This window comes from Phacochoerus africanus, chromosome 3 (assembly GCF_016906955.1).
Source record: "Phacochoerus africanus isolate WHEZ1 chromosome 3, ROS_Pafr_v1, whole genome shotgun sequence".
Taxonomy (NCBI): domain Eukaryota; kingdom Metazoa; phylum Chordata; class Mammalia; order Artiodactyla; family Suidae; genus Phacochoerus; species Phacochoerus africanus.
In genome coordinates this window covers 80,375,939-80,502,862 of record NC_062546.1, presented here as the reverse complement: position 1 = coordinate 80,502,862, position 126,924 = coordinate 80,375,939, and the positions used below count along the sequence as shown (strand labels likewise).

General features: G+C 40.3%; 2 protein-coding genes across 2 annotated transcripts in view; both read right to left on the bottom strand.

Moving 5' to 3' along the window:
* LOC125122982 (lactase-phlorizin hydrolase-like) overlaps positions 1-33,579 on the bottom strand; it is a 63,717-nt gene extending 30,138 nt beyond the window's left edge. The window contains 10 exon segments of the mRNA XM_047772029.1: positions 9,127-9,336; positions 9,338-9,465; positions 9,468-9,504; positions 9,506-9,619; positions 9,621-9,861; positions 12,180-12,258; positions 13,524-13,626; positions 15,427-15,513; positions 18,930-19,009; positions 32,940-33,579. Of these exon segments, the coding sequence (XP_047627985.1) occupies positions 9,127-9,336; positions 9,338-9,465; positions 9,468-9,504; positions 9,506-9,619; positions 9,621-9,861; positions 12,180-12,258; positions 13,524-13,626; positions 15,427-15,513; positions 18,930-19,009; positions 32,940-33,579 (1,719 nt within the window).
* A 38,505-nt stretch (positions 33,580-72,084) lies between these two features.
* MCM6 (minichromosome maintenance complex component 6) lies at positions 72,085-124,780 on the bottom strand. Its single transcript, XM_047772028.1, has 17 exons — positions 124,594-124,780; positions 120,079-120,225; positions 118,050-118,160; positions 116,808-117,057; positions 114,405-114,570; positions 113,989-114,134; positions 112,543-112,693; positions 107,808-107,949; positions 105,660-105,801; positions 104,878-104,985; positions 103,809-103,964; positions 101,533-101,661; positions 99,777-99,938; positions 85,129-85,264; positions 84,172-84,327; positions 78,259-78,398; positions 72,085-73,668 (listed from the first exon to the last, which is right to left on the bottom strand). The coding sequence occupies exons 1-17, from the start codon at positions 124,698-124,700 to the stop codon at positions 73,552-73,554; spliced, it is 2,466 nt and encodes an 821-aa protein (XP_047627984.1). The 5' UTR covers positions 124,701-124,780; the 3' UTR covers positions 72,085-73,551.
* Between the last annotated feature and the right edge of the window lie 2,144 nt (positions 124,781-126,924).

The following is a 126,924-nucleotide window of genomic DNA, read 5'->3' as shown; positions in this document are numbered from 1 at the left end:
CTGATGTGAAGCACTCACGCTATTACTACCAATTCTACTTTTTGGCCTCATTCCCTTGGGAGACTGTCAGTCCCATAAAACAAAACTCTGAAGATTTGATGAAGTATCACCCATGTTCCAATCAGCAGCATATCCACATGCTTACCCTTGAGCACCTCATTGATATTGGTTGAAGTAGGTGACTCTCGAAGAATCATGGAGGAGATCTTCACCTTCCCCTATGGGCATGCCATTTCCAGCCAGGTAGATTGGAACTTTTCCTCTTGTGTATTCCAAGGATACAAACCGCAACAGCCTCCTTATACCCCAGGGCACCACACGGATCCAAGGGGACGCGGTCTGGGGCCACGTGGGGTCCACGTGTTGGGAGAAGCCTCCGATGGTATCATAGCTGGGGATGCAGGTGTCTTGTTGGGCCTTGCTGATGAGGCGGGAAGTGTAATGGGACAGGCCTAGAAAGTCGGCAGAGCCTTTCAGGAGCTGCTTCTCCACCTCGGTGAACTCAGGGAGCTGGGCCACGGGACTGGGGCAGCCCTTGTTCACCTGTTGGACCTGGGCCCTCAGGGTGGCTGGGTAGTCTCCATCCACAAAGATGGGGTGTGCAAACCAGCCCAGCATGAAGTGCAGGAAGCGTTCAGATGCTCTCAGGTCCTCGGGCCTCTCTGGGGACAGGGGTTCTGCCCAGTCAGAGTTCAGCACAATGCCTACACGCCCCTGCTGCCTTGGGCGATGGTGGCTGTTGTAGTGGTGCCAAGCCCTGGCGTGAGCCTTGAGGACCAAGTGAGCCACCTTTGAGGAAGAAAGAAGGAAATACAGGTCTTAGTCACAACAGCAGCACCCACAAGCCCATGACGAGTCAACAACAGCAATGTTGGCAGGTTAACACCAAGGTCAAAAACGGTGGCAAGTTCATGACAACAGTAAGGCTGACAATGTCAACATCATAATGTCGTCAGGTCATCAACAAGTTAACAATGTCAGCAAAACATCAACAAGTCAACACCACCACCAAGAAGCTAAGACTGATACTTACTAACAATGTAAACAAGGTGACCACATGGACAGTGCTGACATCAACAACATCAATAACATGGACCACAGCCTGAACAAGTCAACAACATCCACAACAGTGTCGACAAGTCACCACCACCATCACCAGGTCACTAGCAGCAGCATTACAACCATATTAACAAGAACAGGTGTTTTGACCTCTTCCCCGTGAGCCTCACTTATGTGGCAAGTACAGTTACTGATACCACAATTCAGATGAAGAACACAAGATCCAGAGGGGAGAGAACACAGGTAGTCTGACCTTAGGCCTGTATTGTCACCCATAGTGCTATTCTGCCTCAGTAACTATTTACTGACTAATCAACAACTGATTGGCCGTAGGGGGAGGGGATCATTTCAGTTAACACACAAAGGAGGGGACAATTCTTTCTAGCCCACCTGTTCTCCATTCCACGGAATGAAATCTAGAAGGAGAAATCACAACCAGGATCTTTGTGTAGATTTAACTCATGGTCTCACAAAAGTCAACACCTTTCCTTGGAATACCATGAGAAACTGGGCAAAAGCAGGGTGTCTGGAGTAAAGCAAGCCCAGAAATCTGTCTTGACTCTATCACTAATGTCCTCAGTAAACTCAAATCATCTTCTCTCGCAACTTCAGTTTCCTTTTCTTTTTTTTTTTGTTTTTTGCTATTTCTTGGGCCACCCCTGCGGCATGTGGAGGTTTCCCAGGCTAGGGGTCGAATCGGAGCCATAGCCACCGGCCTACGCCAGAGCCACAGCAACATGGGATCCGCGCCACGTCTGCAACCAACACCACAGCTCACGGCAACGCCGGATCGTTAACCCACTGAGCAAGGGCAGGGACCGAACCTGCAACCTCATGGTTCCTAGTCGGATTCGTTAACCACTGTGCCACGTCGGGAACTCCCAGTTTCCTTTTCTGTGGGAAGTGGGTAATTATGGTTCCATCCAGGATTAAATGTGGTTGTGTAAACAGAGCACAGAGCAGAAATTTAGAGGGCAGGAAGGGCAGCTAACTACCACTTAGCTCCCTTTCTTTTTCTTTCTATCATGTGAAGATGATGATACACACCTATGTTTGAAGAATTTCATGCCAAAACATGCCCTAGCAAGAGAAGCTCCTGACTGCTTTTCATGAACGAAATGTTAGTCTTTCACTGGGTCCTAACCTCCAAGAGCAAACTGTGCTCCTTTCCAAAAGGCAGGAATGCTTCCCTTCTGAGCTGGTCAGTGTTCAGGAGGGGTGCCTGGTGGAAAACTAGATAATCATGAGAAAAAAATCACTGTGGCAGTGTAATGACATAGAAAAGGGTTAACAACATGCCAATGGAAAAAATGGGCCCTAAGGCAATAATGATATATCAGTGTAGGTTCAGTAAAATGGCACAGGGGTGTGGGATGTTGATAATGGGCCACGCTTCATATGTGTGAGGGTTGGCAGTAAATGTAAATTTACCATTCAATTTTGCTATGAACTTGAAACTTCTCTAAAAATACAAGGGCACTAATGTGAGTGCACACTGTGGCTGCACTATGAATGCAAGGAAGCCATGAGTAGAAGGAAATAGTGAAAGAAATATGAGACAGGTATTTTCTCGGAAATTTTTCCTTAATGGCATTATCATTTTTTAACTTTCAAATAAAAGGAGGACTTGAAAGAAAAATGGTGAGCTGGGAGATGGGATTAAGATGGCAGAATAGAAGGACTGGAGCTCAACTTCTCTCCCCAAAACAACAAAATTCACAAATAAAGGCTGAACAGTCTTCACCCAAATGGACTGGACCTTAAAAAAGATATCCTACTCCAGAAGAAAAAGAGGAGGCACACATCAAAAGGAGGGAAGAGCGATTTCACTATATAAACAACCCCATACCTCCCATGTGGGAAGCCCCACAGACTGGAAACTTAACTGGTTCACAGAGATGCACCTACAGGAGTGAAAGTTCTGAGCCACACATCAAACTCTCACGTGTGGGGATCTGTACTGGGATGGAGGGAGAAAGAGCCCCTGGAGCATCTGGCATTGAAGGCCAGTGGGGCTTGTGTACAGGAGCTCCATGGGACTGGGGAAAATGGAGACGCCAATCATAAAACGCACACAAAGACTTCCATATGCACTGGGTCCCAGGGCAAAGCAAAGTCTCCATAGGAATCTGGGTCAAACCTGACTGTAGCTCTTGGAGGACATCCTGGGAAAGCAGGGGTAAATGTGGCTTGTTGTGAGGGAAGGACATTTAAAGCAAAACTCTCAGGAATATTCAGCAGCATGCCTTTCTCTGGAGGTGGCCATTTTGGGAAAATCTGGCCCCACCTGTCAGTCAGCACTGAAAAAACCCCAGGGCAAACAACAATCCAGGTGGGATCACAGACATGCCCATCAGTAGAGGTGGCCTAAAGACCCCTCAGGCACACAGCTGCCTCTAATCCCATCCAGAGACCCCCCCCCAACCAACCTGAGGGGATTAGAATCAGCTCCACCTACCAGGGGCAGGCATCAGTCCCTCCCATCAGGAAGCCCCCAACTGACTTCCATCACAAGGGGGGCAGACATTAGAAGTAAGAGAGGCTACAACTCTATCATCTGTAAAAAGGTCACCACACCAAAAACCTATCAAAATGAAAAGACAGAGAACTATAACTCAGACGGGGGGAGAAAGGAAAAACCCCAGAAAATCAGTTAAGCTGATGAAGAGATTCTCAGCCTCCAGGAAAAAGAGTTTAGACTGTTGATGCTGAAGATGATGCAAGACATTGGAAATAAACTGGAGGCAAAGATGGATAACTTACAGGAAACATAAGCAAAGAGATACAAGATATAAAATCTAAACAAGAAGAGATGCAAAATACAATCACTGAAATAAAAAATTCACTAGAAGCAGCCAACAGCAGAATACAGGAGGCAGAAGAACGAAAATAAGCGAGGTGGAAGACAGATTAGTGGAAATTACGGATGCAGAACAGAAAAGAGAAAAAAGATTGAAAACAAATGAAGAGAGTCTCAGAGAACTCTGGGACAACGTGAAATGCACCAACATCCCTACTATAGGAGTGCCAGAAGGAAGAGAGAGAGAGAAGGGGACAGAAAAAATATTCCAAGAGATTAAGAGCCGAAAACTTCCCTAACATGGGAAAGGAACCACTCACTCAAATCCAGGAAGCCCAACGAGTACCATATAAAATAAACCCAAGGAGGAATACACCGAGACACATAGTAATCAAAATGACCAAAAGTAAAGACAAAGAGAAAATCTTGAGAGGAGCTAGGGAAAAGAAACAAATAACATACAAGGAACCCCAATAACGTAAACAGCAGAATTTTCAACAGAAACTCTGCAGGCCAGAAGGGAGTGGCATGATATACTTAACGTGATGAAAGGAAAAAAACTCCAACCAAGATGACTTGACCCAGCAAGGCTCTCATTCAGACTGGAAGGAGAGAAATCAAAACCTTCACAGATAAGCAAAAGCTGAGAGAATTCAGCAACACTAAACCAGCCTTACAACAAATACTAAAGGAACTTCTATAGGCAGAAAAGAACAGAGAAGAAGGAAAGGAAAAAGAGCAGCAAAAACAAATCCAAAGTACTTAATAAAATGGCAATAAGAACATACATATCAATAATTACCTTAAATGTGAATGGACTAAACGCCCCAACCAAAAGACACAGACTGGCTGAATGGATACAAAAACAAGACCCATATATATGCTGTCTTCAGCGAGAAACCCACTTCACTTCTAGGGACACATACAAATTGAAAGTGAGAGGATGGAAGAAAATATTTCATGCAAACGGGGATCAAAAGATAGCAATACTCCTATCAGACAAAATAGACTTTAAAATGAAGAATATTTTAAGTGACAAAGAAGGTCATTACATAATGGTCAAAGGATCAATCCAAGATGATGTAACAATTTTAAATATCTACGCACCCAACACAGGTTCACCACAATATATAAGGCAACTGCTAAACAACCTTAAAAGGAGAAATTGACAATAACATAATCATAGTGGGGGACGTTAACACTCCACTTACAGCAAGGGACAGATCAACCAGACAGAAAATCAATAAGGAAACACAGGCCTGAATGAAGCATTAAACCAGATGGACTTAATAGATATTTATAGGACATTCCATCCAAAAGCAACAGAATACACATTCTTCTCAAGTGCACATGGAACATTCTCTAAGATGGATCACATTCTGGGCTACAAATCCAACCTCGGTAACTTTAAGAAAAATTGAAATCATATCAAGCATCTTTTCCAACCACAATGCTATACGGCTGGAAATCAACAACAAGGAAAAAATCTGCAAAAAAACACAAACACGTGGAGACTCAGCAACACGCTACTAAACAACCAATGGATCACTGAAGAAATCAAAGAGGAAATTAAAAATACCGAGAAGCAAATGACAACAAAGATATGACACTCCAAAACCTATGGGATGAAGAGAAAATGCCGTTCTAAGAGGAAAGTTTATAGCAATACAAACCCACCTCAGGAAACAAGAAAAAGCCCAAATACACAAGCTAACTTTACATCTAAAGCAGCTCGAGAGAGAAGAACAGACAAGACCTAAAGTTAGCAGAAGGAAAGAAAGATCAGAGCAGAAATCAAGGAAATAGAAACAAAGAAAACCATAGAAAAGATCAATGAAACGAAAATCTGGTTCTTTGAAAAGATCAACAAAATGGATAAACCCCTAGCCAGACTTATCAAGAAAAAAAGAGAGAGGACTCAAATCAATAAAATTAGAAATGAAAAAGGAGAGGTTACAATGGACATCACAGAAATACAAAGGATCATAAGAGACTACTATATGCAACTATTTGCCAATAAAATGGAAAACCTAGAAGAAGTGGACAAATTCTTAGAAGAGTACAATCTTCCAAGACTAAACCAAGATGAAATAGAAAAGATGAATGGACCCATCACAAGAATGGAAATTGAAACTGTGATTAAAAAACTTCCAACAAACAAAAGTCCAGGACCAGGTGGCTTCACAGGCGAATTCTATCAAACATTTAGAGAAGAGCTAACACCTATCCTTCTGAAACTATTCCAAAAAAATTGCAGAGGAAGGAATACTCCCAAACTCATTCTATGAGGCCACCATCACCCTCATACCAAAACCAGACAAAGATATCACAACAAAAGAAAAATACAGGCCCATTTCACTGATGAACATGGATGCAAGAATCCTCAACAAAATACTAGCAAACTGCATCCAACAATACATTAAAAGGATGGTACATCATGACCAAGTGGGATTTATCCCAGGGATGCAAGGGGTCTTCGATTACCACCAGTCCATCAGTGTGATACACCACATTAACAAACTGAAGAATAAAAACCATACGATCCTCTCAATAGATGTGGGAAAAGCCTTTGACAAAATCCAACACAGTTTGGGGGGTGGGGGGATGTGCTTGGCCTGGCGATGGAAATCCTGTGAAATTGGATTGTGATGATCATTATACAACTACAGATGTGATCAATTCTTTTGAGTAATTAAAAAATAAAAATAATTATTAAAAAACGTGAGCTGCACTTTCTCAAATGTCTCTGTAGAAAAATCTCAGGAACCACAGTTGTAGGGAAGCCTATGGAGAAAAGGTTGGGATGAACTTTACAAAAAAGAGACAATCAGAAAGGTTCAAACCTGCCCCTTTCAGAAGTGTTCTCTCTCTCCAGTTTCGGTCACTTGCTGAACAAGAGCAAAATGGATACTTTGACTTAAATGTTATATTTTGGCATTTCATCCAGTCCTTTGTTCAGAGCATTCTTGCTCACTCAAATTGTAGGTATTTCAATTGTTCTCTAATATTTTTTTAAGTTTAAAATTTTTTTATTTTGTTTAAGATTTTTATTTTTTCTTTTTATAGCTGATCTACAGTGTTCTGTCAATTTCTACCATACAGCAAAGTGACCCATTCATACATATATAATACATATTCTTTTTCTCACATTATCCTCCATCATGTTCCACCACAAGTTACTAGAAATAGTTCCCTGTGCTAATCAGTAGGTGTTTCTCTAAAGTCCTAATGTGTACTAGCCTTATCTTCCCCAAAAAGGTTTTAATGTCTCCTTTTTTTCTGTCTTTGTCTTTTTATGGTTGCACCCGCAGCGTATGGAGATTCCCAGGCTTGGAGGTCTAATCGGAGCTGTTGCTGCTGGCCTACATCAGAGCCACAGCAACGCCAGATCTGAGCTGCATCTGTGACCTACACCATAGCTCATGGCAACACCAGATCCCTAAACCACTGAGCGAGGCTAGGGATCGAACCTGCATCCTCAGGGTTCCTAGTTGGATTGTTTTCACTGTGCCAAGATGGGAACTCCAAAAGGTTTTATTGTTTTGATGGCAGTTAACATCTAGCATGGGACACAGTAAATATTCCTATTTCAGAACAGAACAGAACACAAAGTTTGGCAGAGGAAAGCCAGACTAACATGTCCATCCAAAGAATGTTTCCAGGAAGCTGGTAGGTTTTGGGGAGATTTTGAAGAAAAATGGAAATGATAGAGGGAACCATATTAAACTACTTAAAAAGGATACATATCCCCTTCTTGCTGAAGCAATTCCCTGATTGCTCTCGGGAAAGACTACCCTGTTCCCTCTCCACATCTTCATCTCTCAGCCAGTGTGTTGAGGGGCAGAGCTGGGACCTGGACAAAAACAGTCAGTGCCCTATAGGCCCCTAGTCTAGACACAGTGACTGTTTCAGGGACGGGGATGTGACCCATGCAAAGACCAAGAGCAAAGGGATACTTACATTGAGAGTACCAGAACAGAGAGGCAAGCTGTCTTTTCTGCTTTCTGCTGGTCTTGAAATATGAAAGATTGAGGCCATCTGGCTACCAGGTAGCCCAAGAATAAAACCCACAAGGGGAGAAGGAAAAAAAAAATTGGGTCCTGGTGACATTGTCTGTAGTTTGAGCAAGCTCCATTCTGATCAGCTAAAACCAAGACTTTTCAGTTTCCTGAACTCAGAAATTCACTCCTTGCTTAAGTCAATATGGGTTGGGTTTTCTTCCTTTCTTTCTCTCCCTTTCTTTCTTTCTTTCTTTCTTTCTTTCTTTCTTTCTTTCTTTCTTTCTTTCTTTCTTTCTTTCTTTCTTTCTTTCTCTCTCTCTTTCTTTCTTTCTTTCCTTCTTTCTCTCTCTCTCTTTCCTTCCTTCCTTCCTTCTTTCCTTCCTTCCTTCTTTCCTTGCTTCCTTCCTTCCTTGCTTCCTTCTTTCCTTGCTTCCTTTCTTCCTTCCTTCTTTCTTTCCTTCCCTCCTCCCTTCCTTCCTTCTATCTTTCCTCTCTCTCTCTTGCCACACCTGTGCCATGTGGAAGTTCCCAGGCAATGTCACAGTTGTGACCTCAGCCAGAGTGGCAGCAACACTAGATCCTTAACCCACTGCACCATAAGGGAATCTCCTGGGTTGGGTTTTCTGTCACTTGCAATTAAGAGTACTGGATGGAGTTCCCATCGTGGCGCAGTGGTTAATGAATCCAACTAGGAACCATGAGGTTGCGGGTTCAATCCCTGGCCTTGCTTAGTGGGTTAAGGGTCCGGCGTTGATGTGAGCTGTGGTGTAGGTCGCAGACGCAGCTCGGATCCCGCGTTGCTGTGGCTCTGGCGAAGGCCGGTGGCTACAGCTCCGATTCAACCCCTAGCCTGGGAACCTCTATATGCCATGGCAGTGGCTCAACAAAAAGCAAAAAGACCAAAAAAAAAAAAAGAGTCCTGGCTAACACGGAAAACTTGCTTTGGAGTCAAGTAGACTTGGGCTCAAATATTGGCTTCAAACTGCTTAACCCACTAGCGATGTCATCACGACTTAACTTCTCCTCCTCCTGAGCCCCCTTCCCTCATCCATCAGAGCTGTTCTGAGGATGTAGTAGCCATTTTTAAAATGTCATAACAGCGTTTGGACAAGTAAAGTTATTAACAATTTATGGTTCCTTCCCTCCCTCTGATCTCCTCTAAAGGAACAAAAGGAAAGACTTGCTGATGGGAAGGTAAAATGACCTTTTTCCCAACCACATATCCTCTCTCCTCCAAGGAATAGGCACTGCCATGATGGGAAGTACCTTAAAAGAGGCCACCCCTGGGTCAGAGATGCCTGGCGCATGTTGACCGGTGCCGTAGCCTGCATAGCTCATCACCCACGGCTCGTGGAAGGTCACCCACATCTTCACACGGTCCCCAAAAGCAGAGAAGCAGAAGGCCGCGTAGTCCAGGAAGGCATCCACCACACTCTCATTTCTGCCACCCCCCACGATCTGCAGGGACTGAGGCACGGTCCCAGTGGAACAGGGTGGCCATCGGCTCGATGTGGGAGTCCAGCAGGCTGTCGATGAGCTTGTTGTAGTAGGCGACGCCCTGGAGGTTGGGGCTGTGCCCCTGCCCAGAGGGGAAGATGCGGGACAGGAGATGGAGAACTTGTACAACTGGGCCCGGAGGCAACGAAAGCAGGGCCACGTCAGTGTCCACCTTGTGGTAACTGTCACTGGCCACCTCCGGCGTCGCTTGGCCTTTGGCGGTGTCCTGGTGCCCGAGTCTGTCCCAGACGCTTGCCCCTCTTTCCGTCCTCAGCCCAGCCTCCTTCCACGTTAAAGGCTCCTGTGGAGACGCCCCAGAGGAAGCCTTCGGGAAAAACACCCTGCAGGAGAGCATCCCGTTCTGCCCTGGACTGGTTGGCAAACGTCTCCCCAGACGGCCTGATAAGCCGAGCGGGGAGGCGGTGGGGTAGTCCTACTGCTGTCTCCGGGTCCAGCTGCAGGGCAGCCTGAAGCGTCAGGTTGTCAGTCAGAGAACAAGACCTGCTGTGGGAGGAAGGTGACATAAAGGGACAGCGTAAGTGCACACTCTGAGTTACAAATGCCCGTACTGACGAATGGCAGCAATCTACTTAATCAGGAAAGATTCTGGAAACTCTAAGTCGAAAGCCATATCCCTAAAGTCGGGGGCAGGATTTGACTGGTAAGTGGGAAAGTTATTATCCTTGCCCCTTCTTAGATGAGTTATCATTGCTCCAACATCAGAAAAAGTACTGTACTGTTGCTACGGTTCTCTGTATTCAATCACCTTTGAAGACTATCCGGAGCGGTGATGAAGATTTTTCTTCTTATAATGTATGCTTTATAAAACAGAATAATACCAATAACCTCAACTTATCAAGCCTCTTTTTAGAAGATTTTATGGCTGCACCAGTGGCATATGAGAGTTCCCAGGCCAGGGACTGAATCCAAGCCGCAGCTGTGGCAACACCGGATCCTTTTAAGCTACTGCACTGTGCTGGGTATCAAACCCACGCTTCTGCAGCAACCCAAGCTGCTGGAAGTGGATTCTTAACCCGCTGCACTTTGGTGGGAGCTCCTACTGAGCCTCTTGATTTTGTGCTCATCACTGTAATAAAAATAAATGCATAGAATCTCACTTCCATCTTAAAATGAATGTATGAGATAGGTACTATAATTACAATAATCCTCCTAAGGAAAGTGAGACTTGAAGGTATAAGTAACTTCTGGGCATCATGCGGCCAGCAACTATTTCCCATCCTGTGCAGAGTATTTCAGTAAACGAACTGTGGACCACTTCAACATCAACCCTGCCTACAACTTCCTTTCTTCTTCATGCTGCCTTGAGTATGTCCTTAATGGCATGAGCTCAACCACCCATTCTGGACCACGAGGTAGAAATGTTTTTAAGGATGACAAAGCACCAAAGTAGGAGCCTAGATTCCTGCTGATTTTACGCACTCTCCACTGTCCATCTCCAGGCTTCCTTTACTCATATACTCATGTAAACATACATACATCTTTTTTCTTTTTTAAATGAGAACTTCTCCTTGATCATACAGGTTGCAAATGGTAGAGCAAGGCGTTTGTGCTTTTAACCACATGTCACTTTGTATGTGTGTAGAGGTGTAAGCATTTATGTGCATAGATGTCTTTTTATGTTTTCTTTCAGTTAAATATACCTGAAAGACACATCAGAAATATAGCTGAAATAAAACACAATATAAAAATGCTACTTTCATATGCAATAACATCTGATATATTCTATTTAATTCTAGTCTGTTTTTCTCCTTCTCTCTCCTCCCTTCCCCCCCCTCCCTCCCTGAGTCCTGTCCCCCAGGCTGGAAAACAGTGTATGATAACATGCACAAGTTACACCAGTAGAGTGCAACCTTGAGGAAGGGTTGGTATAGGTGGGTGTCTTTGGCCTGGAGAAGGGAACAAGCATGGGAAAGAGGGGAGAGTACAAGAGCATCTCCCTGTCCTAGGGCCATCATATGGAGAGGGCCTGACACTTATTCAAGGTTGGTTCAGGGTGCGGAACTGGTAGAAAGGACAGGGACGCTACAGAGGGACCTCCCTGCCATGAAGTGTGGTCTGGGCTTCACAACCCAAGCTCTTCCTGTTTTCTAAAACATAAACTCATCTGCATTTACTAGAAAAGTGGTGCGGGGAAATCCACTGGCTTCCACACCATCCTTTTCTCACTGACTTGAGAAGCACAGTGGAATATGGGAACATGAGAGTGATACAATTACACAGATAACCTAAAGTCTGCTCTAAATTTTTCTTTTAGCATAGCACTTACAAACTTTGGTACTTTGGTCATGTGCTAAGAAATTATTTCCAACCCTACGCTAATTTAAAAACTTCGTCCTGGAAACGGTCAAACTGGACTTCTGCCCCGCTGCATAGCTAGCTTTCCGGTCTACCTTGTCTCCTCATTGGGAAATCGTTTCACATTTCATGTGAAGAAATGGGGCAGAGAGCTCACTTCACTTACTCAGATCACGTAACCTCAGAGATGGGTGGATCTATCATTAACCCAGCCTGTTTTCCCACAGTCTCATGCTGCCTCCAACAAGATCTTCAACTAGCAGGCAGGGGCTCAAACCTCAGTTCTGCTGGCTGAGTGCACTTGGGTGAACTGCAAGGTGACTGACTGACTGGTGAGAATGTCAGAGCCATGTGAGGCCCCGAAGATGGACCTCTAGAATGGCCACAATAAACTCACTGGCCCGAGAGGAGAATGGCCACAGTCCCCTGAGATCATTCGTGTCAAAGAACAGCAGAGTAGTCTGCAAATACCAGTTACTGAGAGTCCACAGGAAATCTAACATTACCTTTTCTTGGAACTTGAAGAACAGCTCAGGAATGTATTAATATCAAACCCAATGGTGAACACTTGGTCTTCATTTAGGGCTGTAAGAGAAGGAGTTTAATTCACAACCAACCAACAATACCATGACTGCCGTCAACACTTTTCCTCACTTACACACCACAACCAAACTCCAAGCAATGGTTCCAAGCCCCTGTGGAAAATTCCACGGGCTTAAGATGTAAGGAGGGCAGAAGTGATTTTTTTCCTGCTTAGTTCACAGTCGCTCTCAAACCTCCACATGCATCAGCATCACCTGCAGAGCTTGTTAAGCACAGATTGCTAGGTCTGCTCCAGCGTTTCTCCTCTATTTCTTATCTGAGTTTCTGATCTGAGGTGGGCTCTACAATGTGAAGGGCCAACAAGCTCCCAGGTGATGCTGGTGATGCTTGTCTGGAGACCAAACACGGAGAACAACTGATTCAGAAGAACTCAAGACATCAGCAAGGGGAGGCTTTCTTTTTTATTGTGCTAAACTATGCATAAACATAAAACTGAGCACATTAACCATTTAGAAAGGGGTGGAATTTAAGAACAGAATTCGTTATGCCATCAAAGGTGAGTTGAAAGGAAGGTTAAGCGGCATCCATGGATGTGGTTCATGAGGTCTGTAGCGCCAGCTCAGCCCTGGTTACCAACTTCTCCTATATTCGGACCTCACACAGAGACTGGACTGGGTACCAGGGCACCCAGGAGTGTGCCGCTCAGCCCCTTCCTGCAGAGGGTCTGGTGGTCCTCAGCCCCTGAGGCTTTGGCCTACCCCACTTTCCCTTGACTGAACTGGACCAGGAGAAATCTTGTGATGCATGGCCTGCCAGTCAGATTCACGCTCAAGAGTCTGAACTGAAAGACACCGAGGAGATGGACCATGAGCTGTGGGCCCTACACCTGAAGGTTTTGATCAGGTGATGGCGACATGAACAAGTAAGGTGGCTGGGGTGGGGAGGCAGTCCTGCCAAGGGGGAGCAGAGATGAGAGACCTTAGACAGAGGGGTAATGGCAGAGGACAGACAGGCACCGAGCAGTTGGCATGCTTACACACGACATCTGAGGCCTGATGGTCTTTATTTCCTTAAGACCAAGGCATCCTGAGCATCCTTGTACAGAACCTCTCTTCTTTCTTGGGCCAGTAGGAGCTAAGGGACCAACACTAAGAAGGCCAGGGACACTAAACTCATCTGGAGTGTGCTCTCAGGCGAGCCCTCCTCCAGCCACTCCTCCTGTTGGAAATCCAGACTTTCAAGATAGCTACCTCACCAGCCAGTGCTCCCAGTGCCACTCCAAACCTCTCCAGTGATGGTCCACTCACCTTTGAGAAGGCTGAAGAGCACATCGGCTGGGTTCTTCCTGGTGGAGAGGCAGTCCTGGAGTTTCAGATTGAAGATGAAAAGTTTCACATTTGGCTCAATGGTCTGGAAAAGATACAGGCCAGCAAGTGAACTGAAGCTGCCTAGAATAAGGCTTTTGTTAACAGGGACAGATTTTCAAGATGAGAAGCCGCAACACGCAGTCTGGATTTGGAAATGATGGCTCATCCTCTCAGTCAATGAGGAGAGCTGGTCTAGACTCTGAGGGTAAAAAAAAAAGTCTTCACACTGTTCAGTACCATAGGCCATCTCCCGACCGAATTCCAAAGAGACAGGCTCACTAGGCCATCATCTCAGGCTCCGAGGTACCTCCTAGAACCAGGCACACAGTATGAGGATCAGGAACAAGGTGGTCTGCTCATGTCAGGGGCCTGCTTGCCACAAGAAGGTTAATCACTTGCCACCATCACTGTATTTATGGGTGTCCAGGGTTTGCTTCAAAACATTCTGGTTTGGGAGGGAGAAGGTAGGGTACAGATGAAATAGGATCATTCAGGAGTTGGTAGATTTTGAACCTGGGGATGGCTTCATCATACTTTTCTTTCTCCCTTTCGCCAGGTCTGATATTTTCCAAGAGGAAAGTTAAAAGGAGCGATCTTCCTTAATACGGGGGCAGCTGTGATTTTTTCTCCCATTTCTAGCCATTTCAGTGTCAAAAGAAACATCTTTAGGCGGACATGCTGTTTGACTTCACTTTAAGTTACCTTTTCGGGGGAGGTTGGATTTGGTTATTTTTCCCACACTAGTTTTTCCTTGCTCTGAGTCGTTAAAGGCCACCGTGAAATACCAACAGCAACTACTTAAAAAGGAGCCAGGCATGTTCTTGATTTTCTTAGAGCTACCGGTAACAAAGAGGTGCCTTGAGCTCTGATAAGCTAAGTTGCTCAGGACCACTTAGTGAAGCTGGAACTCACACAGCCTTGTTTGTCCTTTCCCTGTGCCGGGTCAATGCAGAAAAGCCAAACTACCAAGGGATCCCAGGGCTCTCTCCTTCCTGAAAAGTCAATACTGAGGCAGCCTGAGCTATCTATCACAGGACTGGAGAGCTGGAGGAGCCTTCTGCTGAGTGGGGCACTCCCTGGTGAGCAGAGCCTCTTGTGATAAAGGGATGTGGGACCCTGATCTGCACCTCCTGAAGGATTCAGAACCTGTGCGTGTGCTGTGGCTCCTCAGGTCTGAAGACACCTCTGGGCCAGAGGGAGTGGCAGCTGAGGCTAAGGGAGGGGTGTGCAGGTACTCTGGGGAGAGTGGAGGCATAATGAAGCTTGGTTTGTTAGGGTCAATATTTACACGACCAGGAGTTTCTGTTGTGGTGCAGTGGAAACAAATCCGACTAGTAACCATGAATTTGTGGATTCGTTCAGTGGGTTAAGGATCCGGTGTTGTGGTGTAGGTCGCAGACGAGGCTTAGATCCCATCATTGCTGTGGCTGTGGTGTAGGCCAGCAACTGTAGCTCCAATTAGAGCACTAGCCTGGGAACCTCCATATGCTGCGGGTGCGGCCCTAAAAAGCGAAAAGTGTGTGTGCGTATTTACATGACCACCATCCAGGAAATGTCCCATTTTAATCTCAGAATGAATGCTGGAATTTTGATTCTCTGTAGCTTGCTATATAAGAGAGCAGAGAATCCATGGAAATACTTACCTTAACAAGCCAACCCTCATTATCCTTTCCAGGGAAGACTGTCTAGTGAGGCTGTCTATGGAAATCTCCCCAGAGGCAGCTCTGCAAGTCGATGCCTCTTGGTGGAAATTCAATTTACCCATCATCTCAAGCATCAAATATCTAATATGCTCTCGGGAACTTTGCCGTTCATCATCAATATAGAAAATAGTTCAAATTACCTGCAATTTTCTCAGCTTCTGTGGTAAACTTGTCTCACTTTCTTGACATTCAGAAGACAAATCAAGAGAGAGGAAGTCGACTGCATCCTAGAAATAAGTAAACCGGGTCTTTAGAGCATAAACAATTTCAAGACAAAACTGCTCAGAAGGATTCTTTTTTGTTCCTTTCCTTATTACTAAATTACTAAATCCCACTCCAAAGTGGGAATTTCCAAAGGAGAAACAGAATGAGGGAAAGCTGGGAGAAGTTGAGAATATGGAGGGAGCACCTATATGTTGTGGGGAATATATCAGCTATGTACTTAGAAAAGTGATAGGTATGCTGGAAGTGCTCAATAAATGTGTATGACTGAAGGCATGTGTGACTGAATGAAGTATCTTATGCCAGAAATGGTGTTTCCACCAAGCACTAGGAAGGGATTCAGAGCAGCACCCTCCTCATGGCCCTTTCACTTTGCAGGATGGAGGCAGTGGAGTCCTCAGCCACCCACAGGCCACTTATTAATCTCTGCAGACCCTTCTGGAGTTTGGGATTTCGTTCTAATTGTAGGCTACAGTCCCAGCTAATTTTAGGGCACAGTTTAAAGTCCACCTCAGTAAGCCCTAGCCTGGCCCATACTATTATCTGAGAACATAGCTTTCATGGTTCATGGACATTGCCATCCATGCTCCAATCAATAACATAACCCTCTGCCCTGTCTCTGTCCTTCATGCACTCTAAGAACTACAGATTGCATCTAAACCCTATAGATACCATGGTGATTCCCTCCCCGCCCTTCTCAGCAGGCCATTTCTAGCCTGCCACACCAGACCGTTGTCTGTCTTTTCTTCCTCTCTTCTCTCAGGACAAAGACTACTTATAATGGCATCTGGTAACAACCCAGTGCCCTAGGACCTCTGATAACTGACTCTCTGATGGCTCCCTATGGGTTGCCCAATCAAGTTATCATCAGTGCTTACTGAATATTTCACAGGCTTGCTCACCTCTGTCCTCTCAGCTCTTACTTTATCAATTCCATATAGTACATGGTCTTTGAGCTCCTACTCTTGAAAGTAACTGTGCTAGGTACAGTGGGTGGGATTCAGGTTGAAAGATAAGATCCACAGAAGCTTACAACTTCATACAGAGTATTAGTAAGTGCACCAACTACATGAAGGAAAGGCAGAAAGTTAAAAGTGCTATAAGACAATTCCACACCAGTGGTCCTCAACTCTTGGTGGGGATTAGACTCACCAGGGAACTTGGGACACCTATGAAGGCCCAGGGCTGTCCCTCCACATTAAGCCATGGCCTCTGTGTTCTTTGCTAGCTCCCCATGTGGTTCTGATACAACCAAGGCTTGTATCTAACTGGTCTAAACAAACAGCTAAGGGTTCCCAGTGGGGAGAGACCATGCCAGATTCAGTGAGGGAGTATTATTAACAGAGGCCTGCTGATGGAGGCACACTCACATGGATGTGAAAAATGGGAAGAATTTTGTTAGAAGAGATTTGAGGAAGACTAGGAGGATAAGTAGGACTTCAGGTAGGGAATGCAGGAAAGCAGAAAGAAAGCATAGCATACACGCTGAGAAAAAAGGAGGCGAGGCCAGAGAGAGCACAGGAGAGCCTGAATGAGCTGCACTCTGGAAGACCCTGAGGAATTTCACCAGTTCAGGGGATTGTAGCTTCCATCAGGGAACTGAGCAAAACTGCGCTTCGGAAAATGATCTAGAAGCACTGCCTGGCATGACCTGGGGTAAAGAAACCAGTTCAAAGGCTACTGCTTGACAAGCGCTTTTCAGTCAGCACTTTGGTCTCCTGAGCTCATAACTGATAGCAGTTATTACCACTTGTAAAAGAATTTTGATGGCATTCTGGCCATACAGACCTGGTGCTGGTCATTCAGAAACTTAACACGTCCAATTAATCTATTTATTTATTGTTATGGCTAAACCCATGGCATAGGAAGGTCCCCTGGCCAGGGATTGAATTTGAGCCACAGCTGCAAACTATGCCTCAGCTGGAACAATGTCAGATCCATAACCCACTGTGCCACAGTGAGAACTCTCAAGTTTGGTTTTTAAATTCCTGAGCTGGAAAATCTGAAGTTGGACCATGACATATAGAGTATAGTGTCCATCATATGATAGACACCAGTGGCTGATGTACAGCAGGGTGGTATCTGTACAGTACTTTTAATGCTACAGAATTACAGAAATCAGTTGTTTTATCTGAAGGCTTTCCTCACTGCCCAGCAACCAACATTACCAGGGCCAAAGCTGTTTAATTCTAAGATATTTTAAATTTTCTTATTAAAATTATAGTTTAGGGAGTTCCTGTCATGGCGCAGTGGTTAACGAATCCGACTAGGAACCATGAGGTTGCGGGTTCAGTCCCTGCCCTTGCTCAGCGGGTTAATGATCCGGCATTGCTGTGAGCTGTGTTGTAAGTTGCAGACGCGGCTCAGATCCTGTGTTGCTGTGGCTCTGGCATAGGCCAGCGGCTACAGCTCTGATTCGACCCCTAGCCTGGGAACCTTCATATGCCGCGGGAGCAGCCCAAAGAAATAGCAAAAAGACCAAAAAAAAAATTATAGTTTAAAAGCTATGTTTAGAGGAAGTAGAAACCAGGATGGGCACTCTAGGGAGCACACGATTTTTTTCAAAAACAAACAAACTGGGAGTTCCTGTTGTGGTGCAGTGGAAATGAATCTGACTAGTATCTATGAGGATGTGGGTTCTATCCCTGGCCTCGCCTGGTGGGTTAACGATCTGGCATTGCCATGAGCTGTGGTGTAGGTCGCAGATGCTGCTCAGATCCCACCATTGCTATGGCTGTGGTGTAGGCCTGCAGCTATAGCTCTGATTTGACCCCTAGCCTGGGAACTTCCATATGCCGCTGGTGTGGCCTTAAAAAGCAAAAAACAAACAAAAACCCAAAAAACAAAACTGTTTTGTAAAAACTGACCTCTCTTCTAATAAGCTCTTTTAATAAAAAGTCAGAGCAAGCAGAGGCAATTGACTTCTTTGTGTAGGCCAAAGCTCACACTTGACCAAGCAAGAGCTGGGCTGAACAAATAAGATTTTGGGAGTTCCCATCGTGGCTCAGTGGTTAACGAATCTGACTAGGAACCATGAGGTTGAGAGTTCGATCCCTGACCTTGCTCAGTGGGTTAAGGATCCAGCGTTGCTGTGAGCTGTGGTGTAGTTAACAGACGCGGCTCGGATCCTGCGTTGCTGTGGCTCTGGCGTAGGCTGGTGGCTGCGGCTCCTATTGGACCCCTAGCCTGGGAACCTCCATATGCCGCGGGAGCAGCCCAAGAAATGGCAAAAAGACAAAAAAAAATAATAAGATTTTGTTTTAAATTTTCTATAAATCTAGAGAAGGTATCACACTCAGAAGAGGCCAATTTTAAGACATTTAAGAATCTCAAGCCAACAAACAAAACTTCTTGCTTTTAGAAATTAAAACCACAACTTTCCTGAGAAGTTACAGATGCTATTTCTTTGGGCTGTCATCACCTTGGCAAGGACAGACGTGGATGGTTCTGGCAGGAGCTGGGAGACTGCTTCAGCTCGTAGAACCACAGAGAGCTTTCCTCCTGAAACCAACCAGAAGAAGGGCTGCAGGTGAGAGGAAGGAAGCTGTGACCACAGAAGCCACTGGGGGACTCATTTCCTATCCTTGTAACCTCTCTATTCCATGTTCACTGACTTTAATAAGGATTTCTGAAGAAATCACTCACATGATTTCACCCTAGGTGAAAGATTTTAGAAAACAAAATAGCTTTAAAAAAAAAAAAAAAGTCCCTTTAGAGCATGTTTCATGTAAATCAGGGTGGTGAATGCAGGACACTTGTAAAGTTTTTATAATAAATGCAGTCCCTTCTCCCAACCCCAAGCAATACGAAAGGCAGAAAAGAGAGAACTACCTCCTGCGTTCCTAATGAGGCTTGGCCTCTGTGTTCTTTAATAGCTCTCCATATGATTCTGATACACACCAAAACTTTGGCAACCACTGGGCTAAATAGCTAAGGGTTTCAATTGGGGACAGACTTTTGAAAGGCAAGGTGCTCTAGGGGACCTCTGCTACTTGTCTTTATTAACTGTATGACGCTTACTGCACAATGAGGGGAACACAAAGGAGATGTAAAATGTGCAGCTTTTACCCACTTGCATTGACACTTGATCACCTAACAGTGCTGCTCAAGCCTGTGAGCATCAGAATCACCTGCCCTGCCTATCAGGAGACTGGGGTAGGCCCAGGAATGAGTGCCTTTTAACAAGCTGCTTGGGTGTCTCTGATGCAGTGCCGCTTAGACCACAGTGTGAGACATGCTGCTGTGGACTTGTTGGCAGTGCCATCTAACTCTTTGATTCACTTAAGGCTTTTTCTCCTGCTAGATTGTGTGCTCAAAACAAAAAAGGAATAAAAGCAGAGTCTGAGACTTAAACTGTAAGAGTATATTTCTGACTTTTCTACATCCAAATTCTTTACAGAAGAAACATCACCCTAGCCAATGAAACCACCACTAACAACCACTGCTAACTACGAAAGCACTTTTTTTTTTAATTAAAAAATTTTTGGAGTTCCCGTCGTGGCGCAGTGGTTAACGAATCTGACCAGGAACCGTGAGGTTGCAGGTTCGATCCCTGGCCTTGCTCAGTGGGTTAAGGATCCGGCATGCCGTGAGCTGTGGTGTAGGTTGCAGACATGGCTTGGATTCCACATTACTGTGGCTCTGATGTAGGCCGGTGGCTACAGCTCCTACTAGACCCCTAGCCTGAGAACCTCCATATGCCGCGGGAGCAGCCCTAGAAAAGGGAGAAAGACAAAAAAATAAAAAATTTTTTAAAAATTTATTTTTACTGCTGCTCATGCAGCATATGGAAGTTCCCAGGCTAGGGGTTAAATCAGAGCTGCAGCTGCCGGCCTACACCACAGCCACAGCAACATGGGATCCAAGCCTCGTCTGTGACCTACACCCTAGCTTGTAGCCATGTTGCAACCTTAACCCACTGAGCGAGGCCAGGGATCAAACCCGCATCCTCACTGACACTATGTCCTGTTCTTAACCCGCTGAGCCACAATGGGAAATCCTATTTTCCTTTTTTTAAGTTTTATTGAAGTATAGTTGGTTTACAATATTGTAATAATTTCTGCTGTACAATAAAGTGATTTGGTTGTGTATATATACACACATCCATTCTTTTTCAGATTATTTCCCCATATAGATTATCACAGAATATAGTGTAGAATTCCAAAGTGCTTATTTTGATAAGGATAATGGAGCTTTGCAATCCTCTGAGTAAGGAATATCACTCAGAGACATTTAGTCCTTATCCTGATAAGATAACACTAGTTTTTCCAGTTATTCAATGATTGTGTCCAATGGAGCCATTTCACCTTCCACAGATTTCTATGTCAACACACACAGAATATGTACTCAGCTTACACTGAATACTTCAAAATGTACAATTTAGGAGTTCCTGTTGTGGCTCAGCGGGTTATGAACTCAACTAGTGTCCATGAGGATGTAGGTTTGCTCAGTGGGTTTAAGGATCCAGTGTTGCTGTGAGTTGTGCTGTGGGTTGCAGACGTGGCTCAGATCCCACGTTGCTGTGGCATAGGCTGGCAGCTGCAGCTCCTATTCAACCCCTAGCCTGGGAACTTTCATATGCCACAGGTGCAGCCCTACAAAGAAAAAGAAAAAAAAAGCAATGACATGACACAAGAGTACAGTTAATCCCTAAGCACCACTGACCCACAGATCACTTTTATTTGACTTTGTAAGATCCTTTCAGAGTTAGGGTGAACAAAGGTACCTGACATTCCAGAAATTTTCATACTATACAAAATAATCAAACTTTCCAATATGGTTCCCAACCTGTTCCTGGTGCATGCAAAAATTACATTTCTTAAATTAATATAAAAAGCAGGTTACTCAAAGATAGATTATTTTAGCTTACAATCAATCTTTTCTACAGGAATGAAATTGGTGGAGGGAGATTGCTCTGGCTTAAAATAATTTCCTTGTCGGAGTTCCCGTCGTGGCTCAGTGGTTAACGAATCCAACTAGGAACCAAGAGGTTTCGGGTTTGGTCCCTGCCCTTGCTCAGTGGGTTAAGGATCCAGCGTTGCCGTGAGCTGTGGTGTAGGTCGCAGAAGTGGCTCAGATCCCGCGTTGCTGTGACTGTTGCATAGGCCAGTGGCTACAGCTCCAATTAGACCCGTAGCCTGGGAACCTCCATATGCTGCGGGAGAGGCCCTAGAAAAGGCAAAAAGACCAAAAAATAATAATAATTTTCTTGTTATTTGTGCTGGATATGGTTAAAGATCAGGGTTCTTGTCCTCAGAAATCAAAGCCAGTATTTGCTATGGGTTGAAAATTAACTCTTTTAAGCCTGTGTAGAAAATCACTGCATAGCACTGTGTGAGTTCATGTCCCTCACAGGCATGACTAGACCTCACTAAGGATAACCTCGATTCATTCATTCAAAAACCATTGCTGTTGTCCACACAAAATAGCCCCTTTCCATTTGCTCCTTTCCCTGTGGTCCCAAATGCTTCAATAAAAGTAATCTGGCCAGTACTGCACTGCCAGTGCTTCAAGAGGTTGTTGGGGTGACTAGTGTTGCCCTAGACTGTGACCCAGTGTTGTGCAAGTGGAGGATGCTGGGTGCAACTCTACTCTTCCTGTGAGAGTGATGTTCACTCTCTTCCCCTCCCTCCAACTCTCTCCCAAGAATCTTCTTTTGTATCCTTCTCATGGTAGCACACTGAACACATCAAGAGGAGGTTTATATTAACACACTTAGAAAGATTAGAAAGGAAATTTTCACCCTAAAAAGCAAAAAACAAAACAAAACAAAAAAACACACAACCTTTTCAAAAATTGGGGTAAAAATACATAAAAATTTACGATTAAAAAAATTTTAAGTGAACATTTTAAGTTTAGTGGCTTGAAGTACATCCACAATGTTGTGCAACTGTCACCACCATCCACCTCCAAAATTTTTCCATTATCTCAAACTGAAACTCTGGATCCCTTAAACAGTAATTTCCCATTTCACCCTCCTCTCAATCCCTCCTAACTATTATTCTATTTTCTGTCACGTGAATGGGTTATTCTAGGTCCCTCATATAGGTGGAATCATAAAATACTTGTTTATGTTTGGCTTATTTCATTTAGCATAATGTCCTCAAGGTTCATCTGTTGTAGCATGTGTCAGAATTTCATTTCTATTTAATATTAAATGAACAATATTCCACCTTTGGCTATTGTGAATAACACTACTATGAAAATGACTATACATGAATTTCTTATGGCTCAGTGTTAACAAGCCCAGGGAACTTCCATATGCCACAGGTGTGGCCCTAAAAAGAAAAAAGAAAAAAAAAAGAAGAAAATGAGTACACAAATGTTCATTCAAGTTCCTGCTTTCAATTCTCGAGTATATATTTATTCCCACAAGTGCTAGATCATTGGTAACTTTACGTTTAATTTCTTGAGGAACTGCCATACAGTTTTCCATAGTGGCTACACCATTTACATCCTTGCCAGCAATAAGATAGGATTATCTTCTTTCTATCCTCAGAAAACTTGGAATTTTGTGCATTTAAAGAATATTAGCTGGAATTCCCATTGTGGCACAGTGGAAACAAACCTGACTAGGAACCACGAGATTGCAGGTTCGATCCCTGACCTTGCTAAGTGGGTTAAGGATCTGGCATTGCTGTGAGCTGTGGTGTAGGTCACAGATGTGGCTTGGATCTAGCTTTGCTGTGGCTCAGGCATACGCCAGCAGCTGTAGCTCTGATTAGACCCCTAGCCTGGGAAACTCCATATGCCGTGGGTGTAGCCTTAAAAGGACAGAAAGACAAAAAAATATATATATATTTTAGCCATAATAATGGGTGTGAGATAGTATCTCATTTTAACTTTGATTTGCATCCTAATGACTGTTATGTAGAGCTTTTCCTGTGTTTATTGGCCTCTTTGGAAGGATGTAAATTCTTGTTTTTGCCCATTTTTTAGTAGCCATTCCAGAGGTTGTGAAGTGCTATCTCACTGTGATTTTGATTTATATGTTCCCTAATGATTGTTGATATAGAGAATCTGTTTGTGTACTTTGCCATCCGCATACTTTCTTTGCAGAAATATCAAGTCCTTTGCCCATTTTTTAAGGGAGTAGTTTGGTTTTTGTTGTTGAGTTACGATGTGTCCTGGATATTAATCCTTTATCAAATATATGTTTTGCGGATGTTTTCTCCCATTTTGTATGATGCATTTTCCTTGTATTGATACTGTTCATTGATGCTCCAAAGGTTTTAATTTTGATGAAATCTAATTTATTTATCTTTTGTTGCTTATACTTTTAGCCATAGCTTAAAAAATTATTGCCCTAATCCAGTGCCATAAATGTATTTTTTCCCTGTTTTCCTCTAATAGTTTCATAGTCTTAGCTCTTATGTTTAGGTCTTTGGTTGTTTTTGCATAATTTTTGTAAGGTAAGGGTCTGACTTCATTTTTTGCATGTGAGCATTCAGCTTTCCCCTCACCATTTATCAAAAAGGCTGTCTTTTCTCCCACTGAAAGGTCGTGGCACTCTTACTGAAAATTATTTAACTACATAGGTGAGGGTTTATTTCTGGGCTTTCTATTTTATTCCACTGGGCCATAGGTCCATCCTTATGCCAGTACCACAGTTTTGATGACTATAGCTGTGTAGTAAGTTTTTAGATTGAGAAATGTGCGTCCTCCAACTCTTGTTTTTCGAGATCATTTTGGCTGTTTGGAGTCTCTTGAGATTTTTGTATGTATTTAGGGATGGACTTTTCTATTTCTGCAAAAAATGTCATTGGGATTTTTGATAGGGATTTCATGAAACAGGTAGGTCACTTTGGGAAGTACAAAAGTCTGAATTTATTAAGCCTTCCAGCTCACAAATAAGGGATGTTTTCATTTATCTTTGATTTCTTTAATGTCTCTCAACAATGTTTTGTAATTTTCAGTATGTAGGTCTTTTGCTTCTTTGTTAAGTTTCAAAAATAACTTTTTTTTTTTTTGTCTTTTTAGGGCTGCACGTGTGGCATGTGGAGGTTCCCAGGCTAGGGGTCTAATTGGAGCTACAGCTGCTGGCCTACACTACAGCCACAGCAATGCCAGATATGAGCCTCATCTGCGACCTATACCACAGCTCATGGCAACGCCAGATCCTTAACCCACTGAGCTAGACCAGGGATCAAACCCTCAATCTCATGGTTCCTAGTTGGATTCATTTCCTCTCCTAGAAAAGAACTTTTTAAAAGTATTTATTAGAGGGAGCAAAACTCTCACTCCTTAAATATGGGCTGTATAGTGACTTCCTTCCAAAGAGTACAGTATGGAGAGGAGGAAAAGTAAGAAACTTTACAGTGGAGGTACCTGACAAACACTCCCTCAGCCAGATGATCAAGGTTAACATGAACAGTCATAAATCATGTTGATAGTATGTACACTTGACGTGATATGATGAAATGGCACTTTATTTTGTTATCTTCCTTCCCCAATCCTATAACCCCAGTCTACTCATGGGAAAAACATCAGGCAAAGCTCACAGAGGCAGCTATAAAAGATCACATATTACGTTACTAGATTCATATGATATAGAACAGAGAAATTTATACAGACAGTTAATTCGTGGTTGCTTAGGGCTGGGATAGTGGAGATAAACAGCTAAAGAGTAAAATATTTTTTTCTTTTTCTTTTCTTTTTTTTTGGCTTTTTAGCGCCACACTTTCAGCATATGGAGATTCCTAGGCTAGAGGTTGAATCAGAGCTGCAGCTGCCAGTCTACACCACAGCCACAGTAACTCAGGACCCAAGCCACATGTGCGACCTACGCCACAGCCTGTGGCAATATTGGATTCTTAACCCACTGAGCAAGGCCAGGGATCAAACCCACATCCTCATGGATACCGGTTGGGTTTGTTATTGCTGAGCCATGACTGAAACTCCAAAGATTTCTTTTTGAGGTGGTAAAAATGTTCTAAAATTGACCATGGTAATGGTTGCACGTATCTGTGAATATACTAAACCCCACTGAGGAGATAGTTCCTGTTATGGCTCAGCTGTAACGAATCCAACTAGGATCCATGAGGATGAGGGTTTGATCCCTGGCCTCACTCAGTGGGTTAAGGATCCAGTGCTGCCATGAAGCTGCAGTGTAGGTCACAGATGTGGCTTGATCCCGAGTTGCTGTGGCTGTGGTGTAGGCAGGCGGCAACAGCTCTAACTGGACCCCTAGCCTGGGAACTTCCATATGCAGTGGGTGCAGCCCTAAAAAGCAAAATAAATAAATAAGTAATGATATATAAAGAACTCTAGAAGTTCCCGTCATGGCGCAGTGATTAACGAATCTGACTAGGAACCATGAGGTTGCGGGTTCGGTCCCTGCCCTTGCTCAGTGGGTTAACGATCCGGCGTTGCCGTGAGCTGTGGTGTAGGTCGCAGACGCGGCTCGGATCCCGCGTTGCTGTGGCTCTGGCGTAGGCCGGTGGCTACAGCTCTGATTCAACCCCTAGCCTGAGAACCTCCATATGCCGCGGGAGCAGCCCAAGAAATAGCAACAACAACAACAACAACAATAACAACAACAACAAAAAAAAGAACTCTAATAAATCAATACATAAATGGATAAAAGACATAATAGGAATTATATAGAAGAGGAAATAAATATGGCTAATAAACACATGAAAGCTTGCTTAACCTGGCTAGAAATCAGGTAAAGAAATCATAAAGAAATACTTTTACATCCATTAGATTGGCAAAAATTTATATAATAATGGCAATTACAAATGTTAGAGGAGGTCATCAAGAACTCATATATTGCTCAAGGAAATATAAATTGGTACAACCAAAGTAGAAAACAATGTACTTTATCTCTTAAAGCTAAACATTTGTATTCCTCCAGTTAGCAATCACCTGTGTATAAACGCAAGTGAAACTCTAGCACATGTACAGAAACATGTGCAACTATGTTCATAACAGCTATGTTCATAATACCAAAATATGAAAACAATTAGAATGTCCACAAGCAGGAGAATGAATTAGTAAAATGTGGATTTGTCACACAATGAAATACTGTATAGAAATGAAGATACTATAATATCTGAATAACACTGGATAACCTTGGAAACAATTCTGTTTGAAAAGAAAAATAGGATATTCTAGAGGACAAAGAAGTTTTTGTAGTGCTCAAATTTCATGGTGCTCAAACACTATATTATTTAATGATATATTCACTTGGGATAGGAATTACACTTTAAAAAGCAATGGAATCTCAATGAGATACCATCAGAATAGCTAAATAAAATAGCTAAAATAAAAATAATGCCAAAAGAATGCCAAATGTCAGTAAACATGTGGGGCCAATGAAATTCTCACACACAGCTAGTAGGAATGTAAAATAGAACAAGTGCTTTGGAAAACTGGCAGTTTCTTAGACAATCAAATATATCTGTAATCCAGCAATTCTACTCCCAGAAAATACAAAAAATAATTGCTTGTAATCCAGCAATTCTACTCCCAGAAAATACAAAAAATAAAAATAAATAAAATAAAATGTTTGACCTTGTACCATTAAGGCAGTGTGGACATCAAATGAGTGGTAGATGGAGGAAAAGCCATAGAATAATAAAAGATAAATATAATATTTAGCATAGTGGTAACCTGGAGTGGGGAGGAGGAGAATGGGAGATGAGGTAGGGAAGAATATACAAGTGGTATAAGTTGTGGTATGGTTTATTTTGTTTTGTTCTATAAACCCTCAACCTTCCAACTTATTTTTTTACATTTAAAAACTGAGATGTGGGAGCTCCCATCGTGGAGCAGCAGAAACGAATCAGAAGGAACCATGAGGTTGCGGGTTTAATCCCTGGCCTCGCTCAGTGGGTTAAGGATCTGGAGTTGCCATGAGCTGTGGTGTAGGTTGCAGATTCGGCTCTGATCTGGCATTGCTGTGGCTCTGGCATAGGCCAGCAACAACAGCTCTGATGAGACCCCTAGTCTGGGAACCCCCATATGCCTTGGGTGCGGCCCTAAAAAGACAAAAGACAAAATTAATTAATTAATTAATTAATTAATTAAAAATAAATAAAAACTGAGATATAACTCATATACCATAAAATTCATCTCTTTAAGGTATACAATTTAACAGCCTTTAGTATATTTACAAAGCTGTGCAAATATCTCCAACACTAATTTCAGAATATTTTACTTTATTTATTTATTTATTTTATTTATTTATTTTTTTGTTTTTTTGCCATTTCTTGGGCCGCTCCCGCGGCATATGGAGGTTCCCAGGCCAGGGGTCGAATTGGACCCGTAGCCACCGGCCTACGCCAGAGCCACAGCAACACGGGATCCGAGCCGCGTCTGCGACCTACACCACAGCTCACAGCAACGCCGGATCGCTAACCCACTGAGCAAGGGCAGGGACCGAACCCGCAACCTCATGGTTCCTAGTCGGATTCGTTAACCACTGTGCCATGACGGGTTCAATCCTTGCCCTTGCTCAGTGGGTTAACGATCCGGCGTTGCCGTGAGCTGTGGTGTAGGTCGAAGACGCGGCTCGGATCCCGCGTTGCTGTGGCTCTGGCGTAGGCCGGTGGCTACGGGTCCGATTTGACCCCTGGCCTGGGAACCTCCATATGCCGCGGGAGCGGCCCAAGAAATGGCAAAAAGACAAAAAAAGAAAGAAAGAAATTAGGGACACATTAGCAGTCACTCTCCATTCTTTCTTACAGAACCAGACATCACTAATCTACTTTAATGTCCCTATAGGTTTGCCTATTCTGGATATTTAATATAAATGAAATCATATAATATGTGGTCTTTTGTGACTGGCTGTTTTCACTTAGCATAATGTCCTCAAGGTTTATCATGTTGTAGCATGAACAAGTACTTCATTCCTTTCAAGGGCTGAGTAATATATTCCATTGTGTGGATATGTCACCTTTTATTTATCAATAAATTGATGGACATTAGGGTTGTTCCCACTTTGGGTTATTATCAATAATGCTGCTAAGAGTGTTTGTGATGAGTTTTTGTCTGTACATTTACTTTTATTTTTCTTGCATATATACCTAGGAGAGGAATTGTTGAATCATATGCTAACTCTAATATTTAACTTGAGGGACTGCCAAACAGATTTCCAAGGTGGCTGCATCATCATTTATTCCCACCAGCAAAGTATGAATGTCCCAATTTCTCAGCATTATTGTCAACAATAGTTATTGTCTGTCTTTTAAATTATAGCCATCTTAGTTGATATGAGGTAGTACTATATATATATATGTATGTATATATATATAATTTTCTCTCTTTCCTTATTTTTTAAAAACTGAAGTATAATTGACTTACAACACTATGTTAGTTCCAGGTGTACACATTGTGATTCAATATTTCTGTACATTACAAAATCACTTCAGTATTCATAAAATCACTGCAGTATTTTGCTATATTTTAATTGTTGGTCTGAGTGGTCACTCCATGGGTATTAGTTATTATATAATGTAGCTGAACCACAGTGACTCCACTTTGTCAGCTCCACCTTAGGCCTGCATTCCTAACCCCTCTCCTTTCTATGTGACTGAGTTTCGGCCTACTCACAAGGAATGTACTCAAGCCAGAGAAGTTTCCTATCAACTTTTACCCTGTCTTCCACCTAATATGAGAACTGCAAGAATGTTTCGCTGACATAGATGGTTAATGGTTTGCAAAGAAGGTCATAAGACCTCTAGGGGGAGGAAAATCCTCCAGTTCTCATTGGTGCAGATGTGCTTCTCCCTTAGTCAGATTTATTTTTAGCTTTGCCCCCTTTAAATTCCCCTGTACAAGGGGGAATACAGTGCAAATGCTTGCCCATATGTAAGTTACCCACAATAAACTCCATAATGGCACTTTGTGGAGTTGCCTGCTTCATTTTTTGGTATCAAAGTTCTTTGTCAGTTTAGGAGATATTACTCAATATCCTCGCCTTTGAAAATCATAGTATTTTGCTTTAAACCAATATATGCTATATAACATATATATGTTAAACATATATATAACTTTTATATATATGTACAATAATGTATTTTACAAAGAACAACAAAGCTATGGAATTGGACTCAAAGGGGAGAGAGAGAAAGAAAGTTTTGTTGTTGTTGTTGTGGTTGTCTTTTTAGGGCCATACCCACAACATATGGAGGTTCCCAGGATAGGGGTTGAATCGGAGCTGCAGCTGCCAGCCTACGCCACAGCCACAGCAACTCGGGATCCGAGCCTTGTCTGTGACGTACACCACAACTCACAGCAACACTGGATCCTTAACCCACATTGAATGAGGTCAGGGATTGAACCTGCGTCCTCATGGATGCTAGTCAGATTCATTTCTGCTGAGCCATGACAGGAACTCCGAGAAAGAAAGTTTTTGAATAATAAACAGATGGAGAAGAGAAATTATTCTGTGTCCTATATTATATTGGGGGCAGATAACCTAGTGATATTGATGAAACACGAAATGAAGGATGAAAGGAATGAGCAGAAGATGTAAGGAAGAAAAATATGAGTTAAAAAAAGTAATAGTCTTTAGTAACCTGATGGAGATTAAAAATGAAATATGTAAAGAATTTTAATAAACATGTATATATAGTTTATAATTTAAATAACTATGGAATCTGTCTTCAACTAAGATAGATTTTTCTTTGTTTCAGATAATACAAATTCAACCTTGCCTTCTTTCAAAGTTCCTTTTACTCAAAGCTTCAACATTTATTTATTTTATATATTTTATAAACTATATTTATATGTCTATAAAAGCCAATGACAAATACTCATTTATTTTCTCACTCACCCTATGATAGGTTTTCCAAAGAATCCAGTTTCTACTCTGGCATCTCCTCATCTTCCACGCTCTACAGTTCATGACACTGTTGGCAGGACCTCTTACCGTTCCCTCGCCAGGGCTTTGCACTTATCCCAAGGCCTGCAGTCCTCCAGATCCCATGGTTGCTCCCTCCCTCATTCCACTTGGCTCAAAAGGTGGCCTGAGGACAGTCTTTTTGACAACAATATCTAAAACAGCTGCACCACACTCACACTCTTTCTTACCTTGCTTGATTTTCTCTTAAACATGAAGAAAGTGTTTAATTGCTCTATAATCAAATACATGCAAATAAAAAATATAAGGAGATAATAGTTTTCAGCTGTCAAATTACCAATGCTGGAAGAAATTTTTCATATACTGAAATATGGAGAAGTCATTCTAGCTTATACATGATTTGACATTGATGTTATGCTAATTTTATTCTGTTTTATAGTCTCTCAAACATATATTGGGAGTTCCCATTGTGGCAACCTGCAGCATAAGTTGCAGCTCGGATCTGGCATTGATGTGGCTGTGGCTGTGGCAGCAGCTACAGGTCTATTAGACCCCTAGCCTGGGAACTTCCATATGCCACAGGTGCAGCCCTAAAAAGAAAAACAAAAAAACATACAGCTGCTTTAACAATTAAAGAAGATGATGCACTATCCAGAAGTAAAAAAAGATAGAGACAAATGACTCTTCTGGGACAATGGTGGTACTCCTTTGATGATAAGGCTCTCTTCCCAGGTCTTTGCCTCAGAGCAAAGCCATACGAATGCACCGTGTACATGCCAATGTGTCTCTTTTTGAAAATTCAAAAGGACTGTATGTTTTTTGTTCTGATAAAATATAAAACTGAGCTGAAAACCCTGCTTCTCTGGAGCAGTTCTTCAGAGCTATCTGAGAGGCTGTCTCCAAGGATATATGGACTCTCCAAGGACTCAGTTTGGATCAAATAAAATTCTCTTCTAGTCTTATATAGAAAATGATTTTACAAATTACATCATTGAAAACAGGATAACTAGGGTCAGAAGAACAATTTTATAATTGTTGGCATAAACTATTATAACCTTTCTGGAAAATAATTTAGCAACATCCTTTAAAGTCTTAAAGAATGCATATCTTCTGACCTGGTAACTTCATTTTTAAGAATCTATTAGAAAAACATATTTAAATGTAGTCAAACATTTATAAATAGGAATGTTCATTGTGATATAATTTTTAATGGTGAATATTATTTATTTATTTATTTTTGCTTTTTAGGGCTGCAACTGCGGTATATGGAGGTTCCCTGGCTAGGGGTCTAAGAGCTACAGCTGCCAGCCTACACCACAGCAAAACCAACAACACCAGGACAGGAACTCCAATAGCGAAAAATAAATAAACACATATAAAATGAAAGAATATTTTAAACTTTATGATCCATTAATATAATGGGAACCTATAAGAGCACTGAAAATCATGCTTTCAAAGAGTTTTTAATAAAATGACAATAGGAGTTCCCATTGTGGCACAGCAGAAACGAATCCAACTAGTATCATGAGGATGTGGGATTGATCCCTGGCCTCACAGTGATCCAGCATTGCAGTGTGCTGTGGTATAGGTTGCAGATGCAACTTGGATCTTGCATTGCAGTGGCTGTGGTGTAGGATGGCAGCTGCAGCTCCGATTTGACCCCTAATCTGGGAAACTACATATGCTGCAGGTGTGGCCCTAAAAAGCACAATAACAATAATAATAATAAAATGAGAATATATTCATTAAATATGTTGTTTCAAAAGAAGAATATATGGGAGTTCCCGTTGTGACTCAGTGGTTAACGAATCCGACTAAGAACCATGAGGTTGCAGGTTCAATCCCTGGCCTTACTCAGTGGGTTGAGGATCTGGTGTTGCCTTGAGCTGTGGTGTAGGTCACAGATGAGACTTGGATCCCGCATTGCTGTGGCTGTGGTGTAGGCCAGCGGCTACAGCTCCATATGCCATAGGAGCAGCCCTAGAAAAGGCAAAAAGACAAACAAACAAACAAAAAATGCAAGTATGAAAATATAAAAGAAATGAGAAAGCACATTTAATCCAAAATTTGTTCCCAAAATTGGTATAACTCAGATTCACCTAGGGAATTTATTAAAATCATTACTGTCTTGATTCTGCCCAGACATACTGAACTGGAACCTTAAGTTAGCTCTGAAGCAGGAATATGGACAATTGCAATAATGCACTTCTCACCATCTGCCAGCATATCATTATATCTTTGTATCTGTCACCGCTACAGAATGTAAGCTTCAACTAGAACATGTAATTTGCTTTGCTGAGGGAGAATGGGCAATCTTGAATCCTAGGAGGAGTCAGGGAGACAGGACTAAAGAAGGAAGGACAAAAGGTAATTTGTGATTATACAGAATCAGCAAAGGGGGCTTAAAATATATTTTTCAAAGGTAATACTGGGCACTGTACAAAGTAAGCCACTACCTCCACTGGGAAATCTTTGGCACAGTATTAATTTTTCACTAATGAATAGAGAAGAAGGGACTGATGAAGGTAAGTGGGAAGAATTGCTGAGTCCTGCTTTAAGGAGGGTGGGGGAAGGTGGGCCATGAAGACTGGCAGTGGGTCAGCCATCAGGGTCATGTGTACTCACCTTGAGAAGAATATTTTTCATGGTAAATTTCATAGGCTTTTCTATGGGCCTCAGCGAGGATCTGGAGATGTGATGCTCTTGATTCCTGGTGGGGAAGTTCTGTTATCACCTCCTCCAAGTCACTAAAAGTGAACCAGATCTTAACTAGGTCCCCAAAAGAGTGGAAGACGAAGGAGGCATAGTCAGCAAAGAGATCAGCAAAGGCCTCACTTCTCTGGACGGTGCTGGCAGGGAGGGTCTGGTGGTGCAGGACCACCAGGGGCTGAAGTTGAGCAGTCTCAAGGGCCTCAAGGAGTTGCCGGTAGCACTGCACCATTCCCTTGTCTGGGTTCTTGGAGCTTCCTTCTGGGAGAAGTTGTGCCCAAGGTAGAAATACCTTATAGTGGGTGATCATACTGGCACGAACACTGCTAAAATACTCTGGCAAGAAAGCAGGCAGTGGCTGGCGACACACATAAATACCTTTGTCTCCTGCTCCAAGGTGAGAATCCTGGTGTCCCAGTGGACCCCTCAGGTCGTATAGCAAGTCAGTGGTTAGAGGACCAGCAGCTAAAATGAAGTTTCTATCAGATTCCCAGTCTAATCCCCAGCAAGAAAAACTTAGGAGAACAATAGAGACTAAATGCCAAGCCAGCTCCATCTTCAAGGAACTGTTAGGAGGTATGTGCAATACTTACTTTATAACGACAACTGAGGTTATAAAATACTAGGTGATTACTAACACTTAATATGTAACTGGGTTATCTATGATAATGAAATCGATACATGATTCACCAATGTAATACCAAAAAATTTAAAAAAGAAAGAGATAGCACAAAAACCTCAAAACTTCTCACACAATTTAAGTGGAGGAACCTGGAAAATAAAGAAAAAAAGTTCTCCACAATTTTTCTTACTTACAAATTATCTTAAAATTTGTTTACATATCAGAACACAAGTTAGGTCCTCACCAAACTTTTTTTCCTCCTTTAAAAATAAGTTAAGTAAATGACGAACATATTTTGTAAAAGATTCAACCAATATGGAAATATGTATGGACACTTACTAGTTCCCCTCCCACTGCCTCAGGGGTAAGCACTTTTAACACTGCACCTACTTCCAGTCTTCTTTCTCTACGTAGATAAATGGTAATTCAGGAGTTAGAATGCCACAGTTTAAATCTCATCTGACAAAAGTTACTTAAGTTCTCTGTGCCTCTGTTTCCTTATCTGCATAATGGTGATAGATAGGGTGAGTGAATTAAATGAAGTCATTCATTAGCATGTTTAGAACAATGCAACACAATAATAGCTATTATTACATATATACAAATGCAAACATACATGTGTATAACATTTAAAATAATTTAACATATATAGAATTATGTCTTATGTTGTGTTCAACTTTTTTCTAACTAATAACATTCTGTTTACATCAGAATATATAGACCCACTTCTTTTAAAGGATGCATAGAATTCCACAGTATTTTTATACCATAATTTAACCTCTTATATATTGAACATAATTTTAACATGCTGGGAGATGGGATTAGGATGGCAGAATAGGACTGGAGCTCAACTTCTCTCCTAAAAACAACAAAATTCACAAATAAAGGCTGAACAGTCTTCACCCAAATGGACCAGAAACCTTAAAAAAGATATTCCACTCCAGAAGAAAAAGAGAAGGCCACATCAAAAGGAGGGAAGAGCGATTTCACTATATAAACAAACCCATACCCCACAGACTGGAAACTAACTGGTTCACAGAGACTCACCTACAGGAGTGAGAGTTCTGAGCCACACATCAAACTCTCACGTGTGGGGATCTGGCACAGGGAGAAAGAGCCCCTGGAGCATCTGCCACTGAAGGCCAGTGGGGCTTGTGTACAGGAGCTCCATGGGACTGGGGGAAACAAAGACCCCATTCTTAAAAGGTGCACACAGATTTCACATGGACTGGGTCCCAGGGCAAAGCAAAGTCTCCAAAGGAATCCAGTGATTAGTAGAAATTACCTGACTGCAGTTCTTGGAGGACATCCTGGGAAAGCAGGGGTAAATGTGGCTTGTTGTGAGGGAAGGACATTTAAAGCAAAACTCTCAGGAATATTCAGCAGCATGCCTTTCTCTGGAGGTGGCCATTTTGGGAAAATCTGGCCCCACCTGTCAGTCAGCACTGAAAAACCCCAGGGCAAACAACAATCCAGGTGGGATCACAGACATGCCCATCAGTAGAGGTGGCCTAAAGACCCCTCAGGCACACAGCTGCCTCTAATCCCATCCAGAGACCCCCCCCCAACCACCTGAGGGATTAGAATCAGCTCCACCTACCAGGGGGCAGGCATCAGTCCCTCCCATCAGGAAGCCCCCAACTGACTTCCATCACAAGGGGGGCAGACATTAGAAGTAAGAGAGGCTACAACTCTATCATCTGTAAAAAGGTCACCACACCAAAAACCTATCAAAATGAAAAGACAGAGAACTATAACTCAGACGGGGGAGAAAGGAAAAACCCCAGAAAATCAGTTAAGCGATGAAGAGATTCTCAGCCTCCAGGAAAAAGAGTTTAGACTGTTGATGCTGAAGATGATGCAAGACATTGGAAATAAACTGGAGGCAAAGATGGATAACTTACAGGAAACACTAAGCAAAGAGATACAAGATATAAAATCTAAACAAGAAGAGATGCAAAATACAATCACTGAAATAAAAAATTCACTAGAAGCAGCCAACAGCAGAATACAGGAGGCAGAAGAACGAATAAGCGAGGTGGAAGACAGATTAGTGGAAATTACGGATGCAGAACAGAAAAGAGAAAAAAGATTGAAAACAAATGAAGAGAGTCTCAGAGAACTCTGGGACAACGTGAAATGCACCAACATCCCTACTATAGGAGTGCCAGAAGGAGAAGAGAGAGAGAAGGGGACAGAAAAAATATTCCAAGAGATAAGAGCCGAAAACTTCCCTAACATGGGAAAGGAACCACTCACTCAAATCCAGGAAGCCCAACGAGTACCATATAAAATAAACCCAAGGAGGAATACACCGAGACACATAGTAATCAAAATGACCAAAAGTAAAGACAAAGAGAAAATCTTGAGAGGAGCTAGGGAAAAGAAACAAATAACATACAAGGGAACCCCAATAACGTAAACAGCAGAATTTTCAACAGAAACTCTGCAGGCCAGAAGGGAGTGGCATGATATACTTAACGTGATGAAAGGAAAAAACCTCCAACCAAGATGACTTGACCCAGCAAGGCTCTCATTCAGACTGGAAGGAGAAATCAAAACCTTCACAGATAAGCAAAAGCTGAGAGAATTCAGCAACACTAAACCAGCCTTACAACAAATACTAAAGGAACTTCTCTAGGCAGAAAAGAAAAGACAGCAACAGGAAACAAAAATTCCACAAATGACAAGGCTCACCAGTAAAGGTATATATATATAGTAAAGATATGAAATAATCCATGCACAATTATACCACCAAAATCAGAAACTATGAGAACAAGAGGGTGCAAATGCAGGACACTGGATATGAACTTGCAATTAAGAGAACAACAACTTAAAACAATCTCATATATATATATGGACTCATATCAAAACTTCAGAATAACTGCAAACCAAAAATCTACAATTGATACACAAACAAATAAGAAAAATCAAGTCAAATACAACACTAAAGATACTCATCAAACCAGAAGAGGAGAGAACAAGAAATGAAGGGTAGAAAAAAGAGCAACAAAAACAAATCCAAAGCAATTAATAAAATGGCAATAAGAACATACATATCAGGAGTTCCGTCATGGCGCAGTGGTTGACGAATCCGACTAGGAACCATGAGGTTGCAGGTTCGGTCTCTGCCCTTGCTCAGTGGGTTAACGATCTGGCGTTGCCGTGAGCTGTGGTGTAGGTTGCAGATGCGGCTCGGATCCTGTGTTGCTGTGGCTGTGGGGTAGGCCGGTGGCTACAGCTCCAATTTGACCCCTAGCCTGGGAACCTCCATATGCCGCGGGAGCGGCCCAAAGAAATAGCAAAAAGACAAAAAAAAAAAAAAAAAAAAGAACATACATATCAATAATTACCTTAAATGTGAATGGACTAAACGCCCCAACCAAAAGACACAGACTGGCTGAATGGATACAAAAACAAGACCCATATATATGCTGTCTTCAGCGAGAGACCCACTTCACTTCTAGGGACACATACAAATTGAAAGTGAGAGGATGGAAGAAAATATTTCATGCAAGCGGGGATCAAAAGAAAGCTGGAGTAGCAATACTCCTATCAGACACAATAGATTTTAAAATGAAGAATATTTTAAGAGACAAAGAAGGTCATTACATAATGATCAAAGGATCAATCCAAGAAGATAGAACAATGTTAAATATCTATGCACCCAACATAGGTTCACCACAATATATAAGGAGACTGCTAAAAACCTTAAAAGGACAAATCAACAATAACATAATCATAGTGGGGGACTTTAACACCCCACTTACAGCAATGGACAGATCATCCAGATGGAAAATCAATAAGGAAACAGAGGCCCTGAATGATGCATTAAACACAATGAAATGGACAAATTCTTAGAAAAGTACAATCTTCTGGAATTCCCGTCATGGCGCAGCGGTTAACGAATCTGACTACGAACCATGAGGTTGCGGGTTTGGTCCCTGCCCTTGCTCAGTGGGTTAACGATCCAGTGTTGCCATGAGCTGTGGTGTAGGTCGTAGACGTGGCTTGGATCCCGCATTGCTGTGGCTCTGGCATAGGCTGGTGGCTATGGCTCCGATGAGACCCGTAGCCTGGGAACCACCATATGCCGCAGGAGCGGCCCAAGAAATAGCAAAAAGACAAAAAGAAAAAAAAAGAAAAGAAAAAAAAAAGTACAGTCTTCCAAGATGAAATACAAAAGATGAATGGATCAATCACAAGAACGGAAATTGAAACTGTGATTAAAAAACTTCCAACAAACAAAAGTCCAGGACCAGGTGGCTTCACAGGTGAATTCTATCAAACATTTAGAGAAGAGCTAACACCTATCCTTCTGAAACTATTCCAAAAAATTGCAGAGGAAGGGATACTCCAAAACTCATGCTATGCGGCCACCATCTCCCTCATAACAAAACCAAAGATAATACAACAAAAGAAAACTACAGGCCAATTTCACTGATGAACATTGATGCAAAAATCCTCAACAAAATACTAGCAAACCACATCCAACAATACATTAAAAGGATGCTACATCATGATCAAGTGGGATTTATCCCAGGGATGCAAGGGGTCTTCAATTGCCACCAGTCCATCAGTGTGATACACCACATTAACAAACGGAGGAATAAAAACCATATCATCCTCTCAATAGATGCGGGAAAAGCCTTTGACAAAATCCAACACCCATTTCTGATAAAAACCCTTCAGAAAGTGGGCATAGCGGGAACCTACCTCAACATAATAAAGGCCATATATGACAAACCCACAGCAAACATTATTCTCAATGGTGAAAAGCTGAAAGAATTCTCACTGAGATAGGAACAAGACTGGGATGTCCACTCTCGCCACTACTCTTCAACACAGTTTTGGAATTCCTAGCCACGGCAATCAGAGAAGTAACAGAGATAAAAGGAATCCAAATTGGAAAGGAAGAAGTAAAACTATCACTATTTGCAGATGACATGATACTACCTACAGAATACTAAAGAATCTACCAGAAAATGTTAGAGCTCATCCATGAATTAGGCAAAGTCGCAGGATACAAATTTTTCTTTTTGTCTTTTCTGCAATTTCTTGGGCCGCTCCCACCACATATGGAGGTTCCCAGACTAGGGATCGAATTGGAGTGGTAGCTGCAAGCCGACACCACACCCACAGCAACTCAGGATCTGAGCTGTGTCTGCAACGTACACCATAGCTCACAGCAATGCCAGATCCTTAACCCACTGAGTAGGGGCAGGGATTGAACCTCATGGTTCCCAGTCAGATTCATTAACCACAGTGCCATGACGGGAACTCCAAGGATACAAAATTAATACATAGAAACTGACAGCATTTCTATACACTAACAATGAAAGAGCTGAAAGAGAAATTAGGGAAGCAATCCCGTTTACCATCACATCCAAAAGAATAAAATACCTAGGTGTAAACCTACCTAAAGAGACAAAAGACCTGTACTCTGAAAACTACGAGACACTGATGAAAGAAATCAAAGATGACACAAATAGATGGAAAGACATACCATGCTCGTGGACTGGAAGAGTTAATATTATCAAAATGACTATACTACCCAAGGCACTCTACAGATTCAATGCAATCCCTATCACATTACCAAGGACATTTTTCATAGAACTCGAACAAAATATTTTAAGGTTTGTGTGGAAGCACCAAAGACCCAGAATAGCCAAAGACATCCTGAAAAAGAAACATGGAGCTGGAGGAATCAGGCTCCCGGACTTCACACCATACTACAAAGCAACAGTCATCAAAACCGTATGGTACTGGCACAAAGACAGACATATAGATCAGAGAACAGGAGAGAAAGCCCAGAATTAAACCCATGCACCTACAGCCAACTCATCTATGACAAAGGAGGCAAGAATATACAATGGAGAAAGGACAGTTTGTTCAAGAAGTGGTGCTGGGAAAACTCGACAGCCACATGGAAAAGAATGAAATTAGAACACTCCCTAACACCATACGCAAAAATAAACTCCAAATGGATTAAAGTCCTGGATATAAGACCAGACACTCTAAAAATCTTACAGGAAAACATAGGCCAAACCCTCTCTGACATAAACGACAGCAACATCTTCTCAGATCCACCTATCAGAGTATTGACAACAAAAAGAAAAATTAACAAATGGGACCTAATCAAACTTCAAAGTTTCTGCACAGCAAAGGAAACCCTAAACAAAACGAAAAGACAATCCACAGAATGGGAGAACATCTTTGCAAGTGAATCGACTGACAAGGGATTCATCTCCAAAATTTATAAACACCTTCTGCAGCTCCATACCAAAAAAACAAACAAGCCTATGAAAAAATGGGCAGAAGAGCTAAACAGACAATTCTCCAAAGAAGACATACGGATGGCCAAAAAAACACATGAAAAGATGTTCAATGTCACTCATTATTAGAGAAATGCAAATCAAAACCACGTTGAGGTACCACCTTACACCAGCCAGAATGGCCATCATCCAAAAGTCTACAAACAAGAAGTGCTGGAGAGGGCGTGGAAAACAAGGAACCCTAGTACACTGTTGGTGGGATTGTAAATTGGTGCAACCACTGTGGAAAGCAGTATGGAGATTCCTCAGAAAACTAAACCTAGAACTACCATTTGATCCAGCAATCCCACTCCTAGGCATCTCTCCAGAGAAAACCATGACTTGCACAGACACATGTACTCCCATGTTCACTGCAGCACTCTTTGCAATAGCCAAGACATGGAAACAACCTAAATGTCCATCGACAGAGGAGTGGATCAAGAAGATGTGGTACAGGAGTTCCCATCGTGGTGCAGTGGTTAACAAATCCAACTAGGAACCATGAGGTTGCAGGTTTAATCCCTGGCCTTGCTCAGCGGGTTAAGGATCCAGCATTGCCATGAGCTGTGACGTAGGCTGCAGACACAGCTCGGATCCCGTATTGCTGTGGCTCTGGCTCCAATTAGACCCCTAGCCTGGGAACTTCCATATGCTGTAGGAGTGCCCCAAGAAATGACAAAAAGTCAAAAGTCAAAAAAAAAAAAAAAGAAGAAGAAGAAGATGTGGTACATATACACAATGGAATATTACTCAGCCATTAAAAGGAATGAAATACCAGCATTTTTAGCAACATGGAAGGACCTAGAAATTATCATGCTAAGTGAAGTCAGTCAGACAATGAGACACCAACAACAAATGCTTTCACTGACATGTGGAATCTGAAAAAAGGACAGACTGAACTTCTTTGCAGAATAGATGGTGACTCACAGACATTGAAAAACTTATGGTCTCCAGAGGAGACTGTCTGGGGGTGGGGGGATGTGCTTGTATTATGGGATGGAAATCTTGTGAAATTGGATTGTGATGATCATTATACAACTACAGATGTGATCAATTCTTTTGAGTAATAAAAGAATAAATAAATAAATATTTAAAAATTTTTAATATATTAAAAATAAGTATTCATATCTATAGTTACATATCTTTGTTCACATTTCTTTAAGATTTATACTTAGGGAATTCCCGTCGTGGCATTCTTAGGGAATTCCCATCATGGTGCAGCAGAATTGAATCCGACTAGGAACCATGAGGTGGGGGGTTTGCTCCCTGGCTCCACTCAGTGGGTTAAGGATCTGGCATTGCTACAGTTGTGGCGTAGGCCGGCAGCTGTAGTTCTCATTAGACCCCTAGTCTGGGAACCTCCATATGCCATGGGTGTGGCCCTAAAAAGCCAAAAACAAAAAACAAAAACAAAAACAAAAAAACCCATAGATTATTAGAAACTAATTTGCTGACTCAATAGCATCTCATTTAGAATTTTGATTGCAAGCCAAATAGTCTTCCAGAACAGGCTCCTTGAAATCAGATCTACAGGAATTCCCATCGTGGCGCAGTGGTTAACGAATCCGACTAGGAACCATGAGGTTGCGGGTTCGGTCCCTGCCCTTGCTCAGTGGGTTAACGATCCGGCATTGCCGTGAGCTGTGGTGTAGGTTGCAGACGCGGCTCGGATCCCACGTTGCTGTGGCTCTGGCGTTGGCCGGTGACTACAGCTCCGATTCAACCCCTAGCCTGGGAACCTCCATATGCCGCGGGAGCGGCCCAAGAAATAGCAACAACAACAACAAAAAAGACAAAAAGACAAAAAAAAAAAAAAACAAATCAGATCTACAGTTAAAAGTATGTCTAAATCTCTCTGGTTTGCTCATACCTCTTATAAACCTTCACATTTTTGAAATTTTTTTTCTGTTTAGAGGGGTAGCCCTCTGTGTTTCGTGGCTACCTGTTTCTCTTCTGAGATTTATGTTCCTATCTTTTGTATATTTTTATTATTTAACTTATAACTGATATAAAAACTCCCCCCCCCCATTTTATAGCTACACCTGCAACATATGGAAGTTCCCATGCTAAGGGTTAAATTGAAGCTGCACCTGAGATCTATGCCACAGCCACAGCAATGCTGGATCTGAGCTGCATCTGCAACCTACTCTGCAGCTTGCATCAACACCAGATCCTTAACCTACTGAGAGCGGCCAGGGATCCCACCTGCATCCTCACAGAGACTATACTGGGTTCTTAAGCAGCTGAGCCACAATGAGAACTCCCATAAAAACTTTTTTTTTTTGGTCTTTTTTTTTTGGCCATTTTTTGGGCCACTCCTGCAGCATATGGAGGTTCCCAGCTAGGGGTCGAATGGGAGCTATAGCTGCCAACCTATACCAGAGCCACAGCAATGCAGGATCCAAGCCACATCTGCAACCTATATCACAGCTCACAGCAATGCGGCCCTAAAAAGACAAAAAGAAAAATTTTGTCTTATGGTGTCTTTCAAGATATATTATCTGGTAACATATTTTTGTAAGCTCATTCAAACCTATTGTGTTCATATTCTTTTTCTTTTTATTGGCTGCATCTGTAGTACATGGAAGTTCCCAGGCCAGGGACTGAATCCAAGCTGCAGCTAAAACCTACACTGCAAGTTCAGAAACACATCATTTAAGCCACTGTGCCAGGCTGGGGATCAAATCTATGCCTCCACCACAACCTAAGCCACTGCAGTCAGATTCTTAAATCACTGTAGCACAGCTGGAACTCTTATTACTTCATATTTCTTGTTTCTAATCTTTAGATCTTTATCTCATCTTAAATTTTGTTTATGTTGTGTGGTAGAGTTTATCAATTTCTCTCTTTTTTTTTTTTTTTGCCTTTTCTGAGGCTGCTCCCACGGCATATGGAGGTTCCCAGGCTAGGGGTCTAATCAGAGCCATAGAGCTATAGCCGCCGGCCTACGCCAGAGCCACAGCAACACCAGATCCAAGCCGCATCTGTGACCTACACCACAGCTCACAGCAATGCCAGATCCTTAACCCACTGAACAAGGTCAGGGATCGAACCCGCAACCTCATGGTTCCTAGTCAGATTCATTAACCACTGAGCCACGACAGGAACTCCCCAATTTCTAACATGTGATTGAATAGGCCACTCTTCCCCCACTATGTGAAATGTCACCCGTCAGAAACTAAATATTAGAGGTGGGATCAAGATGGCAAAGGAGTAAGACATGGTACTCACCTTCTCCCAAAAACACATCAAAAAAAAAAAAAAACCCATATACATGTAGAATGATTCACACAGAACATCTACTGAATGTGGGCAGAAGACCCCAGACATCCAAAAAGGTCAAGAAACCCTCCACATAACTGGGTAGACAAAAGAGACAGAGAGGGAAGAGAGGGAAAATGGGATCAGAACAGGACCAGCACTCCTGAGAGGGAGTTGTGAAAAAGGAAAAGAATCTGCACCCTGGGAGGCCACCTAACTGACGGGGAGATCAGCCAGGACAGAAGGGGAGCCTCAAAACCTGGAATAAAAGCAGAAATCCAAACTGAAGAGGACAAAGGAAAGATAGAGCTGCAAAGACAATAGGAACCACTGCCCAGGATACCACACCTAAGACACTCAGGTCAAGGGTGGGCACTGAGACTCAGCCTTCAGAGGTCAGTTCTAGGGTTGGCTGTGCAGAAACAGCCTGAGGGGCTGGGAAGGCAGAGTGTCACAGCTCAGTGAGTGCAGGAGGAGGCCTGGTCCCATAGGAAAAACAAGGCACCATTGTTTGGGAGAGTGAAATAGGAAGGGCAGGACCACCATAGGAACATCTTTTTCTGTGCACATGTGGGCTTTTAAGTGGCAGGGCACCTCTTGCATGGGTTACAGGGGTGGGTGCAAACCTGTGCAGTCATCTTCGACTCCTGAGGTGGGCATGGCCCACTACCACATCATGTCCCCTAAACAGGCACCACCCATGCAATAGTCACCGCAGAAGTTGCCAAAGAGGGCCCTGCAACTGAGTGCCACTGATTGCCCTGACCCTCCCTGTGAATGCATGCGCCCTGCTGTTGCCACTGCCAAAGGATCTGAACACTGCCTCTACGCCCCTGAGGGTCAGTGCCACTGCCCAAGGCCCTGCAATCAGGAGCAGCCTGCACCCTCACTTCCCCACAGGTCCTCACCACTGCCAAGGGCCTGGCAACTGAGTGCTGCCTACAGGTGGAACTCATTTCCCCCCACCTCCCTGGAAGCACTTGCAGGCCATATGCTGGCATACACTCCAACAAGGAGATAATGGCCTGAACACACTGAGGGAAGAGACAGCAAGCATCCAAACCAAAGCAGCCCTCACACCAATTTTATATATATCCCCATAGGCACTCTCTCATATAAATAACCCTCCAAGACTACAGTAGATAACTGTTTTCCCTCAACTCATAGGATAATTAAAATGAAGAGGTTCAGGAACCAATATCAGTTAAAAGAATAGGAGAATTTCCCTGAAAGAACAAACCATGAAATAGACCACTGCAGTCAAACAAACACTGAATTCAAAAAGGAGATAATGAGGAGTTCCCGTTGTGGCTCAGCAGGTTAAGAATCTGACAAATATCCATGAGGATACGGGTTTGATCCCTAGCCTCACTCAGCAGGTTAAGGATCTGGCCTTGCTTCAAGCTGCAGCATAGGTTACAGATGCAGCTTGGATCTGGCATTGCCATGGCTGTGGCATAGGCTGGAAGCTTAGGCTCTGATTCAACCTCTAGCCAGGGTTCTTCCATATTTCACAGACGTGGTCCTAAAAAGAATTTTTAAAAGGAAGTAATGAAAATGGATATCAACAGTAATGCAGATTACTTTAGAAAAGAACTAGAAATTATAAGGAGGAGCCAAGAAAATTAGAAAATTCTTTTGCAGAGATGCAAGCTGAGTTAAAGGCACTGAACAGCAGAATGAATAGTGTAGAGGAAGGAATAAGTGACTGGGAAGACAGAATAATGGAAATCTCCCAATCAGGGTAGCAGACAGATAAACAAATTTTAAAAAATCAAGGTAATATAAAAGATCTATAGAATAATATAAAGCAGGCCAATCTACATGTAATGGATTCCAGAAGGAGAAAAAGGAATAGGGGGTTGAAAATATACTGGAAGAAACTGTGGCTGAAAAATTCCCAAGTCTAAAGGAAATAGTTATCTAGATACAGGAAACACAGAGGGCCCCAAAGAAGCTGAACCCAAACAGACCCAAGACATATTATAATAAAAATGGCAAAAGTTAAAGATAGGGAGAAGATTCTAAATGCAGCAAGAGACAAACCAAGAATAAATTTATAAGGGGACTGCCATAAAGCTATCAGCTGATTTGTCTGCAGAAACACTACATGACAGAAGAAAATGTCAAGATATATTCAAAATTCTAAATGGGAAAAATTTGCAGCCTAGAATTCTCTATCCAGCAAGATTATCATTTGAAATAAGAGTAATAAAGAATTTATCCAACAAACAAAAACTAAAATAATATGGAAATACTAAACCCTTTCTAAAAGAAATGCTGAAAGATCTCCTCTAAATAGGAAAGAAGTAAGAAGAGACAGGATGGAGGGAATTATAACTGGAAAGTAATCACTTAAATAAGCAAATATATAAACCAAAAACAAAAAGAAGGAGTTCCTGTCATGGCTCAGTGGTTAACGAATCCGACGAGGAACCATGAGGTTGTGGGTTTGATCCCTGGCCTTGCTCAGTGGGTTAAGGATCGGGCGTTGCCATAAGCTGTGGTGTAGGTTGCAGATGCAGCTCGGATCCCACGTTGCTGTGGCTCTGGCGTAGGCTGGCAGCTACAGCTCCGATTCGACCCCTAGCCTGGGAAGCTCCATATGCTGCGGGAGTGGCCCAAGAAATGGCAAAAAGACAAAAAAAAAAGATGAAAAAAACCTACTTGTGATAGTGACAATAATGAGGAAAAACAAGATAAACACGACATGTAAAAAAGGACATCAAAATCATAAACTGTGGGGAAGTAGAGTATGAAAATCGACTCTTTTTTTGAGCCTATATGACTATGAGGCTAAAGCAAGCACATATAGGAAGGCATTTACATGCTTGAAAAACAGAGCAACCACAAGTCAAAAACCAAACAATACATTCATAAAAACTAAACAAGGGACACAAGCATAAAAGGAAGTCATCCAACCAAAATAAGGAACAAAGGAGAAACACAGAATCAACTGTAAAACAAGGTTTAAAATAGCAATAAATACATGTTTATCAATAATTATCTTAAATGTCAATGGAATGAATACTCCAATCAAAAAACAGAGTGGTAGACTGGATAAAAAACCCAAGAATCTAGAATATCCTGCCTACAAGAGACTCAACTTAGGGCACATATAAATTGAAAGTGAGGGGATGGAAAAAGATACTTCATTCGAATGAAAATGACATAAAAGCATGAGTTGCAATACTCATATCAGAAAAAATAGACTTTAAAATAAAGGCCAGGAGTTCCCATCATCACTCAGGGGAAACAAATCTGACTAGGAACCATGAGGTTGCGGTTTCGATCCCTGGCCTCACTCAGTGGGTCAAGGATCTGGCGTTACTGTGAGCTATGGTGTAGCTCACAGACTCGGTTCAGATCTGGCATTACTGTGGCTGTGGCGCAGGCTGGCAACTACAGCTCCAATTAAACCTCTAGCCTGGGAATCTCCATATGCCATGGGTGCAGCCCTAAAAAGACCAAAAAAAAAAAAAAGACAAAATAAAATAAAATAAAGGCCATAAAGGAGTTCCCATCATAGCACAGCAGAAACAAACCTGACTAAAAACCATCAGGTTGCCAGTTTGATCCCTGGTCTTGCTCAGTGGGTTAAGGATTCGGCATTGCCATCAGCTGTGGTGTAGGTTGCAGACGTGGCTTGGATTCCATGTTGCTGTGGCTGTGGTATCATAGGCCAGCAGCTATAGCTCCGATTAGACCCCTAGCCTGGGAATATCCATGTGCTGAGGGTGCAGCCCTAAAAAGCCAAAAACAAACAAACAAAGGCCATAATGAAAGATAAAAAAGGGCACTATTTAATTATTTAGAAGAGGATATTACAATTGTCAATATATATGCCCCTAACATAGGAGGACCCAAATACATACAATAAATATTAACAGATATAAAAGCAGAAATAGATGGGAATACAATAATGGGATACTTTACCACCCTACTCATATCAATGGATAGATCTAGACAGAAAATCAATAAGGCAACAGAGATCCTAAATGACACAACAGAAAAGTTAGATTTAATTGACATTTTCAGGACATTACATCCAAAAAAATCAGACTATACATTCTTTTCAAGTGCATATGGAACGTTTTCAAGGACTGACTACATACTGGGGCACTAAACTAACTTCAACAAATTTAAGAGAATAGAAATTATTTCAAGCATCTTCTCTGACCACAATGGGATGAAACTAGAAATCAACCACAGGGGAAAAAAAGAGAAAAACCTAACTACATGGAGACTAAACAATATGCTAATTAAAAACCTATGGGTCAATGGGGAAATTAAAAAACACCTTGAGACAAACAACAATGAAAACACAACCATACAAAGTCTATGGGATGCCACAAAAATAGTGCTTAGTGGGAAGATCAAAGTGATACAGGCCTTCCTCAAAAAAAAAAAAAAAAAGAAAAGAAAAATCTCAAGTCAACAAACTAATCTACCACTTAAAAGAATTAGAAAAAGAAGAACAAACAAAAGCTAGTCAGTAGAAGTAATGCAATCACAAAGGTCAGAGAGGAAATCAATACAGATTCAAAAAACAGTAGAAAAAAATTAATAAAACCAAGAACTGGTTCTCTGAAAGGGTCAACAAAATTGGCAAAACTCTGGCCAGACTCACCAAGAAGAGAGAACTCAAATAAACAAAATAAGAAATAAAAAGGAGGAGTTCCCGTAGTGGCACAGTGGAAACAAATCCGACTAGGAACCATGAGGTTGTGGGTTTGATCCCTGGCCTCACTCAGTGGGCTAAGGATCTGGCATTACCATGAGCTGTGGCGTAAGTCACAGACATGGCTCGGATCTGGCGTTGCTGTGGCTGTGGTGTAGGCTGGGGGCTACAGCTCTGATTGGGAATCCACATATGCCACAAGTGCAGCCCTAAAAGGACAAACAAAAAAAACAAAAAAAAGAAAAAAGAAAGAGAGAAAGGTAGAAAGGCAGAAAGAAAGGCAGAAAGAAAGAAAGAAAGAAAGAAAGGAAGGAAGGAAGGAAGGAAGGAAGGAAGGAAGGAAGGAAGGAAGGAAGGAAGGAAGAGGGAAAGAAAGGAAAAGGAGAAATCTCAACAGGTATTGCAGAAATACTAAAAAATAAAAATAAAGAGAGAGAGCGAGAGAGAATACCATGAACAAATTTGGCAACCTAGAAGAAACTGACAACTTTCTAGAAACATGAAGCCCATGAAAACTGAGTCAAGAAGAAACAGATCAATTGAACAGACTGATCACTAGAAATTAAATTGAATATAGAATAAAAATGCTCCCTACAAACAAGACTCCCAGATGGCTTCACAGGGGAATTGTTTTGTACATATGAAGAAGTTATACCAATCCTTCTTAAATTTTTCCAAGAAATTGAAGAAGGAACACTCCCAAAGACATTCTATGAAGCCGCCATCACCCTAAAACCAAAACAAGACAAAATTACTACCAAAAAAGAAATTATAGGCCAATATCTTTGATGAATAGAGGTTCAAAAATTCTCAACGAAATTTTAGCCAACCAAATCTAACAACACATCAAAGAGATCATACACATCCAAATGGGATTCATCCCAAGTTCACAAAGATGGTTCAACACACTCAAATCAATCAACATCATACACCACATTAACAAAAGAAAAGTCAAAAACCACATCATTGTCTCAATAGATGCAGAAAAGCATTTGACAAAATCCAACATCCATTCATCTTACAAAAGTGGATACAGATGGAACATATCTCAACAGAATAAAACTCGCAGCCAAAATACTACCCATATCTCAACACAATAAAAACCCACAGCCAGGATAATACTCAACTGAGAAAATCTGACAGCTTTCCTGCTAAAATATGGAACAAGACAAGGATGCCCTCTCTCAATACTTTTATTCAACATAGCACTGGAAGAACTAGCCACAGCAAGGACTTTCAGACAAACAAAAGAATTAAAAGATATCTAAATTGGAAGAGAAGAGGTAAAATTGTCACTCTATGCAGATGAAATGATAGTATATATAAAAAACCCTAACGACTCTGCAGAAAAACTACTCAAACTTATCAAAGAATTCAACAAAGTAGCAGGACATAAGATTAACATTCAGAAATCAGTCACATTTCTGTATACTAACAATGAAATATTAGAAAAGGAATACAAAAATACAATACCTTTTAAAATCACACCCAAAAAAATCAAATACCTGGGAATAAATCTGACAAAGGAGATGAAAGACTTATATGCTGAGAACCATAAAACATTAATCAAGGAAATTAAAGAGGATTCAAAGAAATGGAAAGATATTCCATGTTCCTGAGTTGGGAAAATTAATATTGTAAAAATGGCCATACTATCCAAGGCCATCTACAGATTCAATGCAATCCCTATCAAATTATCCATGATATTTTTCACAGAACTAGAACAAACAATCCAAAAATTCATATGGAACCACAAAAGACCCAGAATTGCCAAAGCAATCCTGAAGAACAAAAACCAAGCAGGAGGCATAAAACTCTCCCAGACTTCAGGTAATATTACAGAGTCACAGTAATCAAGACAGTGTGATACTGGTACCAAAACAGACCTACAGACCAATGGAACAGAATAGAGAACTCAGTAGACAACTATGGTCAATTAATCTTCAACAAAGGAGGCAAGAATATAAAATGGGGGAAAAAAACAGTCTCTTCAGTAAGTGGTGCTGGGAAAACTGGATGGTTGCAGGTAAATCAAAGGAACTAGAACACACCCTCACACCACACACATAAATAAATTCAAAATGGCTTAAAGACTTAAATGTAAGAAAAGACACCATCAAACTCCTAGAAGAGAACATAGGCAAAACATTCTCTGACATCAACTATACAAACGTTTTCTTAGGTCAGTCTCCCATAACAACAGAAATAAAAACAAAAATAAACAAATGTGTCCTAAGCAAACTTACAAGCTTTCATACAGCAAAGGAAACCATTAAAACAAAACAAAACAAAAGGAAAACTATGGAATGGGAGAAAGTAGTTGCAAACGATATAACTAACAAGGGCTTAATCTCTAAAATATACAAGCAGCTCATACAACTCAACAGCAAAAAAACCCAAACAGCCCGAACAAAAAATGGGCAAAAGACCTAAATAGACATTTCTCCAAAGAAGACATAGGGATGGCCAGCAGGCACATATAAAAATACTCAACATCAATAGTCATTAGAGGAATTCCCATCATGGCGCAGCAGAAACGAATCCAACTAGGAACCATGAAGTTATGGGTTTAGTCCCTGGCCTTGTTCAGTGGGTTGAAGATACAGCGTTGCTGTGAGCTGTGGTGTAGATCAAAGATATGGCTCAGATCTGGCATTGCTGTGGCTCTGACGTAGGCTGGCAGCTTCATCTCCAGCTAGCATGGGAACCTCCATATGCCGAGGGTGTGGCCCTAAAAAGACAAAGACAAAAAAATAATAATAATCATTAAAGAAATTCAAATAAAAACTACAATGAGGTACCACCTCACACTGGTCAAAATGGCCATCCTTAATAAGTCCATAAACAACAAATGCTGGAGAGGGTGTGGAGAAAAGGGAACACTCCTACACTGTTGGTGGGAATGTAAATTGGTACAACCGCTATGGAGAACAGTATGGAGGTTCCTCAGAAAACTAAATATAGAACTAACATATGACCCATCAATCCCATTCCTGGGTATATATCCAGACAAAACTTTCATTCAAAAAGATACATGCACCCCTATGTTTATTGCAGCACAATTTACAATAGCCAAGACATGGCAACAACCTAAATGTCCACTGACAGATGAATAGATTAAGAAGAAGTGGTATATATAAACAATAGAATACTACTCAGCCACAAAAAAGAACAAAACCATGCCATTTTCAGCAACATGGATGCAACTAGACATTCTCATACTAAGTGAAATAAGTCAGAAAGAGAAAGACAAATGCCATATGGTATCACTTAAATGTGGAATCTAAAATATGGCACAAATGAACCTATCTACAGAAAAGAAACAGACTCACAGACATGGAGAATCGACTTGTAACTGTCAAAGGGGCAGGTGGAGGGAATGGGATGGATGAGGAGTTTGGGATTGGTAGATGCAAACTATTACATTTAGAATGGATAAACAATGAGGTCCTACTGTACAGCACAGGGAACTGTATCCAACGTTTGGGGATAGAAAATGATGGAAGACGGAGTTCCCGTCGTGGCGCAGTGGTTAACGAATCCGACTAGGAACCATGAGGTTGCGGGTTCGGTCCCTGCCCTTGCTCAGTGGGTTAATGATCCGGCGTTGCCGTGAGCTGTGGTGTAGGTTGCAGACGCGGCTCGGATCCCGCGTCGCTGTGGCTCTGGCTTAGGCCGGTGGCTGCAGCTCTGATTCAACCCCTAGCCTGGGAATCTCCATATGCCGCGGGACGGCCCAAGAAATAGCAAAAAGACAAAAAAAAAAAAAAAGAAAGAAAAAGAAAATGATGGAAGATAGTATGAGAAAAAAATGTAGATATATATAGAATATGACGGAAGATAGTATGAGAAAAAATGTAGATATATATATGCAGTAGAAATTGGCACAACATTGTAAATCAACTATACTTTAAAAATTAATTTATAAAAGAAACTATCTACATCGATATATATGTTTCTAGAGTGTGGGAGCTCCCATTGTGGCTCTGTGGGTTAAGAACACGACTAGTTTGAGTTCCTGGGGCACAGTGGAAACAAATTCGACTAGTATCCATGAAGATGCAGGTATGATCCCTGGCCTGGCTCAGTGGGCCAGGCATCTGGCGTTGTCCTGAGGTGTAGTGTACGTTATGGATGTGGCTCAGATCCTACATTGCTGTGGCGTAGGCTGGCAGCTGTAGTTCTGATTCAACCCCTACCCTGGGAACTTCCATATGCTTAGGGTTAAAGCCATAAAAAGAATTTAAAAAGCAAAAAACAAACAAACAAAAAACCCATGGCTAACATCCATGAGGATGCGTGTTTAATCCCTGGCCTTACTCAGTGGGTTAAGGATCCTGCGTTGCTGAGAGATTCGAAGTAGATCAGAGATGCAGCTCAGATCTTCATTGCTATGGCTTTGGCATAGGCTGGTGGCTGAGGCTTCAATTTGACCCGTCCTGGGAACCTCCATATGCTGCAGGTACATCCCTTAAAAAAAAAAAATTCCCAGAAAGCACCAGTGCTATTATAATATTATCTTTAAGCATTTTAAGAATTTTGACTAGAAAAGGCAAAAAGACAAAAAAAAAACAAAAAACAAAAAAAACAGAAAAACAAAAAAAAGAGTTCCCATCGTGGCTCAGTGGTTAATGAATCCGACTAAGAACCATGAGGTTGCGGGTTCGATCCCTGGCCTTGCTCAGGGGTTAAGGATCTGTCGTTGCTGTGAACTGTGGTGTAGGTTGAAGACATGGCTTGAATCCCGCATTGCTGTGGCTCTGGCGTAGGTTGAAAGCTATAGCTCTGATTCAACCCCTAGCCTGGAAACCTCCATATGCCGTGGGTGCGGCCCTAGAAAAGGCAGAAAGAAAAAAAAAAGTTAAAAAAAAAAAAGAATTTTGAATGACTTAAAAAATTTTGTTCTGTATCCATTTGGGGAAATAACCTTTCTTCCAATTATAAATTAAGAAGAACATCTATTGATATTATATATATGTGTATGTGTACATATATATATTCTATATATACATTCTATATGTATTCTCTCTATATATATTCTATATATACATATTCTCTCTATATATATATTCTATATATATATAAAGTATTCTCAGCTACAGCTTATTTATTCTGCATAAATTAATCCCTTCTCTGGTATAGGTTGATAGTATGTTTATCCAATCTGTTGCTTTGTTTTTTAATTTTTAAAGTTTTACATTTTGGTGTAGTCAAATTCATTATTTTTTTTTTCTTTATGGTTTCTGTGTATATACATTGCTTTGAAAAGCCTCTTCTGGAGTTCCTGCTGTGGCACTGAGGATTAAGAATCTGACTACAATAACTCGGATTGTTGTGGCGGTATGGGTTTAATCCCCAGCCCAAAATAGTTGGTTAAAGAATCTGCCTCAGATTCAGTCCCTGACCTGGGAACTTCCATATGCCATGGATGCAGCCATTCGGGGGTGGAGGGGAGCCTCTTCTACTGCAAAGTTTTAACAAAAGCAATTTTTTAAATTATTTCTTTTTAATGTAGATATAATTGACATATAACATTATATTTGTTTCAGGTGACAACATGACTTGTATACACTGCACAAAGATCACAATATCTAGTTAACATCTATCACCACATATAGATACAAATTTTTGTATGTGGTGAGATCTACTCTTAGCAACATTGAAATAGAGTATTATTTCCCCATGGTGTACATTACATCCCATAACTTATTTATATTGTAACTCCAAGTTTGTACCTTTTGTCCACCTTCACTCATTCCACCCATCCACCACCTCCACCTCTGGGAAGCACCAGTCTGTTCTTTTTATCTGTGAATTCAGTTTTTAATTTATTATAAAATTTTTTAAGTTTCCACATATAAGTGAGAACATACACTGTTTTTATCTGACCTATTTCATTTAACATACTGCATTCCAGGTTCATCCATGTTATAAATGGCAAGACTTCCTTCTTTATAGGGATAAATAAAATTCCATCATACATATTTACATTTTCTTTATTCATACTCATTGAACACCAAAGTTTGCTTCCATGACTTAGCTACTATAAATAATGCAGCAATGAACATGAGGGTGCATGTTCCTTTCTGAATTATTGTTTTCATTTTCTTCAAATATCTAGAAGTGGAAATGCTGGATGATATGGTAGTTCTATTTTTAGTTTTTTGGGAAACGTGTTTTCACAGTTGTCCTCACCATAGTACATAAGGGCTCCCTTTTCTCCACATCCTTGCCAACAGTGTTTTTTGGTAACAGCCTAACAGGTGTAATGTGATGTTTTGTTTTGACATTCATTTCCACGATTAGTAGTGATGTTAAGCACTTTATCACATACCTGTTGGCAATCTGTTTATCTACTTTGGTAAAATGTCTAATCAGATCATTTCTATTTTAAAACCTGATTGAGTTCTTTGTATATTTTGGATATTAATCCCTTATCAGATATATGACTTGTAAATATTTTCTACTTTTTTTCAACTGATGGTTTTCTTTGCTCTGCAGACACTTTTTGATGTAGTCCTATTTATTTATTTTTGTTTTTGTTGCCTTTGCTTTAGTGTCAAATCCAAAAAAGCCATTGCATTGACACTGAGGTCAAGGAGCTTAGCACCTCTTTTTTCATCTAGGTTTATGATCTCATGTTTTATGTTCAAGTCTTTAATTCATTTTAATTTTGGGGTATGGTGTAAGGTACTGATCTAATTTTCCCAGCACCATTTATTGAAGAGATGGTGCTTTCCCTATCATTTATTATTGGCTCTTTTTTTTTGTCTTTTGTTGTTGTTGTTGTTGTTGTTGTTGTTGTTGTTGTTGTTGCTATTTCTTGGGCCGCTCCCGCGGCATATGGAGGTTCCCAGGCTAGGGGTCTAATCGGAGCTGCAGCCACCGGCCTACGCCAGAGCCACAGCAACGCAGGATCTGAGCCGCGTCTGCAACCTACACCACAGCTCATGGCAACGCCGGATCGTTAACCCACTGAGCAAGGGCAGGGACCGAACCCGCAACCTCATGGTTCCTAGTCGGATTCGTTAACCACTGCGCCACGACGGGAATTCCTGGCTCTTTTGTTATAAATTAACTGACCATATATGCATGGCTGTGTTTTGGGGCTTACTGATCTATATGTCTTTTTTTATGCCAATACCATAATGTTTTAATTACTATAAATTTGTGACATAGCTTGAAATCAGGAAGCTCACCTCTAGCTTTTTTCTTCTTTCTCAACACTGCTTTGGGTATTCAGGGTCTTATTTATGGTTCCATAAAATTTCTAGGATTTTTTGTTTTATTTCTGCGAAAAATGCCATTGGAATTTGGGGGCTAGGGCTGCACATGTTGCATGTGAAAGTTCCTGGCCAGGGATTGAACCCATGCCACAGTAGCAAGCCAAGCCATTGCAGTGACAAAGTCAAATACTTAACCTGCTGAGCTACATGGAAACTCTTGGGATTTTGAGAGAGATTACACCAAACATGTAGATTACTCTGGATAGCATGGGCATTTGACAACATTAATTCTTCCAGTCCATAAACATGGAATATCTTCTCATTTGTGTCTTCAATTTCTTTCTCTGCTGTCTTACAGTTTACAGGTCTTTTACTACCTTGGTTGAATTTACTCCTAGGAATTTTATTCTTAATTTGCAACTATAAATGGGGTCATTTTCTTAATTTCTCTAATAATTTATTAGTGTATAGAAATATAGCACTTTTGCAAATTGATTTTATACCCTGCAACTTTACTGAATTTGATCACTTTTAAGTTTCTTGATGGAGTCTGTAAGGTTGTCTATATGTAATATCATGTCATCCGCAAAGTGATAATTTTACTTCTTGTCTACTTTGTATACCTTTTCTTTTTGTTGCTAATTGCTCTGGCTAGGATTTCAGTACTATGTTGAATAAAAACTGGTGGGAGTAGGAATTCTTGTCTTGTTCCTGATTTTAGAATATGATGTTATTAGCTGTGGGCTTGCCTATTATGCCCTTTATTATGTTCAGGTACCTTCCCTCTATATTCATTTGCTGACAGTTTTTATTTTTATAAATGGAGGTTGAATTTTGTCAAGTGCTTTTTTCTGCATCTATAGAGATGACCATGATTTTTGGTGTGATTTTATTTATTTTTAATTACTCAAAGAATGTTATTACAGTTATAGTTGTACAATAATAACAACCCAATTTTTGAGGCTTTCAGTCACAAACCCCCAGTGCATCCGCTCAACCCACAACCTGTCTCCTTTGGAAAACAACTTTTCTGTGAGTCAATATCTGTTCTGCAAAGTTCACTGTGTCCTTTTTTGAGATTCCACATGTAAATGATAGCATATGATGTTGGTGTCTCACTTGACTAATGTCACTTAGCATGATGATTTCTAGATCCATCTATGTTGCTGCAAATACCATTATTTCTTTCCTTTTAATGGTTGAATAATATTCCATTGTGTGTATGTAACACATCTTTATCAGCTCCACTGTCGATGGACATTCAGGTTGTTTCCATGTCTTGGCTATTGCATATAGTGCTGCAATGAACACTGGAGTACAGATATCTTCTCAAGTTACGATTTTCTCTGGATAGATGTCCAGGAGTGGGACTGCTGGATCAAATAGTAATTTTATTTTTAGTTTTCTGAGTAATCTCCATACAGTTCTCCATAGTGGTTGCACCACTTTACATTCCCACCAACAGTGTAAAGAGGGTTTGTTTTCTCATACTCCCTCCAGCATTTATTGCTCATAGACTTTTTCATGATGACTATTCTGGCTGGTGTAAGGTGGTACCTCATAGTGGTTTTGATTTGCATTTCTCTAATGAGTGATGTTGAACATCTTTTAATGTGTTTTTTGGCCATCTGTTTATCCTCTTTGGAGAACTGTTTATATCTTCTGCCCGTTTTTTGATGGGGTTGTTTTTTTGGTATTGACCTGCAGGAGAAGTTTATAAATTTTGGAGATTAATCCTTTGTCAGCTGCTTCATTTGCAAATATGTTCTCCCATTCTGTGGACTGCCTTTTCATTTTGTTTAGGATTTCCTTTGCTGTGCAGAAACTTTTAAGTTTAATTAAGTCCCATTTGTTAATTTTGTTTTTATCATCATTACTCTAGAGGTAGATCTAAGAAAATGTTGCTGTGGTTTCTGTAGGAGAATGTTTGGCCTGTTTTCCTCTAAGAGTTTTATAGCATCCAGTCTTATATTTAGGTCTTTAATCCATTTTGAATTTATTTTTGTGTATGATGTTACAAAGTGTTCTCATTTCATTCTTTTACATGTAGCTGTCTAGTTTGCCCGGCACCACTTATTGAAGGGACTGTCTTCTCTGTTGTATATTCTTGCCTCCTTTGTCATAAATGAGTTGGCTGTAGGTGCGTGGACTTAATTCTGGGCTTTCTATCCTGTTCTGCCGATCTGTATTTGTCTGTGTGCCAGTACCATACAGTTTTGATGGCTGTAGCTTTGTAGTATAGTATGAAGTCAGAGAGCCTAATTCCTCCAGCTCCGTTTTTCTTTCTCAGGATGGCTTTGGCTATTCTGAGTCTTCTGTGCTTCCAAACAAACTTTAAGTATTTTGTTCAAGTTCTATGAAAAATGTCCTTGGTAATTGGATAAGGACTGCATTGAATCTGTAGATTGCCTTGGGTAGTACTGTCATTTTGATATTGATTTTTCCAGTCCAAGAGTATGGTGTGTCTTTCCATCTGTTTGTGTCATCTTTGATTTCTTTTATCAGCATCTTGTAGTTTTCAGAGTACAGGTCTTTTGTCTCTTTAGGTAGGTTTATTCCTAAGTATTTTATTCTTTTCGATGTGATGGTAAATGGGATTGTTTCCCTAATTTCTCTTTCTGATCTTTCGTTGTTAGTATATAGAAATGCAGCCAATTTCTGTGTATTTATTATTAATTTTTTTTGTCTTTTTTTTAGCTATTTCTTGGGCTGCTCCCACGGCATATGGAGGTTCCCAGGCTAGGGGTCTAATCGGAGCTGCAGCCACCGGCCTACGCCAGAGCCACAGCAACTCAGAATCCCAGCCGGGTCTGCAACCTACACCACAGCTCATGGCAATGCCGGATCGTTAACCCACTGAGCAAGGGCAGGGACCGAACCCGCAACCTCATGGTTCCTAGTCAGATTCATTAACCACTGCACCATGATGGGAACTCCCTGTGTATTTATTTTGTATCCTGAGACTGCCAAATTCATTGTTGAGCGCTAAGAGCTTATCTGTAGCTTCTTTAGGATGTTCTACGTATAGCATCAAGTCATCTGAAAAAGCGAGTTTTACTTCTTCCTATTCGATTTGGATTCTTTTCTTTTTTCTTCTCTGATTGCCATGGCTAGGACTTCCAAAACTATGTTGAATAGTAGTGGTGAGAGCAGACGTCCATGTCTTGTTCCTGATCTCAATGGGAATTCTTTCAGCTTTTCATCACTGAGAATGATGTTAGCTCTGGGTTTTTCATGTATGATTTTTATCTTGTTGAGGTAGGTTCCCTCTATGCCCACTTTCTAGAGGGTTTTTTATCAGAAATGGGTGTTGGATTTTGTCAATGACGTTTTGTGCATTTATGGAGGGGATCATACGCTTTTTATCCTTCAGTTTGATTAATATGTGTCTCAGGGTGTTCCTCTTTGGATTTCTTTTATGTGGTACTCATGGTGCTTCCTGGATCTGAGTGACTGTACCTTTCCCATATTAAGGAATTTTTTGGCTATTATCTCTTCAAATATTTTCTCTGGCCCTTTGTCTCTCTCCTCCTTCTGGCACCCCCTACAATACAGATCTTGGTGCATTTAACATTGTCCCAGAGTTCTCTTAGACTGTCTTCATTTCTTTTCAATCTTTTTTTTCTCTTTTCTGTTCCACACCAGTGATTTCCACTAGTCTCTCCTCCACCTCACTTATTCATTCTTCTGCATCCTGTATCCTGCTGTTGGTTGCTTCTAAGGAATTTTTTATTTTAGTCATTGTATTATGCATTTTGTATTATGCATATGTTTGCTTAATCCTTAAATCTTTTATTTCTTTGCTCAGTGTTTCCTGTAATACATCAATCTTTGCCTCCAGTTAATATCCAGTGTCTTGCATCATCTTCACTGTCATCAGTCTAAAGTCTTTTTCCTGGAGGTTGATAATCTCCAGATCACTTAGCTGTTCTTCTGGAGTTATTTCTTTCTCCCTTATCTGAGTTATAGTTCTCTACCTTTTCACTTTTATAGGTTTTTGGTGTTGGTCTCCTTTTTTGCAGACAAGAGTTGTATCCTCTCTTACTTCCGATGTTCTTCCCCCTTGTGGCTGAGGTTGGTATGAGGGCTTTCTGTAGGCTTCCTGATGGGAAGGACTGGTGCCTGCCCACTGGGCTGATTCTTATCCCTCTGGTGGGTGAGGCTGTGTCTCTGGGTGAGATTAGAGACAGCTTTGTGCCTGGGGATCTTTAGGCAGCCTGTTTGCTGATGGGTAGGACTGTGATTCCACCTGGATTATTGTTTAGTCTGGGGCTTCTCAGGCCTGATGGGTGGGGCCAGACTTTTCTGAAATGGCCACCTCTAGAGGGACACACACTGATGATTATTTCTGAGAACTTTGCCTCCAATATCCTTCCTCCACAATGAGCCACAGTCACCCCGTTTTCCCAGGATATCATCCAAGAACTGGAATCAGGTCGGACCCAGATTCCTCTGGAGTCTCTGTTTCACCCTGGGACTCAGTGCACATTAAAGCCTGGATGCACCTTCCAAGAATGGGGCCTCCGTTTCCAAGTCCTGTGGAGCTCCTGCGCACAAGCCCTACTGGTCTTCAATGCCAGGTGCTCCAGGGCTCTTTCTCGCAATGCCATATCCCCAGGTGTGGGGATGTAACGTGGGGCTCAGAACTCTCAGTTCTGTAGGTGAGTCTCTGTGATAGTTACTTTCCAGTCTGTGGGCTGCCCAACTGGCAGCTATGGAGTTGCTTATATCTTGTAATCACCCCTCCTACAATCTTGATGTGGCCTCCTCTTTGTCTTCTGGAGTAGGATATCTTTTTTGAAAGTTTCCAGTACATTTGTTGAAGGTTGCTCAGTATTTGGTTGTAATTTTGTTTTTATGAAGAGAAGGTGAGCTCCAGTCTTTCTATTCTGCCACGTTAATCCCCTCTCCCAGATGACCATGATTTTTACCCTTCATTTTTTTAACCTAGCATAATACACTGGTGGAGTTACAAATGTTAAACCATGACTGCATCCCTGGAATAAGTCTCTTGATTATGTAATATGATTGTTTTAACATACTGGTCAATTAACTTTGCTAATGTTTTGTTGAGGAATTTTGCACTTAGGTACATTAGGGATTTTGGCCTGTAATTTTTTTTTTTTTTTTTGTGGCACCACCCATGGCATTATGTAAACTCTCTGGCCAGGCATTAAAACCAAGCCCCAGCTGAGACCTTTGCCACAGCTGCGGCAATGCTGGATCATTAACTCGTTGTGCCATGATTCCACAGCAGGAAGTACTTCAATTTTCTTTAGGCATCCTTGGCTGTTTTGGTATCAGGGTAATGCTGGCCTTATAAGATGAGTTTTGAAGTGATCTGTCCTCTTCTATTTGTGGGAAGTCTTTGATGTGGACTGGTACTAATTCTTTGTTTGGTAGAAGTCACCAATGAAACCATATGGTCCTGGACTATTGTTGGTTGAGATGTCTATGATTTTTGGTTCAATCTCCTGACTACTAACCAGTCTACTCAGATTTTCTATTTTGTCATGATTCAGTCTTAGCAAGCAAACCACTTCTTTTAGGTTGTCCAATTTGTTGGCAAATGCTTCTTCCCAGTAACATCTTATGTTTCTCTGTATTTCTGTTGTATGAGTTTAAACATCTCCTCATTCCTTTCTGACTCTGCCTTTTGAGTCCAACTACAATTTTGTCAATTTTACTTACCTTAAAAAACAAAAACATTGCCAGCTTAGTTTCTTTGCTCTTTCTTCAACTACCTCTGGGCATCTATTGTTTTTATTTCCAGAGATAGAAAGTTATGTTGAGATCTTAAACTTGTTTCTTGGTGCCAGCATTTATCCTTATGAACTTCCCTTTTGATTTGACTTTATACTTAATGAATTTTATTACATTTATAGCTGTACAGTGATCATCACAACCAAATTTTACAGCATGTCCATCCCAAACCCTCAGTGCATTCCCCCACCCCCCAACTTGTCTCATTTGGAAAACATAAGTTTTGCAAAGTCTGTGAGTCAGTATCTGTTCTGCTAAGTTCATTGTGTCCTCTTTTTAGATTCTGCATATCAGTGATATCATTTGATGTTGGTGTCTCATTGTCTGACCCACTTCAGTTAGCATGATCATTTCTAGGTCCATCCATGTTGCTGCAAATACCATTATTTCTTTCCTTTTAATGGCTGAGTAATGTTCCATTGTGTATACGTAACACATCTTCTTGATCTACTCCTCTGTTGATGGACATTTAGGTTGTTTCCATGTTGTGGCTATTGCAAATAGTGCTGCAATGAACACTGGAGTACGTATGTCTTTTCAAGTCACCGTTTTCTCTGGATAGATGCCCAGGAGTGGGATTGCTGGATCAAACAGTAGTTCCATTTTTAGTTTTATGAGGAATCCCCATACTGTTTCCCACAGTGGCTGTACCAGTTTACATTCTCACCAACAGTGTAATAGGGTTCCTTTTTCTCCACATCCTCTAGAGCACTTATTGTTTGTAGACATTTTTGTTTTTTTAGGGCCACACCCACAGCACATGGAGGTTCCCAGGCTAGAGGTCCAAACAGAGCTGTTGCCACCAAGCCTACACCACAGCCACAGCAATGGCAGATCCAAGCCACGTCTGCAACCTACACCATAGCTCATGCCAAAGCCAGATCTTCAACCCATTGAGTGAGGCCAGGGATCAAACCCACAACCTCATGTTTCCTAGTAGGATTTGTTTCTGCTGCCCCATGACAGGAACTCCCAGTTTGTAGACTTTTTGATGATTGCTATTTTGGCTGGTGTAAGGTGGTACCTCATAGTGGTTTCAATTTGCATTTCTCTAATAATGAGTGATATTGAACATCTTTTCATGTGTTTTTTGGCCAGCCATATGTCTTCTCTGGAGAATTGTCTGTTTAGATCTTCTGTCCATTTATTGATGGGGTTGTTTTTGTGGTATTGAGCAGTAGGAGGTGTTTATAAATTTTGGAGATTAAGCCCTTGTCAATTCATTTGCAAATATTTTCTCCCATTTTGTGAGTTGTCTTTTTATTTAGGGTTTCTTTTTAAAAGTGCAGAAACTTCCAAGTTTAATTAAGTCCCATTTGTTTATTTTTATTTTTATTGTTGTTTCTCTAAGAGGTGGATCTGAGATGATGTTGCTGTGGTTTATGTCAGACAGTGTTTGGCCTATGTTTTCCTCTAAGTTTTATAGTATCTGGTCTTATATTTAGGTCTTTAATCCATTTTGCGTTTATTTTTGTGTATGGTGTTAGGAAGTGTTCTAATTTCACTTCTTACATGTGGCTGTCCAGTTTGCCCAACACTATTTATTGAACAGGCTGTCTTCTCCATTGTATATTCTTCCCTTCTTTGTTATGGATTTGTTGGCTGTAGGTGCATGGGTTTAATTCTTGGCTTTCTATCCTGTTCTACTTATCTATAATTTTGTCTTTGTGCCAGTACTATATGGTTTTGATGACTGTTGCTTTGTAGTATAGTCTGAAGTCAGGGAGCCTGATTCCTCCAGCTCCGTTTTTCTTTTTCAGGATGTCTTTGGCTATTCTGGGTCTTTTGTGCTTCCAAACAAACTTTAAAATATTTTGTTCGAGTTCTATGAAAAATGTCCTTGGTAATCTGATAGGGACTGCATTGAATCTGTAGATTGCCTTGGGTAGTACTGTCATTTTGATAATGATTTTTTCCAGTCCACGAGCATGGTATGTCTTTCCATCTGTTTGTGTCATCTTTGATTTCTTTTATCAGCATCTTGTAGTTTTCAGAGTACAGGTCTTTTGTCTCTTTAGGTAGGTTTATTCCTAAGTATTTTATTCTTTTCGATGTGATGGTAAATGGGATTGTTTCCCTAACTTCTCTTTCTGATCTCATTGTTAGTATACAGAAATGCAGTCGACTCCTGTGTATGAATTTTGTATCCTGCAGCTTTGCCAAATTCATTGATGAGCTCTAACAGTTTTCTGGTAGAGTCTATAGGATGAACTTCCCTTTTTAGACTGCTTTTGCTGCCTCCAAAGAATTTCGGTATTTATATTTTTTCCTTTCTTTAAAAAAAACAAAAAAAAACAGCTACACCTGAGGCATATGGAAGTTTCCGGACTAGGTGTTGAATATGGATCTGCTGCTACTGGCCTGTGCCACAGCCATGGCAACACCAGATCCAACCTGCATCCATTTCCTATGCCTGCTAAATGAACCACAGTGGGAACTCCTTGTTTCATTTTCACTTGTCTAAACTTACTTTTAAATTTCTTTTGATTTTTTTCTTTGACCCACTGGTTGTACAGTAGGATGCTGTATTTGTAAAATTTTTCAGCTTTCTTCTCTTCTCCTTGTGCTTTTAAGGGATGCATCCGTGGGATAGGTTCCCAGGCTAGGGATCAAATTGGAGCCACAGCTGCAAGCCTATGCCACAGCCACAGCAATGTCAGATCTGTGCAACTTCTGTGACCTACACCACAGCTCACAGCAACCCGAGATCCCTTACCTAGTGAGCGAGGCCAGGGATGAACCCTGCATCCTCATGGATCTTAGGTTTGAGAAGCACTGAGCCACAAGGGGAACTCCTCAGCTTTCTTCTTATAGATGATTTTTAATTTTATACAATATGGTCACAAAAGGATGCATGAGGGGATAAGGATCAAGATAGCACAGGAGTAACATGTGGCAATCGCCTTCTCCCATAAAAACATAAAAAAAAAATCATCTACATGCAGAACGATTAGCACAGAACATCTACTGAACGCTGGCAGAAGACATTGAAACTCCAAAAAGGGCAAGAAACTATCCACATAACTGGGTAGAACAAAAAGAAAAAAAAAAGAGAGAGAGAGAGAGAGAGAGAGAGAGATGAAAGGAATCAGAACAGGGCTAGCACTCCTGAGAGGGAGCTGCTTAAGAAGAAATGAACCCATACCCTGGGAAGCCACCTAACCAAGGAGATCAGTTGAGACAGACGGACCTCAAAGTCATGGAGAAAAACTCAGCAGCTGGACTGAGCTGGGCAAAGCAGACAGAGAGCCACACAGACCATTGTTACCACTGCCACAGACACCACAGCCCGAGATGCTCTGGCGATAGCTGGGCACTGAGACTCAGGATCCAAAGGTCAGTTCTGGGGAGAGGACTAGGATTGGCTGTGTGGAGACAGCTTGAGCAGCTAGGGAGCAGTGTGCCATGGGCTAGGGAGCCAAGCACCATAGCTGAAAGAACCTGGGAGGAGGTCTGGGACCACAGGAGTAGCAAGGCACCATTGTTGGGGAGGGTGACAGGAGGAAAGGCAGGCCACCATAGGAATATCATTCCGTGCACACTTGCGGGCTCTCAGAGGGCAGGGTGCCTCTGGTGCAAGCTATGGGTGATAATGCAGCACATGCCCAGGCTAATGTGCATTGGGGGGCCTCGTGCAGGCTACAGGTGGCCAAGCACCTCTTGTGTGGGCTAAGGGAAGCGAGGGGCTAAGCATGATGTGCCATCTCTTGTATGGTCTACAGTTGGCAGGGGCAAACCATAGCAGTCATCTCATACACCAATACTACAGGTCTGTGAATAGGCACCACCTGTAACCCCGGTCACCTCAGATGATGGCAAAGAGGGCACTGCAAACGAGCACTTGTTGCCCACTCTCTTGGGAACACACCCGCTCTGCTGCTGCTGCTGCCACTGCCAAATGCTCTAGGTACCACCTACACCTGCCTGATCACCTTCCCTTCCCAGGGTCCTGCAACTAGGCACAGCCAGAGCCACTTTCCCACAGGTCCTTGCCACTGTCAAGACCCAGAAACCAGGCACTAGCTACCAGCCTTGCCCATTGCTTCCATCTCCCTGGAAGCATGCCCAATACCCTAAAAATAACAAGAATGCTCTCACAAGATACCCAGGGGCAAATGCAAACATAAACACCCCTCTCAGACTACAGTAGTTTTCCCTAAATTCAGAGTAGGAAAAATATAAGCAAAATGAAGAAGCTTACAAACTATTCTCAGTTAAAAGAATAGGAGAATTTCCCTGAAGAAGCAATCAATGAAACACACCTCTGCAGTCTAACAGACGAGTCCACAAAGGAGATCGTGAAAATACTGAAAGAATTAATAGTGAATATGAACAATAATGCAGTTACGTTCGAAAGGAAGTAGAAATTATAAGGAGAAGCCATGAAAAATTAGAAAATTCATTCGCAGAGACACAAGCTAAGTTTAAAGCATTTAAGAACAGAATGTATAATGCAGAGGAACAAATCAATGACTTGGAAGACAGAATAATGGAAATCACCCAATAAGGACAGCAGACAGAAATGAAATGAAAAAATATGAAAAGAAGATACAAGAGATCTATGGGATAAGATAAAGTAGGTCAATCTATGAATCATAGGGATTCCAGAAGGAGAGAAAAAGGGGGTTGAAAATATATTTGAATAAATTATGGCTGAAAACTTGCCAAATCTAAAGGAAACAGATATCAAGATACAGGAAGCACAGAGTGCTCCAAACAATCTGAACCCAAAGAGGCCCACACCAAGACATATAATAAAAACGGCAAAAGTTAAAGAGAGGATTCTAAAGGCAGCAAAACAAAAACAAAGAGTTAATTATAAGCAAAGCCCCATAAGGCTATCAGCTAATTTCTCTGTAGAAACACTACAGGCCAGAAGAGAGTGCAAGATATATTCAAAGCTCTAAAAGGGAAAAAAGTTCAGCCTAGAATACTCTACCCAGTAAGAGTATCATTTAAAATACAAGGAGAAATAAAGAATTTTTCCAACAAACCAAAACTAAAAGAGTACAGCAAAACTAAACCCACTCTAAAAGAAATACTGAGAGGGCTCCTCTAAATAAAAAAAGAAAAAATAGGATGCAGGAATCACAACTGGAAAGCAATCACTTAAATAAGCCAGTATACAGAACTAAAAGAAAAAAACAAATGAACAAACAAACCTATTGTAAAACTGATGATAAACACAAGGGACAGTTAAAGGACAAACATGAAGATGTTAAAAACGGACTTCAAAAATGATAAAATGTGCAGAAGGAAAGTAAGAAAATCTGGATTTTTTTTTTTTTAAAGAATGTAGTTGAGGAGTTCCCGTCGTGACGCAGTGGTTAACAAATCTGACTAGAAACCATGAGGTTGCAGGTTCAATCCCTGGCCTTGTTCAGTGGGTCAAGGATCTGGCGTTGCCATGAGCTGTGGTGTGGGTGGCCACGTTGCTGTGGCTGTGGCATAGGCCGGTGGCTACAGCTCTGATTTGACCCCTAGCCTGGGAACCTCCATATTCCATGGGAGCGGCTTGAGAAAAGGCAGAAAGAAAAAAATAAATAAATAAAAGAAAAAAAAAAAGAATGCAGTTGAGTCTATTTAAGTATCAGGCTAAAGCAAGCAGATATAGGAAGGGTTTAGCATATTTGAAAAACAGGGCAACCACAAATCAAAACAAATATTACATCCACAAAAACTAAAAAGACACAAGCAGAAAATAAAAGGAAATCATCCAACTAAAAAAAAGAAAGGGACCAAAGAAAAATATAGACTCAAGAGGAAAACAAGGAGTTCCCATTGTGGCTCAGTGGTTAACAAATCCGACTAGTAACCATGAGGTTGCAGGTTCGATCCCTGGCCTTGCTCAGTGGGTTAAGGATCCTGGGTTAAGGATCCGGTGTTGCCATGGGCTGTGGTGTGGGGTCACATTCACGGCTCGGATCCTGTGTTGCTATGGCTGTGGCATAGGCCGGTGGCTACAGCTCTGATTTGACCCCTAGCCTGGGAACCTCCATGTGCCACGGGTGCAGCCGTAGAAAAGAAAAAAAGACAAAAAAAAAGGAAAACAAGATTTAAAATGGCAATGAATACACATTTATCAAAAATTACCTTAAATGTCAATGGAATGAATGCGCCAATCAAAAAACATAGAGTGGCAGACTGGATAAAAAACTAAGAACCTACAGTCTGCTGCATACAGGAGATTCACCTTAGGAAAAGGACACATATAAGCTCTAAGTGAGGGGTGGAAAAAGATATTTCATGTGAAAGAAAAAGACAGGAAAGAAGGAGTTACAATACTCGTATCAGACAAAATAGACTTTAAAATGAAGGCCATAATGAAAGACAAAGAAGGACACTATTTAATGATAAAGGCATCAGTTTAAGAATAGGATATTATAATCATTAATATATAATCCCCTAATATAGGAGGACCCAAATACATACAATAAATACTAAGACATAAAAGGAGAAATTGATGGGAATACAGTAATAGAAGACTAACACCCCACTCGCATCAATGGACAGATCCTCTAGACAGAAAAATCAATAAGGCAACTGAGATCCTAAATGACACAATAGAAAAGTTAGACTTAATTGCTATTTTTCAAGACATTACATACAAAAAAAAAAAAATCAGACTATACATTCTTTTCAAGTGCACATGGAACATTTTCAAGGACTGACTTGCATACTGGGGCACAAAACTAACATCAACAAATTTAAGAGTATAGAAATCATTTCAAGAATCTTCTCTGACTACAATGGAATGAAACTAGACATCAACCACAGGAAAAGAAATGAGAAAAAACTAATAACTACATGGAGACTAAATAAGATGCTACTAAAAAACCAATGGGTCGATGAGGAAATCAAGAAGGAAATTAAAAAATACCTCGAGGAGTTCCCGTCGTGATGCAGTGGTTAACGAATCCAACTAGGAACCATGAGGTTGCGGGTTCGATCCCTGCCCTTGCTCAGTGGGTTAATGATCTGGCATTGCAGTGAGCTGTGGTGTAGGTCGCAGACGCGGCTCAGATCTGGTGTTGCTGTGGCTGTGGTGTAGGCCAGCAGCTATAGCTCCGATTAGACCCCTAGCCTGGGAACCTCCATATGCCATGGGAGCAGCCCAAGAAATGGCAAAAAAAAAGACTAAAAAATACCTCGAGACAAATGATAATGAAAACACAACCATTCAAAATCTATAGGATGCCACAAAAAGCAGTGCTTAGAGAGAAGTTCATAGCCATACAGGCCTTCCTCAGAAAAGAAGAAAAATCTCAAATCAACAATTAACCTACGGCCAGGAAGATTAGAAAAACAAACAAACAAAACCTAAAGTCAGCAGTAGGAAGGAAATCATAAAGATGAGAGAGGAAATCAATAAAATAGAGATTCAAAAACCAACAGAAAACAAATCAATAAAGACAAGAGCTCGTTCTTTGAAAGGGTAAATAAAATTGACAAGCCTCTGGCCAGACTCACCAAGAAGAGACAGAGACTCCAAATAAAATAAGAAACGAAAAAGGAGAAATCTCAACGGATACTGCAGAAATACAAAAACCATAAGCAAACACTATGAACAAATTTGACAATCTAGAAGAAATGTACAACTTCCTAGAAACATACAACCCACGAAAACTTAAGAAGAAACAGATCAATTGAACAGAAGAGTCACTAGAAAGGAAATTGAATATGTAATAAAACCACTTCCTACAAATGTCCAGGACCAGAGGACTTCACAGAAGAATTCTACCAAACATACAAAACACTTAATACTTGTCCTTCTTAAAAACTTTTCCAAAAGGCTGAAGAAAAAGGAACACTCCCAAAGACATTCTATGAAGCCACCATCACCCTAATACTAAAACCAAAGATACCACCAAAAAAGAAAATGATAGGCCAATATCTTTGATGAATATAGGTTCAAAAATTCTCAACAGAATTTTAGCCAACCAAACCCAAAAACATAAAAAAGGTCATACGCCATGGCCAAGTAGGATTCATCCCAAGTTCACAAGAATGGTTCAACATGTGCAAATCAATCAATATCATACACCACATTAACAAAAGAAAAATCAAAAAAAACAAATGATCATCTCAATAGATGCAGAAAAAGCATTTGACAAAATTCAACATCATTCATGATAAACTCTTACAAAGGTGGGTACAGAGTAAACATACCTTAATAAAAGCCACTCATGACAAACCCACAGCCAATATATACTCAACTGAGAAAAGCTGAAAGCCTTTCAGCTAAAATATGGAACAAGATGCCCTCTCAACACTTTCAGACACAGCAAGGACTTTCAGACAAACAAAAGAATTAAAACGTTATCTGAATTGGAAGAGAAGAGGTAAAATTGTCACTCTATGCAGATGACATGATACTATATATAGAAAACCCTAAGGAGTCCATAGAAAAACTACTCAAACTGATCAACAAATTCGGCAAAATAACAGGATACAAGATTAACATTAGAAATTGGATGCATTTCTATATACTAACAATGAAATATTAGAAAAGGAATATAAAAATACACCTTTTAAAATTACACCCAAAAAAATTCAATACCTAGGAATAAACCTGACCAAGGAGATGAAAACTTTAAAACATTAATCAAGGAAATTAAAAAGGATTCAAAGAAATAGGCTATGCTCCTAGATTGGAAGAATTAACATTGTTAAAATGGCCATACCACCCAAAGCAATCTGCAGATTTAATGCGATTCCTATCAAATTACCCATGGCATTTTCCACAGAAGTAGAACAAATAATCCAACAATTTATATGGAACTGAAAAGACCCAGAATCGCCAAAGCAATCCTGAGGAACAAAAACCAAGCAGGAAGCATAAGTCTCCCAGACTTCAGACAATATTACAAAGCTACAGTCATCCAGACAGTGTGGTACTGGTATAAAAACAGACATACAGATCAATGGAACAGAATAGAGAATCCAGAAACAAACCCAGACACCTATGGTCAATTAATCTTCACAAAGGATGCAAAATGGGAGAAAAAAAAAAGAAAACAGTCTCTTCAACAAGTGGTGCTGGGAAAACTGAATGGCTGCAGGTAAATCAAAGGAACTAGAACACACCCTCACACCATGCACATAAATAAATTAAAAATGGCTTAAAGACTTAAATGTAAGAAAAGACACCATCAAACTCCTAGAAGAGAACATAGGCAAAACATAGGAAACCATTAAAACAAAACAGAACAAAAAAAAAGGAAACCTATGGAGTGGGAGAAAATAGTTTCAAATGATACAACTGACAAGTTTGAAACTATTATATATACATACATATAAACAACTTATCCAACTCAACAGCAAAAATAAACACAACAACCCAAATGAAAAATAGGCAGAACTGAATAGACATTTCTCCAAAGAAGATATACAGATGGCCAACAAGCACATGAAAAAAATGCTCAACATCACTAATTATTAGAGAAATGCAAATCAAAACTACTATGAGGTATCACCTCACACCAGTCAGAATGGGCATCATTAACAAGTCAACAAATAACAAAGGCTGGAGAGGGTATGGAGAAAAGGGTATCCTCCTTCACTATTGGTGGCAAGGTAAATTGGTATAACCACTATGGAAAACAATATGGAGGTTCCTCAGAAAACTAAATATATAACATATGACCCAGCAATCCCACTCCTGGGCATATATCTGGACAAAACTTTCCTTGAAAAAGACACATGCACCCCTATGTTCACTGTAGCACTACTCACAATAGCCGAGACATGGAAACAACCTAAATGTCCATTGACAGATGAATGGATTAAGAAGAAGTGGTATATATACACAATAGAATACTACTCAGCCACAAAAAAGAACAAAATAATGCCACTGGTAGCAACATGGATGCAACTAGAGACTCTCATACTAAGTGAAGTAAGTCAGAAAGAGAAAGACAAATTCCATATAATATCACTTTTATCTGGAATCTAATACACAGCACAAATGAAGCTAGCTACAGAAAATTAACTCATGGCTTGGAGAACAGACCTGTCTGCCTGGGGGCAGGGGGAGTGGGGGTGGACTGGGAATTTGGGGTTAGTAGATGCAAACTATTGCATTTGGAATGGACAGGCAATGAAATCATACTGCAGTGCACAGGGAACTATATGTGATCACTTGTGATGGAACATGATGGAGGATAATGTGAGAAAGTAATGTGTGTGTGTATGACTGGGTCACTTTGCTGTACTGAAGAAATTGACAGAACATTTTAAATCAACTATAATAGAAAAAATAAAAATCTTAAAAAAAGGATGCATGATATGATTTCAGTCTTCTTAAACTCATTATGATTTGTTGTATAGCCCAATACACAATCTATCCTGGAGAATGTTCCATGTGTTTGAGAAGAATCTGTATTCCATTGCCTTAGGATGGAATGTTCTGCCTATTTCTGTTAAGTATATGTGGTCAAACATATTTAGGTTAATGGTTCCTTACTGCTGTTCTAGCTAACCTCTCCTTTGATGAAAGCAGGATGTTAAAGTCCCCTAATACTGTTTTGCTGTCTCTTCTCCCTTAGGTCTGGTAGTATTTGCTTTATATATTTAGATGCTCCAAGGCTTTATTTGCACATTTTCATTTTGGGGCCATACCTGTGACATGGGGCTGGGGGTCAAATAAGAGCTGCAGCTGCTGGCCTACACAACAGCCACAGCAGTGACAGATCTGAGCCACATCTGTGACATGCGCTGCAGCCTGCAGTAATGCCAAACCCTTAACACACTGAGTGAGGCCAGGGATTGAACCTGCATCCTCAAGGATACTAGTCAGGTTATTAACCCACTGCACCACAATGGGAATTCTCATACATTTTTCTTTTCTATGTGTCTTGGAGATACATTTCTATTTCAAATGTCTTGGTTTTCTTCATTTTAGTTTGTACAACCTACAGCATTGGTGTATCACAATTTATGCAGTCATTCCCTTATTGATGAACATCTGTTGGGATTTGGTTAAAAATAAATGAAATTTTTTAGATCTGTTAGCAACTTAAAATACTCAAGAGTTTCCATTCATAAACAAGTAACATCCACCCATTTACTAAAATACTTGTCTAATTTTCTTCATAAAGATCTTGGACATGCTCCATCATCCATTAGCCACTTCACTTCCCTGACCAGTAACATGTAGAGGAAAGAGGTGTGTGAAAATGTAAGCGCACTCAGATGAAAAAAAAAAACTGATTTTAGTTGTATTGATGGTCTTATTTTGCTCCAGAATCCCCACTCTTAACAGCAGAAATGAGGAGAGGACAGGTTCACCACAAAGGAAATCATCTTTCCTGGGCTACACACTATCCTTTAGTTCAATATTTGATCAAACTCAAATTCAAATTCCTGTCAAGCTGTTTCTCTTTTCAGAACCTCCCCACCCCATTTTCTTTATCAAGCTTGAATTCAGTGCAGGGAAGGGGCTCTTTCTTGTTGTCTCCTGGGTTTTCACTACTTATTCTTCCTATCACCTGTTACAGAATGAAGTCCATGCCTTATACTAGCATCTCCTGTCTCAACAGGAAGCCTGAATCCTGTATACTGAGATTTCCTTGTCCCAATTGCCTCTCCTACAGCCATTACTAAGAATGCAGTTTTCACAGGAGCTTATATCCTGTATCCACTAATTGCATAACTTCTTGATCCATTTCCAGTCTCCTATACCCGTCTGCTTTCAAGCCAATGGAATGTGAAGTTTCTATTAGTGAACTCATATACCACAGTAAACATTTCCCAACTGGCCTCACAGGCCCCAGAATATCACCTGTTGTCAAAAGCTACAACAATAGGAACTTCTACATCATGAACATACTGATCATAGTTAAACCTCAGGGACTGTTAGTATTATAAAAAGCAATACTTTGTTCCTAGAAGAAAGCCCTAAAATTTAGGAGTGGTTTATAATATAAAAAATGACAAACTATCACTAAAAAAAGCAATTAGAAAATAATTCTGAGAGCTTGCTATGATATAGAAGTTTAAAAAATTAAAGTGTAATAAAAAAAGTATAATAAACCTTTTATTTTCACAAACTATCTTAAATCAAAATAAAACAAAGAGAATTGGAATTAACCTCGAAAAGTCATCTCCAACACGTTTTACATTCATACTAACAAATTTTAATAAGGACTTCTCTTCACAGGAACCTATTCCTACATGTTTACTATAATGCTGTGTTTCTACCCTCTTGCCCCATATCAAGCAAAAAGGGAAAGACTCATTTTCATGAATAAATGGAAGCATTAATTTTAGTAGACTAGAAATATATCCAATAGATAACAGCAGAAAAAAGTAGGGGTTGGCAATTTTAAAAAGTTATTTCCCCAATAGGATAACACACACCGTAAAAGCAATGAACCTTTTCCTACACATGAAAACAAAGGTCTTAGTTATAAGAACAACACATAATTGTCATCAAACTTCATTCAGACAAGAAGCACACTAAACAAAAGGATAAAAACTGTGCTGGTATAAAAGTATATGACAAAAATGAGACACACAAGACCATCAAGTTGGTTTTTCTTCCTCAAAGTGTATCTTCTTGAAGCATCACTCCCAGAAGCATTTCTCTGGCCAGCAGAACTCCATCCAGACTCCAGGCTACAGGTATAGGACCCCATTTTCTCTGGTTACCTTCAATAGCTCAATCTTCAAGCAAGTAGTTAGGGTTAACGACCAAGTAGGGGTCTTCTTCATAGCTCTCACTTCCTTCTGTGGAGCCTTTCAATCCAGCTTGGGTGAGCTCAATTAGAACATGATCCTATCAAACACAAATGTTTGTTCTCAGGTCTCTATCAGTATTATAAGAATGCCCAGGTATACAGGCTTGGCCTTTCTTCTGAATGTTTGCTGTTAACATTTTCTTTCACTTCCCCCAACAAATTCAGAAAAAGAACTATATCTTAAAATCACTATCAAGTTTCTGCTCAACTAGCTTCCCACTAGGATATAGACCTTTTCATATCATAAACCTCTTTTAGAAATTAAGAAATATTTCAGTAAGATCAACAGACACTGTGCTTTTAATCAGGTCCCCTAGCATATTACATCAAGTACTTGTAAATTTAACTTCAAAAAAGATAAAACATAACATGAATTTTATGACCATTCAACTCTATAAAACCCTCTGACACGATGCAAGATAGTAAGAGAAAAAGAGTGTGTGTGTATATATATATATGTATGACTGGGTCACTGCTGTACAACAAAAATTGACACTACACTGTAAATCAACTATACTCTAAAAAAAATAACAAAAACCAAGTAAAAGCTGCTTTTAAAAATTACGATAAATCTTTGCTCTTCTAGTTTAAGACCTTGGCAAAAAAAAAACAAACCCTCTGATAAATATGTTTATCATTCTAATAAAAGTGTTTAATCTTACTTAATATTATGCTCATTTTTAATTACTGGCCACTGAATTCTTTCATATACCATCCATTTGTAATTCAGTTAGAACTAGAATCTAAAAATAAATAACATGAAAAAGCCTTCCCTCTGATCTATGAATAAAAAAATTATTTAATTATAAATTTGACACCAGATTTCAAGCCATTATATACCTATGTCAGTCTAATTATGTCCACAAATGAGAAAGACTCCTACCCAAGGCCCATACCAAGGAACCTAGGATACAGTGATTGATCGTAAGAAGGTGGAAAGATCCCATAGAACGAACACTAATTCCGCTGAGACTAACTGGACTTTTTAAGGAAACACTTTATATACTAAAACAATTTCACAGAAAGCACATTTGATCAAGTATAAGTCTTCTAATCTTTTGTAGTGAGTTATCTCAGGTGTCAAACTTAAAAACATAAGCCAAATTTAAATCAGTTAATTTCACAATGTGTTCCAACGTGGATTTCTTGCATTAGTCTTCCATTTATTTATTTTTTTTAAGGGCCACATCCACAGCATATGGAGGTTCCCAGGCTAGGGTTGAATCGGAGCTGCAGCTGCCAGGCTAGGGTTGAATCGGAGCTGCAGCTGCCAGCCTATGCCAACAGCCACAGCAACAGGGAATCCAAGCCACGTCTGTGACCTACACCACAGCTCATAGCAACACTGGATCCTTAACCCACTGAGAGGCCAGGGATCGAACCACCATCCTCATGGATACTAGTCAGATTCATTTTCACTGTGCCATGACAGGAACTCCCAGCATGAGTCTTTTTATCTTAGACTTGTCCCAGGGCCACTAGGGAGGGAAAGACTGGCCTGGTGCAAACACACTGCCCACCACTACATAGACATCTCTGAACATGCACTAACCCAGTTTAGCTTTATTTTATATAAATTTATTAAATTTCTAAATAGAATAGCTCTTTCTACCCCCCACATAACTACAGTCGTAGTCACATCTAGTAGTTTTTCAGATGAAAAACCTTGATGACACCTATGTTTATTTTTTTTATTTTCACTTTTTACATTATAGTTTGTTTAGTGTTGTCAATTTTCTACTGTACAACAAAGTGACCCAGTCACACATATATACATTCTTTTTCTCACATTATCCTCTATCATAAATGACTAGATATAGTTCCCAGTGCTATACAGCAGGCTCTCATTGCTTATCCATTCCACATAGTTTGCATCTATTAACCCCAGATTCCCAGTCCATCCCACTCACACCCCCCTTGGCAACCATAAGTCTGTTCTCCAAGTCCATGAGTTTCTTTTCTGTACACCTATAATATTTATATAGTGAGCACTATAAAGTGAATTGCAATCTCTGTCATTTGAACAGAAAAAAATTAATCATTTAACAAATATGTGACCATTCTATGAGCCAGGTACCACTATAGATCCTGGGAATATAGTGTTTAACGAAAAGTCCCTGCCCTCTTGGTGCTTGCTTGTTAATAAAAGACCAACTATAAACTTAAATAAGGATTACACTGCCAGGGAATGATAATAAGCACTACAAAGAAACACATAGCAGGGTAAGGGGGTGACAGTTAAGGACAAGGCTGCTATATTGACAAGTTAGGTAAGAACTTCCTTTGAGAAAGCAACATTTGAGCAGACATCAGAATTGAGGCAGGAATCTGGGGAAAGAGATAATGGGCAAGTGCAAAGACCTTCATGCTTTGCGTGTTTAAAGAACATGATAAGGCCAACGTTACTCAGCAGAATGGGCAAGGGGAAGAGGTTATGAAATGAGGTGAAATAGACTTGCCAGTGCAGGCTTCTGCAGGCCATAGTAGAGACTGGATTTTATTCTAAATGTGAGGAAACGACTAGAAAATTGGACACTATGACAATTTGATTTGTTAAAAGATCTGTCTAGCAGCTAAGCAGACAGCTGCCTCAAGAGGGGAACAGGTAGGAGGCACCTGTGGAGATCTAGAGAGCTTGGGTAGATATGACGGTGATGAGAAGAGAACAGAGAATACTCATACTAAAGGCAGGACTCATAGGATCTGATGCTAAAATAATTTGTCAGGGCAAAGTTTCACCACGGAATCAACGATGATTCTAAGTTGGCTGGCCTAAATCAACTGAGTAAATGAAAACACCTGAGGGACAACACTGTCTTGAACACATTAAATGTGAGGTGCCTATTAATTTGCAAGCAGGCAGCTGGCTATATACACGCGGAATTTAGAGCTGAAGATATAAATCTGCAAGTCAACAAAGATGGATTTACATTCATAGAACCAAATGAGGCTACTTACACAATGAATGTAAATAGAAAAGAGGTATGAGGACTAAGCACAGTTCTTCACTTAAAAAGTGACAAGAGGAGTTCCCGTTGTGGCTCAGTAGTTACCAAATCCGACTAGGAACCATGAGGTTGCGGGTTTGATCCCTGCCCTTGCTCAGTGGGTTAAGGATCCGGCGTTGCCATGAGCTGTGGTGTAGGTTGCAGATGTGGCTCGGATCCTGCATTGCTGTGGCTGTGGTGGAGGCCGGCAGCTATAGCTCCGATTAGCCCGCTAGCCTGGGAACCTCCATATGCTGCCAAGAGCAGCCTTAGAAATGGCAAAAAGACAAAAAAAAAAAAGTGACAAAAGAAAGACTTAGGGGAGTTCCCACTGAGGCTCACCAGTAACAAAGCCAACTATGAGTATCCATGAGGATGTGCTTTTGATCCCTGGCCCCAATGAGTGGGTTAAGGATTTGGTATTGCTGTAGCTGTGGTGCTAGCAGGCAGCTGCAAGCCTGGCAACTTCCATATGATGCATGTGTGGCCCTAAAAAAAACAAAAGGGAGGGGCAGGGGACTCAGGAAGAAACTGAGAGGAAATAGCCAGGGAGAAGGAGTAGACACAGGAGAATATGGTAACTCAGAAGCCAAGTGAAAGAAGTATTTCTAGAAGGAGTGATCAACTGTGCAGATGTAGCCTGTAAATAGGAAACACTGAAAATGACCAATGGATTTGAGTAGTAAGAAGATATGCATGTAATAGTCCTTTAAGAGAGTGGGAGAATGCCTAGGCAAAAGTAATATCATTGGCCAGTGCTGTGAGGTCGAAAAGACATAAGTAAAGAACTGTTCACTTCAGATTTGTGGCCATGAATTTAAAGTAAGAGTGGGCAGATGTTTGCATGCTTTTCTCAGATATTTTTAACTGCTTAGATATAGGTTTGGGAAATGAATTAGCTGTAACTAAAGCTGGAGTTTTATCAAGCAAGTAATATAAAAAGATAATATATATCTGGAATCTAATATATGGCACAGATGAACCTATCCACAGAAAAGAAAATCATGGACATGGAGAAAAGACTTGTGGTTGCCAGGGTGAAGGGGACTGGGAACTTGGGGTTAATAGATGCAAACTATTGCCTTCAGAATGGATAAGCAATTGGATCGTGCTATATAGCACTGGGAACTCTGCCTGGTCACTTGTGATGGAGCATGATAATGTGAGAAAAAAAGACTATATATAGGTATGTGTGATTGAGTCACCTGCTGTGTAGTAGAAAACTGACAGAACACTGTAAATCAGCTATAATGGAAAAAATAAAAATAAAAATAAAAATAAATACAAAAATAAAAAGAGAATAAAGTTGAAGTATAAGAAAAGGTGGGAGTTCCCATCATGGCTCAGTGGTTAACGAATCTGACTAATAATCATGAGGTTGTAGGTTCGATCCCTGGCCCTGCTCAGTGGGTTAAGGATCCGGCATTACCATGAGCTGTGGTATAGGTCACAGATGAGGCTGAGATCTGGCATTGCTATGGCTATGGTGTAGGCTTGTGGCTACAGCTCCGATTTGACCCCTAGCCTAGGAACCTCCACATGCCTTGGGTGCAGCCCTCAAAAGACCAAAAAAGAAAAAAGAAAGAAAAGGTGATTATGAACTCCCAGTTAATACCAAAGAAAACATAATTCTATACATACGTAGTGGGTGAGTCGATAAATGACTTTCTCTATGATTCTCTTTTTATTTATCAGTTCTTCTTCAGAATCTATTTCTGATTCAATTTCCTTCAGGTACCAGTTAACAAGCTCACTCCTCTTTAATGCTGACTCATCCTCTTCTGCAACAACAAAAAAAAGCACATTTAAAAAAGATTAAATTATCCTTGTAGCAAACTGTATTGCCAATTCTTGTATACACAACAAGATAATGTACAGATTAAATTACTACTAACCTGTCAAAGAGCACATCTGCTCAAGTAAGGTTGGAATTTTCCAGCATAAGCCTGAAATAACCTGTCATATTACTTGAATTAAAGTATGTGTTTCTTCAATGTGAAGAGAAAAACCTTAAAGAATAGCTATTATGAGAAACAAGTTTCTTGGGAGTTCTCTGGTGGCCTAGTAGTTAAAGATGTGTCATTGTCACTTCTGTGGCTCAGGTCACTACTGTAGTGCAGATTCCATCTGTGGCCTAGAAATTTCTACATGTCCCAAAAATAAAAAAAACCGAACAATCACCAAAACGAATTTCTTTACACTATTACAACTTCAAAGTATGAACGTGTCAATATGCTGTCTTCAAGAGACCCACTTCAGTTCTAGGGACACATACAAATTGAAAGTGAAAGGATGGAATAAAATATTCCATGCAAATGGAAATCAAAAGAAAGCTGGAGCAGCAATACTCGTATCAGACAAAATATACCTTAAAGTAAAGAAGGTCTAGATTTAAAGAGACAAAGAAGAACATTATATAATGTTCAAAGGATCAACCCAAGAAGATACAACAATTGTAAATACATAGGCACCCAACATAGGATCACCTCAAAATATAAGGCAACTGCTAACAACTTTAAAAGAAGAAATTGACAATAACACATTAATAGTGGAGGACTTTTAACACCCCCACTTAAAGCAATGGAAAGATCATCCAGACAGAAAATCAACAAGGAAACACAGACCTTAAATGATGCATTGGACCAGATGGACTTACTAGATATTTATAAAACATTCCATCCAAAAGCAGCAAAATACATATTCTTCTCAAGAGCACATGGAACAATTCTCTAGGACGGATAACATTCTGGGCCACAAATAAAATCTCAGTAAATTTAAGAAAACTGAAATCATACCAAGCATCTTTTCTGACCACAACACTATACAACCAGAAATCAACAATAAGGAAAAAATGCAAAAAAACACAAACACATGGAGACTCAACAACATGCTACTAAACAACCAATGGATCACTGAAAAAAAATCAAAGAGGAAATTTAAAAATACTTAGAAACAAATGACAGCAAAGATACAACATTCCAAATCCTATGGGATGCAGCAAAAGCAGTTCTAAGAAGGAAGTTTAGAGCAATACAAGCCTACCTCAGGAAACAAGAAAAAGCTCAAATAAACAAGCTAACTTTACATCTAAAACAGCTAGAGAAAGAAGGACAGACAAGACCTAAAGTTGGCTGAAGGAAAGAAATCATAAAGATCAGAGCAGAAATCAATGAAATAGAAATGAAGAAAACCACAGAAAAGGTCAATGAAACGAAAGGCTGGTTCTTTGAAAAGATCAACAAAATGGATAAACCCTTAGCCAGATTTATCAAGAAAAAAAGAGAGAGGACTCAAATCAATAATGTTAGAAATGAAAAAGGAGAGGTTACAATGGACATCACAGAAATACAAAGGATCGTAAGAGACCACTGTATGCAACTATATGCCAATAAGAAATGGACAAATTCTTAGAAGAGTACAATCTTCCAAGACTAAACCAAGATGAAATAGAAAAGATGAATGGACCAATCACAAGAACAGAAATTGAAACTGTGATTAAAAAACTTCCAACAAACAAAAGTCTAGGACCAAATGGCTTCACAGGTGAATTCTATCAAACTATTTTAAAAAATTGCAGAAGAAGGAATACTTCCAAATTCATTCTATGAGGCCACCATCATCCTCATACCAAGGCCAGAAAAAGATACCACAACAAAAGAAAAATACAGGCCAATTTCACTGATGAACATTGATGCAAAAATCCTCAACAAAATACTAGCAAACTACATCCAACAATACATTAAAAGGATGGTACATCATGATCAAGTGGGATTTATCCCAGAGATGCAAGTTTTCTTCAATATCCTCAAATCAATCAGTGTGACACACCACATTAACAAACTGAAGGATAAAAAACATATGATCCTCTCAATAGATGCAGAAAAAGCCTTTGACAAAATCCAACACCCATTTCTGATAAAAACCCTTCAGAAAATGGGTATAACGGGAATCTACCTCAACATAATAAAGGCCATATGTGACAAATCCACAGCGAACATAATTCTCAATGGTGAAAAGCTAAAAGAATTCCCACTGAGATCAGGAACAAGACAAGAATGTCCACTCTCACCACTATTATTCAACATGGTTTTAAAAGTCCTAGCCATGGCAATCAGAGAAGAAAAAGGAATTAAAGGAATCCAAATTGGAAAGGAAGAAGTAAAACCATCACTGTTTGCAGATGACATAATAATATACCTAGAAAATCCTAAAGACGCTACCAGAAAACTGTTAGAGCTCAACAATGAATTTGGTAAAGTTGAAGGAGCCAAAATTAATACACAGAAATCAGCTGCATTTCTATATACTAACAACAAAATATCAGAGAAATCAGGGAAACAATCCCATTTACCATCACATTAAAAAGAATATAATACCTAGGAATAAACCAACCTTAAGAGATAAAAGACCTGTACTCTGAAAACTATAAAACACTGATAAAAGAAGTCAAAGATGACACAAACAGATGGAAAAACATACCATTCTCTTGGATTGTAAGAATCAATATTGTTAAAATAACTACACTACCCAAGGCAATCTACAGATTCAATGCAATCCCTATCAAATTACCAAGGATATTTTTCACAGAACTCAAACAAAATATTTTTAAGTTTGTTTGGAAGCACAAAAGACCCAAAATAGCCAAAGCCATCTTGAGAAAGAAAAATGGCTCCCTGAATCCAGACTATACTACAAAGTTAAAATCACCAAAACCATATGGTACTGGCACAAAAATAAAAATATAGATCAGTGGAACAGGAAAGAAAGCCCAGAATTAAACTCATGCACCTATACCATCTATATAGGTAACTAATCTATGACAATGGAGGCAAGAATATACAACAGAGAGAAGACAGTCCCTTCAATAAGTGGTGCTGGGCAAACTGGACAGATACATGTAAAGGAATGAAATTAGAACACTTCCTAAAGCATATACAAAAATAAATATAAAACTGGATACTACAAAACTCTTAAGAGGAAAACATAGGCCAAACCCTCTCTGATATTAAACCACAGCAATGTCTTCTCAGATCCACTTCCTAGAGTAACGACAAGAAAAAATAAACAAATGGGACCTAATTAAACTGAAATGTTTTTGCTCAGCCAAAGAAATTCTAAACAAAATGAAAAGACAACCCAGAGAATGGGAGAAAATATTTGTGTGAATGAAGTGACTGACAGTGGGAGTTCCCACTGTGGCACAGCAGAAAGGAATCTGACTAGAAACCATGAGGTTGTGGGTTTGATCTGAGGCCTATATCAGTGGGTTAAGGATCCACCATTGCCATGAGCTGTGGTATAGGTTGCAAACACGGCTTGGATCCTGTGTTGCTGTGGCTGTGGTGTAGGCCAGCATCTGTAGCTCCAATTCGACCTCTAGCCTGGGAACCTCCAAATGTCACAGGTGTAGCCCTAAAAAGTAAAAAAAGTGCCTATTAAGGGATTAATGCCCAAAACTTATAAACACCTCCTGCAGCCCCAAACCAAAAAACAACCCCATCAAAAAATGGGCAGAAGATCTAAACAGACAATTCTCCAAAGACATACAGATGGCAATAAAATACATGAAAAGTTGTTCAACATCACTAATTATTGAGAAATGCAAACCAAAAGTATGAGATACCACCTTACACTAGCCAGAATGGCCATCATCAAAAAGCCTACAAGCGGAGTTCCTGTGGTGGCGCAGTGGTTAACAAATCCGACTAGGAACTATGAGGTTGTGGGTTCAGTCCCTGCCCTTGCTCAGTGGGTTAACGATCTGGCGTTGCCGTGAGCTGTGGTGTAGGTTGCAGACGCAGCTTGGATCCCACGTTGCTGTGGCTCTGGCGTAGGCCGGAGGCTACAGCTCGGATTAGACCCCTAGCCTGGGAACCTCCATATGCCGCGGGAGCGGCCCAAGAAATAGCAAAAAGACCCAAAAAAAAAAAAAAAAAAAAGCCTACAAGCAATAAATGCTGGAGAGGGTGTGGAGAAAAAGGAACCCTATTACACCGTTGGTGGGAATGTAAACTGGTGCCAACAACTATGGAGAAGAGCATAAAGATTACTCAAAAAAACTAAAATTAGAACTACCATATGATCCAGCAATCCCACTCTTGGGCATCTATCCAAAGAAAATCATGACTTCAAAAGATACTTGTACTCCAATGTACACTCTATACAGAGCCAAGACATGGAAACAACCTAAATGCCTTTAAACAGAGGAATGGATAAAGAAGATGCAGTATATATACACAATGGAATATTACTTGGCCATAAAAAGGAAAGAAATAATGGTGTTTGCAGCAATATGAATGGACCTAGGAATTACCACGCTAAGTGAAGTTAGTCAATGAGACACCAACGTCATTATGTAGTCATTTACATGTGGAATCTAAAAAAAGGATACAATGAACTTCTTTGCAGAACAGATACTGACTCACAGACTTTGAAAAACTTATGGTTTCCAAAGGAAACAGGTTGGGGTTTGGGGGGGGGTAAGCTGGGGGTTTGTGATGGAAATGCTATAAAATTGGGTTGTGATGATAGCTGCACAACTATAAATGTAATAAATTCAGAGTTTAAAAAAAATTAACCAATGGTCAATCACCAAATGAAGCTTAAATTTAACCCCCGAATTCATCACTTTTCCCTCTGCCTTGTGTCCAATTAGAGCTTGAGAAAACTTGGATAGCATGGTAAGCAGTTAATAACAATAAGTGTACTAGTATCTAGATATCACACTTTACCTACAGAGACACAAGGATTTTATTTCATTTCTAGTTTGGAATGTACTTGTGCTAATAGAGACTTTTGATACAGTTATTTGTCTATGAACCAGAAATACTCTAGGAGTCCATCCATTTTATTTTTTTTTCACACACCCCCCTTTCTTTTTTCAAGGAAAGTGCTCTCTATCCATTTTATTTTTTTTTTATTTTTATTTTTTTTGTCTTTTGTTGTTGTTGCTATTTCTTGGGCCGCACCCGCGGCATATGGAGGTTCCCAGGCTAGGGGTTGAATCGGAGCTGTAGCCACCGGCCTACGCCACAGCCACAGCAACGCGGGATCCGAGCCGCGTCTGTAACCTACACCATAGCTCACGGCAACACCGGATCGTTAACCCACTGAGCAAGGGCAGGGATCGAACCCACAACCTCATGGTTCCTAGTCGGATTCGTTAACCACTGCGCCACAACGGGAATTCCTCTCTATCCATTTTAAACAAAACCATTATAAAGAAAAAAGGAATAGCGATTTTGAACGTGTAAAAACAGTTGTTAGGTGCTTCATTACATCATCAGATCCCAAATTCGGCTTCATAAATATTAAAACAGGCCAAAGACATGGACAAGAAGGACTCCTAAATCTTTGACAATGAACTTGTGGGGAACCATCCAGGCTGGTAGACATGCTGACACTCCCTAGCAGATTTTGTTTGCCAAAGTGAGCTTATCCAACAATTTATCATCCCTCTGACAAAATAATAGTCTTTAGCAATCAGAAGTGGTTTACACAAGTATAGCTAATGCAAGCAATTCAGCATGAGAGCAGCACTAGGTACAGCCTCACCTTCTTCCATCTTTCTGAGGTGAAGCACAATAAGATTAGAGATTCGGCAGTATTCAGAGAAGCCCAGCTTTAAGGAGGCTTTCGGAACAGAATCTTGATTCATGTCTTCACTATGGCCGTTGATTCCATTTACAGGAGCAGGGCTATCAGCATGACCTAAGTGAAATATTAACTGTTTGAATCTTGTTTCTGTGCCTCCAATACCCCCTTATCCAATGTCATAAATACACCACTTAACTTTTAATACTAACTTTAACACAAGCATATAATTAACACTCATATTTAGTAATTGCGCAAATAAATTAGAAGCAACTTTATAAATGCTATTAGTGAACTCAAAAAGACATTTGGTATGAGAATAGACAATAAGATTTCATGATCTAAAAGTGCATCTGCATTATAGACAAATTTTAAAATTCTGTCTCTCTTAAATGTACTCGAGAAAATGTTTTTAATTCAAAAGCAAAATAATGATACAAATTAGGCCAGAGGAATTAAGTCCACTATCTCCATTTTGGTGTATTTTCCCTTTTAAGCATATATATTTTATATCAACTTTTTTTTTTTTTTGCTTTTTAGGGCTGTACCTGCGGCACATAAGTTCCCAGGCTAGGGGTCGAACTGGAGCTGCAGCTGCCATTGCAACACTGGATCCAGGCTACACCTGCAACCTATACCACAGCTTGCAGCAACACCAGTTCCTTAACCCACTGAGAAAGGACAGGGATCAAACCTGCATCCTCATGGATACTAGTCAGATTCTTTACCTGCTAAGCTACCAAGAGAACTCCCTGTATCAACTATTTAATTTTATTTTAATTTGTAAAGTTAATAAAATTTGTATCATTTTCCTCCTTTTGCTACACAGACTTCATAACTATCAGTGAGTTTTTACCATGACATCTCAGAGAACATTTCAGTCTCAAACTCCAAAAGAGTCACAAACAAACACCTCACCATTGATGCCATCTGGACTCTCATCTACCTCCATCTGGGCATCTTCTTCCTGATCCAGATTGACATCAGGTGTTTCTACACGGATGATTGATTTATTCAGTAACCTGAAAGCTTCCTTCACATGTTTAGGCTGGACCTAAACCAATTAAGATGAGATAAATCAGTAAGCCAGTCTTCTTGATATACCAAACAGATTTTCTCCACCTGAAACCACAGTGGCATTTTTGCTTTCTCACACTATCCCTCTCACACACACATAAAATAAGAGATAGCACCATAAATTCACCAGAATGGCTAAAGGACCAACAATACTAAGTGCTAAGAATGTAGACAACTCTCATTCACTGCTGTTGCAAAGAAAAATTGATACAACCATTATAGAAAACCATTTTTCAGTCTTTACCAAACTGAGAACATGTATAATCCATAAGCCAACAATTCTACTCCTAGGTACACACCCAAAAGATATATATAACATATATACAACAGTATATACAACAATACACATATATACTACATATGCATCAGATGAATAAAAAGACATGTATATATCATTGAAAAACCAAATTGGAAAGCACCCAAATATTATTAGAAAAACAAAACAATAATTGTGATAGATTCACTGATAGTTTGTTCTTAACTACAACTGGAAGAAAAAAAAAAGACTGAAAACAACCAAACTAATCATCATGGAAATATGGTTAGAATACTGTATTGCCATAAAAAAGGTTACCCTCAGAAGAGGTAGCACTGACTGCAAAGGAGCACAAAGAGAAGCTTTGGAGATGCTAGTCAGGAAAATTCAACTTTATGATCTGAGTATAGGTTACATAAGAATGTTTACTGAAGGTAAATGTACCCTTGTAATCTGTACATTCTCTGTTATGTATGTTTGGCTTCGAAACAAGAGCTTACTTGGAAGAAAAATGACAGGTCTATACTTTGAGGAGGGGAGACTGCAGTTAAGTCCCTGTGTAAATAACCAACAGTCTCTCTAAATCTACTTCCTTGCTAATGAGCTGAGCCCCATAACAACATATAACTCAGCATATAACTCAGCAGAGCAGCCTCTCTCTCCATTCTTTTTTAACATATTACCACTTGCAAGAAAACTTTAAGTCATTTGAGAACAGTTAATATCAAGACATAGCCTAGTAAACTTATTGGCTAAACCTACTACAGAAAGAATAAATTGGAAAGAGAAAGATATTGTTACATACGGTGGAAAATTAATAATCAAGGGCTGGGCTCAGATTCTCCCAAAAGCAAGTTAATGTCAGGATACAGTAGAAAAATCCACAGGAAAGTATGAGCCAAGCTGTCATTCTGGTAAGACTACAAACAAACCCTGTTGAACACAACACTCAGGAGTCAGGTAATATTATTCCCACGAACTCACCTTTGAATTTTTTGTCACTGAACTCTATGTTTCAAGTAGAGGCCAAATTTCAATCAAACATGAAATTAGGAAATCATGATTAACATTATCTCCAATAAGCCTTGAATATATTTAAGCATAAAACCAAGACTAAAAACAATGTGTGAATTAAAAGTGACAGAACACAATGTAAATGGTAAATGCCCTTAAGATAGAGGGGTACAAGAAAGCCTGACAGAGTAAATTTGTGGATTGCCTCTCGCCTGTAATAGATGAAAGTCAAAAGATCATAAATCAAGCAATGGACAGGCATACTTGACTGCACAAGGGTAAATGGTAAATTATTACTTACTAAAATCAGGTAATTGAGGGAGGAGAGGAGAAAAAGCAGATGAAACATGCTAATTTTATCACTGTTCACAGGAGGGAACCAAGAGAACTAAAGGTATAATATAAAGGTATAATAATAGAAGTAACCACTAAAATAAAACACATACTTTCTGAAGTCACAAAACAAAACCATACCTTCTTCCACAAACAAATCAAAAAAACACATCTACATGCAAAACGACTGGCAGAGAACATCTACTGAATGCTGGCAGAAGAACTTAAACCGCCACAAATGGCAAAAAACTCTTGACATTACTGGGTAGAACAAAAGCAAAAAAGACAAAGTGAGAAAAGGAATCAGGATGGGACTAGCATTCCTGAGAGGGAACAGTGAAAGAGAAAAGGAACCCACATCCTGGGAAGCCACCTAACTGATGGAAAGATCAGCTGAGCTGGAGGGACCTCAAAGTTGCCGAGAAAAGCGCAGTAGCTGGACTGAGGAGGGCAAAGTACAGTGAGAGCTGCACAGATCATCTGTACCACTGCACTGGACACCACAGCCTGAGACGCTCAGGTGGGGTGCTGGGTGCTGAGACTTAGGCTCTGGAGTTCAGTCCCAGAGAGAGGACTAGGGATGGCTGTATAGGGACTGCCTCAGAGGCTAAGGAGCGGTGTGCCATGGGCTGGGGAGTGGAACACCATGGCAGAGGCAAACCAGGAGAAGGTCTGGACCTGCAGGAAAAGCAAGGTGCCACTGCTGGGAAGGGCAAGAGGAGGGGGAGTGGACCATAGGAATCTCCCTATGCAGGTGTTCTCAGACTCTCAGAGGGCAGGGCGCCTCTGGTGCAGGCTCTGTTTGACAAGAAGCCACCTGGTCATGCTACAGGAGACCGTGCACTTCTTGTGCAGGTTATGGGTGGCCGGGCATCTCTGGTGTGGGCTAAAGGCAGTGGGGAGCTAAGTGTGACACGGTGCCTCTTGTGTGATCTACAGGCAGCAGGGACAGACTGCAGTGGTCTGTCTACCCATTGTCTAGGAGGCCAGTGGGAGGTGTGGCCTGCCACCAATGGGGTCCTGTGAGTGGGCTCCACCTGCAGCCCCAGTCACCTCTGGAGTCAGCAAAAAAAAAAAAAAAAAAGGCACTGCAACCAAGCATCACTCGTTGTTGCTCTCACTCCCCTGGGAACATACCACCACCCGGCAGCTGCCACTGCAAAATGCTCTGGGTAGCGCCCAGACACTTGATCACTCCTCCGGCCCAAGACCCTACAACTAGGAGCAGTTGGTGCAGCACCTCCTGTGGGGGCTAAGTGGGACAAAGTGCTTCTTGCAGGGTCTACAGGTGGTGGGGGCAAACCACCACAGTTTTCTCTGACTCCATGAAAAAACTTGCGGCCCAATCACCTCAAGTGCACCAGAGGAAAGCATTGTGACTGAAACACCACTTGTTGCTCTCACACCCCTGGGAGCACACATGCCCTGCTGCTGCTGCCACTGCCAAATGCTCTGGACACCTCATAAATCTAAGGTTCATTACCACTTTCCAGGACCCTGAAACAGGAGTAGCCTTCACCACCTTCCTGCTCTTAAGAGCCCAGCAACCAGGCACTGACTACTAGCCCTACCCATTGCCTCTTCTCCCTGCAAACACACTCGGCACCCTGGGGTTAACAGACTACTGAAAACAAAGAAAGAGACAGCAAATATTCAAACTCCCACACCAAAAATAAATAGTAACCCCCCCAAAAAAACACAAAGGGGTGCTCTTGCATAGAATTAGTCCTCCAAGACTACAGATTGGCTTCCCTAAACTCACCATAAAAATAAAAACATAAGCGAGATGTAAGAAGCTCAGAAACCATTCCCAGTTAAAGGAACAGAATTCACCTGAAGCAGCAAACAATGAAACAGGCCTCTGCAGTATGACAGACATTGAGCTCAAAAGAGAGACAGCGAAAATACTGAAGGAATTAAGGCTGAATATCAAGGAATTAAGAGCAGATATGAACAGTAATGCAGATTCCTTTAGAAAAGAACTAGAAAACATCAGGAGGAACATAGAAAAGTTAGAAAATTCATTTGCAGAGATGTAATCTGAGCTAAAGGCACTAAATATAGAATGAATAATGCAGAGGAACAAATTAATGACTTGGAAGATAGAATAATGGAAATCACCCAATCAAGACAGCAGACAGAAAAGCAAATGAAAAAACATGAAAGCAAAATAAGAGATTTATGGGATAATATAAAGCAGGCCAATACATGCCTAATAGGAATTTCAGAAGGAAAAGCAAAAGAAAAGGGGATTAAAAATATATTTGAAGAAATTATGTCTGAAAATTTTCCAAATCTAAAGGAAACTGATATAAGATACAGGAAGCACAGAGGGCCCCAAACAAGTTGAACCCACTCCAAGACATATTATAATAAAAATGGCAAAAGTTAAAAAGAGGATTCTAAAGGCAGCAAAACAAAAACAAAGAGTTAATTATAAGGGAACCCTCATAAGGCTATCAGTTGATTTCACTAAAGAAACACTACAGGCCAGAAGGGAGTGGCAAGGCACATTCAAAGTTCTGAAAGGAAAATATCTGCAGCCTAGAATACTCTATCCAGCAAGAATATCATTTAAAATGCAAGAGGAAATAAAGAATTCCTCCAACAAACAAAAGCTAAAAGAGTACAGCACTACTAAACCCTTTCTAAAAGAAATACTGAAATGGCTTCTCTAAATAAAAAAAGAAGAAGAAATAGGATGGAGGAAACCACAACTGGAAAGCAATAATTTAAAAAGCCAGTATACAGATCTGAAAGAGGGAAAGGCGGGGGGGGGGGGGGGGGGGGGGGGGGGGGGGGGGGGGGGGCGGAAACTACTGTAAAAGCAATGATAAACACAGAACAGCAAAAGAACAAACATGAAGATTTTAAAAAAGGACTTCACAATCATAGGCTGTGGGGAAAGAAACTAAGAAAATATATGGAGTTCCCATCGTGGCACAGTGGAAGCGAATCCGACTAGGAACCATGAGGTTTCAGGTTTGATCCCTGGCCTCACTCAGTGGGTTAAGGATCTGGTGTTGCCATGAGCTGTGGTATAGGTCACAGACATGACTCAGGTCCTGGGTTGTTGTGGCTGTGGCTAACAGCTGTAGCTCCGATTCGACCCCTAGCTGGGGAACCTCCATGGGTGCAGCCGTAAAGAGCAAAAAATACCTTTTTTTTTTTTTTTTTCAAATAATCTGTTTTAGCCTAAACAAGCTAAAGAGAGCAGATACAGGAAGGGGTTAACATATTTAAAAAGCAGGACAGGAGTTCCTGTCATGGTGCAGTGAAAATGAAACCAGCTAGCATCTACAAGGTTGTGGGTTCGATCCCTGGCCTTGCTCAGTGAGTTAAGGACCCGGCATTGATGTCAGCTGTGGTGTCAGTCAGACATGCCTAGGATCTGGCATTGCTGTGGTTGTGGCACAGACCAGCAGCTACAGCTCCAGTTAGACCCCTAGCCTGGGAACCTCCATATGCCATGGGTTTGGCTCTGAAAAGCAAAAAAACAAAAAAAAGCAACACAGGGGAACCACAAATCAAAACCAAACATTGCATTCACAAAAACTAAAAAGAAAAGTACTCCTATTCACAATAGCCAAGACATGGAAACAACCTGAATCTCCACTGACAGATGACTGGATTAAGATGTGGTATATATATACAATGGAATACTAAGCCATAAAAAAGAAAATCATGCCGTTTGCAGCAAAAGTATGCTGCAAAAGCAGTACCGAGAGGGAAATTCATAGCAATACAGGCCTTCCTCAAAAATGAAGAAAAATCTCAAATCAACAACTTGACTCATCACCTAAATGAATTAGAAAAAGAGGAACAAACAAAACCTCAAGTCAGCAGAAGGAAGGAAATCATAAAGATCAGAGAGGAAATCAATAAAATAGAGATTCAAAAAATAGAAAAAAAAAATCAATAAAACCAAGAGCTGATTCTTTGAAAAGGTAAACAAAACGGACAAACCTCTGGCCAGACTCCCGAAGAAGAGGAGAGAAAAAACCCAAATAAACGAAATAACAAAGGAAAAAGGAGAAATGATAATGGATACTGCCGAAATACAAAAAACCATAAGAGAATACTATGAATAACTGTATGCCAACAAATTTGACAACCTACAAGAAATGGACAACTTTCTTGAGACTTACAGCCTGCCAAAACTGAATCAGAAAGAAATAGACCAACTGAAAAGACCAATCAATAGAAATGAAATTGAGTACATAATAAAAACACTCACTGCAAATCAAACTCCAGGACCAGATGGCTTCACAGGCAAATTCTACCAAACAAAGAACTTAAACCCATCCTTCTTAAACTTTTCCAAAAGATTGAAGAAGGAACACTCCCAAAGACATTCCATGATACCACCATCACTCTAATACCAAAACCAGACAAAGATACCACCAAACAAGAAAACTATAGGCCAATATCTTTGATGAATATAGGTTCAAAAATCCTCAAAAAAATTTTGGCCAACCAAATTCAACAACATATAAAAAGATCATACACCACGACCAAATGGGATTCATCCCATGTTCACAAGGATAGTTCAACATAACAGAGATCAATGTCATATACCACAGTAACAAAAGAAAAGTCAAAAACCACATGCTCATCTCAATAGATATAGAAAAAGCATTTGACAAAGTCCAACATCCATTCATGATAAAAACTCTTACAAAAGTGGGAACAGAGGAAACATACCTTAACCTAATAAAAGCCATTTACGACAAACCCACAGCAAATATAATACTCAGTGGAGAAGAGCTGAAAGCCTTCCCACTAAAATCTGGAACAAGACAAGGATGCCCACTCTCACCAATTTTATTCAACATAGTATTGGAAGTTCTAGCCACAGCAGTCAGACAAACGAAAGAAATAAAAGGTATCCAAATTGGAAGAGAAGAGTTAAAGTGTCACTGTGTACAGATGCCATGATACTATATATAGAAAACCCCAAGGACTCAACTCAAAAACTACTTGAACTGACAAAAAATTCAGCAAAGTAGCAGGACATAAGATTAACATCCATAAATCAGCAGCATTTCTGTATACTAAAAATGAAATATCAGAAAAGGAATACAAAATAAAATACCTTTTAAAATTGCACCCCAAAAAAATCAAATACCTGGGAATAAACCTGACCAAGCAGGTGAGAGACTTATATGCTGAGAACTTAAAACGTTAATCAAGGAAATTAAAGAGGATTCAAAGAAATGGAAAGATATTCTATGCTCCTGGGTGAGAAAATTTAGTATTGTAAAAACGGCCATACACACAAAGCAATCTACACATTCAATGCAATCCCTATCAACAAGTTACCCATGACATTTTTCACGGACTACAACAAACAATTCAAAAATCTACAGGGAACCATAAAAGACCCAGAATTGCCAAAGCAATCCTGAGGAACAAAAAGCAAGCAGGAGGCATAACTCTCCCAGACTTCAGGCAATATTATAAAGCCAGTCATCACCAGTGTGGTACTGGTACCAAAACAGACATACAAACCAATGGAACAGAAAAGAGAAGCCAGAAATAAACCCAGACACCTATGGTCAATTAATCTTCAACAAAGGAAGCAAGAATAGAAAATGGGGAAAAGACAGTCTCTTCAGCAAGTGGTGCTGGGAAAACTGGACAGCGGCATGTAAATCAATGAAACTGGAACACACCCTCACACCATGCACAAAAATAAATTCACAATGGCCTAAAGACTTAAACATAGGAAAAGACACCATCAAACTCCTAGAAGAGAACATAGGCAAAACATTCTCTGATATCAACCTTACAAATGTTTTCTCAGTTCAGTCTCCCAAAGCAATAGAAATAAAAGCAAAAATAAACCAATGGGACCTACTCAAACTGACAAGCTTTTGCACACAAAAGAAACCATTAAAAAAAGACAACTTACAGAATGAGAGAAAATAGTTTCTAATGATGCAACTGACAAGGGCTTAATATCTAAAATACACAAACTTATACAACTCAACAGCAAAAAAGCCAACAACCCAATGGAAAAATGGGCAAAAGACCTGAATAGACATTTCTCCTAAAAAGATATACAGACGGCCAACAAGCACATGAAAAAATGCTCAACATTACTAATTCTTAGAGAACTGCAAATCAAAACTACTATGAGGTACCACCTCACACCAGTCAGAATGGCCCTCATTAAAAAGTCCACAAATATCAAATGCTGGAGAGGGTGGAGAAAAGGGAACTCTCCTACACTGTTGGTGGCAATGTAAATTGGTACAACCACTATGGAAAACAGTATGGAGGTAACTTAGAAAACTATACATAAAATTACCATATGACCCAGCAATCCCACTCTTGGCATATATTCAGAGAGAATTTCCCTTGAAAAAGACATAAGCACCCCTATGTTCACTGCAGCACTATTCACAACAGCTAAGACATGGAAACAACCCAAAAGTCCATTGATAGATGAATGCATGAAGAAGAATTGGTGTATATATACGTAATGGAATACTACTCAGCCATAAAAAAGAACAAAATCATGTCATTTGCAGCTACATGGATGGAACTAGAGACTCATACTAAGTGAACTGAATCAACAAAATCATGCCATTTGCAGCAACATGGATGGAACTAGAGACTCATATTAAGTGAAGTGAATCAGAAAAAGAAAGACAAATACCATATGATATCACTTATATCTGGAATCTAATATACAACACAAATGAACCTTTCCACAGGAAAAAAAAATTCATGGACTTGGAGAACAGACTTATGGTTGCCAGGGGGGGAAGGGGAGAGAGTGTGATGGACTGAGAATTTGGGGTTAATAGATGCCAATTATTGCCTCTGGAATGGATAAGCAATGAGATTCTGCTGTATAGCACTGGGAACTATAGCTAGTCACTTATGATGAAGCATGATAATGTGAGAAAAAAGAATGTATACATGTAGGTGTGACTGGGTCACCCTGCTATACAGTATGAAAATTGACAGAACACTGTAAATCAGCAATAGAAAAAATAAAAATCATTATATTAAAAATTAATTAATTAAAAATTAGGTAATGATATATCAGACTTTGAAAGCAAGGTGGAATCCAGGCCAAAAAGCATGAGACAAAGAAAGTTAAAGAGTACATATCACAATGAAAATACATCTTTATCAGTTATGAGAACAACAATTATCAGTAATGAGAACAACAATATTAGTAAAGTAGAAATTATAGGAGATAAAAAGATAAACACAAAGAGACAATAACTACATTAGTGGTAGAGAAATCAATACTATTAATAGGAAACATTTAATTTTCAATCTAGATGCAGCAGACTAAAAAAACCTATAAATTAGAAGACCCATGTCACATAAAAAGGTATCCTCCCCCTTCACAGATATAAATAAAATTATATAAACTGTAAACAGAAACTAGGCCTTCCTTTAAAGAGCTTATGGAACATTTATGAAAAACTGGTAATGGGTCACAAAGAAAGCATCCATAAAACCAAATTCTCCAAAACCAAAACTCAATGAGAAGCATAGACATCCTTTTCTAACCACAATGTAATAAAATTAAAACAGGCAACCAACAAAACCCCCAAACCAAATCTAAGACTGGTTTCCACTGGCAGAAATTAAAAGCATGTACTCAAATTGTATATACTAGACACAGAGGGTTTTATTTGATAATTCTTACCAATGAAACTGCAGATCATTTTAATGCAACAGAAAACTATTCTAGAAAAGGAAAAAAAAAAAACTTCCAAAAATTTAAACAAAATAACAACCACAGTACTAAAAAAGAATGCAAAAACAAAACACATGGAGACCAATGTGATTTATGAATACTGCACTGCTTAAAAAATTCTAATAGCAAGCAGAAGCTACATGCCTTAAAAAGTGGGATTTATTCCAGGAAGGTTTGATATTAGAAAGTCTATGAATTGACTTTTCATATTAACAGATCCAGGAGAAAAAAGATTATGGTTAATTCCAGAGACTCTAAAAAGACATCTGGTTATAAAACAAACAAAAAACAGTTTCCATTGTGGTATAGCATGTTAAGGATCCAGCGTTGCAAGTTACAGTGTAGGTCAGAGATGTGACTAGGAATTGGTGTTACTGTGGTGTAGACCACAGCTGCAGCTCCAATTTGACCTCTAGCCTGAGAACTTCCATATGCTGTATGGTAGTTAAAAAAAAAAATCAATCTTCATAAAAATATTCAAGATAGGAATAATAAATGTATACTTTCTATTGATAGAAACATATCATATCTCAGCCACTGAGCCAATCAAGAACAAGAAAAAATGTCCAAAGTCCTAAGTATTAGGCATTGTATTACAACAGCAAAAGCAAAATTAAGTTAGTGGAGAATTGGAAAAAGATTAAGTTTATTTTTCAGTAAGAAGAAAAAGAACATGTCATATCATTTGCAAATAAGAATGAAGATCTGGAGTTGCCGTCATGACTCAGTGGTTAAGGAATCCAGCTAGAAACCATGAGGTTGCGGGTTCAATCCCTGGCCTTACTCAGTGGATTAAGGATCCCACGTTTCTGTGAGCTGTGGTGTAGGTCACAGACGAGGCTTGGATCCTGCGTTGCTGTGGCTCTGCCGTAGGCCAGTGGCTACAGCTCCTATTAGCCCCCTAGCCTGGGAACCTCCAATATGTGGCGGGAGCAGCCCTAGAAAAGGCAAAAAGACCAAAAAAAAAAAAAGAAAAAGAAAAAAAAGAATGAAAATCTGGGAAATTAATAGATTTAACTGAAAAACTATTACAAACAATAGAAGTTATCACTATGGCACAAAACTAAGATACAGAATTCAACTGATATATAAAAGCAACAACCTGTTAAAAGATAAAAATGGGAAAAGAAAGTCTACCTTCAATACCAAGAAATATTACAAAATATCAAGAAATAAATTCAACAAGAAACATGCAAAACTCATATGAAAAAAATTTAAAAGCTATTGAATGAAACAAAAGATTATGTGGAAAAATAATGATATCTCTGGTAATTATCAGAAATATTCACAAATGTTTGCTTTTCTCATTCCATGCACTTGATAGGAAGGCACTTTTTAACCACTTGGAACTTAGGCATGGTATGTTAATTTCCCTGATCAATGAAATGTGAGCAGCAGTGCTAGGTCATTTCTAGATAGAAGGTTAAGACATGGCATACAGTTTGCCACCTTTTATTTTTTTCTCTGTCTTCTATGATCATGGAAGTGTATGTCAAGAAAGAACCTTTATATCAGCCTGAATTTCTGAGCAACTAGAGCCTCTGGGTAACAAATGGATATGAAGCATGAGCAAAAATAAGTAATAAATGCTTATGTTTTAAGTGGCTGAGATTTTTATTGCAGCATAATCTAGGTTCTAACTGCTATTATGTTTTCTCAGACAAGAAAAGTCATCATAAAGATGTCAATTCTCCCTATTAACATATAAATTTAATATGCTCTCAATATCAGGAATTTGGGCAGTATACTTTTTAAATTTTATTCATATTTAAATTTTTACCATCAAACACTGATGATTTCAGATTTTTGAAATAAACATTAATGGACAGACAGCTTTAAGGGTGCAATATATTTCATTTTCAACAGAGAAAATCTAGGGGGTGGTAAAACTACATACCCTTATATACTTAGTAGCACAAATACAGGGACATGCCATGCAACTGGAGGAAAAACCTGTTTCAGAACTGAACAGAGAGGTCCTGGGTCCTGCTGACAGAATATCCCCTTCACTTAAGACAAACCAAGGGAACTCAATATACAAAACCCACCAAACTGAGGACAAAGAGGAGCAACAGGATAGGTAATAAGGAACTGGTTCTAGACAGGATTGTGGGGGCTGGTCTGAAGCGAGCAGGGCTAGCTAGAGGCTGGAAATGCTGCACACCTGCAAGTCCAAGGTGTGTAGATTAGAACAGCAGTCTGGAGACAGAATGGTTATTCTTTTCTTCAAAAATTCCTGGCTTTTCCAAACAAGTTCCTAGGATGCTTTCCTCAAACAGTGAAAATAACTAATTTTTTAAAGAAACTAAGCTCGCTGATTATTAAGTTCACAACAGCCAAAGAGAATAATGCAGTAGAACTAGCCGTACATTTAAAATATAAAACCCCACTGATTAAAATATTGTGACAACAATGCAAAAGGAGACTGAAAGACCAAAGGAATAAAAAAAATTTCAGAAAGAGAGCCTCGCAAACACAAGCATTTAATACATAATAAAAACACATGAAACCACATGAAATTTAATATATAATAAAAACGCATGAAGCATTTAATATATAATAAAAACACATGAAAAACACATGGAAAAGATGTTTTTTCAGTGAATAGAACTGGAACAACTAGGAAAAAGAATCAAGTGATTCATACCTCACATCTTAGTGCAGAATAAACCTCAAATGTTTGAATGATTTAAATACAAACAATGGGAGGAGTTCCCATTGTGGCTCAGTGGTTAATGAATCCAACTAGGAACCATGGGGTTGCAGGTTCAATCCCTGGCCTTGCTCAGTGAGTTAAGGATCGAGCTGAGGTGTAGGTCGCAGACACGGCTCAGATCCTGCATTGTTGTGGCTCTGGCATAGGCTGGCAGCTTCAGCTCCGTTTCAACCCCTAGCCTGGGAACCTCCATGTGCCATGGGAGCAGCCCAAGAAATGGGAAAAGGAAAAAAAGAAAAAAAGAATAAATAAATAAATAAATACAAACCATGAAACCATTGAAGTGCTTAAGGAAATCCTGAGAGAATTCTTTTATAATCTTAAGAGTAGGGGGAAGCCTTTCTAAGGAAACTAAGCAAAAAATGAACAAAGAATATGATCATAAAAGGAGATAGAAATGACTTTTAAATATATGCAAAAAAATTAGTTTTATTCAGAAAATGTATTTGTGTATACATGTCTATTTATCATGTGAATCATGATAATTTCATGTGAACATGCTACCTACTGAAAACCGCACCCCCCCCTCAAAAAAAGGGAGAAGAAAAATCTATTAGAGAGTCCCCAAAGACACATGTCAATTCTCTGAAACTTACTTTAGGAAACATTATAATGGGGGAGAAAAAAAAGTACATGCGTCAGCATGGATTTTAAAAATTCCTCTCCACTATGACCTGTTTTTTGTTTGTTCTCTTCAAACTCTACTATATTCCTCCAAATACCCTATGCTCTTTCTGAAACTTTCTATCTTCACTCTAAAAATGGCTATCAGGAGTTCCCGTCGTGGCTCAATGGTTAACAAATCCAACTAGGAACCATGAGGTTGCGGGTTCAATTACTGGCCTTGCTCAGTGGGTTAAGGATCCAGCATTTTCGGGAGCTGTGGTGTAGGTCACAGATGCAGCTCGGATCCCGTGTTGCTGTGGCTGTGGTGTAGGCCCGCGACTACAGCTCTGATTCAACCCCTAGCCTGGGAACCACCATATGCTGCGGGAGCGGCCCTAGAAATGGCAAAAAGACCCCAAAAAAAAGGCTATCAAAATTCTATGCACTTTTCGGAGTTTCTGTCATGGTGCAGTGGAAAAGAATCTGACTAGGAACCATGAGGTTGCAGGTTCGATCCCTGGCCTCACTCAGTGGGTTGAGGATCAGAGGTTGCCATGAGCTGTGGTATAGGCCGTAGACACAGCTCAGATCTGATGCTGCCGTGGTTGTGGCTATGGCTGTGGTTGGCAGCTATAGATCTGACTGGACCCCTAGCCTGGGAACCTCCTATATGCCACAGGTGGGGCTCTAAAAATTAAAAAAAAAAAATTCTATATACTTTTCAGTGATCATGTTTGAATGTGGTATCTCCCCAGATACTCCTTCTTTGGGAAAAAATTCACTAATCTCTGTACTCTTTGCTGGTAATAGCTCAGCCTCCCACTCATATTTAATATGCCTAATTAAACATGTCTTGCTCTCACCAAATTATCAGTAATGGAAGACAGGAGCTCTTTTATTCATTAAATGTCCATTAAATGTCAGAAGAATCAAAAGATAATCTTTGACTCTTGACTTGATAATAAGTCACATAGGGCGAAAGTATTTTGTAATTAGTAAAGCACCATTATCAGAGAATTAGAAAAAATAAACAAAAAAAAAGAAAAATTAAACAAAAAGGAAAAAAAAGCCAAAAAATAAAACCTATGGAATAGAAATGGTGAATGAAGTCAGAACGGTGGTTACTTCTGGGGAAGGGTGCAGACTTTCTAGAATGATGCAAAGGTTCTATATTCTGAGTTGGGTGGCCCCAAGGGTGTATGTAAAAAGTCAAACCTGTACATTTTCCTCTATGTGAATTATACATCAATTGTACTATTAAGAAAAATAGCCAAACTCTTTCCTCAAACAAAATCTAACACTGTCAAAAATATAAAGCTAGATAAAAGTAAGCTGGTTTGCTTGAAGCAGAAATGAGGGCATGAATGTTCTTCCACTCTGCTCCCTGTTTACTCCTCTAAATATCCACTGTACAACCCAGGGCTCGAAGAACAATTTAATATCCACACATTATACAAACCTAAGGTAGACAACTCCCTCCTTAGGAGAATGTGGGCTACGTCATTCTACCTGTATCCCCAGTCCAGAGGCCTGGCGCGTTGTAGGGTTTAAACAAGTTTTTCTCAAACGAATGGCATTAATCTTGAACTCACTACTATATATTTATCTATAATCTACATCATGATTATTTCATTACTATTAATCTAACTATTAAATTCATTAAATGCTTGACAGCAACCTTCTACAAGGGAAAAATCCCAGTCACGTATCCTATGAGCAATCAACAGTCACATTAAAAAAAAAATCTGCAGCTAATGCTAGTATGTCCTACACCAAAGCTGGCTTACATAAGTCAACAAACGATTTCTCTTTCTATTATGTTGAAGTGATTTTGATACCTCATCACAGCAGTGCATCCGAGCCATTGCTTCAGAAAGACGGATCATGCTCTCGAGCTGTCGCACTGTAATCCTCCATGAAGACTTGGTTACTCCAGAACCATCCCTCTGGCGAAGGCGTTTATACTGTTCCACTATGAAGTCCTCTGACTCTTTAGAAATCTGTGTCAGAACATCAATGAAGTCAGCATTTTTACTTAAACATAAGTTTAAGAGCCTCCCAGGTGGAGATATTCTGGGGGAACTGAGAGGGTCAAAGCTTTGAAACCAATGACAAGGAATTAATACTGAAATGTCTTTTAAAAGAAACTGATACTTAGGACTGTGAATTCCATATACTAATTTTATGAACAGGGAGACGGCAGAGTTAGTATTTAAGCAAATGACCATTTCTAAAAGACATGTACTTTATACCTAAAATGCCAAAGCTCATTAAACAAGCTACCATTCAGGCTATTCTTGAGCAGTTAATTAACTTATGCAGTCTTTGGGAAAAAGAGGAGTCAATAATTAATAGTAGTCCCACTTTATCTGTAGCTCCGTTTTCTGCGGTTTCGGTTACTCATGATCAACTGCAGTTTGAAAAGATTACATAGAAAATCCCAGAAATAAACAATTTATATGTTTTAAATTGTGCACTGTTCTGAGTAGTATAGTGAAATCTTATGTCACCCAATGTCCCACCCAGGGTGTGAATCATCTCTTTTTCCAGTATATCCATGCTGTATATACTACTTGCCTATTAGTCACTTAGTACCCATCTTGGTTACCAGATCAACTGTTACAGTAACAAAGGGTTTGTGCTCAAGTAACCCTTATCTTACTTAATAAAAGCCCCAAAGTGCAAGAATAGTGATGTTAGCTATTCAGTTACTCTCTTATTGTGCCTAATTTATAAATTAAGCTTTATCATAGGCATGTATGTGTAAGAAAAAAATAGTATATATAGGATTTGGTACTATCTGTGGTCAAAGGCATCCACTAAGGGTCTTGAAATATATCCCCTGTGGATATGAGGGAACTGCTAAACACACACACCAGATATTCTGATAAAGCTTAGTATCTACTGAATAACAAAGTGAGGCATACTAAAGAATCCTCAGTTTTTCAGAGCTAGGAAGTAAGCACGTTAAGGAAGCAGACCAAGGTAACAGAAGGACCAGCATACAGTGATGGAGAACAAATGCCTCTGCAAATAAAAGTGATGCTTCTCTTGGGACATGAGAGTCAATCCTGATTATTTTAGATAACCAAGCAAAGGAGCTGGAGAATTAAAATCTAAGGATAACTCCCAAAAGTCAAGCCAGAAATAGTGTAAAAACCACAACGAGAATCAAAGTTTTTGATTCTACTTTAGCAAAATGCTTAAAAAAAAAAAAAAAAGGCATTATGGAGGTTTATTTTAGAAACAAACATCCAACTGAATACTCTGGACCCAGCACAGAATCCAATAAACTACATCAATTACTGTAAGATAGTTATTCATGTTCATTCACTTACAAAAATCTTTTTACTGGCACCTAACAAGTAAAAGAAATGTTAATTTTTCACTTTTAAAAAGTTCCCTTTTCTCAGCTCTCACTGAAGAAAACTGTTCTCAAAAAAAAAGCCCTCAAGATCAAACAAAAAAAAACAAATAACTTTAAAAAAAACACCTGAACAAGTCAAGTTCAGTTAATTTCCAGGTGATGCTTTTGTTTAAATGTCACTTTCACATACTCATAATGCCTGATTACAATTCAAAAAGGCAGGTTACCTTGGGTTTAAACTGTCTTGCAAAAAGAAGATACCTCCTGATATCATCAAGGGAATAGACACGATCAATTGAATCCTCAATTCTTGAATGCAAGTCTACTATTCGCCTGGCAATGGCATAATCTGTGACCTAATTCGAAATCAGAAAATCACTTTGATTAGTTACAACAGTAAACACTCCAGGCTATCTCAGGCATTAGGAAATTATAGCTAACAAACTCTAATATGCCACCATAAGATGTATTAATGGGTTCAAGTTTCTGAGAAAAGTTTCTTCAGTTTTAATCAAAAGTTTAAATGTATACCTTTAAACTGCTCTAAGACTACTCCTGAAAGAATTAACTGATTTAATATTTTTTTCTTTTTATGGCCACACCCATGGTATACTGAAGTTCCCAAGCTAGGGGTTGAATCAGAGCTGCAGCTACACAGCCATGGCAACACGAAATCTGAGCTGGATCTGCAACCTATGCTGCAGCTCACCAGATCCTTAACCCACTGAGCCAAGCCAGGGATCACACCTGCATCCTCATATAGACAATGCTGGATCCTTAACTTGCTGGGCCACAAGGGAGAACTCCAGAAATAACTGATTTTAATATGACAGAAGTAAGATTTCTAGGGCCCTCAGTATATGACAGTCACTATTGCCCTAAGTATATCCAGAAGCAATAATTCATGCAACCCTCACAAAAACCTTATTAGGTAAGTAATATTACCCCCATTTTACAAATGAGTAAATTGTGGCCCAGAAAGATTAAGTAAGTTGTCTAACATCACAGTGATTAAGTAACAGAGAAAGGATTTGAAGATTTTACCTTCAGAGTCTGTCCTCTTAGCCACTACATTATGTTGCCACTTATGAATACATGAAGATAATCTCATAGAATTGTTATTACCATTGAAAAAATAAAATCATACTAAAAATACATAATTTACTCTCAAATGGTACAGGAAAAAAAAGTAGAGATATATAGAGCAAATGGTAAAGCAAATGAGGCAAAAAGTTAATATGTGAACTGAAAAAAGACTATTGGGGTACTATATATACTATTCTATTTCCTGCAACTTTTCTGTAAATTTGAAATTATTTTCAATTAAAAAGTTAAAAAACTAATTTAGTATTATGTACAGACAGAAATATATGAAAATCAGACAACTCCCAACAATGGGGCTTCAAAGAGGAATGGGTTAAATACATAGATTTGTGAAGGAAAACAGCCAAACCCGAACATAAAATACAAAAACTGCCTAAACATTCATATTAATGGAAGGCAGCTCCCCATAGATTTGTGAAGGAAAACAGCCAAACCCGAACATAAAATACAAAAACTGCCTAAACATTCATATTAATGGAAGGCAGCTCCCTACCCCCCTGCTTTTCTCAGCTGCCCTGGCAGCATATGGAAGTTCCCGGGCTGGGAACTGAATCTAAGCCAGAAATGTGACCTAAGCCACAACTGCAATAATGCCAGATCCCTAACCCACTGCAGCAGTCCAGGGTTCAAACCAGCTCCTCCACGAAGACAAGCTGGATCATACACCCACTGTGCCACAGTGGAACCTCCAGAAGGCAGCTTTTATTTTGAATAATATTTAAAGTTTTGCTATAAACAAGAAGCATGCATTGGGCCTAATGTAATGCAGGATCTCCATGCTCAGCAGTTAAAAAGTATGGTACAGTATTACCTTCTACAGAAGGACATTTTGTAGTTCTGTGCTCATCTAAGATGTGCAATGTTGTTAAATATTTAAGTCTAAGTAACTCTAATACTAACATGTTAAAACCTAAGTAAATCCACAATTTTACATTCAATCTTAAAACTACTACATAATTAGGAAAAAATGTGACACATGTAGTAACTTGATAGGAAAGTACAATACAGGAAGGCAAATGACTCATAATTTAAAATAAGAAAAAAATTCCTGTTTGGCATTCTGATTCTTTCCAATACTCCTGGAAGAAACAGAAAACAATGAAAAAATCTTATAGAAACCTTGAAGCGTATGGTTGGGAATTTACTGTAATATGTTTCCTCTTTTATCTGAGAATTTAAAAACAGTAACAAAAACAAAAAACTTGATGTGACTCTATTTTGAGTTGCTTAATAAACCTTTGTCCAAACCTGTGGCACTGAGAAAGAAAAAAATCACTGCCAAAAAAAAAAAAAAAAAGTCACTGCCAACATATGCACCAGTTCTTCAGGAGTATATCCTCCAGGTTTGTCTCAACTACTCAAAATGGAAACAACAAAGGAAGACAGCACATGTGGTTACCTCATTACATTCATCCACAAGTATAAAGAAGAGATCAAATCGGGACATGATAGGAGCTGACAAATTTATATTCTGTTTCAATGACTTTGATCTGTCATAGTGTCCACTGATCGGGTTTGCTGCTGCCAAAATGGACGTCCTGGCATTCAGAGTAGCCTGACCACAAAAGGAAAAATTGTGATAGGTTTAAAGATAATTGGAATGGCCAATAAGCATACAACAAAATGCTCAACCTCACTAATAACTGACTAAATGCAAAAGAAAATAATAAGATTATCATCTTTCACCTTCTGAATCATTAAAATTAAAGTCTGATAATATAGAGAAACAGGTACCCACTCCCATATGATGTTGGTGGTATAATGTACACACCTTTTTTTTTTTTTTGTCTTTTTGCCATTTCTTGGGCCACTCCTGCGGCATATGGAGGCTCCCAGGCTAGGGGTCCAATCGGAGCTGTAGCTAACAGCCAACACCAGAGCCACAGCAACACAAGATCCAAGCCGCGTCTGCAATCTACACCACAGCTCATGGCAATGCTGGATTGTTAACCCACTGAGCAAGGGCAGGGATCGAACCCACAACCTCATGGTTCCCAGTCAGATTCATTAACCACTGCGCCACGACGGGAACTCCTTAACTTCTATTTTAAAGTACTGCTTACGTTTTTCTTAACTGACCATATTGCTTTTATTCTTAAAGTTTGGCTTCTCTCTAATGCTAGTTACAATACTGTATTTATTATTTTCATTTAAATAATCTGTTGACTTTCATCATTTTGGTTACAAATGGAAGTACCCTTTATCAAAGACTACAGAAGCTCTGTGGAAATTGTGAAAGTACTAAAAATTTCACCAGTACTTCTACTTTGTGTCATAGCAATAATTTTCACAGTACCGTAAACAGCACCTATAATTTGGATTAATAATTCTCAGGGCTGTGTCTTCCATTTCAATAAACACCATTTCTTATTGAAGTAATGCATTTTATTCAAGTGACCATCTCTAGATCTACATTAATCTACAAGGCAAAGGCACCATGCAGTGTTAACAGAAGTGGACACACAAACCTTCACTCCTGCTTTAGTGATGGAGATGGTCTGTTGTTCCATAGCTTCATGAATAGCAACTTGATCCCGCACATCCATCTTATCAAATTCGTCAATACAACATACACCCTGTGACCAAACAAATCTAGCTTAAGAAACTCTTTCAGATGTCAAATGGCAAGGAAACTCCTATCAGAGACCTTTCCAGTCTCTAAATAACAAAGATAGATTAAGTAAGCAATACTAATTTCTCCTACTATAGTAAGACAGTACAAAAGATCTCAGAGCTAGAAGGAATTATATGCTTTTGACCCATTTAAACTAAGCAAAACTAGATACATAGTTACTGACTGAACTTTTACTCACTATCAAAACCAGTCTCAAAATATCCTAGGTCATCTCAGTATTGATTTTAGGCTGGGGAAGTGAAGAGCAAAGTTGGAACATATTACTATTAATAAGTATGTATAACTAGTTTATACACATTCACAGGTCTAATGGATCTGTAACTAACGCATGTGAAATGCAACAGATATACTCAGATGTGTCAATCTAAAAAGATAAAATGATAAATACTAGTTATAGCAAACACAAAAGCTCAAAGCAGGCAATTCATTCTAGAGAAGTTCAGAAAGCACTGATTAATGACGACAATCTCAATTATATTCTGGACTAATAAAACCATGAATTACCTACTAAAAGTGCTTTAAAAAAAAAACTCTTAATAGAAACTTATAAGCCTTTATTGATAGGGTACTGGATATTTTGATGTCTTTATATCCAAGAAGGTAAAATGCTCTTACATTATCAGCCAGCATCAAAGCTCCAGCCTCAATGACAAACTCATGAGATTCTTCATCTCTCACAACAGCTGCTGTTAAGCCAGCAGCACTGGACGCTTTGCCACTGGTGTAGACAGCTCTGGGACTGAATTCCTCCACATGCCTGTTCAAGGTTATCATAATAGTTAATAAATTTATGACTATAAATTATCCTTTTCAGGAATATCATCTAGTAGGGTTTATGGCAAGTAAGAATTTATTTACATTTATTTATTTTAGGGCTGCACTTGTGGCATATTGAAGTTCCCAGGCTAAGGGTCGAATCGGAGCTGTAGCTGCCACCCTATGCTACAGCCATAGCAACACAGAATCTGAGCCACATCTATGACCTACACCACAGCTCGGGGCAACAACGGAACTTTAACCCACTGAGCAGGACCAGGGATTGAACCTACATCTTCATGGATACTAGTCAGGTCTGTAACCTGCTGAGCCACAACAGGAAGGAACTCCCAAGAATTCAAATTTCTTAACTTGGAGTTCCCGCTGTGGCTCAGCAGGTAGCGAACCCGACTAGCATCCATGAGGACGTAGGTTCTATCTCTGGCCTCACTTAGTGAGTTAAGGATCTGGCGTTGCCGTGAGCTGTGGTGTAGGTGGCAGATGTGGCTCAGATCCTATATTGCTGTGGCCCTGGTATAGGCCAGTGGCTACAGCACTGACTGGACCCCTAGCCTGGGAACCTCCATACGCCACGGGTACAGCCCTAAAAAGACAAAAAGTCCAAAAAAAAAAAAGGAAAAATTTCTTAACTAACATTTGAAAGAGTCATTAAAAAAAAAAAAGCAATTCATAAAGACATATACCACAGACCAAATAAAAAACCTTTTCTCCTTTGGTCTTTTAAATAGGTTAAATCTATTCCTGTCAGGTGGAAGATAAAGTTCACACATGACAAAAAACATCAGTCATAAACAGCTGAGCAACAATATCAGAAGGCCTTGCACTTAAAAAAAAATGAAAACAGAACTAGATGTGAGATTTATTCAAAAAAGGCAAAACTAGTATAACATCAAAGAATCAACAATATACCCTTTTTAATAAAGGATAAGAACTATCTCAATACATGCAGAAAAAGCATGTGATGAAATCCAATACAGATTTTACGAGTCTCTAGAACAGAAGAAACTTTTCCTCAATCTGATAAAGGGCATCTATGAAAACCCACAGCTAACATTACACTTAATAGTAAAAGGCTGAATGCTTGCCCCCTAAGAGGAGGAACAAAACATGGGGGTCTGCCCTTGCTATCTATTCAACCTTATACTGAAAGGTCCACAGCAACGTGGGATCCAAGCCACATCTGCGACCTACACCACAGCTCACTACAACCCGTGATCCTTAACCCACTGATTGAGGGCAGGGATCGAGCCCCCAACCTCATGGTTCCTGGTTGGATTCATTTCTGCTGCACCACAACAGGAACTCCTTCCTTTCAAATCTAGGTACCTTTTTCTTTTCTTGCTTAATTGTCCTGGCTGGAAAAATATTTAGGGTAAATCAAAATTAAGAATATGCATGCTGTGACTTATAACCACGAAAATATATATATTCATGTATTCAAAGAACTTTATTATACAAAGATTAAAAGAATTCCGTGTGGGATTGGGACTGCACACAATTTTTCCCTATTCCAAAAAAAATGTGTAAAATGGGAGTTCCCGTCATGGCGCAGTGGTTAACGAATCCGATTAGGAACCATGAGGTTGCGGGTTCGATCCCTGCCCTTGCTCAGTGTGTTAACGATCTGGCGTTGGTTGCCGTGAGCTGTGGTATAGGCTGCAGACGCGGCTTGGATCCCGCATTGCTGTGGCTCTGGCGTAGGCTGGTGGCTACAGCTCTGATTGGACCCCTAGCCTGGGAATCTCCATATGCCGCGGGAGCGGCCCAAGAAGTAGCAAAAAGACCAAAAAAAAAAAAAGTGTAAAATGTTGTTACATTCTACTTAACAAATTAAGGTGTACTTAAATCAAGAGAGTTATATAGTCAACAGTCATAATTTATACTCTTGCTCTGGTAAAGGCACAATGACTGTATTCTTCATAACACAGAAAGTCTGGAACTATGCATATTGCTTTCTCTGCGCCCCTATCTTAGGCAAACACTTACTTGAGAAACTGGCTCTTAGCTGTACTCGGGTCACCAACAATGCAAACGTTTATGTCCCCTCGAAGAGAGGTCCCTTCCCCTGTTGTTTTTGGAACACCACCAAAGAGCATCAGCAAGACACCTCGTTTTACTTCATCATTGCCTGAAATGAAAACCCAAGGTAATTTGCAACACAACGTTAAAAAATTTCACAGGAAACTACCAAGATATATTTACCAATTAAAAGAGCAGAGATAGCAGAAACAAAGCTAAGACTGGAGTAAAAATACCTGGTTTCTAATCTTGGCTCTTGTTCTGTGAATATAGTCACCCAATCACCGTCCTAATGTCTTTACCTAATCACAGATGCTGACGCTCACCATCCTAAGAGTCTTTCTTTGTCCATAAGTCCCACCTCTACACAAAGCCTTTCCTAATGTCACAGTCCTCAAACACCTCTCCCCATACAAACTATGTCCATTACAGCCTACCACATTTACTGGCTCTTTCTAGTGGCAGGTCCTACAATTCTAATCAAGAGTTTAAGGAAATGGGAGCTCCCGTTGCGGCACAGCAGAAACAAACCCAACTAGGAACCATGAGGTTGCAGGTTCAATCCCTGGCCTTGATCAGTTGGTTAAGAATCCAGCGTTGCCATGAGCTGTGGTGAACATTGCAGACTCGGCTCAGATCTGGCATTGCTGTGGCTGTGACATAGGCCAGCACCTGTAGCTCCGATTAGACCCCTAGCCTAGGAACCTCCATATACCACAGGTGCCGCCCTAAAAAGCAAAAAGAAAGAAAAACTACATTTCCAGCCTTTTTTGCCACTAGAGTTCAGAAAGCTAACTTGAGAGATGGATTCACATGAGTTACATGGAAAAAGATAAGGTGAGGTAACCTTTTGATGTGATTGTCAACAGAGAAGGGAGGTTCTAAGGTTGATGAAGGAGACACTCCCAGTTGCGGCTGAGGCAGCATGGTCTGGGGGGTCAGTAGCCCATTTTGCGATGTAGTTATAAGAATTCTTTCTGGAATGTTTGCATATGCATGACCAGGTCACTTCGCTATACAGCAGAAATTGACAGAACATTTTAAGTCAACTTAAATAAAATTTTTTTAAATATATATTTTAAAAAGAATTCTTTCTGGCAATCCAACCAAAGGGTAGTCTTCTCCTTTGGATACTACAAACTTTCTAATATCCTTTAAAACTTGCTTCCTTTCCCTGGGGGGAGGGGGGAACACACCCATGGCATATTGAGGTCCCCAGGCTAGGGGTCCAATCAGAGCTGTAGCCACTGGCCTACACCACAGCAACATCAGATCCAAGCTGCATCTGCAACCTACACCACAGCTTACAGCAACACCAGATCTTTCACCCCCAATCGAGGCCAGGAATCAAACCCTCTTCCTCATGGAGCCTAGTCAGGTTTGTTAACCGAGCCACAACAGGAACTTCAAAACTTGCTAACTTTTTTTTTTTTTGTCTTTTTACCTTTTTGCCTTTTCTAGGGCTGCTCCTGCAGCATATGGAGATTCCCAGGCTAGGGGTCTAATCGGAGGCGTAGCCATTGGCCTACGCCAGAGCCACAGCAATGCGGGATCCGAGCCATGTCTGCAACCTACACCACAGCTCACGGCAACACCGGATCCTTAACCCACGGAGCAAGGCCAGGGATTGAACCCGCAACCTCATGGTTTCTAGTCGGATTCGTTAACCACTGCGCCACAACGGAATTCCAAAATTTGCTTCCTTTTTAACCCAAATAGATTCTTTTATCTGAACTTAAGAATCCATCTAAAGGATTAAAAAAACTTTAAGACCAGCAGTTTCAGGAAATAGTTTCTTATTCACCCGTGAACTCAGCTCGGATCTGGCGTTGCTGTGGCTGTGGCACAGGGTAGCAGCTGTGGCTCCAATTAGACTCCTAGCCTGGGAACTTCCATGTGCCATGGGTGCAGCCCTAAAAAGTAAAATTAAATAAATAAATAAAAGTAGTTTAAGGAAATGGTCTATAATTTACTTAGAACAGTGATCCATGGTGAATATAAACACATGCTAAGTGAACTGATATGGATTAAATAAGATGCTAAATGTGATTTAGAGCTGCTTCTAAGAACAGTTTATACATCTAATACAAGAAGGAAATGTACAGTTTAAAAAAGACAACATCAGATTTTTAGAAACTGTGATACTTAAATAAACATTTTCTGTTTAAATTATGATGATTTTCTGTGAACTCCATCAACAATGTCCTAGGCACATTTCCACAAACACTGCTTAAGAGCAAAAAATTGAAAATCCAAAACCAAAATTCCTCTGACTCACAACCTATACGAAACAAACAAAACTCATGTGGTAGTTTTTAAATAGTACACAAATTCTTTGATAATCCTCATTTCTAGGTGGAGCTTAATTCTCTTCTCCTTAAGTGTGCCTGCACTTAGTAACTTGCTTCCAACAAAGAGCACACAGTGGAAGTGAAGGTATGTAACTTCTAAGAATAGGTTCTGAGAGGCATTTTGCTTCCTCCTTGCTCTGCTCTCTTGGATCGCATGCTCTGGAAGAAGTCAGCTGTTGTGTTGTGAGGACACTCAAACAGCCCAATGGAAGAGATTCGTGTAGCAAGAAACCAAGGCTTCCAGCTAACAACCAGCACTAATAGATAAGCAGTGCGTGAGCCCCCTTTTAAGTGGATCATCCTCCAGCCCAAGTCAAGCCGTCCGATCAAACTCGTCAAAGACTGAGCCAGAACCACCCAGGTTCTCCCTCTCAAATTCCTGACCTCCAGATTGTATGAGAAAATTTAAGCCATTAAGTTTTGTGTAATTTTTTTATGCAGCAAAAGATTAATTCATGGGAATGGAGCAGTATAAAAATTTGACACCTACTCATAACAGAGGACACTCTAAAATCTATAAAGAGGCTTGGGCTGTGGGATGGAAATCCTGCGAAATCAGATTGTTATGATCATTATACAACTACAGATGTGATAAATTCATTTGAGTAATAAAAAAAATAAAAACGGAGTTCCCGTCGTGGCGCAGTGGTTAACGAATCCGACTAGGAACCATGAGGTTGCGGGTTCGGTCCCTGCCCTTGCTCAGTGGGTTAACGATCCGGCGTTGCCGTGAGCTATGGTGTAGGTTGCAGACGCTGCTCGGATCCCGCGTTGCTGTGGCTCTGGCGTAGGCCGGTGGCTACAGCTCCGATTCAACCCCTAGCCTGGGAACCTCCATATGCCTCGGGAGCGGCCCAAGAAATAGCAACAACAACAACAACAACAACAAAAAAAAAGACAAAAGACAAAAGACAAAAAAAAATAAAATAAAATAAAATCTATAAAGAGTTATAAACAGAAAGAATTTCAATTCAATTTCATTGACCAAATATTTAACTAGGAAAAAATGCTAAATTTCAATGATTAAAAATATATATCAAGGAGTTCCTGTCATGGCTCAGTGGTTAACAAATCTGACTAGGAACCATGAGGTTGTGGGTTCGATCCCTGGCCTTGCTCAGTGGGTTAACGATCCAGGTTTGCCGTGACCTGTGGTGTAGGTCGCAGACACAGCTCGGATCCTGCGTTGCTGTGGCTCTGGCGTAGGCTGGCAGCTACAGCTCCGATTCGATCCCTAGCCTGGGAACCTCCATATGCCACGGGAGCATGCCCAAGAAATGGCAAAAAGACCAAAAAAAAATATATATATATAGATATATATCAAGAGAAATACCCATGATCCTATGAATTCTTGCCATAATTCTAATTAAGTATGGAAGATAATGATGGAACAAAAGTAAAGTATGAGGCCTGAAAATTCAGACATATCCTTTAACAAGGGGATTTTAAAGACAGTGAGCAGCTAGTAACCAAGAGAAAGAAACAAGATCCATACCTTGCACAATACACATAACCAAAAAACAGAATGAAAACACTCTCCATTGTGAAAATGAAGAAAAACAAGATTAGGATATTAATCTAGCATATTAGGATATATTAAAGACAGTTGTTATAAAGCCAGGAAAAAAAAAAAGACTGACCTCTTTTCTTTTTTAAAAAATTGTGGTAAAATATATACAACATAAAACTACTATTTCAAACAGTTCAGTGGAATTAAGTATATTCACTCTTTTACAACCATCACTGCATCCATTTCTAGAACTTTCCATCATCCCAAACAGAAACTCTATCCATTAAACAAATTCTCTTTCCCCAAGCCACCAGGTTACCCCTTTCTACTCTGTCTCTATGAACTTACCTATTCTAGGTACCTCATTTCAAATGGAATCATCTAGTATCTGTCTTTTTGTAAATGACTTTTTAAGAGTCCTAAACCCCCTAAAAAACTTTTATGATCTGATTTGTGTGCTTTAAGAAGCCATAGATTGCTGTTTTATAATCATTATTTTGGGGAGTTCCTGTGGTGGCTCAGTGGTTAACGAATCCGACTAGGAACCATGAGGTTGCAGGATCGATCCCCGGCCTCACTCAAGAGGGTTAAGGATCTGGCGTTGCCATGAGCTGTGGTGTAGGTCGCAGACATGGCTCAGATCTGGCACTGCTGTGGCTCTGGAGTAGGCCGGTGGCTACAGCTCCGATTCAACCCCTAGCCTGGTAACCTCCATATGCTGCAGGTGAGGCCCTAGAAAAGACAAAAAAAAAATTTTAATAAAAAAAAATTAAAAATTTTAAAAATATAATCATTATTTTGATTTCAAGTTTAGACCACAAATGGATAAAAGGACTCTTACCATGTATAGTAGGAAACAGGCTTGTGCAAAGATTGTGGTATAGATTTTTATCTTGACTCATTTCAAACACCTTCTCCCACTCCTTCACAGTCATTTGGTTTTTAATGCTCTCAGCAGTCTGCTCCTCATCTCGGAGCTCTTTTCCTCCAAACTGAATGGTGGAGAAGAAAGGGAAAAAACAGTAGTACAGAAATAGTCAAAATAATGTGAAAGAGAAGAAATGTCAGCACAAATAAAATAAAGCCTGGGAGGTAAACTTCAAAATCTGTTGATTGGAAAGTTTTTTTTTTTTTTAAATTCCTAACCAGAAGTTTTCATAGTGGCTCAGCTGAAAGGAATTGGACTAGCATCCATGAGGACGTAGGCTTGATCTCTGGCCTCACTCAGTGGGTTAAGGATCCAGTGCTGCCATGAGCTGTGGTGTAGGTTGCAGACATGGCTCGGATCTGGCATTGCTATGTCTGTGGTGTAGGCCAGCAGCTATAACTCCAATTCAACCTCTAGCCTGGGAACCTCTATATGCCATGAGTGTGGCCCTATTTAAAAAAACTATTTCCTAACCACTATGGGCTAAGTTTATCAAGACACTGAAGAACTAATCATCTGTCCAGTGAATTAAAAGTAACAAAAAAACTACCATTTTTTTGTATTGCTATCTAAATGAATCTAGATACTCAAGAGATGAGCCGTAATAAAATGTTAATCACTGATATGAGGATGAAAGAAGTAACAGAGTATTATATTTCCCTCTCATTTTCCAGTACTAAACTACTGTCCAAACATTTTTTCACTGCTTTCCCATCCTGGACACAAAATCAAGTTCTGAACTATAATACAAGGGATACGTCACTCTCAGAAAGAGTGCTATACTGTACCTTCAGATTACTAAAGTTTTTCTATTTATACTTTCTCAAGGAGCATGACAGAGGGACTGCGACAATTAAAAAAAAAACAAAAAACAAAAACGCTATGGATTATTTGTACCAATGCTTTTAAAGTACTCAGTGCTTATGCATGAAAACAAGTAAGATTTTTCTTTAAGGTGGGACAGACACAAAAACATCTGCTTTCAAGAACAAATCTCAACCCACCCCCCTGCCTTTAAAACTGAGTTTCAGAAGATTATAACTTTGTGGCAGCATCAGCAGATGTCTTTCCCAAGCTTTGCTATTCTAAGAATCACCTTTAGGGAGTTCCTGTCATGGCTCAGTGGTTAACGAACCTGACTAGCATCCATGAGGACATGGGTTCGATCCCTGGCCTCACTCAGTGGGTTAAGGATCTGGCATTGCCGTGAGCTGTGGTGTAGGTCACAGATGTGGCTAAGATCCCACGTTGCTCTGGCTGTGGAGTAGTAGACCCTTAGCCTGGGAACCTCCATAGGCCACGGGCATGGCCCTTAAAAGACAAAAGACGAAAGACAAAAAAAAAAAAAAAAAAACTCACCCTTGGATTGGTCGGTGCAACACAGCACGCAAGAAAGACCAGCCTATATGAAAGGTCCCTAACACCAAGGGCCCGGAGTCCTCGAATGCCTTCTGTCTCATATCCATCAACACCATTCACACGGGAATTAGTTTCTGCACGTGCTCCTGAAAGATCGAATGATAGGTTGTTTCACAGTTCAAATATTCAAGGTGCTGTGAATCAAAATTGCTCAGTTAAATGAAACTTATTTAGACTTTGAAATTTTTCAGAACAGTACCTTCTATAGCAAAACCAATTTGTCTTTATTCTCGTCATAGTTCCTTGCTCATCCTCTGATTGGTAGCCAAAAACAAGACAAGGAAGATACAAGAAACCAGATACTCTGTAGGTTAGGTAACCAAGAATTTGTTAAATCTGAGCCACAGATTACTGACCTGGTGTGCTAAGCTTAGACACGTCAGGCACAACAATCAGCGTTCCTGTGAAGTCACACTTGTCACCAGCTTGAGCTGACTCCACAGCTTCAGCCCTCAAGATCACTTCTAAGCTGCGGGGGATACTCCCTCGGGGAAGCTCAGCTTGAGTCTCTTGAATACGAACCTGTAACAAAGACAAATGGCCAAGAATGAGAAGTCATCTTTTTCAAATGCCATGCAATCTAAATTAAATGCCACAATTATTGACATATCCTAAATTATCTTACCAGTTTGCAGACTTTTTTTTTTTTTTTTTAGGGCCGCACCCACGGCATATGGAGGTTTCCAGGCTAGGGGTCTAATCAGAGCTACAGCTGCCAGCCTACACCACAGCCACAGCCACAGCAACATCAGACCAAGCCATGTCTGCGACCTACACCACAGCTCATGGCAATGCCCAATCCTTAATCCACTGAGCAAGGCCAGGGATTGAACCCACAACCTCATGGTTCCTAGTTGGACTTGTTAACCACTGAGCCACAATGGCAACTCCTACATACTTCTGACATGTGCCAACATTCATCTTAAAAATTCTCTACCAAGAGTTCCTGTCGTGGCGCAGTGGTTAATGAATCTGACTAGGAACCATGAGGTTGCGGGTTTGATCCCTGGCCTTGCTCAGTGGGTCAAGGATCTGGTGTTGCCATGAGTTGTGGTGTAGGTCACAGACACGGCTTGGATCCTGCGTTGCTGTGGCTCTGGTGTAGGCCAGTGGCTACAGCTCCAATTAGACCCCTGGCCTGGGAACCTCCATATGCCATGGGAGCAGCCCTAGGAAAGAAAAAAAAAAAATCTCTACCATAAAAGTCCTTTCAGTTTGCTAAGAGATTACAACTATTAAAAACTTCAACTTCACTTTTACTCTCATTAAGCAATACTTCTTTCTTCTCTTTGTTCAAACTGACTTTAAATATCTGTTCTGTGTTCCATCTTCCTCTAAACTGTCAGGGAAATTTTATGAAAAACTTTACATCTATTATACTCTCCACCTCAAAACAACTGTTAACATTTCCTAAAATGCACACATACTTTTACTGTATGATTTGAAAGAAGCTGCAAAACTCAAGATACTTTGTCCCCAAATATTTTAGCATCCATTTCCTAGGAATACTATCAATCCCACCAAGAGAATTAAATAGTCTTCGATTATCTAATTCATCTTCAAATTTCCCCAATTGCCAAGAATGTCCTTTATTACAGCTGTTTTTTCCCCAAACCAAGACCCAATCTAGATTCATACATTGTATTTGGTTGTTATATCATGTCCTTTCAAATAAAGCATCCCTTACCCAAAGTGACTGGTAGAGTATATGCTTCTAATAAACCAAGTATCATAAGTAAGTAAGAACTAAAAACTGAATTTAATACAAGTTACTGGAGTTTCGGTTGTGGCTCAGTGGTAATGAACCCGACTAGCAGTATCCATGAAGATTTGGGTTCCATCCCTGGCCTCATTCAGTGGGTTAAGTATCTGGCATTGCTGTGGTATAGGCGGGCAGCTGCAGGTCTGATTAGACCCCTAGCCTGGGAACTTCCATATGCCCTAAAAAGACAAAAAAAAAATTACTTATTTTAGTTTGCTACTCATTCTCCCAGTGCTTGAGGTACTGAAACTTTTCTTTCCTCTTTGCATATTCCAGAGTTAGTAAGTACTAAAGGACTTCATTCTTACTGCTATCATCCAACTCTGCCCAAGTAACTACAACTGCCTATTAGTCTTTTGTTAAATACTACTGATGACTATCCCATTAGTCTTCCTTTAACAAAGAAAAATTCACATTCCCTGAAATTATATTCCCCTTGCTTATCAAGATTATATCCAAATTTCTCAATCTGAGATTTAAGGCTCCAAGTACCCCTATGCCTCATACCAAATCATGCCTCTATGCCTCTCAGATGATTTCCAATTTGGTTCCTCTAATTAATTAATTAATTAATTCCTCTACTTTAATCATGATAAATCCTCATTGCTATTGACAAGCATGTCCATTTTCACCTATCCTTTTATTTATGCCTTCTTCCCTTCTAACCACCAACTCCAAGTCTTATATCAACTAGTCTCTTATTTCTTGTTTTCTTAACTCTAGCTCATACATAGTAACAGTAACAATGGTTACTATTTATTCTCTGACATGTACATTCTGTCTGAAAGAGCTTCTAATCCAAGTTATTAAAGGTTAAAACACATGTACTGATATTGAAGTGTGCGTTACAAAAGCTTAAATCTGTAGTTATAATCGACAATGCTTCACTTAAATAAAAACTGAGATTAACATTGCCTAAGTAAGCTTATGAGAATAATTACAAGTGCCTAAAATGAATTATTAGCATAGGCTGAATCAGACTTAAACATCTAAATACCTTTTGAAAATCAACAAATCTTGATTTATTTGTATCTAGCAGGAATCTCTTTCTATTGGCACAAACTGGATTTCGGCAGATGTTTGGCTGTGTGTACTTGAACTGCTGTTCTACGTCCCTGATCACTGTTTGACAGTCCAAGCACAGGAAAGTTCCGCTCACAAGCTCTGGGTGAACCGGGTGAGTCCGTACTACCTGCCCACTGATGCGAGTGAGCAAACCAATTCTAGATGAGTTAAGTTCTCGAATTCTGTTTAAAGACAGATATTGCATTAGTAAATACTCATTTCCAAACTATGACAATTTTCTCTTTTAATGAGAGGATATTCGATGCTTAAAACAACAAATAAATAAGGGACAAGAGATAAGGTATTCACTGGACTATCCCACAAGAATGATTTAGTTAACAGCCCATTCCTAAAGTATAATATACACACAACTACAACAAAATACATAAATGAAGATGTGAAAGACACCGAAGAAATTAAAGAATGTGTTATTTTCACAGTAAAATTATCATGGGCAAAGATTTTTTTTCTGAACCTGGAAATTCAGAATACTATTTCACAAACCCATTTTACCTTAAATGATTTGGTAATTTTTTTTCCTTCTTTCTTTTTCCACCACACTGGCAGCATATAAGTTTCCCAGCCAGGGATCAAATCCGAGCCACAACTGTGACCAATGCTGTGACAGCTGCAGCAATGCTGGATCCTTAACTAACTGCACTAGGCTAGGGATCAAAACCTCACCATCTCAGAGACAATGCTGGATTCTTAACCCACTGTGCCACAGTGGGAACTCCACAACTTTGTAATTTCATGATTTCAGTGGTTTAAGTTTTCAAAGTAACCAAGTATCAGCAAACTTATTCTTTATATAACTGCTAAGAGGAAAAACAATTTAAAAGTTTATGCTCTTTAAGCTCTTGACAAAAATTTCCAAAGACACATTTCTGTGACTGCTCTAAGTCTTCATAATTTTTCACTGAACTAATTTTTCACCTAAAATATCCCTTAAAAGATATCCTAAAATATGACAATCCCCAGAAATTGCTCTACTTACTTCCCATCCCACTTCCCTGGCTATATAGGTATTACAAAATTAAACCTTCAGGATAACTGGTATAACTCTTTATAGATTCAAGACTACAATCTTCTGAGCTTTGACAATTAAGTGATAACTATTATTTGGAGTTTTGTTTTGTTTTTTTAATAATCCTTTCCAAGAAGGGTTTCTTACTTGTGTCTGGTAGGAAGGTCTTGGAATGCAACATAAAAATCCTTGGCCAGGGGAATCTCTTTACGGTCTTTGACAAACGTTTTCAAAGCGCGACATAGGTAAGGGTAAACCCTGAAAAATAAACAAACAAACAAAAAAAATCAACTAACAACTTCAACAGACTAACCAAGTCTCCTTCCCCATCATGCTTCCCAATAGCTGAAAATAAGGAATTTTATCTGGTTAAACCAAGCTTTAGAATTTAACTCTGCAGGACATTTCTATGATCTGGTCTAGGTTTAGAAGCTTCTTCAATCCTCTATTCCACAACAAATACATCTAAGAAAATACAAACCCAAAGATAAAATGCTGTTCCTGAATATCTATTATCTTTAAATAATCATTTAGTGCATACACTGCAAGCCACACCTCTGACTCTATCTGCCACCTGAGCATTTTATTACCTAGCAAGGCAGACTCCTTGCTACCTATTTGGTGTCTTTTGTGCTTCTATACAAATTTTAAAATCTTCATGGAGTTCCCGTCATGGCACAGCCAAAATGAATCCGAATAGGAACCATGAGGTTTCAGGTTCGATCGCTGGCCTCGCTCAGTAGGTTAAGGATCTTTCGTTGCCGGGAGCTGTGGTGTAGGTCGCAGACATGGCTCAGATCTGGCAGTTGCTGTGGCTGCAGCGTAGGCTGGCAGTTGTAGCTCTGATTAGACCCCTAGCCTGGGAACCTCCATAGGCCATGGGTACGGCCCTAAAAAGACAGAAAACGGAAAACAAAACAAAACAAAAAGTTAAAAAATTTTCAAGATATATTTTGTTCTTGGATTGAAAGAATCAATAGTTAAAATGATTATATTACCCAAGGCAACCTATAGACTCAATGCAAACTCTATCAAATTACCAATGGCTTTTTTTCACAGAAATGTGATTTAAGTTCCCAATAGCTGTGGCAGCTTGGTTTAAGCAGCAGGATCTGGAAATCCTCTGAAAAATAAGCTGCTTTCAGGAGACAGAACTGCTGTATGGTCCGTACATGAGGTATGGGCACAGGTGTTTCCACCATCAGCCCTGATTTTCCACCTCTACTCATTGGTCAATACAACTTTTCTTGCTACATACTTTCACAATAAACTGCCTAGTATCCCTCCAACCATTTCTATGACTAGAAACACTGAGCTAAATCCTCCCTTTCTCAGTTCACCAGGTAAAAGAACAGAATTATGTCTCTTTAATCCTGGGTCTTCATTTCTCCTTAACTGTCAACAGTGTTTATTTTAACCTGATTTTATTTATAAAATCACATTTATTTAATCCAAATGCAGAGAAAGATTAGTGTAGAAAGATGTTTCTTATTTTATATAGCAATTAAAAGCAGAACAAAAGCCTAAATTATTAAACATAACAACTAATTTCTGCCAAAAAAATTACCACTCAGCTTTGAAAATGTTTCAAGGGATTTATATATATTATGACATGTGGAAGAGTGAGACGGAATGGATTAAATGAATGATATAGCAATAGCACTGAATGCCTGACACAAAGCAAGCTTCTTAACACGGTAAAACTATATAGAAAGCACAGGTTTTCAACATTTGCATATGAAAAATATTTAACTCCACAAAGGCCTAAATTAGTTCAGAGCAGCCCAAAAATGACCACTGGCTGTATCAAAGGAACTCTGTGATAGCTGCCCCTTTTGCCTCACAAATGAACATTTCTACACCAAGAAGAGCTGGTTTCCCAGGCTCCATGTCTATTTAAAGTAAAGATTTCAGAGTTCCCATCGTGGCGCAGTGGAAATGAATCTAGGAACCATGAGGTTGTGGGTTCGATCCCTGCTCTTGCTCAACGGGTTAAGGATCTGGCATTGCTGTGAGCTGTGGTGTAGGTCACAGACACAGCTGAGTTGCTGTGGCTCTGGAGCAGGCTGGCGGCTACAGCTCCGATTTGACCCCTAGCCTTGGAACCTCCACATGCCGCTGTGAGGCCCTAAAAGACAAAAAGACAAAAAAAAAAAAAAAGATTAATACACTCTACCTATAGAACTCCTCTTGAATAGTGGTAGAAAGTTGCTGGTTAAATTGCTCCAGGTCCACAAAACTCACAACCAATGTGTTTCTCTCAGGACGAATTAGTTCCTCAGCTAACTGCAAGTACTTAATTTCTCCATCGCTGTTCTGGAATCTGCAGATACATGAAAGTCATAGTAAACTGAAGAATTAGTAAAAATAAGAATCTGAATGCCTGATAATTCAGTGTAGGTTAAAGATTAACAGCTTTATGATCAGACAAGCCCATTTTAATAGTTGTATAACTGGGGAGAGCTTACGTACTCTCTCTAAATACATCCTTCTTTTTGAAAAATAACAGTGGTAAAAAAAGATTAGAACATCATCTTAAAAGACTATTGTGAAGATTAAATGAGAAAATGCCTGTCAAATGTTTTGTCCAAAGCTCGAAACACAGGAAAACATCTTCCGACCTTAATTGTACATAACATAAATAAGCAGTTAGCATCTGTTGGTTAGAAAATTTTAAATCAAGAAATTCAGGTTAAAATCCAAAGATTTAATTTCTAAAGGGAAAACTGACAGATTAGTTATTGATTTAAGAACCAGAAAAAAACAAATACACAGAAATGAGGTGCTTCAGTGCCCAAGACCCCAGGAAAACCAAAACATACATACACACAAAGTAAAGCTGCTTTTTTCCAAAATATCATACAAATATATTTGCTTTTTGTTCTTTGAACATAACCATGCAGATTAGGTTCTGAGGAAAAATCAAATATCTCCCTCAAATACAGCGTGTTCTAACTCTGTTAATTACTTAATAAATATCATCTATCTGCGAAGTACTATGCCAGAGATACCATAAGCTGGAAATGACAGTGTTGCTCCTCTCCTATGGTTGACACTCTCACAGGAGACATTACTACTAAGGAGAGGGAAAAGACATTTAAATGTCCATGACAAATAAACAAAATGCAGTATACACATATAATGGAATATTATTCAATCTTGCTTTTTTTTTTTTTTAAGGGCCACACCCATGGCATGTGGAAGTTCCCAGGCTAGGGGTCTAATCGGAGCTGTAGCTGCTGGCCTACACCACAGCTCACAGCAATACCAGATCTTTAACCCACAGAGTGAGGCCAGGGATCGAACCCACATCCTTGTGGATACCAGCTGGGTTCATTACTGCTGAGCCATGACAGGAACTCCCTCTTCAATGTTAAAACAGGATATTTTCTGCAATGCCCCAATATAGGTGAACCTTGAAGACAAGGTGCTAAGTGAAATAAGCCAATTACAGAAAGAAATATTGCATGATTTTCTTACATGAAGTATCCAAAACAGTTAATAGAATCAAAAAATGGAATGGGTAGTTGGAGGAAGAGGAAAATATGGAGGTAATAATTAACAGGCATAAACTTTCAGTCAAGCAAGAGGAATAAGGTCTAACAGATCTACTGTACAACAATAGCGTACAGTTATAAATTTGTTAAGCAGGTAGACTCAGGTTAAGTGTTCTTTCTACAATAAAATTTAAGAAGAAAAAAAAAGGAGGTGGTCCAAGAAATGTGTCAGGGGAATAAAAACTAATTTTGCTTAACAGGAACATCTAGAAAGGCCTCATGCAAATAAAAGGCAGCACTGGAATTCTGCCTTGAAACACTTTTAAAATTTGAAAGAAAAATGAGTGTGGACAGACTGGTTAAAATCAGAAAAGGTATGGGAGGAGCATCGATGATGACAGAATGGTTGTGGAAGATGAAACTGTAAAGAGCAGCTGTGAAGACTCTGGAGTTCCCATCCTGGTGCAGCGGAAGCGAATCCGACTAGGAACCATGAGGTTGTGGGTTCAATCCCTGGCCTCACTCAGTGGATTAAGGATCTGGTGTTGCTGTGGCTGTGGTGTAGGCTAGCAGCTGTAGCTCCAATTGGATCCCTAACCTGGGATGCTATAGGTAGGGCCTTTAAAAAAAAAAAAACAAAAAAAAAAACAAGAAACAGGAGTTCCTGTCGTGGCGCAGTGGAAACAAATCCAATGGGAGCCATGAGGTTTTGGGTTCAATCCCCGGCCTCGCTCAGTGGGCTGAGGATCCAGTGTTGCCATGAGCTATGGTGTAGGTTCCAGATGCAGCCCAGATCTGGCGTTGCTGTGGCTCTGGCATAGGCCAGCGGTAACAGCTCCGATTAGACCCCTAGCTTGGGAACCTCCATGTGCCTCGAATGCGGCCCTAAAAAGACAAAAATAAAATAAAATAAAATAAAATAAAGCAGCTGTGAAGAATGCGGACTTTTTCAAATAAGCAATGCCAAATCAAAGTTGGTATTCTGAAAGGGAACTAACATTTTCACCCCAACAAATACAGGGATTATTTGTCTTGCTCATCATTATGCCCAGCAGTTAACTAACTGCATGGCAAACTGCAAGGAAGTGAAGACAACTACATTATTTGTTGAAATCAAACGTTAATTAAGGACCTTTGTAAGGTGGTGTGGTGGCTATGTGGGATTAGGAATGGGATGTACATTCACATGAAATGGCTGACAAGTAAAGATTATTACCAGGGATAATGGAAAATGGCACCTTGGGAACATAATATTTGCACTGCCTAAAAGTTTAATAGGGTTTTACAAAAGGGGTATGAATATTTAGCTGGGTTTTGAAGGATAAATAGCTGTCAGGCAGAGAATAACATCACCAAAGGTAGGGAAATATAAGTTAAAGTATGGTTTTAAGTATATAAGAATTTCATAAAATAGCAGAATTTTTCACAATAGTAAAAGCATGGAAACACATATCTATATGGATAGATGAAGAGACAAAATGTGGCATATACATACAATACTATTCACCCTTAAAAAGAAAATTCTGGCACACGCTACATGTATGAACCCTGAAGACATTATGCTAAGTGAAGTAAGCTGGTCACAAAAGGACAAATATTGTATGACCCCAAGTTTGAGGTACCTAGAGTTGTCAAATTCATAGACTGGGTGAAATGATGAGTTACTGTTTAGTGGGTGCAGAGTTTCAGTTTGGGAAGAAGAAAAGGAGATGAATGGTGGTGATGGTTGTTTAACAAGGTAAATTACTTAAGTGCCACTGAACTATACATTTACAGAAGGTTGAAAAGGTAAATTTTAGATCACATATATTTTACCACAATCAAAAAAAAAAATTTCCTGCCATGTTAATGAGCCTTAAAGACACTGAACTCATTAGGGTCCCTGAATATGGCTACAAGAAATTTTAATGATGGGAAGCATTTTCCTAAGATATGATATAGTTTTTTTAAAGCTTCACTATACCTAGTGCTAACAACTTAGTGGAATTTCTAAATATTACTAAAACCACATGATATTTTTTTAGGACTATGACAAAGAGTCTCAGGCCAAGGATGTCATCGATGAGTAGTTCCAATGCAAAAAATGATCAAATTTAAAAACTGAATTCTTGGAGTTTCCATTTGGCACAGGGGAAATGAATCTGGCTAGGAACCATGAGGTTATGGGTTCCATCCATGGCCTGACTCAGTAAGTTAAGAATCCAAGCAACAACAACAAAAAAAGACAAAAGACAAAAAAAAAAAAAGAAAGAATCCAGCATTGCTGTGAGCTGCCGATGTAGGTTGCAGAAGGGGCTCTGATCTCATATTGCTGTGCCCTAGGCCAGTGGCTACACCTCCGATTCGACCCCTAGCCTGGGAACCTCCATATGCCACAGGTGCGGCCCTAAAAAGCAAAAAAAAAAAAAAAAAAAAGGATTCTTAAAAAAGAATTTTCTAAGACATTCCAAAGTGCTTCTATTTCTCCTGGAGCTAGTGGGGTTCATCCTCAAGGAGAGCCATGATATATCTGCACTAAGAAAAGTAGCAGATGGCAGTGGCTGTAAGCCAGGGCGAGGGGGTCTGAGATGCCTGGGGCCTAAAAAAGGTAACAGGAAAAAAAAAAAAGTGAGGCTTAAGGGATTGGAAGGAAAGGAAGAGATGGACGGGTGCGTTCAACGACATAAGCATCGCAGGGCGGCCCCTCGGAACATCTGTCAACCAAAGAGGTCACCGCTACTTGGATCTGCACAAGCTCCAGGGCTGCCAGGCCATCGGCGGACCCCAGCCAAGCTCCCGCTAGGATTCCGAGGACACTTCGGCCTCCCACACCACCCAGCCGACGTGCGGCCTAACCGTTAAGTTACGCATCCCCACCCAGCCTCAATGTCCGCACCGGGAACCCGGGGCTAGGGCCACTCGCCTTTCAGTCTGTGAGGACTGAATGGTGGGCCTAAAGCGCTCGGTACCGGGCACTGCGCACCGCTCGAGTTTGAGAAAGGGCTCCAGATGCATTTCACCCGCTGGAAACCAGCCCTGCTCGGCCCGACCCAGCCTCCTTCCAGCAGCCCAGCTAAGCCTCCCGTGGGCCGCTCTCCCCAGCACGCAACCCCTCATTTCCAGAACACTCGCGGCCCCCACAGCGCCCCCGGGCTCCGGAAGCCGGGAGGGGCCTGAGGTGAAGGTCCGCGAGGAAGGGGCGCTCGCCGACTTACTCCTCCAAGAAGTCTAGGAACAATTTCTGGCACTTTTCGGCCACCTCGTCGCGGACTTCTAAGTGCTGGCTGCCGGCGCCCGGTTCCGCTGCCGCCGCGAGGTCCATGGCTGCCGAGCGCTAAGGAGCCGCCGGCGCCACGCTCGATCGCCAAGAGTACCTTCTCCCTAGACGATGCCGCTTTGCGCGCGCCGCCTCCGCCCCGCCCCCTCGTCCCCCACTGGAAAGGTCGGAGCCAATCGTGGCGCAGGAGCTCAGAGATTTCGCGCCAAGCCTGCCCAATGAACGCAGCTCTTCCCTTTGCCCCGCCCATGTAGCAGAGATTTCGCGCCAAATGCAAAGACCTGAGTAAGCCGGGATGTCTGCCTTTGCGCCTGCGCAGTTTGGCTGCTAGGAGCCGGTTTAGAGATAGGTTGTTTGTTAAAATGGTTTTTCAAATGTTCAGATCATCTCACTGAGAGCAATTGAGCAGAAGGCGTAAGACCTTAAGGAAAAGGAAAATGAAGATTCAGTCCTGCTTGAGACCTCCTGCTTGAGTCTAACTGGAGGAAATAAACCGTAAACCACCGGATAAAACCTCGTGGAAGAGTTAAAAGAGACGAATAAGCAGTACTGGCGCGGGGAGGGGAGAGGAAGGATTTGGCAGTTATTCTGGCTGGAGCTGACTGGGAAAAATCATAGAATTTTTGACATTGTTGGTTAATTCCTCTCTCAAATGCACTGTAGACTTGCGTCCTCCTGATTTTCCTTACCCCCCTCTTTGGCCGTATTTCCCCAACCTCGTTTCTTTTGATTTTCTCTTATCTCTTTCAGCCATTCCTGGTTACCCTCTGCAGGCAGCTATTTAGGGAATCCATTATGGTCCCAGGAGTTCCCGTCGTGGTGCAGTGGTTAACGAATCCGACTAGGAACCATGAGGTTTCGGGTTCGATCCCTGGCCTTGCTCAGTGGGTTAACAATCCGGTGTTGCCGTGAGCTGTGGTGTAGGTTGCAGACGCGGCTCGGATCCTGCGTTGCTGCGGCTGTGGTGTGGGCCGGTGGCTACAGCTCTGATTCGACCCCTAGCCTGGGAACCTCTATATGCTGCGGGAGCGGCCCAAAGAAATAGCAAAAAGACAAAAAAAAAAAATGTTATGGTATCAGAGCCCTCCTTTCCCATAAAGGAGCTTTCTTAGGCAACCCCTTAATTTCCATGCTTTCAATTCACTAAAGTCTGGATGCTGATGTCTTCTGAATGTGTACCACCAACCAGTTCTCTTTCCTGGGCCTCCAAGAGATTAAAAGAAACCTGGACCTATTCCATTTTTTAGACTTGCAAGCACATTTAAAAGAAATTATTTTTAAATGCCACACAGGGTGACAGAAGCTATGCTAATTCTTTTAACACACACACATATACACAAACACACTATTCACAGGAGTTTCCTGGTGGCCTAGTGGTTAAGGGTTCATTCAGCATTGTCACCAATGTGGCTTAGGTTTGATCCCTTACCAGGAACTTCCGCATGTCTCAGGCACAACCAAAACAAACAAACAAAAAAAAAACAGGAGTTCACATTGTGGTGCAAAAGAAATGAATCCCATTAGGAACCATGAGGATAAAGGTTCAATACCTGGCCTCGCTCAGTGGGTTAAGGACCCGGCATTGCCATGAGCTGTGGTGTAGGTCGCAGACTCGGCCCGGATCCCGTGTTGCTGTGGCTCTGGTGTAGGCCGGCAGCTGTAGCTCCCATTAGACCCCTAGCCTGGGAAACTCCATATGCCACGAGAGCGGCCCAAGAAATAGCAAAAAAAGACAAAAAAAAAAAAAGAAGGCAGAGTTTCATACTGACTTGCAGCCATACCTGCTGAGAAATTTGGGACTTGCTCTTCTCAGCCTTCCACACCTCACTGGGCCTCCTTTCTCCCTTCAAATATGCATCTCTGGACCAGATTAGTGGATGAGGTCTCCAAGCAAGGGTTGTGGAGGTACCTTCCATAGAAGAGGAGAATGAGTTATGAAACATCTCTGTGTTATATTCCACAGAGTTCATGCCTCCATGAGTATGTGGGCCTGAGCCTGCTCTCCTTAGAAAGGCTTCCTTGGAGTTCCTGTTGTGGTACAGTGGTTAACGAATCCGACTAGGAACCGTGAGGTTGCAGGTTTGATCCCTGGCCTTGCTCAGTGGGTTGGGGATCCGGCGTTGCCGTGAGCTGTGGTGTAGGTTGCAGACACGGCTTGGATCCCGAGTTGCTGTGGCTTTGGCATAGGCCGGCAGCTATGGCTCCAATTCAACCTCTAGCCTGGGAACCTCCATATGCCGCAGGAGCGGCCCTAGAAATGGCAAAAAGA

Coding starts and splice junctions, on each gene's coding strand:
- MCM6 (XM_047772028.1), bottom strand. CDS start 124,700: ATGGACCTCGCGGCGGCAGCGGAACCGGGCGCCGGCAGCCAGCACTTA. Junction 120,226..124,593: donor TTCCTAGACTTCTTGGAGGA/GTAAGTCGGCGA, acceptor ATGTATCTGCAG/ATTCCAGAACAGCGATGGAG. Junction 103,965..104,877: donor TCACTAAAGCAGGAGTGAAG/GTTTGTGTGTCC, acceptor TTTTGTGGTCAG/GCTACTCTGAATGCCAGGAC.